At 43.9% G+C, this 121,948-nt stretch overlaps 3 protein-coding genes across 5 annotated transcripts; 2 read left to right on the forward strand and 1 right to left on the reverse strand.

Moving 5' to 3' along the window:
• Positions 1–48,538: 48,538 nt before the first annotated feature.
• Positions 48,539–74,442, reverse strand: Qrsl1 (glutaminyl-tRNA amidotransferase subunit QRSL1). Of its 2 annotated transcripts, XM_052751558.1 has the most exons (11): positions 74,296–74,442; positions 66,317–66,476; positions 65,564–65,662; positions 64,450–64,546; positions 59,663–59,830; positions 56,315–56,490; positions 56,122–56,234; positions 54,045–54,237; positions 53,158–53,275; positions 51,113–51,318; positions 48,539–49,044 (listed from the first exon to the last, which is right to left on the reverse strand). In XM_052751558.1, the coding sequence occupies exons 1-11, from the start codon at positions 74,317–74,319 to the stop codon at positions 48,824–48,826; spliced, it is 1,575 nt and encodes a 524-aa protein (XP_052607518.1). In that variant the 5' UTR covers positions 74,320–74,442; the 3' UTR covers positions 48,539–48,823. The 2 variants fall into 2 exon arrangements, with proteins under 2 accessions (XP_052607518.1, XP_052607519.1); XM_052751559.1 differs by lacking the exon at positions 59,663–59,830.
• Positions 59,837–64,440, forward strand: LOC128118713 (uncharacterized). The gene is made up of 2 exons (XM_052751562.1): positions 59,837–61,285; positions 61,316–64,440. The coding sequence occupies exon 2, from the start codon at positions 62,169–62,171 to the stop codon at positions 63,258–63,260; it is 1,092 nt and encodes a 363-aa protein (XP_052607522.1). The 5' UTR covers positions 59,837–61,285; positions 61,316–62,168; the 3' UTR covers positions 63,261–64,440.
• Positions 74,443–74,534: 92 nt separating the features above from the next.
• Positions 74,535–121,664, forward strand: Rtn4ip1 (reticulon 4 interacting protein 1). Of its 2 annotated transcripts, XM_052751560.1 has the most exons (10): positions 74,535–75,171; positions 80,555–80,706; positions 82,575–82,643; positions 83,525–83,649; positions 91,129–91,177; positions 97,219–97,355; positions 104,804–104,987; positions 108,143–108,235; positions 108,826–108,940; positions 119,946–120,070. In XM_052751560.1, the coding sequence occupies exons 1-10, from the start codon at positions 74,889–74,891 to the stop codon at positions 119,960–119,962; spliced, it is 1,224 nt and encodes a 407-aa protein (XP_052607520.1). In that variant the 5' UTR covers positions 74,535–74,888; the 3' UTR covers positions 119,963–120,070. The 2 variants fall into 2 exon arrangements, with proteins under 2 accessions (XP_052607520.1, XP_052607521.1); XM_052751561.1 differs by lacking the exon at positions 108,826–108,940 and having other exon boundaries at positions 74,538–75,171; positions 119,946–121,664.
• Positions 121,665–121,948: the final 284 nt, after the last annotated feature.

Genomic DNA, 121,948 nt, shown 5'->3' on the forward strand with positions numbered 1-121,948 from the left:
GAAAACTGTACAGCCAGTAATATATTTTGAAACATTTTATTCCATGACAATCTCCTTTGGCTGACCATCTACATGTGATCTTTGGGAAGAGGTCCTCGACAATTTCTTTTTATTACAAGGGACAAAAATCTATCCAAGCCAGTGTAAATATGAGAGCTTATATAAAAACAAAACCAAGCAGACAGCAAGTCAGCTCATGTGCATCTCGCCAGAAGCAGAGTCATTCTTCATAGAAAACTTGCCCCAAGTCAGCTGCCACTAACTCGGCCAAGGCGACATGTTCATGGCTGTTGCTTGCTCTGTAGCTGGGGTCCCACTGTCTCTGATCCTGGAGCCTTCCTGGTCCTGTGTCTGTCGACTGTCTATGATAGCTACTGTGTCTGTTTAGTCTCTTTCCCCCTTTCCTCTTGCCTGGAATGCATGTGCAATGCTCTCTTCCATATCTACCTCTTAGTGCTTGGAGCACAGTCCTATCAAGGAATAGAGTGATGACATTCAGAAGTGTACTTCTATAGAACCACCACCTTTGGACAAATGGCTTTATTGGTTGCGCCTCAGTGTTTTCATCTGGAAAATGGGCATATTCTCCCTACCTACTGAGCTTAGTTCAGTGCTCAACATTAACCAGTGTCATTGTTAGTGTTAAGGGGTGTTAAATTTATAAAACTGAATAAGAACAGCAAGGTCAGCGCAACCCAAACTTTGCACCAAATTCTAGGATAATCTGCTCTCCACTGAGTTTATCAGGTAAGTCTTCTGAGAAGGTGGCCTCACCTAGGTCTAGAAGGAAGCAACTGAAACGACTTGGTAGAAAAAAGGTGTTTTGGTTTTCAGTGGCCACAATTACTTATTGACAACACTCCCTTTTGTGAACCAAGTGTGTCCGGCCATAGCCTCCGGGCTGCCTGCAGCCTGAGATAGCTATGAGAGTGGTCTGATCTAAAATTGTAAACCTGCTCAAAGCATGAGTGTATGTGTCTGTGTGTGTGTGTGTGTGTGTGTGTGCTCGTGTGCGTGTGTGCGCGTGCGCATGCAAAACATGATTGCAGAGGTTTGTTTTGTTTATTTGTTTTAGCATGAATTTTGTAGATAATAGTGCCGTGTTATAATGTCAAAAGATTAAACACATCTGATAGGGTTTGGTAGATCTCTGCCTTATCTACTGGACCAACGGAGATGGCCTCTTTATTTACACGACATATCAGGAAGCGGTGGCCAGGGATCTCTTTGTCCTTGTGGATTGTCATGGCAGTCTGAGAGTGTGCCCAGCTTCCCCTGAGCAGATCCCCCAGAGGATCTTTTGCTGTGCCGAGACTCTCTTGAACATGAACATCACTTCCACTGTATTTTATTGGTCAAAGCAGTCACAGAGTCAGTCTCCAGAGGAGGGGTGTATTAGTCATCCTTCCACACTGTAGGTAATCAGCATATAAAGAAAAGGTTTGTGTTGGCTCAAGGTTCTGCAGATTTCAACTGGCAGTGGATCACAGTGAGAGCAGACTACGGTGTGAAGCAGCGGATCACAGTGAGAACAGACTATGGTGTGAAGCCGCTCATCTCACAGCCTGGGGCGGAAAGAAAGAAGACAGGCCTAAGTGCCCGCTATCCTCATAAAGGGTACACTTCCAGAGGCCCAACGCCTCCTCATAGGCCCCGCTACTCAAAGGCTTCGCCACCTCTCGACAGTGCCACACTGAAGACAGAATATTTAATACCCAGGAGTTTATACCAAAAAACAAACAAATAAACAACAACAACAACAAAAAAACCACAAAGAAACTACACCAGAGCTTGAGTATCAGGAAGCATGTTTCACTGGGCCCACCCATGAAATGGACCATCACAGAGATAAATCAGACCCCTCCTGGGATCAGCCAAGATGAGCAGGGGAGCCATGAAAACAGTCACTTAACTGTTGATTTAACAAAACAGCACTTGCAAGTTTATTTTGCTCTAAAATAGTTCTTGGCTTTGGGGGGGGGGGGGGGGCAGGGGACCGCAATGGCGAGAATGTAGCTCAGTGGGAGGGCTTACCTAGCACGTGGAGTCATGCCCAGAACTGCAAAAGAACAATTGTGTCATACCATGTACCCTGTGTTAATTAGCTTCTGATCACTGTGACAAAATAAAAATACCTGGGAAAGTCTAAAGGAGGGAAGATTTGGTTTGGCTGATTCTGGGCCTTAGTGAGACAAAACATTGTGATAGGGAGTCGGGGAAGCCGTGGTGGAAGAGAGTCGGGGTATCTGAGCAGCAGTGGGTAATCGGCTCAGGTATTGAACGCTCCACTCCCCACCTCGCCCCTCCCCTTTCCCTCCCCCTTTACCCTCTCTCTTCCACTCCCTCCCCTCCCTCTCCACTCCCCATCCCCGCCCCCTGCCCCTCCGCTGGTGGCACTGCTTGAGGAGGTTTAAGAGGTGAGGCCTTGAAAAAGTGCATCACCGGAAGTTGGCTTGGGTGTTCTTAGCCTTGCCCAGCCTCGAATTCTTTCTGCTTCGCATTTGCTGCAGAAGATGTGATGGCTCAGCTTCCTGCTCCGGCTGCCGTGCGCTTCCCAACGACGGCGGAGATTTAACCCTCTGGGACCACGAGCCAAAAAACCTCCTTCTTCTATAAGTTGCCCTGGTCACAGGGCTTTATCCCAGCAACCGAAAAGCAACCGCTACAAGCTAATGTCATAGCTTTAACCCCTTACGGTGCAGTGACCTCTCAATAATCCACCATCTATGAGTTAAGCCTTCAGTACACTAGCCTTTGGGAGGGGGATATTTTATACTCAGACCACGGCATTTCTTAGACTGTAAAATTTAAAGGTCCAAATTAGAGAATGCAGAGCCCTCAATGCCCCTAGAATCATTGTCTTGGGGAATTTGAGTACTCTTTCTCCAATTCTCCGTCAAATTTGCTAGTTGAACTCGCACGGAGATTTAAACTGGCATATGGTGAAGGTAATGAAGGCCCTCGGGAGTCCACTAGGAAGTTAGTTCTGGTGGGCGCTCCTTTCCTCTCTCCTGGGTAGTAGTTTCTTCTCACTACTTTCCCTTCTTCTGTTTCTCAAAGCATTTACACCGCTCTGCTGTCTTTTCTTGGCTCTTTTTCCATCTGAGTAGAATAAGAAAATTTACTCAAGGAAACAGCTTTGGATATGGTTGATTCTGGATATTTCTTTTATTCTCTTTCCTGTTACCATTTTTTTTTTTTTTAATGAAAGCAGGTTACTTATAAAGGATAGTGCTTTGTTTGCCTCATGGGTCTGGAGGTAGCGACATGCAAGTCCATGGTACCAGCATCTGTTGAGCCTTTGATGAAAGTCTCAGGCTGGGATTTAGAGTTTTAGAGGTTGAGTCCCTGACTCCCATGTCAGGAAGCATAGCGGCAGGCAGATGTGGCTCTGGAGCAGCAACTGAGAGCTCACATCTGATCCACAAGCACAAGGCAGAGAGAGATAACTGGGAATGCCATGGGTTTTTGAAACCTCAAAGGCTACCCTCCTCCAAGAAGGCCACACCTCCTAATCCTTCCCAAACAGTTCTACCAGCTGGGGACCAAGTATTCATATGAGCTTATGGGGGCATTCTCATTCAAACCACCACTGCCATCATGGAGACTTCACCATGATCCTAATCCTAGTCTGTCAGGGACAAGGACAGAATCTCTAGTTAATGGAAAAATACCCCCATAAGACAGGGAACTAGATCATCTTACAGTCGGGTTGCCTAGCAACAGGACATTGAGTCAGAGCCCTTGACCCTTTCACCCTGTAAACATCCTATACAAACATCCTGTTAGCTTGCCCCACCTTATGCAGATGACAGCTTCTTGCTCCCCTCACCCTGCAGGAACTACATAAACCCTCCTGGAGAAAAATAAAGTTGCACCTTGATCAGAATCTAGACTTGGTGTATTTCTTTGTATCTCCTGTCTCTACATTCCGTCCTTAGGGTGATCGAGTACTCGTTTAAGCCCTGCTGGCCGGAGCACTAGTCACCGCCCAAAGGCCTGCATTCCAAATGCCAAGCATGAATTATGGGATTGTGTTTCCAACATACATTCAAAAGATTGCAGCCTTGTGTGGTAATCTGTCCTCTGCTCCATATCTGGGGATAGGTAGGATTTGGCACAGGGATAGAGCTGAAGTTGATGTGACCATGTGATGCCATATTCAATATGGTTGCTTAGTTGGGCTTGAAATCTGTGCACCTGTATTTCTCCTGGCCCAGAAATGGAAAGCTCAGGGATTTTGTTCTAAGGGTATTTCTCTTCCATAGACAGCTAGCCGTAGTCTATTATGTCAGTCAGTTTTCTGCTACTATAATAAATACCTTGGACAACTGACTTATGAAAGGAAACGTTTGTTTTGGCTTATGGTTCCCACTCATGGCCAAAGGACCCCGCTGTTTGGTTGTATATGACAAGGCAGCACATCACAACTGGACAGTCAAGCCTGGAAGCAAAGGAGGAGAGGTTGGGGTCCCATTGTTCCCTTCAAAGTTCACCCCTAGTGACATGAAGACCTCCCACAAGGCCCCACCTCCTGCATGCTCTCCTGTCTCCCTGCCACCTAGGGAACCACAGCTTAACAGAAAATCATTTGGGGGACATTGTAGATACAAATACAGAAGCCCAGTAGCAACAAAACATGCACACCACAGAAAGGCATCATGGATACATTATTTAACCAAGAGGACATATCCATCTTTGCATCTTTATCAGAAACCGGTACCCAAGGAAGGAGTACCAGAAGCCCAACTTGAGGTCACAGCCAGGAGAAGCTCAAGACATATGCCATTGTCTCTGCCCCCCACAGGGACCCCTGTGGTACCCCAGTTCTGCACTTGGCTTACTGGCAACTGAAGACCCTTTTCGTTCTAATTTCCGGACTTCTCTGTGGCACTTTCAGGCTGTGCAGGCTGTACTAACTGCAGTGTTCATCTCATGGGGCTAACTCCCTAGTGCCTGGCACAGAGGGTGGGATCCCAGCTGCCGAGTGATGCCTGAAGATCCCCCTGCAAGGAATCACACTGCACTTGGTATTTCACATTCTGTTCCCAGAGTTTGCCCCTTAGGACTTCCCTCCTGTCACAGACTGTATCCAGGGAAAACAAGAGATGACTTTCTTAGAAACGGCTCTGTCAACAGTGCCCCCACCTCCACCTCCTCCGCCAGAAACAGTGAGGCTGAAAACAACTTCTATCAGAAAGTGACATTTAGAAAATATAAAGCCAATTATGGAGCTGGCTGTGAAATGACTGTGGCGAGCACTGCCAGGGAGCTAGAAGGGGGAATATACATGCACATCGGACATGACCTTTAAGACGTGACCTTTGGAAGACAACGTTGCTAATAAATAGGCAAGCTCTCGGTTTTAACATTTGGTAGTTTCTGGACTTCAGACGCATCGTTTCTTCTGTTTTGTAAGACTGTGGGGGATCTCAAGGGGGAAACCTAGCTAGTTCTTCAGGGAAATGTTTCCCCTTCTGCCTTGTGTGTTCATCTGTCCAGGCTGCTGTGATGAAGAACCACAGACTGGGTGGGCAGAAAGAGAATCATTTTATCTTCCCACCGTTGGCGGGGGGTGGGGGTGGGGGTGGGGGAGTGAGGGGCCTGAGTCCAAGATCAAGGTGTGATCTCAGCACCACCCCTGTCTTGTCTCCATCATTTTTTCTCTCTCTCTCTTTCTCACACACATACACACACTCTCTCACACACATGCACTCACACACATGCACACTCTGACATGCACACCCTTACTCACACTTTCATACAACACATACACACACACACACACACACACACACACACACACACACACACACACACATCATGTCAGAATCGCAGATGTATGTGCAGTTGGAACCAGCTCATGCCAGGATCTCTGGAGTTAAAGCCCCAAATGGGGAACAGGATTTAATGCTGTTTCTGTAATAGTTTCCTCCCTGCATTATATCCAGTTTTTACTGAGGTACATAAGATTACACAGCAGTGTGGACAGATGTACAGTAGAGATCCATATTTTCTCCAGATGATTAAGATTACAAATTTCTTCTTTTAATTCACCTGCATATTCTAATGTCTGCTTTTTTTAACAAAAAGATTGATATACTTAATCATGAAAAGTGCTCTTTTTCTAAGGATGAGAGTATTTTCACTTGGCTATTTTAGTCTCTCATTTGCTCCCTGAATACTTGACAGGAGAGACATATTGCCTTTAGTCAGTACGTTTGCTCATCAGCACATGAATTAAAAATGTAATGAACACTCTGTGCCTCAGATGACAGTGACTGGAAGGAGTGAGCTGGTGTAGCTGTGGGAGACACATTTCCACGGTCCTGGGATAGCTGACGCTCAATCTTTGACTTCCAGGTCATGGCTGGATTGTCTAACCTCGCAAGTGGAAGACTCCTTTCGATAGTGTGGAAACTGACCAGACATTAGCCGGTGTCCTTCATCTGAGGTGCAGTTGCTATTTCCACTTTCCCTCTTTATAATAACAGGAAAAGTATCAATGAGAACTTGCTTGGATTTGGATCCTTCTATCGCTTGTCTCAGCTAGGATAAGGTTGGGGTGGGGAGACTTTCTCAGACTCCATCACCGCACTCTTGCTGCTTTCTGTACAGGCTGTACAGGCTGCACCGCTCGGGGTCTGTTGCTGCCCTTTGGATGCTACTCCGTGCTTCAAGTTCTGTGCTCTCAACACTTTGCTCCTCTGGGCAGCGGCAGGGACAGGGGAATGTTAGACATTGCATCGTAGCTCTCGACTCAGACTCTCTCGCCCCCTTTTCTGCTGTCGGGTCTGTAGTTATGCTCCACCCTCTTCCGTAGGTATGCCGAATTCAGCCACCTCTTTGGGTTTCCAGCAGTATGACATCTCTCTTTCCTCAACTTTTGCATCATCATCAACAGATAAGAACAAGCAGAAGGATGAATTTCATGATGGCGGAGGGGCAAGCACACATATAAGTTATATATAAAGAAAAAAGATGAATGACTATGACCCCAGATTCTAAGGAACTCTAGAGTATGCCGGGAGGCCAAACCTAAGAATCCATGAGGGGGAGGAAGAAACTGAGGTAACGCCTAAAGGCTTAGGTAACATATTCAATAAAACTATAGCCACAACCTAGAGAAAGAAATAGACTTCCAAAACCTCCAAACACAGAGGCATTTGACATAGTCAAGATGTCAAAAATAAAAAACAACGGAACACTATCCTAAAAGCTGTGAGAGAAAATGCACAGTGGTTTGATTGAGAGTGACTCCCATAGGCTCATATATTCGGATACTTAGTCCCTAGTTGGTGGAACTGTTTGGGAAAAATTAGGAGGTGTGGCCTTGTTAGAGGAGATGTGTGGGGTTCTCCTAACCCCACTGAAGAATTAGGCCCACTGCCCAAAGCAGACCTTGACTGAGAGGGGTAGTGCGCCACTGGCCTGTCACCCGGCCTCCCAGTACCCGGAGACAATCAGACGCAGTGGGGAGCCCTGTCAAGCAGGAACTCATTTATTAAGCATCAGCACACCCTTTATAAAGCACTAAACCACAAGCCAGCTTTCCTTCTGCCAATCACAACAAAGGTCACGTATCCATGAGCCTCTCCGGGCATAGCTCAGCATGATCATGAGGAGGCCATGCACCTACGTCATCTCTCCTGATCCCAAGAGCCAATCATAATTTTTGGTAAACAAGTTAGGTCCCCATCCAGCTCACTTCCTCTCAGCACCATCTTTGGCTTTTGGAGCCGGGCATGTGCTCAGCATACCCACAGAGATGTGTCACTGGGGGTAGGCTTTTAAGTTTCAAAAGCCCAAGCCAAGCTCAGTCTCCCCCACCCCACCCTACACCCACCTGCTGCCTGTGGATAAAATGTAAACTCTCAGCTCCTTCTCCAGCACCATGCCTGGCTGCTTGCTGCCGTGCTCCTGCCATGATGCTCATGGACTATCCCTCTGGAACTGTAAGCCAGCTCCCAGTTAAATGGTTTCTTTTCTAAGTTGCCTTGGTCATGGTGTCTCTTCACAGCAATGGAGCAGTAACTAAGCCAGGAGAAATGCCAACTCAGCCACAAAGGCAGAAACATCAGAATAATATCAGATCTTTTACCAACAACCCTAGGAGCCAAGAAAGCATACAACTATCAACCAAGATTGCTGTGTTCAGTAAAATTATCTCCTAAAATTGATGAAGACATGAAAACATTTCAAAACAAGCACAATTCAAGGCAATTCATGCAAAGTAAGCCAACATACCAAAGATTCTTAGAGGAATATTATATGCAAAGGAAGAAGGAAGACAATTTAATCCATGAGCAGTCAAGTGTAGCTAGAGTTTTCCTGCCTGGCTCACAGTCAGGACAAATCTCTGTCACCCGCCAGTCCCACAGCCGCTCAGACCCGACCAAGTAAACACAGAGACTTATATTGCTTACAAACTGTATGGCCGTGACAGGCTTCTTGCTAACTGTTCTTATAGCTTAAATTAATCCATTTTCATTAATCTATATCTTGCCACATGACTCGTGGCTTACCGGCATCTTTACATGTTGTTTGTCATCATGGCGGCTGACAGTGTCTCTCTCACCCAGCTTCCTGTTCTCTCAATTTTCCTCTCTGTTAGTCCCGCCTATACTTCCTGCCTGGCCACTGACCTATCAGTGATTTATTCATTGACCAATCAGCAACACATTTGACATACAGACCATCCCACAGCAGTCAAGAATGCATTTCATGGGCTGGAGAGATGGCTCAGCGGTTAAGAGCATTGATTGCACTTCTGAGGTCCTGAGTTCAATTCCCAGCAACCACATGGTGGCTCACAACCATCTGTAATGAGATCTGGTGCCCTCTTCTGGCCTGCAGGGATATGTGCAGGCAGAACACTGTATACATAAAAAATAAATAAATCTTTAAAAAAATGCATTTCATGAGAGGAACTGATGAACAGAAGGGTGCTGGGAAGGAATCAATCATGTCTAAATTAGGAAAGCCCCAAAGCCCTCCTACTGATGGTGAGGGAAAGAACCAGTCACCCGACCATACAGAGCAACCAGCAAACAACAGGGAACACACATCAACAGCAAGATTGTGTGCAAACAGACTCATGTCACCAGCGAGACTCATGTCACCAGCGAGACTATGCAAATTGAACAACTGCCTCATAAAAAACTAACTCGGTGTTGTCCCTAAGACACTAACATAATGAGCAAAGACACAAAAGTTGGAAGCCAGCTTTCCAAGCAAATGGACGCTGTCAACAAGCTGTGGCAGAAATTCTCATATCTAATTAAACAGGCCTGAAACCACTACTAGAAGAATAAAACTGCCCTACGTATTAATTAAGACAATGAATTCAGACAGACCTTTTATAAGTAGGAGGCAGAAGCCAGAAGATTTCTGTGAGTTCATGGTCAGCCTGATCTACACAGTGAGTTCCAGGCAGCCAGGGCTACACAGTGAGACCCTGTCTCAACCTGCTCCCCACCCATCTCCTGGCAAAAAAAAAAAAAAAAAAAAAAAAGAACCACAGAGCCATCTTTCTAGGCCCTCCAGTACATATTTTCAAAGTGCTACACATCCTTAGCCCTCAGGGAAATGGGGAAATGCAAATTAAAATGGCCTCAAATCTCAGCCATGTCAGCAGGGCTTCATACCATCCAGGAGACAAACGCTGATGTGAAGGGGAACCCTTTCTGCTGGTGGGACTGCAAACTGGTGCAGCCACTATGAAATTAGTGTGGAGGCCTCTCCAAATCTAACAGCTACCATATGGTCCAGCTCTATCACTCCTGAACCTAAAACCCAAAGGCTCTATACTGTGATAGGGGCTTACACATTCCTGTTTCTTGGTGTTAAGTTCACAGTAGCAAGGAAATAGAACTAGCTTATATGTCCATGAACTGGTAAACGGAAAATGAGAATGTAGTACATAGCACAACCGAGTTCTCTTTAGCCATAAAGGAAAATGAAATTACGAAGATTGCAGGATAATGGGTGGATCTGTAACTATTATGTTAGGTGAGGAGTCCCAGACCTTCAGAAAGACAAATACTGCACTTACGTTCTCCTGGGCAGCCCCTACCTTGTAATTGTCCATAGTTATGGAGGAGTGGGTCTAGGTATACGTCAGAAAACTAGAAGGAGGGGCACAGGATGGGAAAGAGGTTTTAAGGAAGGGGGTGGGGAGGGTATCAGAACACAGGTCACATGGAAGTGGGAAGAGGACTCTGGGCAGAGACATACAAGGAGGGGCGGGGACACTGAACGGGAAGACTGGAGAGTGTGGATGAAAACAGTGTGTATGAAAATGTCACAATGAAGCGTGTTACTTTGTATCCCTGTCTCCATTCTGCGTTAGACTCAGCTACTTCTTTGTTGGTGGCCTACTGTTTAAGATTCAGAGCAAAAGCAGCAAATCCTTTGTTATCTCCCTTCAGTCTACACAAACTACAGCCACCAGGGAAACCAGTGAGGAATGTTGACTCCTCCCAAAGTAGGGGCTGAGGGTGCGTGTGTGTTGCTTTATTTTTGCTTTTGTGGTGCTGTGGATGGAATCTGGAGCTTTATATGTGTTACCACATGTTCCACCACTGGGTCATATCCACACTCTAGAAGTCGAGGGTCAGGGAAGGTTGTACAGACATTCCCATGACCTCCTGTGCAGACTAAAAGTATCTTTAGGTTTCAGCTGTAGTTGTTGCTGCCGTTCCTTCCCACTTAACAACACTCCAGAGCTTCAGAGCAATCGTACAGAAGGTTTGAGAAGGCATAAGCCCATTTCCAGCAGATTCTTCGTGCATTCTGTGTTCCATTCTTTGGTTAACACATTCTTCCAGGCACTAAATATTTGCCTATTCTAGTATTTGAGTAGGAATTAAAATATTTTCAACAAATATAAATTCAAATACCACCATGTGAGTTCTGGTGAAATATGCAAACTGAACTATTATGTCAACGATCCCTTCTAAAAATAAGTCCTCAGTGACAGCAAGTGCTTTGTAAAAGGCATAAAGCTGCAAAATCAAAAGGAACAGGAGCAAAAAAGCCAAGAGGCATCAGAAAATTGGAAACGGAAGGTGCCCACACCAGTTTCGGGGCAAATTTTTTTCAGCCCTGATGCAATGGAAAGCCAGCTTTCCTGTGGACTGGAAGGTGTTTGGCAACATACCCAGCCTGCGCCCACCAAATGCCAGCACCCCACATACCCAGCCTGTGCCCACCAAATGCCAGCACTACGGTGATATTTTATTTGTACTGAAATGTGATTTTATTTGTATGTTAATAAATAAAGTTGCCTGGGGGTCCGAGCTAATAGCAAGCCATAGCAAGAGCCAGGCAGTGGCGGCACATACCTTTAATTCAGATCACATGACAGACACATCTCTGTGGGTTCAAGGATACAGTTAGCACGGAGACACACACCTTTAATCTCAATACTAACCATAGAAGACCTGGAAGTCTGTATAGACAGGCAGTGATGAGGAGGTCATGTGGTTGGGTTTACAACCAATGAGAAGGCAGAACAGAAAGTCAATAAAAAGACAGACACACAGAAAGTAGGTCTCTAGCTGAGGAGAAAGACAGCAGCAGCAGGAAGGGTAAGAAGGCGGTTTTAAGTCTCAGCTCTCAGCTCTGACCTCTTGGGCTTTTAACTCTGCATTTGTCTCTGTGTTTCTTATTTAGTAAGACTGTTCATCTACACAGCACTCCTTTACAGTTTTGACAACATTTGCCAAATGTTCCCTGGGGGACATGGAATCACCTCCAGCTGGAAACCACTAACTTAGGGACCTTAAAATATCCCTAAGAACAGCCCCTACACAGGCTTATTCTGGTCACCTCACCCCTCTCACACATGAAAAGCCCAGAATTGGAGATACTAGGCAAAGAAACAGGATGGTCTGAAAACTTGTGTAAGATGCATGTCGGATCTTCTGAGTCTCCTCTGTTAGAGACGTTCTTTGTCCTCCAGGATTGTAGGACAGTTGAGAGCAGAAGTTCACACTGCATGCATTAAGTGAAATTTTATGCAGAATGGGATCCTTGGTCTTTGCTCAAGTCAGCTCTGAACACACAAGCATCCAGGTAGACATTTCCCTGGCAGGAGACTGAAGGAGTCTTCTAATTAAAAGCTAACCAGAGTGGGCAGTGAGATGGTTCAGAGGGCAAATGTGCTTGCTATCCATGCCTGACAACCTGAATTCAATCCCCAGACCCACATCAGGGTGGAAGGAGAGAACAGATCCATAGAATGTTGTCTTCATATTTCCTGTGGGTACTATTGCTGTGTTTTGTATGCTGTGAAAATGTGTTGCTATGATTGATTGATAAATAAAATGCTGATTGGCCAGTAGCCAGGCAGGAAGTATAGGATAGGTGGGATAAGCAGAGAGGAGAATTCTGGGAACAGGAAGACTGAGTCAGGAGATGCTGCCAGCCACCACCATGGGAAGCAACATGTAAGATACTGGTAAGCCACAAGCCATGTGGCAAGGTATAGATTTATATGTGTTTACTTGGGGGACGATAGTGGGAGAGAGTTGTCCTGACTGCCGGCAGGCCGGGACACAGGAAAACATTAGCTACATACTATGGTGTGTGTGTGTGCTCACACAGACACGCCATACACACACACACAAACATACACACACACACACACACACACACACACACACACACACACACGATGATAAATATTTTTTAGGATATTTTAAAAATGGAAGCCATGAAGAGGAAAAAAATGTCTATTGTTTGGATTTAGTACATTGATTCCTAAATCACCCCAAAACTCTACCAGTGATCTTTCCTTCTCCATTCCACCCAAATTGTCTAATCAAAGGTTTTCAGGGGCCTGTCTCATGTGCTAACAGACAGTCAAGGAAGGCCAAGCCTTTGGAGAACACCTCCAGCATGAGAGAAAAAAGTGAATAAAGAAGGAGTGGTCCAGGGGCTGGAGAGATGGCTCAGAGGTTAAGAGCACTGGCTGCTCTTCCAGAGGTCCCGAGTTCAATTCCCAGCACCCACATGGTTGCTCACAACCATCTGTAGTGAGATCTTGTGCCCTCTTCTGGCCTGCAGGGACACATGCAGGCAGAATACTGTATACATAATAAATAAATAAATCTTTAAAAAAAAGGAGTGGTCTGCTCACTGGGTAAAGGAGCTTGGCATGCAAGCACTACAACCTGGGTTCAATCCCCGGAACCCACATAACGGGGGAAGAGGTAGCTGTCTCTACAAAATCATCTCTGGCCTTCACACACATGCTACAGCAGATATACACAGGCACACAACTTTTTAAATTAAAAACAATTTTAAAGGCAGAAGAAGCAAAACAAAAATACTGTGGGAACTGATGGAATCCACGATTTTAAATGAGGCGTCCTGCATCAGTTACTTGTCTCATTACTGCAACAAAATACCCAACAAAAGAAACTCAAGGGGGGCTGGAGAGATGGCTCAGAGGTTAAGAGCACAGACTGCTCTTCCAGAGGTCCTGGGTTCAATTCCCAGCAACCACATGGTGACTCACAACCATCTGCAATGAGATCTGGTGCCCTCTTCTGTCATACAGGCAGAACACTGTGTATAGAATAAATAAACATTTTTTAAAAAGTCATTAGCTATTGGTTTAACCCTATATCTTTAAAAAGAAAAAAAAAAAAAAAAGAAACTCCAGGAAGGGTTGTTTGGGGTTTGCTGTTCGAGGGACCCTTCCGTGATGGTGGGGAAGTCACGTGGCAGAAGCTTCAGGTGCTTGGTCACATTCATCCACACTCAGGAAGCTGGGCCAGTGAAGGCACACACTCAGCTGGCTTTCTCCTTTTGTGACATCCAGGACCGCAGCCTATGGAATGACGCCACCCAGACGTAGGGTGAGTTTTCCCACCTCAGTTAACTTAATCTAGATATATCTCCACAGACATGCTAAGAACCTTGTTTCCATGGTGATTCTAGATGCCATCAAGAAGGCAATTAAGCACAGTAGACCTTATCTGTGTGATAGTATACATAAGAGCTGGAAACATTGTAGCAAAAAGCTAGAAACGTTGTAACATTCCTTCGTGGGGATGAGGGAGTACTGAACACACGAAGTAGACAATCATCCTACCTGAGAGAAGGCCTGGGCTCCGAAGCTATGAGGCAGGACATGCCTACAGAGCCATTCTACATGTCCGTCTATGAAATGTTTGACTCCATGTGCGACTGATTCCCTCACTTTAAAGAGTCTAGTAAAGACGACCCACGACAGCAGCTCTAGTCTGGGCTGCCCCTTTGTTGAATTTTGTAGTATTAGTCACTGTTTCCTCTGCTGTGAAAAATGCTGGAGAGAGACAGTTTACAAGGAGGAGAAAGTTTGCTCACAGTTTCAGAGCTTCCTTCCGTCTGCCGCTTCCATTACAGTGGGGCCTGTGTGAGGAGGACGGTCATGACAGGCGTCGTATGGCAGAGGGAACCAGCTCATCTTAAGGTGAACAAGGGTGACAGCGAGGATCTAAGCATGAACTATACATTGCTAGCAACCTACTACTGGTTGGGAAGAATCCAACCCAGCCCCACAGTGACTTTCCACCTCCTCCTGATAATGTCTCCAGGTTCTGAATCCACAGTGGCTCTGCCACTGACAAGGCCAAATCCCTTAATCATCTCCCCAAAGTCTATCATTTGGAAACCAAGTTTTTAAGGCATGAGCCTGGGTGGAGATGGGGTGGGGGACACTTCGTAATTGTTTTATGTGGTATAGAAATTGAACCCAGGGCCTCCCAAAGGCTATAATTAAGCTACATCCCCAACCCTTGGTTGAGTTCTAAATAGTCCATTGTTGCTTTTCAAATTTTGTTTTTGTTTGTAGTGAATTAAAGGAGATATGATGAGTCTAGTACCTCTGCCTTTTAAAGTTTTTAAAATTTTATTTTATGCACACAGATGTTTTATCTGTACATGTCTGTGCATCATGTGCAATCAGTGTCTGTGGATAGCAGAAAAGGGCATTGGGTACCCTGGGAATTGAGTTACAGAGGGTTTTGAGCCACCATGTGGGTGCTCAGCATCAAGCCCAGGTCCTTAGAAAGAGCAGTCAGTGACCTCAGCTGCTGAGCCGTCTCTCTGGCCCGCACCTCTGCATTTTAAGTTTTCAGTGTGTCATTAATTTTTGACAAGCCCTCTATGAACAATATTTTAATTCCCTAACCCTCTGTGTGTGTGTGTGTGTGTGTGTGTGTGTGTGTGTGTGTGTGTGTGAGAGAGAGAGAGAGAGAGAGAGAGAGAGAGAGAGAGAGAGAGAGAGAGAGAGAGAGAGAGATTCGGAGCCTTCCCCTTGGCTATTTTCTGTGCGGCGCGTTTTACCCTACAGACCAGGGAAAGTATTCAGGAGCCAGCAAATGCTATGGGTGGCTCTGTAGATCCAACAGACTCACTGCCCCCTGAAACAGAACTCCATTCATCAACGTGTCCCTACCTATCCCCCCCAACACACACACACACATCCAACTACACATGCCTTTTAAAACCAGGTGCCCGGAACAAACTGTAAATGCAAAGCCCCTTGCTCAGACAGTATTAAGAAGCTCAAGAGGGCAAATGGGAGACCAAGAATTAAACGACTATTAGTACCTTGTAAATATGAAGTCATCATGAGCTCTGTGCCCAGCAGTCCTCAGAACATAGACTTACACATATCTGGAGGAAGAGCGGAAACCACTGTGTGAGCTTTCTCACCCAGCCTCTTTATGTTCATGGCTTCTAGGACCCAAGACTAGTTTAGTTCTTGACAGTGACAAGCCAGCCCATTTTTGTTGGAATGACTGCCCTCACCCCCCATTCTTGATGTCCTTCATTTTTACTGTGCACAGATTTAGCGGCACCTTTTTTGGCTACTCATGTAGTTTTCCCCAGTAATGTTACATTCACTAACCATCTCCACACTTCTCTGCCGGTCAGGCTCCTTGGTAGCTGCTCCCACCCCTACAATAATTGCATCCACTTGACTCCTGCTGATTAAGCACAACCCGCCCTCCGTATTATACGTGTGTGGGGTGGGAACAGCGAGGAAATCATCTATGCTCTTCCTTTCTCTCAGTGTGCTCGGCTCTTCGCCCCTGGCCCGCAGCGGGGAGCTGCTGCAGAATCTGAAGAGATGTTGGTGTACCTCTCACCAACGCGTTCACTGTTGCTTTGGCAAATCATGTGCCCTCTGGATCCTCTCACAGGATCTGTGCCTTGCACACTGTACACACCCCAGCCTGCCCACTTCTCTGAACCTTATCATTCTCTGCCACCTGCCAAAGCAGCTCTGGCATTTCTCCCTCGCTTTACTAGGCCCACTGCTTCCCTGGCTTCTGCGAGCCTTCCTATCAGCATGCAGGTACTGTCTCCTGGGTGCCTTGCTAGAGTGTTGAATCCAGTATTCCACGAGAGCGTTCCCAACTGTCTCCTGGGTGCCTTGCTGGAGTACTGAATCCTGTGTTACTTGACAGTGTTCCCACCAAACAAGTCCTTTCTCATTGACAGAAATGCTTTGCCAGCTTCCATCTGCCATGACCAGAACTCCTGCCCTGACACTTTCCCCTGGGCACTGCCAGTATCTGCCGGCTAGCTCTTGCGGTCCCTTTTGTGTCTGGTGCCTTTCCCTCCCAGCTGAGTCATGACTTAAACCTGGTGGTGGGTCTAGTGCCAGGTTAGGAGGTCAGGGCTGATCCGAGGGGACAGTGTTGTTTTTGTAGCAGGATAGATGCTATATTCTTCTTCTTCTTCTTCTTCTTCTTCTTCTTCTTCTTCTTCTTCTTCTTCTTCTTCTTCTTCTTCTTCTTCTTCTTCTTCTTCTTCTTCTTGAAGAGACCATTATCCCAGACTTGGAGACAGGAGGGTGTCCCCTCAGCTCAGTTCTGTAGCCGCCCCATCCAGATGCCCCTTTCCTATATCCAGGCTTCTCTGTGTGACCCAGGGCTGTGCATCTGAGTTTTATGTTAACTTGACACAAGCTGGAGTCACCCGAAAGGAGGAAAAGCCACAATTGAGAAAATGCCTCCATAAAATCAGGCTGTAGACAAGCCTGTGGGGCTTAGTCACTGATGTGGGAGGGCCCAGCCTATTGTGGGTGGGGCCACCCCAGACGAGTAGCCCTTGGTGCTATAAGAAAGCAGACTGAGCAAGTCATGGAGAACAAGCCAGTAAGCAGCATCCCTCCATGGCCTCTGCATCAGCTCCTGCCTCCAGGTTCTGGACCTGACTTCATTCAGGTGATCTGTGATGAACAGTGACATGGAATCATAAGCAACACAAACCCTTTCTTTCCCAACTTGCTTTTGGTCTTTGTATTTCACCACAGCAATTGTAACCCTGATCTTGGCAGGGTAAGTCTGCCTAGTTTGAGAGATTTACCTTTGTTCCCCTGTATTGGGGCTTGAACTAATGGGAAGCAAATGTTCTACCACTAAATTACATCTCCATCTCTCTTTGCCTCCTCTTTCCTTTCTTTCTTTCTTTTTTTTTTTCTTTGCAACAGGGTCTCATGTAGCTCATGCATGCATCTGAGAAAGGCCCTCTTCCTCCCCGTCCCAGGTGCTGGGTTTATAAACATCACCATCATGCCTGACATGCTCATTTTTTTTTCTTTTTGAGACAAGCTCTCACTTCATTGCTTAGGGTAGCTTTGAACTCACTTTGTAGTCTAGGCAGGACTTGAACTTGAGACCCTTCTGTCTTAATGTCCTGGGTAGCTGGGGTTATGGGCCTGTATCCAAGCCTGGCTGATTATCCTTTTGTTGTTGTTTCCCTTCTGTGTTCATCACTAATATTTCTCCTTTTGGGCCACCAACCTCCCGACCCATTTCCTCAGGGCCAGCTCAAAACCTAACCTGTTCTGCTGTTTTCAAGGAAACCAGTTCCAGAGAGTCAAGGAAAGAGGGATAGAGGAAGGCAACAGTCCTGTCCAGGTTCCACCCAGAGACAGACCAGGTACGGAGTCTCAGAACTCACTGAGGGTTGGTGGTCTCAGGGACAGAACCTAACTAAATGGGGGGGGGGGGGAGGCGGGGTGCTGAGAAGGCCAGCCAGCGGCTTTGTGAACCAGCCCAGGCTGGACCCAGAACAATGGACACCAGGGTAAGCGGAAGACTGGGGAGGCAGCCTGAGGATGTTTCACCTTCTGTCATATTGGGAGGTCGGTAAAGGAGAGAAGGTAACCAAAGCCTCACTCCTTTGGGCAGAAGAACTCACTGTAGTGTGGGAAGGGCACAGAAATACCACAGCACGGAGCAAGGCTAAGAGGGATTGTGCGGTTTCTCAAAGCAACCTTGGAGCATAGTCCTTGGAGGTGGGGCTCATGTTCCTGACAGAAGCTATGACATCCTAAAGCAGGAAGAAGCCCTTTGGAGGGCAACCTGTCTGTACCAGTCACCCAAACATGACCCGAAGGTCAGAACACCCGGTGAGTTTCCTGGGCAGCTGAAGCCACTGGGGTGTCACATGAAAAAAAGGATGTAAAACAAGCATCTAAATGGGGAAGGAGACTGGGGCTCTTGGGAACTCAGGGCAGTACTGGGACTAGGTGAACCGATGCACCAGAAACACCGGCGTTATCCTGTTCGGCCCACCTTACAGCAAGGGAGAGACGATCCCTTTGCAATTGAAGAGGGCAAGATGGAGTTTTGAAGGTCTCCAGAGCCTGGATTAGAAGACATTGTACATCTGCACCGTGATGAACCACACAACTCTGGTCCCCAAAGAGGAAGACCTGTCACTTACTGGGGGTGGTGGGTAGGATGGCCTAATGGTAGTTGTAACAGGACGGCAGAGAGATACATGGCTGCTAGGTCAGAAAGGGCTCATTTCAGGTTGGGTGGGAAGGTGCACGGCACAGACAAGGTCCACCCATGCCCGCATGGGAGAAGGTACAGAGCTTTTTGTACTCACAGCGGCCATGGTGTGGTGTGGTCAGATTTGCCTTTCCTCATCCAGGGCAGTCCTTAGGCAGGCCAGTATTCTTGGCAACAGACCACATTTTGAGCCTTTGTAAGTCCCTCTGTGGAATCTGTCCTTGGAGGTACCTATGGCCTGGCCCTGGGAAAGGAGTTTAGAGACTGACCCCAAACAACAACTACTGTAAGGGCCAGACCCTGGTCCAAGGCATCCCTGAACTGGGCCCCTGCTCTGGGAAGAGGTGTGGGACTTAGCAGAGGTAAAATAGGCGGTCCCCTTAATCCTGGAGGTCCTCTGCGTGAAGAACTGACATGACGTCATTGGGCTGTCCACTGGCCATCTTGGGAGGGTGGTTCTGATGGGGCTCTCATCCTCCTCTCTCTTTCTGCCCCAAGAATAGTGGATGCTGTGGCTGCCACGCCTGCCACCGATTCTGCTGCTTCTGTGGCTGCCACACCTGCCACCGTTTCTGCTGCTTCTGTGGCTGCCACGCCTGCCACTGATTCTGCTGCTTCTGTGGCTGTCACGCCTGCCACTGATTCTGCTGCTTCTGTGGCTGCCACACCTGCCACTGATTCTGCTGCTTCTGTGGCTGCCACGCCTGCCACTGATTCTGCTGCTTCTGTGGCTGCCACGCCTGCCACTGATTCTGCTGCTTCTGTGGCTGCCACGCCTGCCACTGATTCTGCTGCTTCTCTTTTGGCACTGTAGATGAGGCAATGGTGCCGGGGGTCTGAAAAGCCCTGAGGAAAGGGGATGCTGGGTTTCTGTTTCCTTTTCCACTATAGGAGGGTTGGCCCAGAAACAGCTTTCAATCATCCCACTTCCAGAAGGCTTCAGTGAGTCCTCCAGGTGGCATTCTTCAGGGAGTGGCCTCCCTTCCCTTCTCCAGGAGGGCCTGCATCCCTAACCCTTCTCTTTGCCACTTTCCTATGAACGGCTTAACAAATTCCAACTCTATCCACACAGAAAAGACACAACAGGTGCTTTGTAATACTCCATAGTCTGACATTTCAGGTCAGGAGGCTCCAGTGTGGATTAACCCTTTTTGAAGTTATTTTCTTCATCAGCTGAGTTTGGTGCTCTGCTATCTCTGTCTATAAGAGAAAAGAGGTTCATCACAGACAACCAATGATGGCCTCTGGCTTTCACACTTTGGAAACTCACTCTTTGTCCTACACCACCCTTTCCCTGAGCATCAGCTGAACACAGCAACACTCCTTTATTATAGTTATTATTTCTTCTACATTTTTAAGTGACTGACATCACAGGACAAGTATAGCCTGGGCTACACAGCGAGTTCCAGGCCAGCCTGGACTATGTCGAGCCTGTCTCAAAGAAAAGCCTCAAATATACAACAAAAGAATCAGATACTTGAGTTCCAACCTGCTGCAACATGCTTTTATAGTAACGTAGTTTATCACAGCCTCTATTGTAGCACACACGTAGTGACATAAACACCTGTTAATCTAGCCAAAATTTAAGCTATATTAGAAGGAGAAATGTGTGTTTGTTTGTGTGCGTGGGTTGCATGTACAGCATTGAGTAACATAAAAAAGAAAATGTTCTTTTTCCATGATAGGAAGCCATAAGACTGGATCTAAAATTCTGTTTCAAAGAGTTAAAATACAGCCACAGTAGCAAGTACCTGTAGCCCTACCTACTCAGGAAGCCAAGGCAAGAGAATCCCGTGAGCGCAGGAGTTGAAGACTATCTCAAGCTGCGGTGGTCATCCTCCAGGCTTTGTGATGCCCCTCAAAGACAAGAGGGGGCACTGGGGTTATCCACGAACAACGCTGAGGAACTGGCTAGAAGATATGAAAAGCTCGTAAGTGTCCACAAAATGACTTGTGACAAATTGTAAGCTTGTGCCCCCAGCTGTGGCCTCTGACAGACTGGCCAGGGCAACTCTTCAAGAGATCGCTAGAAAATATGTATCAAACTGGCCTCCAAGCCCAGAGCTCCAGTACTTCATACGTAGATACCAAGGATGGATGCCCCAAGGTGCTGGTGAAGGTGCAGGACCAGGTCTAACTAACTGTACCTTTGGACAGATAACATTGTATTAAATAAAAACTAAAACAAGCAAATAGACAAAAAAAACAAAACAACCCACACTTTAGCTCCTGTTTAATTTCACTCAGACAATAAACATTTAAATATAACTTTTATACAAGTACCTTCAAAATTATACACATAGTAAGTATAAAGTACATGAATATTTCAAAGACAAGTAAGGTATTGACTTTGTATTTTTGTTTGTTTGTTTTGTTTTGTTTTGTTTTGAGACAGGGGTTCTCTGTGTAAGAGCCCTGGCTGTCTTGGAACTCACTCTGTAGACCAGGCTGGCCTTGAACTCACAGAGATCCATCTGCCTCCACCTCCTGAGTGCTGGGATTAAAGGCACGTGCCACCCCCAGCCAGCCACTTTATATTCTTATACAGAACTGTTCAGTGTGAACCCAAGGAGCCTACGAAAAGGTCCCGAATATTAAGGATGTCATACTTGACAGAACAGTGTGTGAGCTGAGAGACCCTGTCTCTCTGTGTTGACCACTGAGGCTGCCAAGCAGCCAGCATGCTATTTAGCATTCTGTCTGGGAATATGAAAATGTAAGGACTAGATGCAGCCAGCTGGGGTGGCACACAGCCAGCTGGGGTGGCACACACCTGTTATTCCAGCATTCCGGAGATCGAGGTAGGAAAATTGCAAAGTCCAAGCCAGCTTGAGTGGCACAACAAGACCCTGTCTCAAAAACACACTACCCAGATACACAATGCCTGTCTTTAGCATAAGAAAATCACCAGAAGAATTTTGTTTTGTTTTTAAGACAGCTCTCACACAGTAGCCCAGGCCTTGCCTAGAATTCATACTTAGACCACACAGGTCTCAGACTCATGGCTATTCTCCTGCTTCAGTGCTGGATTATAAGAAATGCTTTTAGAAATGTATTTTCCTGGTGGTTAGACAAAAATGATATTTTTGATAAAGTGAAGGCAGGAAGAGCTGAATAAATTAGACCATTTGTAGAGCCTATTTCATAGTAGATTTAGAATATTTTTAATGATGGGTTTAGGAAACATTGACCAGGCCAGTCTTGAATTCATAATCCTCCTGTCTCAATCTCCAAGGTAACTGAGATTATAGGCACATACCTCCATGCCTGTCTGCTTCATTTAAAAAAAAAAGAAAGAAAAGGAAAGAAAAAGAAGAATTTTTCTTTTATGTCGATGATTATTTGGGTTGGATGTATGTCTGAGCACCATGTATGTGCACAGTTCCCAGAAAGGCCAGAAATGAGCATCAGATCCACTGGAACTGGCTAAAGATAGTTTAGCCATCTTTTGGTGCTAGAGACCAAATCCAGGTCCCGTGGAAGAGCAGTCATCTCTCTAGTTCCATGGCTGCCTCATTTTTAATAAAGGAGTATAGCTGGGTGGTAGTAGTGCACACCTTTAATCTTAGAACTTTAGAGGCAGAGACAGGTGGATCTCTGTGAGTTCAAGGCCAGCCTGGTCTACAAAGTGAGTTCCAGGACAGCCAGAGCTACATAGAGAAACCCTGTCTTGAAATACTAAAAAACTAAAAAAAGAAAAAGAAAAAGAATTATAGCAATCAATTATAAATTGCCTGATACTTTTATTTTTTATTTTATTATTTATGTCTTTTTGTGTGCATATGTATGTGTGTGTGCACGTGTGTGCGTGTGTGCGTGCGTGCGTGCATTTGTGCGCGCATTTATATAACGTGTGAGTGTGGGCATAAGGGTGCCTCAGTCAACATACAGAGGTCAGTTGCTGATCAAACTGGATATACATGTAGAAAAAAATGAAACTCAATCCTCATCTTTCATACTGCACAAAACTTAACTCAAATAGATCAAGGACCTCAACATAATATCTGATACCTTAACTGTGATAGAGGAAAAAGTAGAGAATACACTTAAACTCATTGGCACAAAAAAGGGCTCTCTCAAAAGGAACCCAATAGTGCAGGCATTAAAGTCAACAAATAATAAATGGTACCTCATAAAAATAAAAAGTTCCTGTAGAGCAAAGGACACTATCATACCAGTAAAGAGGAAGTCCACAGAACAGAAAAAAAAAAAAACTTTATCAGCCTTATATTAGACAGAAGGTTAGTATTTAAAATACATAAAGAGCTAAAATAAAATTCAACACCAAGAAGACAAACAATGCAATTAAAATGAAGCATGGAACTTCAGAGTTCTCAAAAGATGGAATATAAATGACTGAGTTTTTAAAATTCATTATCCATAGCCATAAAGGAAATGCAAATTAAAACTACTCTGAGATTTCATCTTACCCCAAGTAAAACAGCTAGAATTAAAAAACAAACAAACAAACAAACAAACAAACACCTAATGATGACAAATGTTGGTATGGATATGGGGGAAGGGGAACACTTATTCATTGCTAGTAGGCGTTCAAGCTAGTGAAGCCACTACGAAAATCAGTGTGGTGGTCTCTCAAAACACTAAACATAGACCTATTGCATGATGCAGTTATATTACTCTTGGGCATATATTCAAAGCAATCTACATCTTACTACAGAGATATCTGTTCATGCATGTCCATTGCTGTTCTATTCATAATAGGCAGGAAATGAAAACAGCCTAGGTGTCCATCAACTGATGAATGGATAATGGAAATTTGATACATTTACATGATGGAGTATTACTTAGCTATTAAGAAAAGTAAAATTGGGACTGGAGAGATGGCTCAGTGCTTAAGAGACCCAGGTTAAATTTTCAGCACCCACATGGTAGCTCACAACTTTAATTCCAGTTTCCAGAGAATCAAATGGCCTTTTCTGGCCTCCATGGGCACTGTATATACATGGTACACATACATGTATACATATTATAAATCTCAAAAAAATTAATTAAATTTTGAAATTTGCAGGGAAATTAATGGAGCTGGAAACAATCATGCTGAGTAAAGTAACCCGGGTACAGAAAGACAAATTATATGTGTTTTTCTCTCATTTGTAGATATTGGCTTTGAATCTTCAGATATATTTGCTTCATTTGGAATACCACACACGTCAGAAAAATACTAAAAGGCCATAGAGAGGGGCTTTCAATGTAAAGGAAATAGAGACCATTGGTATTAAAGGTTTAAAAGGAAATTGTAGAACAGAAAGGGATAAATTGGGGTGGGGGAGAGGTGGGAATAATAAAAGAGGGAAACTGGAAGGGGTAAATAACACTAAATACCATAAAAAAGCCATATAGAAACCTACTGTGGTAGACACTTTCTAAAATACAACTATACACATACATTAAAAATAGTCAAAATAGAGTTTTTCAATAGCAGGACAACAATGCAGCCCCTAGACATTAGAAGCTAACAAATAAAAAAGTCGGTGCTAGGAAAGTGGTACTTCTTTTAGAGTTGCTGGCCAGTGAGGTCCCAAAGACTTCTAAACATCACTGGAAAACTCTAGCAACACCTGTCATTCTCCAGAACTTGCTGGTAAGACCCTTTTGCTGAAGACTCCATATACTTGCGTCATAGAACATGTTGAAATCAAGGTGGCACATGCCTAGAAATTTCATTCCTATTGGCTATCCATTCATCACACTGGAAGGTGTTCTACAAGCTGCTGGAGAAGAAAAGTAAGCATCAATCATACCCGTATGTAAGCCCTGTGAACTACGACAACAACTGGCTGAACAAGACATGCCCACTACTGAAATAGTGGCACAAACATCACGGGAGTAAACAATCCCTTTCTGATTAGATTTAAAGCCTACTCCACAAGATGAAGCTCACATCTGGCACCATTATCAGGCTGAGAACCTGTGGTGACAGGTCATAGGCTGTCATGGATATCTGTTTTACCTATGACCTTGAGGAACAGCCCCTCGAGATGTAGCAGGTACCTATAACCTTGAAGTACCTGCCCCTGGGGCATGGCCTCGAGGCTACCCTTAAGATCTGAAATACACATAGGCCATTCTTCTTCTCTCCCATGTGGGCTTGGATGGTGGGGACTGACTCAGGCGTCAAAACAATGTGGGACAGTATTCAGCCTTCCAGGACCCTGTAATGATTCTCTTATTCTATTTTAGTGAGTTTCCTTTCCTAATAATTTCCTTTTACCTATTAAGCAGACTCCTGTGGATTTCTCGCATTAATAGGCCATAAAGAGAACCTACTATTATTATTCTGCTAAATTAGCACAATATTAAACCAAGTTCTAATGACTTACCATTATACCCACGGATTAAGTCATCTCTCAACCCTCACCAGAGAAACTTAGGTTAGGTATAGGTGATATCAGCAGATGGTACAGAAAATAAGAGACTGTAGAAAGTTCAGCCTTAAAGGGAACATCTATATCCCATCCCTTTCTCCAAAGGCTCTGGGGTCATTGTGGAAGAGGAGATAGAAAGAGTGTAAAGAGCCAGAGATGGTGGATGATGATAAGGAAACAGTGTCTCTGGACACAGCAGAACAGCTGTACACATGTGCTCACAGTTGTTATTGATAGCATACATAAGACCTGTATAAACTCAAGCCAGATCAGATCCCCCACGAAGAGGGGAGTTGGGCGTGAAGTTCCACCCCTAGCCTGGCAACTATTTGCAACTGTTAGCTACTGAAAGGGTCAGTTTTCTCTAAGAGTATAGCCCCTCAGGAGTCAGAAGCAGGCAGATCTCTGTTAGTTCAAGGCCAGCCTTGTCTACAGAGTGGGTTCCAGGACAGCCAGAGCTATGTAGGAAGACCTTGTCTCAAAATACAACAACAACAGCAAAAAGAACGTAGTCCCGATAAGTCAGCCACACTTCTGTGTGGCAGGCCACACATCCAAGAATATTTGGGCCACACAAAGTGGGCGGTGGGGGGGGGGCGGCGGCGAGGACACAGAGTTGGGTGGGAACGGAAGTGGTGGTAGACCTGGGAAGGGTTGTGGGAGAGGGGGTGAAAGTAACCAAAACTCATTGTCCAAAATTCCCAAAGAACTAATAGGAGAAATAAGAAAGAAAAGAAAAGGAGGGTTATTTAAAGGTTAAATCTAATTACTTGGCCGGTAGATTTTTCCACACAAGGGTTTTCTAGGGTTGTCTTTGGCAGATAATGAACTTGACCGAGAATAATTTCTTCAGGTTTTAAGAACATCATATTAATACCTAGAAAAGCATACTCTGTCTTTTAAACGCTGTAAATTGTCTGAAAGGTCACCGTCCATGGTCGAAGCAGACATTCCCTTCCTATTGGCTGATGTGATATGATTTGTGCTGCAGTTTAAAGTTAGATACTTCAAAATAAGATAGGTGTTGCTCCCAAGAAAAAAATAGGGAGCAGGCTCCCAGGAATAACAGAATCTCAGTGTTAGTTGTTGATGCTGCTGCTAGAGCTGTCCCTTGGAGTCCTTGGGGGTCAGCTTCTGACCTCTGCAGAGACCAAAGTCACGTTCAAGTCACTTATATGAAATGGCTTAGTATGTGTAACTAACATTCCCCTGTAAACTGTAAATCACACTAGGTTACTTTTTGTGTCTAATTCAAAGCAAATGTTGCATAAACAGATACGTTGTTTAGAGAGTAACGGCAAGGAAAGTCTGTTCTTCCTAAAATGTGGCGCTGTGGTTGTCTAAACCACAGATACAGAACCCATGCTTGCTAAGAGACGGCTGTGCACTAGAAGTCTGCTCCGCTCAGCGGAGCACTCCGCCACCCAGAATTCTCACAACTCATTAGCATTTCAGTTTCTTGCCCACCTTTAGTTTTACATTGTGGAATCACTACAGACCACAGTGACTTTTTTTTTGCTGTGAAATAAAATGCCTATTTTTGTTTGCTTAGTATTTTTCTTCCACCTTTTTCTGGTTTTGTTTGTTTGTTTGTTTGTGTGTCTGTTTTGTGAGACAGGGTCTCAAGCAGCCCAGGCTGATTTCCAACTTGCTATGTAGCCTAGGATGACTTAATTTCCCGAACTTCCTGCCTCTACCCGCTAAGTGCTGGATTATGGCCATGTGCCTCAATATCCGCCTTGATTGTTTAAATAATATAAAATTACATCTTAGCAAGTACTAACTGCATTCAGGTCAGGTCTCCATTATTTTGGGAACACGTATTAAGTAAATTGTTAAATTCTAACCCTTTCAACAAGTTTAATACAATAAAGCCTGAAATCATTGCCCATAGATTTTGGCAGGTACCGTCTAAAAAAAATTTACAATAAACTTGGAGGCAGAGGTGAAATTAAGGTGGTGAAGATACAATTTTTAACATTTTAGGCATTGAGCTTTTATTATTTCTTTATTTTATATGTATGAGTGTTTTGTCTGCATGCGTGTGCATGCCATGTGAGTGCCTGAAGCCAGCAGAGGCCAGAGAGGGTGTTGGAGTCTTTGGAACTGGAACTATGGATGGTGTGCACATCATATGGGTGCTAGGAATTGAACCTGGGTCCTCTGCAAGGGCAACCAATCATGGGGCCGTGTCTCTAGCTCCCTTGATGATTTTTTTTAATAGAAATTACTTGACTTGTTTCAAAATATTTCTACTGGATGTGATAGTGTATGCCTGTAATTCTAACACTTGAGAGGGTGAGGTGCTAGGATCTCCTGAGCTCAGCTAATCAAGACAGGTCTGGGCAACATGGGAAATCCCTGTCCCAAATAAAATAAATAAGGCAAAATTTTCAAAGTTAACTGTAGTGCGAATCCTAATTGGCCTTAATAATAAAAACCTGGAGTCAGATGTCAGGGTGAAAGCTGAAAGATCAGAGAAGCAGAGCAGCCAGCCACTAGAGTTCTTCTTACCTCTACCAAATCCTCAGCCTGAAAGCGTTGAGCTCCTGTCTCTACCCTGCCTTATCACTTCCTCTCTCTGCCTAGCCATATCACTTCCTGTTTCATCCTCCCAAGTGCTGGGATTAAAGGTATGTGCCACCACTGCCTGGCCTCTAATGGCTAGCTCTACACTCTGATCTCCAGGCAATCTTTATTTGTTAGAGCACAAACAAATTATCACCACATTAACTCATATACTGTACAAATTGAGTGGCATAAAGAATATTTAGTGAAAATCAAATATGTTGTGATATTATGATATGTACTGTGATAGTTTGAATGTAATTGGCCCCCATAAACTCATAGGGAGTGGCACTATTGGGAGGCATGACCTTGTTGGACTAGATGCGGTCTTGTTGGAGGAAGTGTGTCACTGTGGGGGCTTTCAGGTCTCTTTTGCTCAAGCTTTGCTCAGTGTCATAGTCCACTTCCTGTTGCCTCCTGATCAAGATGTAGCCAGCATCATGTCTGCCTGCATGCCACCGTGCTCCCTTCATGATGATAATGGACTGAACCTCTCAACTATAAGCCACCACCCCAATTAAATGTTTTCCTTTATAAGAATTGCTGTGGTCATGGTGTCTCTTCACAGTGATAGAAACCCTACTAAGACATGCACCTTTAGGGTTTTGACCATGGTTCCCATCTTAGACTCCCTAGCCAAGGCAGATCACAGAAACTAATTTCTCTTTGTAATCTGTGTCAGGGTTCTTTAGAGGAACAGAATAGACAGAATAAACACATCTGCACACACACACACACACACACACACACACACACACACACACACACACACACACAATTTACCAGAGTCACTTACAGGTTGTGGTCCAGCTAGTCCTGCAATGGCTTTCTTTATGGAAAGTCCAAGAATCCAATAGCCCACGAGGCTGGATGTCTCAGGTGGTCTTCAGTATACATCGGAATCCCAAAGAAGCAGGCTGCAATGCCTGCAGGATATAAAAACTTGCCAATGAGAATGAGGACAAGCAGGTAAAAGGCAAAAGCATCGTTTTTCCCCCACTTTTTTTATGCTGCCAGGAGAAGGTGTGGCCCAGATTTAAAGGTTGTCTTTCAACTTCAGAAGATCAAATCAAGAAAATCCTTCACAGGTGTGTTCTGAGGTTTTAGTTGATTCCAGATGTAGTCATGTTGACAACCAAGATCAGCCATCACACAAGCCAAGTCAAAACCACTCTGCTCTTCCCCAGATTTGTCTTGTACCTAACTGTAAAGAAATTTTCTGAATTACACTTGTCTGGTGATAAACAGTAGGTCTCAGGAGACACCACAGGGGTCCTCCATATACTCGGGATGGAGAGGTGCAGAGGGGCCAAAGGGAATCTCAAGCACTCAGGCTCTAGCAGCCATGTCTGCACTGTGCAGCTCAAGAAGAATCTTTAGGGAGTGGGTTTGGGAGTTCTAACAACTGAAGTCATGGAGAGTCCCAGAGGGAGAAGCTAGAAGCTCTGAGCCTTTCCCCATGCCTCACTGTGTGTACCTCTCCATCTCTTTCTTTTGTAACATCCTTCATAGTCAACTGGTAACATGCTTAGTGCTTCATTAGTTTGGAGAGATGCCCCAGCAGTTTGTTTGAACTTAAACTGTAGGTTGTGGTGTTGTAGAACATTATCATTTTTAATGTAGAATATTATTTTAAGGTGAGTTACTTTTTTATGTTGCATTTGTTTAACTCTGAAGCTGTGTTACTTTGCCTGTCTAAAACACCCAGTGGTCTAATAAAGAGCTGAACAGCCAATAGTGAAGCAGAAGAAAGGATAGGAGGGGCTGACAGGCAGAGAGAATATATAGAAGGAGAAATATGGGAGGAAAGAAGTAGGCAGAGAAAGAGGAGGATTCCAGGGGCCAGCCACCTAATTACACAGCAAGCCACAGAATAAGAGAAAGATTTATGAAAGTAAGAGAATGGGAAAAGCCCAGAGGCAAGAGGTAGATGGAATAATTTAAAGTTAAGGAAAGCTGGTGAGAAACAAGCCAATCTAAAGTCAGGCATTTATAATTAAGAATAAGCCTCTGTGTGTGTTTTTTGGGGGGAGCTGGGTGGTGGCCCCCCCAAAAGAGTAAAAAACAAACAACAACATTGTGGAAATTATGGCTTCAGGCTAGAAGCACAGGTTAAAAACCACTGGGGCTCGTGTAGGGCACCAGGCAAACAGGTGGGACTGGGCCCTCAACTTGCCAGATCAGAGGATACTCTGGTTATATGATGTCACCACAGCTGGAGTTCACTTTCTTGTTTCCCATGTGAGGATAAACTCTGACACATCTGGCTTCAACTGGAGCTTGTGTAGGGCACCAGGGAGGTAGTTGGGACTGAGCTTTCCACCTGTGGGATCAGAGTGTACTATGTCACTGTGATTTGTTTACTTGTTTGGTATGTGGGTATTGACTCACACACATCTGGCTTCAGAAGTCTTTGTGTTGATAGCTCTACAAGGCACTCTGTTCTTCTTCACAACATTCTTCCTTTTGTCCCAGTGCCACCTTGTTCTCACAAGAGAAAACCAGCTCTTCTAAGGTATTTTCTGAATTCCCAAGCCCAGGTTCTATGTACATGGCAACCTCCTACATCAACTCTCTTCAATCCATATTGGGAGATAATAAGACTACGCATTGTCTTTTCCAGTGGCCGAATCCTATGAAATGAGTGTATTTAAGCACTGACGGCATTTAGGTTGTCTTCAATTTTCTGCTAATATAAACAATGCTGTAACATCCAGTCATGTGCCCCATAATGACATTTAGGATAAGGACAGACTGAATGTGCAGAGGGGGTCCCATAAAGTAGTATGGTGTCATGATGTTATAGCTGTCTTAGTGATGAGGTTACAGAAAGAAATGACCTAGTCAAATGGGTGGAACTAGAAAACATCATCCTGAGTGAGGTATCCCAAACCCAGAAGGACAAACATGGTATGTACTCACTCATAAGTGGATAGTAGATGTAAAGCAAAGGACAATCAGACTGCAACCCACAGATCTAGGGAGGCTGGCTAGCAGGGAGGACCCTAGGATGACCGTGGCTTATAATAAGTTTTGGTTTTGCCCAGTCATTGAGCATGCATTAGTGAAACATTTCACTATTAGGATAAGAATTTGTACCGTATCAAGGGGATGAAAGGATATGCTGGCTGTACTTTCAGGAGGGGAGGCTACAGTCTTTTCTGCCGTAAATCAAACAGTGAAGAGGAAGATGAATAGGAATCTCACTTACACAACTTAAGTAAAACATAGCTCTCTGAACAGATGAAGATAGGTTTCTTCTGTATCCCAGAATCTAATCAATATTTATAATGTATAATTCAGCTATTATTTGGCTTAAAAGGGCTTATTGGGAAATGTTACCATTTTTACTATTTTCTACAGAGAAAATATTTTCCAGTTTCAAATAACTCTGGACTTTGGAATTATAACCTGTTTTTATGTTAAAAAAAAAAAGTGTGGGGCTGGAGAGATTCTTCCAGAGGTCCTGAGTTCAATTCCCAGCAACCACATGGTGGCTCACAACCTCCTGTAATGAGATCTGGTGCCCTCTTCTGGCCTGCAAGCATGCATGTAGGCAGAACACTGCATACATAATAAATAAATAAATAAATCTTTAAAAAAAAAGTGGAAAATGCTGAAGGACCACTGAACTTGATGTTGTATCTACATATCTATATCAGTATAAAATAATGATTATAAATGTTTGTTTAAAAAGGTGAAGTGCAAATGTGAATTTAACAAGAAGTTGTAGATTTTCAACACTGTACACAAACTCCTTTGTTACAAATAAATATTTATGCTTCTAAAAAATAAATATCTTAAAAAATAATAATAAAAAGAAAAGAATAAAAAAAAGAAATTGCCTAGCAATGCACTTTTTAGAACATATCTGTGACATGTGTCTATAGTTTAATCTTTGCTGGAACTTATTTTAGAATAGGGAATGAAGTGGGAATGCAGATTTACTCTTACCTAGAAGGGTATCAACTTAACGAGGTTTATGGGGTAATCTATCTTTTACACCTAATTTTGAAGTCCTCCTTTATAAATAACTTTGAATTGGACTAACCTTGTGAAATATCTATTACTTTATTTTAAGTGTACTTATGCAAATGTTTTAACTATGGTCTTATAACATTTTAAAATATCTGTCAGGTTTTTTTTTTTTTTCAGAACTTTCTTCCATCTAGCAAAACAAATTTTTAAAAAGTAGGTATGAGTTGCTTTGAAACATGCTGTGAGTCCTTTCTTTCTCTCTGATTTCATCCAGGCTGGGTATTTAGGCTGTGGGTCAGGACAGCCACTTGATTTGATTTGAAGGCTATCACTTACTTTTACTGTATACACCGATATGGTGAGTCAATTGCTCAGTGTGGTTTGGGAATGGGCACACCACAATTATCAAGGTTTTTCTAAATATCTACCACAGAGAAGCATAATAGCCCATGGAATGGATTGAAATGGCAAATATTGAATTTGCCAAACCAATCTCATTGTGTGCTGCTATGAACCCAGGGTTCTATACATGCCAGGCATTACCACTGAGGAACATATATATACCTAGCTTTTCACACATGTGTGGCATTACAGACATGTGCATTATGTCCAACTTTCACATTTCTCTTCCGGGCTTTGTAGAAATATGGCAGGCTTTTTCCTCTGCAAATTGTTTTTGGTGTTGGGTTTGGAACTCAGGGACAAGTTGCTACCCTCACCTCCTTTTTTTTTTTTTTTTTTTTTTTGGTAATGTATGGCTTATTCAATGTAACCAGATGTTTCTCTTACATTTTATAGAAATAGTAACTTCTCAGACATTTTGTTTCCTGGGTATCAGAGCATTTCTGAGCCACTCCATTTTTACATACAAATGGCAAGCTTATGCTCACAGGTAGCTGAAGTTGATATCCTCACAAAAGAAGAGTGGGGATGTCGATGTGAGCTCACTTTGCCTCCAATTGCATGCTTTACCTGAAACTCTTCCTGTACCTTCCATACAAGGAAGCAAGTGGGCTGAGCTGGCGGTTGTTGCTCAGTGGCAGTCCACCTGCCAAGCACGCACAAGACCCTAGGTTCATAGTGATCACAAGAAGACCAGCCTATGCTTTATTAACATTCTAGATCATATTTAAGTGACTTAAGAGAATGACTCATACTATCCATGCAATAGGTTAAAAGAGAAATGCTGCAAATTCAGTCACCATTTGTCACTCAGGGGTTGGAGTTAATGAACAACCATCACTCTGAGCATTCCTGTTAGAAAAGAAATCCCCAGAGCATCAATACAGACAGTATAACTCACAGTTCGTGGGTCAAATTAACCACAAGAGCCCATTGGTAACTGCTTACATCTATACATAGTGCTAAAGTGAAACACGAAACGGTCCTTAGCATGGGGCTGTTTTTATATCTAGATATGTTTGACAAAGCATATAAAACCATAACTTGGAAACACTACAGTGATTGCTTTAAAAAATAGCCTCAGTTATATGCAGTTGGCTATAGAACTAGAGACTTCCTATCAGCCCATACCCTAATAAAGCAAAAACATCATCACACCTCACCAAATAAAAGAGATGGCTAGTTGGAGGCAACCAGGCACTTCTTGAGTAGCAATTTCCTCAAAGATAAAAATCTTCCATTTTGGAGGGAGGCTACTGAAGACACGGGGTGTTCTAAGGGGAGGTGGAGCATTCCAACCTGCAGGGAAGCTCACTGAACTCAGGAGTAAACAACTCAAAAGGCTCCAGGAAGTCCCTGAAACCCAACCAGACACACTAGACCCCTTCCTGTCCAAGCTTATATAAACAATAAGAACTGCAGAGCAGAGAAACATTCTCAGAGAAGCCAACCCTCCTGAAAGGGCTCATCGCAACAGAGCTGCCTGGAAGAGGCAGAGACCCAGACAGCTGCTTGGATGACACATTTTCTGACCTGTGCTGCCTGAAAGTCATTCACAGTGCTCTGGGTTTCCAGCTTCCATGAGCTACCACCCATGCTGGGGCGGGCTTTAGTGATGTTTCTCTGAGCTATTTCCACTCCTGTGTTAGCTGCTCACCTATGCTCTGTAAGTCACCCCAATGAAACCCATTGGTTCCCCAAGTTGGCTTTGGTGGTGTCCATTCTTTGGCCTGTCACAGGCATCCTATCTGGAGTGAGTAGATGCTTGTTCATGCTGTCCCAAGAATAGTGTCACACAGGACACTGTTGTGCTTCTGCATCCAGCCTCCACAAGCCTGCCACCAATGCAGTGGGTAAACCCTCTGAACCTGTTCTTATCTAAAAGAAACTAATTCATACCAAGTTTTAACAATATACTACTATAAAATGATGTAACATGACTTTTCTCTTATTCAGCCTTTTAAGCCCTCTTCCCTCCCCACTCAGAACACCTGCTCTCTTACAATTAGTAAAACTTTTTAAAACCATTCAAATCAAATTCACAAAGCAGAAGTTCCCCCTTGCATTTCCTAGGGAGATTACACTCACGGAGTCTGAGATTAAGCGAAACTAAGCTGTGCTGGGAAGTGAGAATCAGGGGCTCCCCCCAGGTGGTGGGGGTGGAGGAGAGTCACGAAGAACCTCACTGGGGTGATGAACCGATAGTGACAGTTTATATATAGATTGATAGAAATTTGGGTTAGTCAGTGCAGATGGCCAACTCAGGGAATATATGCATAAGATTTGTGCATGTTATGGTATGTAAATTATACATAAAACAGTAAATACTAGATTCAAAGTGTAATATGATGAGAAGCATTATTTTGACATATATATTTTAAAAGGTAGATCAATGAATGGAGATACTAGATCACATGATAGAAACAAGCATTGTAAAATGTCAATGATAGAGCACAGGTGGTGGGTAGGTGGGTATTGATTGCCTTGCATTTGAAATATTTGGATAAAATATGGAGTGAAATAGGACCCAATACAAAGATCTCCTTACTCAATTGCCTCTTTTCCTGTTGGCTACAGAATTTATCATTAGCCCTTGGAAATCATTCTTGCTGTCCCCTCCCACAGATGTTAGTATCCTTCATCTAGCTGTGAACACTTTCCAGGATAAAGATAATTTTTCTCCCTGTTCTCTAATACAATTAAGTTCTAAATTCTAATTCTCATTTTATAATGTCTCACCATCAAACCACCTTAATGCTGAATCAATGACCCGGATCCTATTGGCCATTACTATGAAGAATAAAAGCAGTCTTCTAAGAAATAATTTGCATGTAACTTTAAAGAGATAAGTGTCTTCATACATTGTCTACAGAAGGGTCCTAATGGAGTACTGAATTAGAATTATAACGCCTCGTTATTGTAAGTTTTCGAAGTCTGAATCCCAGCCTCACTTCCTTTTACTGTGCATGCTAATGATTAGAAACCTTTGAAAACTCTCAGTATATTCGTCCTATCAGAGCCCAGAAAGTATTCTACAGTGTGTGCTGAAATTGCCAGGTATCCTTTGGCAGAAATCTTCCACCGTTCTTAACCACTTTCCATTTTCTTGTAGGCCCATCTTGTAACCAACTTATCTCGGAAGATTCACTTGAGTGAAATTGCTTATGCTTAGATGATGTCTCATGGGTGCTTTTTTAACGTCTTCCCCTGATGGATACACTAGTGGGCTCTTCGTAACATTTACCTTAAGCTTTTTCTGATAATGTAATTGTAACTAAGACACAGTATTCTTGAGCTTCAATTATCGGTCTATATGTTGGATTAGGACATGATTTTCATGGAGAAGAATTTAGCTGTAAAAAAATTTTCCCTGTAAGGATATGGGGTGGTCATTTCTGAGGAGGCTCTATCCTGAGGAGTGTTCCAACTCTGCTCTTTGGTTGTCAGAGCCAAGAGCCTTTGAAGACCTCCATGGTTTCCAAACCATGAGGTGGCCAATTCTGCACGAAAATCATTTAAAAATACGTAGTCTATCAGTTTTAAACTGTCTTCAGGAGGTACTAGACCACCAGGGAGGTGTAGAAGCTTCCCAGTCAATTGCAAATTGGCCCTGTGCCATTAACTTACCACACTGCATCTGTCGGAAAAGCTCAAGTCCACCATCTCAGCTATTGTTTTATAACTACCAATTTTGGAATACCTGTCTGTCCGCCATCACGCCAGGTGGGAGCTGAGCGTCACTTGAATCCACGCCCCCAACACAGACCCTTACTTTACAGATGGGGTGCAGGTCAGGGGTGTCACATAGTGCTGAAAGGCGGTCACCACAGTCAAAGCTGGGCCTGTCTGATCTTTGAAACCCATGACTTTGCCCACCAGAAATGTTGCTGGGTAATTTCCCACAATACTACTATCCAATCGTTAGTACCTGGCTGTATCCCTCACCCTTGTTTTTATTATCACTTTATTGGTTTCTTCAACTACTTATACTTTTGTAATAATGCATTTTTAATGTCTAGAACCCTCTTGGATTTATATTCTATTGGAAGTATAAAGAAAAAAAAAGCCCTTTTACTTAACATTAGCAATTTTTAAAAATTCTCAGGTTTCTGTTCTGGTGCATATACTGCTTTTGAAATAAATAAGGCAAGCTATCTATCTTAAATGGCCTCTGATTGCTGGAACCACCCATTTTTTTTTTTTTGTACTGTCCTGCTCTCCTAGTAGCCAGATGTGGTGTGGCATGCTGTAACTTAGTTCTCAGGCAGCTGAGGCAGAACTGTGAGCTTGAGGCAATCATGGTGGCTAGTGTTGTGATGGTCCCTGTTGGCTATCATCTTGACAGGATCTGGCTTTGGCAGGATCTGGAACCACTGTTGGTTTTAGCGACGCTCTTACCCTGTGAGGAAAAGTCACAGAACACAACAAAATCCACTAACAAGAGTTTTATTAAGAAAAGGAGAAAGGGACAGGCGTGTTCAGGCCTGCTGAAAGGACATGTGAAGAGGAGGGGGAGGGGACATGGGATCCGCCTTTTAAGGACTACCCCGTGCATGCACACATGGGCCCACGTGTGGCTACTCCACACATGTGCATAGATCACGTGGTCACACTGTGTTCAATTTACGTGACCACACAGTGCATGGGTTAAGTAGGACATATGATCTGGAAATGACTAGGCGGAAATGACTAAGTGTCCCCTGGGGCATGCGGGATCACGGGGGCGTGGCTGGAATTCCTATCAACCACCTGGGACCTAAGACTCCAGCACACTTGAGGGAGTATTTAGATGAGGCCCGCCTCTGGGCAGGCCTGTGGGGACTATCTAGATCGGGTTACCTGAGGTGGGAAGACCCACCCTGAAGGAGGGCGGCACCATTCCCTGCAGTTGGGTCCTGGACTTGTTAAAAGGAGAAAGCTGAGCACAGGCATCCATCACTCTCTCCTTCCTGACTGTGGCCCCAAAGTGACAGTCTTGTCACCCTGATTTCTCCATGGACTGTCCCCTCAACTGTGAGCAGAACTTAGCCCCTCATGGTGTTGAGTATTTTATCACAGCAAAGAGGAAGTAAGCAAGTCTGGTGTCGCCATCTTCAGCACCAGATGGAAATGCTGAGGACCAGAGGGCTCAGAAGCCCAGAACCTACCTAAAGGTGGGAGCAAAGAACTAACTCCACAAAGTTGCTGCCTGCCTCTCCCTCCTACACACACACACACACACACACACACACACACACACACACACACACACACTCACACACAGACACACAGACACAGATACACATACACAGACACACACACACAGACACACACACACACACACACACACACAGACACACACACACACACACACACACAGACACAGACAAGGACACAGACACAGAGACACAGATACACAGACACACATAGACGCACACACAGACACACAGACACACACACACACGCACACACACACACACACACACACACACACACACACACACACACACACAGTACAGGCTACTTTCTAACCAATCAGCACTGTCATTTTTAGAAGTTCTGTACACGCTATCATTTTCTAGATGGCTCAAGTTCCCTGTGGTAACATAAACCTGGTATCACATTCTGCCTCTCTGGTTTCCAGTGATTTGGGGGGCAGTGGGGGAGGGGTGCAGCATGGACCACTCATTTTCCCACTATCCTCTGGCTCTATGTGGTGTGTGTCAGGCTGCCAAGATTTGTAAGCACATCACATACTTTCACACTGTATGCTTCTGCTGTTGATTCTAGCTTTTGCCACCTTAAAGAGCACGTCAGTCACATCCTCCAACGACTGGGCACAATGAGAGATGCTAGGTTCATGGTAAAGAGAGAGAGAACACAAACTGGGTATCAGTGACGCACTCACACCAGTGGAACCTTCTGCAGGAGAGCCTATCTTTTAGTTTAACCTTCCTTTTCTGTTTCTAGATTCGAATAATTAGTGCAGCTGAGGGTGAAATATAGACCAAAGAGTAAACAGTCTCTGAAAGTTTTTCATTTCAAACTACACATACCGAGCTGGCTGTGGTGACACGTGCCTATAACCCCAGCATTTGGGAGCTTGAGTTCAGCCGGGGCCACATCGTGAGTTCAAGGGCAACATGGGCTATATACAACAAGACTGCCTCAAAAACTAATGTGTTTAGCTCAGCATTAATAAAAGAGATGCTGGTGGATCTTTGAGTTGGAGGCCAGATATGACCACACTGTGAGACCTTGTCTCAAAAATTAAGCAAATAAAAGTGAACAACAGTAACAACCCCCCAAAGCCCCCCAAACACAAATCAGCAATATCAAAAAGCAACCAGACCCCAAATCAGATACCTAAAGGAAAGATTGGCATTTTTTTTTTTTTTGCTTGCTTTTAATTTCACATTAGCTCTTTCAACTAGGATGACTCCCTCTTGTTATCTAAGAATTCCAGGGGAATGGCTCTTGATTATAAAATGACAGATTTATATATTTTTCTGTATACTTTAAATTTTTGGGTTACCTAGAATCTCTAATAACAACGCATTACCTTTTTGCATGGATTCATCTTCGTACTCAGAGCAAGGTTCAAACTTTCCAGTTCGGCTTTTTGGAACTTTCTGTAACTACCATCTTTTTAACCCGTTAGTTTTAATCTATGATTTATGGTTGGTGGTACCTCTAAAACAATGTGAGATCAATAGATGTAGAGGATCAAATGGAATGCAGTTTTCTTATAGATATCTTTTCTTTCAGGAATTTGGTTGGATTTAAGAGTACAAGTGAGCCTGGCACATGGAAGATTTTGTGTGTAAGCAGACTGAACATCTGCCGGTGGGAGGGTCCCCGGGGGAGGGAAAATTTTTAATGATGGTAACAGGCAGGTTGAGTTCCTGAGACAAGCAGCCCAGGGGCTCTGCCGCAATATCTTCTCATATCCTTCACACTGATAAGTTTTTCTTACTAAGCTATGGTGATATTTTATTTATATTAAAATGTTATTTGTATGTTAATAAATAAAGTTGCCCGGGGGTCAGAGCTATTAGCAAGCCATAGGAAAGCAGGGCAGTGGTAGCGTACGCTTGTAATTCCAGCACTTAGTAGGCAGAGCTGGGTAAGTCTCTGTGTGTTCAGGGATACAGCCATTATTGGATACACATGCCTTTAATCTTAATACCAATCATGGAAAACCTGGAGGCCTATACAGACAGGCTGTGAGGAGGCGGTCATGTGGTTGGGTTTACAACCAATGAGAAGGCAGGACAGGAACTCTATATAAAGACTTTAACACAGGGGTAGCTCTGGTTCGGAGAGGTAGGACCACTGCAGGAGGAAGGGTAAGGTTTTGGCTCTTAGCTCTGACCTCTTGGCTTTCTTCTTTGCATTGGTTCTGTGTTTATTGTTTGATGGGAAGGTTGGATACATCTACATTTGGCGCCCAACGTGACAAGAATTCATTAAAAACCGATTGGCTTGGCTTGGCGGCAGGTCCGGTTTCCAGCCTGGGCGGCCCGGCTGCCTAGCTTGGGCCCAGGCCTGACTGACTCGCAGCTGGAACTGCTACAAACAACTCAGACCTGCCCCGCTGAACAGGGCCCCTGCCTGTAAAGCCAAGGCTTGACTCGGCTCAAGCGGCTACACTTTCTCTCTCTCTCTCTCTCTCTCTCTCTCTCTCTCTCTCTCTCTCTCTCTCTCTCGCTGGATTCACACCTCGAACACCAGGTGGCTGTGAAATTCCCTGGGATTCTACTGTTCTACCCAGACTTGGTAAGTCAATTAACATATCTATTTAAAAGAGAATTTTTTTCTACATTAAAAAAAAAAAAATGGGCCGGGCGGTGGTGGCGCACGCCTTTAATCCCAGCACTCGGGAGGCAGAGCCAGGCGGATCTCTGTGAGTTCGAGGCCAGCCTGGGCTACCAAGCGAGTCCCAGGAAAGGCGCAAAGCTACAAGAGAAACCCTGTCTCGAAAAACCAAAAAAAAAAAAAAAAAAAAAAAAAAAAAAAAATGGGCTTTATGTGTACATTGGAAGAAAATTGGGCTTTGTTTGAAATTTTAGGCACTCTGACAATGGAACAACTATATGAAAAGATTAATATTGATCGAATTATTCAGTTTATTACTTTTCTTATCCTCATTTTACTATTTAAAAAGATCGTCAACTTAAGTGCCAGGATAACAGTCTTAGAAAAACTTGTTAAACCGGTAAAAATGAATTATAGAGAAATTCAAATTCAGACAGAAGAAATAAATAGTGAAGTTGTTTCAAAATTGGATCGTAAGGTTACAGAAAGAAAGCCAGTTTTCACACAATCACCCTTAATTTATCCAGTAGCCGTACAGCAGCTACCTGATGAAGAGAATGAACAAAATACTTGGGTTCCAGTTGAAATGTTAGACTTACGAAGATTTAAGGAGGCAATAGCATCTTATGGCATGCACTCCCCATATGTAAAGCAAATGTTAAACACCTGGTCAACTTGTAATAGGATTATACCAAAGGACTGGCGGGAATTGGCACAGGCTGTTCTTGAACCCGGACAAAATCTCCAGTGGAAAATGTGGTTCAGTAATGAGGCTAAAAATATAGAAAGACAATGGAGGGATAGCGGAATACAAGTCTGCCAGGATCAGCTTATTGGCGAAGGCCAATATGCTTCAGTACAAACACAATGTTCATATGATGTCCAAACCCTACTTCTATGTAAAACGGCAGCTTTGAATGCATGGGACAGAGTTGAAGAACCAGGAAAAAAAACTGAGTCATTTACAAAGGTTATACAGGGCCCCAAAGAATCTTTCACAGACTTCTTACAAAGATTGACTTCAGCAGTACAAAAAATGGTCCCGAATTCACAGGCTAGTCAGATAATAATTGAATCTTTAGCCTTTGAGAATGCAAATGCAGCGTGCAAAAGAATAATTAGGCCGTTAAAGGCAAGATCTGCACCTTTGGAAGATTGGATTAGAGATACAGTTAATGTAGAGGCTTATGACCATGATGATATGTGGGTAGGAAAAGCAATTTCAAAAGGTTTGAGCAATGTTAGATGTTTTGGATGTGGAAAGCAAGGACATTTGAAAAGGGATTGTAAACAGGTCATTCCTAGAAATAATGTTTATTCAAGGAACACTGGCAACAGAATGCCCCTTCCTTCTGGAGTATGCAGAAGGTGTGGTAAGGGAAAACACTGGACCAACGAATGTAGATCAACAAGGGACAGACAGGGTAACCCTCTGCCTCGAGCTTCGGGAAACTCCCAGAGGGGCCTCAGGCAGGCCCCCACAGTAAATCCAGTTCAAACCTTTCCTGCAGTTGTAGAGGAAACCCCTACTCAAAGCAACTAAATAACCAAATGTCTATTGGAATAAATCATGTTAGTCGAGATGATGAAACAGAGAAAATAGGAAATACAGGAAAAAACATAAAGAAAATTTTTTGGCAAACTTCTATTAATGAACAAAGACCAAAACTAACAATAAAAATAAATGGTGTTTTGTTGTCTGGTCTGGTAGACACAGGTGCTGACATTACCATAATTGCACCAGAATTTTGGCATCCAACTTGGCCTCTTCAGGAGGTAAACATTCAACTCTTAGGAATTGGGACATTATCTAGAGTGAAACAAAGTGTAAGATGGCTTGAATGTATAGGTCCAGAAGGACAGAAAGGAAAATTAAAACCATATATGGCTAACATAGCTATGAACCTGTGGGGTCGAGACTTGTTACAACAGTGGAATACTCAGATTAATATCCCTCCAATCTCAGAAACAAATCATAAATTAGTACATGTTTCTGAGAGAAATATTAAAAGATATTATTCTAATGAGTACTCACCAGCCATCCATGTCATACAAGAACAGGGCACAACAACTGATAATCTTCCAAAAACATTAACAGCTCTACCTTTAAAATGGTCAACAGACAAGCCTGTATGGGTTCAGCAATGGCCTTTAACAACAGAGAAACTCCAGGCTTTACAAGAGCTGGTGGAAGAACAGTTAAATGCTCATCATATTGAAGAATCAACCAGCCCTTGGAATTCTCCTGTATTTGTTATAAAAAAAAAATCTGGTAAATGGAGAATGGTAACAGACCTTAGAGCAATTAACAAAGTAATTCAGCCAATGGGCTCTTTACAATCTGGAATTCCTTTACCTACTCTGTTACCAAAAGGCTGGCCTCTCATAGTTATTGATTTAAAAGACTGTTTCTTTTCAATACCCTTACAAGAAAAAGACAGAGAAAGATTTGCTTTCACAGTGCCTACTTATAATAATTCTCAACCGGTTAAAAGATTTCAATGGAGGGTTCTCCCACAGGGAATGTTGAATAGCCCAACTTTGTGCCAATATTTTGTAAAACAGCCATTAGAAGTGGTACGTAAAAAATTTCCTAAATCTATAATTTATCATTATATGGATGACATTTTATTAGCTGATTCAAATGCAGATACTTTAGAAAGAATGTTTGAAAAAGTAAAGAAAATTTTGCCTTGCTGGGGATTACAAATTGCTTTAGAAAAGGTACAAAGAGGAGATTCTATTAATTATTTAGGATATAAAATAGAACTTCAAAAAATTAGACCTCAAAAAGTGCAAATTAGGAGAGATCGACTACAGACTCTTAATGACTTTCAAAGATTATTTGGAGACATTTCTCATCTAAGAACTATTGTTGGGGTAAAAAATGATGAACTGAATAATTTGTTTAAAACCTTAGAAGGTGATAAGGACTTAAATAGTCCAAGAGAATTATCACCTGAAGCTGAGAAAGAATTGGCCTTGGTAGAAAAGAAAGTACATGAAGGGCACGTAGATCGTATTGATCCAAAGCTGGATTGCATTTTGGTTATTTTACCTTCTAGGCATTCCCCAACAGGAATATTAATGCAAAGGGAAGATATTATATTGGAATGGATATTTTTACCAAATAAACCAAATAAAAAATTAAAAACTTATGTGGAAAAAATCTCTGACTTGATTTGGAAAGGAAAATTGAGACTTCGTCAATTAGCAGGAATAGACCCAGCAGAAATTGTCGTACCTTTAACTAAGGAGGACATTGAAAAATTATGGATAGAAAATGAAGCTTGGCAAAAAGCTTGTAGTAATTTTTTGGGAGAAATTAACAGCAAATATCCCAAAAGCAATAGAATTGATCTTATAAAGAGAGCTGATTGGATCTTGCCTCAAATTGTGAGGAAAAAACCCATATCTGGAGTTCGTACATTTTATACAGATGCCAACAAACAAGGAAAGGCAGGTTACAAATCAGAAAATTTAAGTAAAGTGGTTCAAAGTCCTTATAATTCAGTTCAAAAATCAGAATTGTATGCTATTCTGTTGGTATTAATGGATTTTTCAGAACCTCTCAATATAGTAACTGACTCTCAGTATGCTGAAAGAGTAGTATTACATATTGAGACTGCAGAATTTATCCACGATGCTTCAGAATTAACTTCATTATTTATTCAATTACAAGATACAATCAGAAAACGGAGTCATCCTTTATATATAACTCACATCCGATCCCATACTGGTCTGCCAGGCCCTCTAGCACAAGGCAATGATGAGATTGATAAATTATTGATAGGAAATGTGCTGGAGGCCTCAGAATTTCATAAAAAACATCATGTAAATAGTAAAGGTTTAAAAAAGGATTTTTCCATAACCTGGCAACAAGCCAAAGAAATAGTAAAGAAATGTCCTACTTGTTCCTTCTACAATCAAACACCATTACCAGCAGGATGTAACCCAAAGGGTACTCAGAGGAATGAAATCTGGCAGATGGACGTGTTTCACTTTGCAGAATTTGGAAAACTGAAATATGTACACCACACTATCGATACTTATTCAGGATTTCAATGGGCAACTGCTTTGAGTTCTGAAAAAGCTGATTCTGTAATCACTCATTTGCTAGAAGTTATGGCCATTATGGGTATACCTGCACAAATCAAAACTGATAATGCTCCATCATATGTCTCTGTTAAAATGAAACAGTTTTTTGCTTATTATAATATAAACCATGTTACAGGTATACCACATAATCCTACAGGTCAAGCAGTTATAGAAAGATCAAACAGAACTCTAAAGGATATGCTAAATAAACAAAAAGGAGTAACAAAAACTCCCAGAAATAGACTACATAATGCTCTATTAACTTTGAATTTTCTTAATGCCAATGAGAAAGGAACAACAGCTGCAGAGAGACATTGGATAATAGAAAAAACTACAGAATTAAATCAACCTATATACTTTAAGGATGTGCTGACCTCAGAATGGAAACCAGGGTATGTGTTACGTTGGGGACGAGGTTTTGCTTTTATTTCTACAGGAGAAGATAAGCTGTGGGTACCATCAAAATTGATAAAGGTTCGATTTGAACAAGAGAGACCTCTTAATTAGAGGAGGTGATAGTTCATCAACTATCGTAAACATCCAATTTAAACTAACTTACACCAGTAACACATGCCTTTTCATTTAATCAGATAACTTGTCAAAAAGGAACATCCCCAAAAAACCTTGGGGAAAGGTTTTTGTTTTTGTCTTTTAGGAGAATGAAGGTTAACGAATTTGAAGAACACTGGACAAATGAGACAACTGAAGAAAAGGAACAAATCATCTATCCTAAGAAACAGAGTGAAATGGCGTATGGGTATGTTATCTAAAAAAATTTTATGTCCTCCTAAATGTTTGTTTCTGCTTTTCTTTAAAGATTTAACACTATTTAACTTCTAATAGTCCCAGTTCAATTAAAATTTAAAGCTGACTTTGGAGTTGGAGAATGGCTCTCTCCTTCTTTAAACTCAAGCATGTTGTTAAAAGGAAAATGCAAACTCCCTGTATCATGACAGAGGAAAAGAGCCATCTTCTGCTATGGGACAGGAGAAAAGCCAAATTAATTAAGGGACTATTCTATTACGAATCTCAACTCTTTGATTCTATTCTGATTCTTTAAACTTTTCTTAAAGTATGAATTTTATATCAAAATTTACAAGATCAATATATATAGATATATATACATTTTAAACTTTGTTAAGATATAAATGGTCATATAGAGTACTAACTAATTCTAAAAAGTCGCATATATAGTCTTTGTGTTCGAGTCTCTTATCAGTTTTTTGCAGGAAATCACAGTTAGGCCTAACATCAACTGAAGTCTCCAGGAAGAAGATGGGGCCCCACAACAACAACAATTCCACGTGGACAATAATAACATCACTAAGCTGACAAACATCATCTACAGATCAGCTTTGAACTACAAAGTGCTCAGAGCAATTTTCAGAAGAGCTAGCTGAGATGATCCAGTCTCAAAGACTACTTGAATAAGGATTTGAGATAAACCCTGAATTTTGGCATTATACACAGACTGGATAACGAAGGATATATTTACCTTTCCTAGAATTTGACAATTAACCTAAAATTTTTCTTTCAGGATAAAGATACCTTCGCCCATACCCAGCAGGAAGCAATTTCAAGAATACGACGCCCACATTCCCAAAGAGGTGGTGTGGGGCGGTTGGTTTTTTTGGTCTTTTAATGGGTTTTGGGTCTGGGATAATTTTCATTGATTAGGGGGGTTGGTTACAAGTTGTTGTCAAGGGTTAGGAAAAAGGCTAAGCAAAGGAGATTAGATTTAAGGTTCTTATTAAAAAAAAAAAGAAAGAAAGAAAAGAAAAATGTAAATACTTTACATTGGATTGGATTGTTTTATATTGTATACAAATTATATATATTGAAATTGATATTGTTAGAAAATGTTATATATATATTTTTCTAATTGTACCGTTCATCTAACAATGTAATGCAATTTTCTGATCCTTGAATGTTATTACCAACTATTAGGATATAAAGAAATGAAAGTTAGTAGTTAGATATTATAATAGAACTTGTAGTTATATTAGGTATGTTTTCAAGATTGAGTAGACATATTTTAGATAGACAGGTTATCTTCAAACCCTTCAGAGATCTACAGAATATGGCATTTAAAATGTTTTAATAACTTAGAAAATTTTTCTTTTTTGTTATGACTATGAGACATGTCAACTCCTGGCAGTACCAATCTACTTCACAGAAAATATGGGCATTGAAGAAACTGCATATGGAGTTAACTTTCATTGTGGCAAAAGTTAGCCACTGGACAACAAAGTATCCTCGAATCAACAGGACAAAATGGACAAACAGGACATAAAACAAAGGATTACTGATTCTTGCCAAAACAAGTGTGGTTATGGCTTTATCAAAAGGCATCTTCAGAGGCCAGGACAATATGGCACCATCCCTGAAGTGGCCTTCGCAATTCACAGTGCCCTTTTCTTCGAAGGCAGCTGAACAGGCAGTGGGCCGATGGCCTCTGATGTGCAATGGAACAGCAGCTGAAACAGTTATTCTTGAAGAGTAACTAAGCTCACGCCTCTCAATAGTAGACTGGCATTTGATGGAGGGATATGGAGAAGAATGGGATGCTGAGATGAAGCCATATATACACAGCCAGGAAGAATGGACAGCTGAGTTGGAAAACCATCAGCAATTTCCAGAATTTGAAATCCTGAATCATGACATGACACTAGTGGAATTCAGGTGTTTCTGGTACATGGACTACTCTCACTCAATGTGAGGTTGAACTGTTGACCTTGTGTACAACCTGCTTCACAAATGAGTCTGTCGGATATGCTGGGCCTATAGGCTGAAGATGATGCCCCAGCACTTCGGAGAAACCTCAGGTGACTGTCCAGACAGCTGTCTGTTTCTGTCAACTCACAAATTTTTTGGAGGTTGCTTATGTGCACTTCCTGTTTTTATTTTTGTTAGTTAATATTATTTCCTTCTTGGGTCTCTGAGGGAGTTGAAGATTAGTTAGTTATAGTTGAAGGTTAGTTAGTTATAGTTGAAGATTAATTAGGATACATTTTGGACTTACCAAAATAGGATAGATAATGAAATTATTTTCTCTGAATTTGTCAAATACAAATGGACTAGACATTGTTTAGGTATTTATTACTTGTATATATTGTATATAGTTATTATCCTTTTGTATATAGTTTTTCTTATATTAGTTATAAGCTTTTTCTTTTTTTCCTTTTTATTAAAATAGAAAAGGGGAAATATGGTGATATTTTATTTATATTAAAATGTTATTTGTATGTTAATAAATAAAGTTGCCCGGGGGTCAGAGCTATTAGCAAGCCATAGGAAAGCAGGGCAGTGGTAGCGTACGCTTGTAATTCCAGCACTTAGTAGGCAGAGCTGGGTAAGTCTCTGTGTGTTCAGGGATACAGCCATTATTGGATACACATGCCTTTAATCTTAATACCAATCATGGAAAACCTGGAGGCCTATACAGACAGGCTGTGAGGAGGCGGTCATGTGGTTGGGTTTACAACCAATGAGAAGGCAGGACAGGAACTCTATATAAAGACTTTAACACAGGGGTAGCTCTGGTTCGGAGAGGTAGGACCACTGCAGGAGGAAGGGTAAGGTTTTGGCTCTTAGCTCTGACCTCTTGGCTTTCTTCTTTGCATTGGTTCTGTGTTTATTGTTTGATGGGAAGGTTGGATACATCTACACTAAGCAAACATATTTATCACTAATTCAGGTTCCTACTTTTATTTACCAACCATATACAAGTGTCAAACCAGAATGCCTAACAAATGTTAGGGACAAGTGTCCTAGCAAAGAAGAGCGTTATTCAATGACGACACTTCAGGGGAGTAAACGGAACATTTCTATTAGATGTTGTCTGATTTGGGCTCAAGAGGTCCAAACAGAGAACACTGATGAAGACAATCGAGAGGGTATGGAAACAGTGAGACACTCCGGGAAAAGATCTTACGATGTCATCTCTCTGGCATCCTCACCCCGGTCTCTGCACACGTTCTCACTGGCTGTCACTTGGGCATTTTGAACCTTCCACCTTGAGATTAAGAGGGAGGTGATTCAGTGTGACGCAGAGCTGTCCTGGCTCTGAGAAGTGAGGCAAACATTTCACCAGGAGAGGAAAGGGGGAAGTTCTGTCATTTTAACTGTTTCCAGAGAAACAAAAGGAGTCTGGAGACTGGCTGAGGAGCCGCCCAGCCTTTGATGGTTCTGGGCCTGGTGGCCACACTTCCTCCCATGTCCAGAGCTTTTAGCAGGGCAAATCCTGTCTGCTTGTGGGCATTTCTCACGGCCACTGAGGCAAACTCTACCACAGAACGAACTGCCTGTCAGAACCACACCAGTCACCTCAGGAGTTAATGTTATTGCACTGTTAGTATTTTGTTATTAGAGATGTACACATTTTCAGACATTTATTACTAAACTTAGTTTTACTCTAATTTTTGTTCTTTTTAATGAAAATTATGTAGAATGCATTGTTTTTAGGAGCTTGTATTTTTGCGTTATAGTAAAATTCAGTACTTGAATTGAACAGTTATTTAATGAATGTATAAATATTACAATTAACAACATCATGGAGATCTGAAGAAGTGATTCCCAGGACAGACAGAGTTGACAGTGAACCCAGTCACAGGGCTGAGAAAGATCCCTGGGCGCTCTAGAGAACGGCGCCTCTTAAGAGTCATTTAACTGCACGTCACAGCGGTGGAGGTTCAGTCCGGTGGCAGAGGGCTTGCCTGGCGAGCTTGAGGCCCGGCGCTGGATCCCTGCATCCCACTCCCAGCCAGCTGCTTGATTCATTGATCTCTATTGGGTTAGAGAAACAGAAGCTAACTTTCCATTTTCAAGAACCAACGAGCCATCATCCATGAGGTCTTGCAACTGAATAACAGGAAACTGGACTTGTTTTTCAAACCATTTGGCAACTGCCAGAAGTTGCTGGTCACAAAACGCACGTCCAATCAACTGCAGTCCTATCGGTAACCCTTGCTTTGAGAGGGCCACAGGGACACTCACTGCTGGCAAGCCTGAGGAAGAGAAAGAAGCCATCACTGATGAATCCGCCTTCCCTGTGCTTGTAGATAAAGAGAGAATAAGGCTTAAAACAAACTATGATAGCTAGATGTGGTGGCCCATGCCCTTAATCCCAGCACTCGGGAGGCAGAGGCAGGTGGATCTCTGTGAGTATGAGGCTAGCCTGGTCTACAGAGTGAGTTTCACCTCTCCATCAACTCCTGCCTCCAGGTTCCTATCCTGCTTGAGTTCCTGTTCTGACTTCCTTTGATGATGAACTGTGATATGGAAGAGTAAGTCACTTTCCTCCCAAACTTGTTTTGGTCATGGTGTTTCCCCAGCAATAAAACCGGGATAAGACACATGAATTGCTTAGCAATGATCTGGCCAGCTAGCTTTTTGTTTTCTTTGTGTTTGTGTACGCACACGTGGATATATCAGCATCTGAGACTCTTGCTCACTACTGTGTATGCAAGCTGCCCGGCCTGCTAACTTCAGGGTGTCTCCTGTCTCCACCTCCCATCTTGCTAAGGGAGCACTGCAGCTACAGATGCACACTACTGCATCTGGCTTCATGTGGGTGTTGGGACGCAGCAAGGGCTTTACCCATGGGCCCTCTCCCCAGCCCCATGAGCTACCTTCCTAAGGAAACAACGTAGTTTCCCAGAGTGGGACCAATGACTATAACTGCTTCCTGAGTAAGAAGTATGGGGTTTTCTGCTAAAAACGTTCCTTTAACCCGATTATAAGAAAGCAGTCTGGTGAACGGGCCTGAGCAGCCTCAACTCTTCAGAAGCTGTCACTTAGGAGGAAACATGTAAAAGGTGGGGACTTCAGAGGGTGAGGGACTGGGGAAAGTGGCTCAGCAGGCTTCCTTTTCTAATAAAGAACTTTAGCTTAACATACAAAAATGGGCTCATCACAGCCCTCCTGACACTTTGCTCTTACTCATCCCTTTCCCCTTCCACTGCTGTGAACCCCCCATGCCTCCTAAGCCCTGGGATTTGAGGTGAGCATCGCCTTTTTTCAAGTGCCCTAAGATAAAGAACACTCGAACCAGAACCCCATATCCAGCAAGAATACCTTTAAAGGAAAACCTAGACATTTACATGAGGAAAGTTTAGAGAATTTGCAGCCAGCTGACCTACCCTAAAAGAAAAGTAGAGGAATGTGTTTAAACATGAAAGGAATAATAAAAGGGAAGTCTTGGTCCTTCAGGAACAAAAGAGTAAAAAGAAAAAACAGAAGAGCGGTAAGCTCAGCATCTGGTGCCTGAACTACAGTCTGGTGTAGTTCCACAAACAGTGACAGATACAACCTGGTGACTACTGCAAACCTTTACAAATTATGAACAAAAGTAGAGCTGGGAGGTAGTGGCGCACACCTTTAATCCCATCACTCCAGAGGCAGAGGCAGGCGGAGCTCAGTGAGTTCAAGGACAGTCTGGTCTACACAGTGAGTTCCAGGACAGCCAGGACTGTTTCACAGAAAAATCTGTCTTGAAAAACCAAAGGGGAAAAAAACAAAACAAAACAAACAAACAAAAAGTAGATATAAGGGAAAAACAACATTAAAAGACATTTTTAGCATTGCTGAGAAAATTGAAATATGGACTATATTTAGATTATTATTGGACTTCTATTAGTTTCCTCAGATGTGCCAATGTATTTAGGGAGGATTTGTGCTAAATTACTCAGCTGTAAAATGTCATGTCTAGAAGGTTTTTTTCAAATGAGACAGCTCAATACAGTATGGGTGGGAGGTGGTATGGGTAGAAAGACAGAGAAGAGAGCTGAAGCAAGATACTAACGAGGACAGACTTAGGTAAGGGCATACAGAACACAGCACACTACCTTTAAAGCTTTATATATGTTTCAATATTTTGAAAATAAAAATACTGCATATTGGTTAAGAAAATGTTCGTATACAGTATGCATGCACAGACCACACACACACTCCCCTCAGTGTTCTAGAAGGAAAGGGTACTGTTTTTAGGAAACAATTTTGCTAGAAGCTGAATTAAAGACCAGGGGGGCTGTCTAAACTTTGAAGAAAACCCCACCATTCTTAAGGAATCTTCACCTGCCATATTTACAGCTTGTGTGAAAATATCATCCTGGGCACTTCGCGTCCTGTTGTCTTCTTTGATGAACTCCAAGTACGGCACTGCCTCTCGCAGGGTGGTGGGAGTCAGCAGGACATCCACGCCAGAGTCAAAGACATTCACGAAATCCCTCACAATGAGACGCCTCACTTTCTGCGCTTTGATGAAATAATTCTCATAATTTCTGTGGAAAAATACAAAGGTATCTTAAAGACTTTTTCTGTTTCTGTTTTGTTTTTAAAGGCAGTTCTCTTACATTAGACTTATTAAAAGAGCCACTGGATGCTCAGCTTTACCATCAGGAACCGCAAGACTATTATTATTATTATTATTATTATTATTATTATTGATTTACTCTGTGGGGGAGGGAGCGAGGAAGGGAGTGAGCAGAGGTCTGAGGACAAGCAGCCAGTCACCCCTCCTTCCACAACGTGGATCTCAGAATTAAACTCAAGTGTCAATCAGCCTAAAGTGCCTTTACTTACTGAGTCATCTTGCTAGCCAATTGCTATTCTATTTTATGAGATTGTCTCACTATGTAGCATGGCTGGCCTAGAACTCACTATGGAGACCCTAGCTAGTGTTGGAATAAAAACCTGGTCACCACACCCGCAGTACACCACTTAGATTCTTTTTTGTTTTTTGGAGACAAGATATCTCTGTGTAGCCCTGGCAGTCCTGGAACTTGCTCTATAGACCAAGCTGGCCTTAAATTCAGAGATGCGCCTGCCTCTGCATCCCAACTGCTGGGATTAAAGGCAAGTGCCACCACCACTGCCCAGCTGAATCCTAACAACTTATAATAATGAATTTTGTTCAACTGTACTGTTATTCTAAAACTTTATCATTGAAATTTATTCATTAGAATTCACTACTAGATGCAATTTTATCAAATAACCATAAAATAATACTGCCCAGTCGGGAAATTGCTAAACCAGAGCATTTATTTTAGGGCGAGATACAGTGTGATTAAGGTACTTTCTAGGTACAAAAGGTTAAAAACTTGGGTCTCAAAGGCTTATGCAATTTTCTATCATATCTCAGTCTATCTAGAGTGTAATGATAACTCGTCTCACATCTGCCTGAACTATGTCTCAGACTAGCTACAGTGTAATGACAACTAACTAGTCTCACATCTGCCTGAATTAGAGAGTAGGAAACAGTCCTGAGAAGCAGGTTCCAACAAGAGAAACAAGAAAAACACACAGTGTTACAGTTTTGTATTTTATGAACAGTTTAGTCTAAGAGGGCAGAGAAAAAATTAAACGAAGGATGCTCAAATACTATTAAAAGATGAGGGGGAAAGTCAGACACAGACAGAACCATAAATCAGTGACACAAGGAGAGAGAAGAAGAACACTCTTCAGCTGCTCCCGGACTTTTACACCGTAGGCTCCTCAAGTGTGGAACTGGACATGACAACTCCAGTCCCTTTGAGATCCAAATACAAGAAGAGAGAAAAGTGATTTTTGTTGTTGTTAATCCCAGGAGCGTGCTATGGAAACATCATGCACCCTTCCTGCAACATTTGACCAACGGGCTCTACAGAGATAGATGCGGGCGCCCTCCTCTGTTGCTCTCCACCTATTCCTTTGAGGCATGATCTTTCCCTGCAAATCCCAGTGATCCTCCTGTCTCCACCCCTGTTGGATCTAGGGTTATAGGCATGCACAGGATGCCCAGTTTGTTATGTAGGAGCTGGGGTCGGAACTCTGGTCCTCATGATTATGCAGCAAGAGCTCTTTACCAGCTCCTTATTCTTTCTTTCTTTATTTTTTTAATAGGATCTCATGTCCCAAGCTGGCCTTGAACTCACTATGCAACCAATGATGACCTTGAACTTCTGAACTTCCCGCCTCCACTACCCCAGCAATGGGATTACAGGTATGCACTACCACAATATTGATGCTGGATATCAAACCTGGGGCCTTAGACATCTAGGCAAGGACCCTGCTAACTAAGCAAGTATATAAAAATTTTAATGTTTCAAGAGTAGTAAAAATTCTTAAAGTAATTGTCTTACTCTTTTAATAAGAAAAAGTTTCCTGAGAGAATTCTTCCTCTCACCACATCATTGAACCCTTCTTGTCTGGTTGCAGCGTACATAGCTTCAGTAGACACATCATTGCCAGACCTGTGGCCTGAGAACAAGAGGTAAATATTACTTGAAAGAGAATTAAAGGTTTGGCTGTGAAATAGTATTATGAACAATGTGGATCTTAGAGAACTTTCCTGTCCAAGTTCTTTTTCTTTATTTGCTTTGTGACTGACTGACCAGTTAGTTATGAGAACTAACCACGGAGAGAAAAGAACCATGAAAGAACTTTGTCATCCATCCATCCACCCACCCACGCATGTGTCCAACCATGTGTTGTCCATCCATCCATGCATCCATCCATGCATCCATCCATCCATGTATCCTATCCATCCATCATCCATTCATCATCCATCCATCATCCACCACCCATGTATCCTATCCATCCATCATCCACCCACCCATGTATCCAATCCATCCATTCATCATCCATCCATCATCCACCACCCATGTATCCTATCCATCCATCATCCACCCACCCATGTATCCAATCCATCCATTCATCATCCATCCATCTATCCCCCACCCATTCAACCGCCCACCCATTCACCCAACCATCCATTCAGTTATCCATCCATGCAAACTTTGATTGAGCTCCACCTTGTCAGACACTACATCAGATGGGCTGGGCACACAAAGACAATCCCTTCAGTCCAGAGAACCAAACATAAGAGTTATGATGAATACCATAAGTTCAATACTAAAATAATAGAGGAAAAAATTGATTTACTGATTTACCTTCCCGAATAATAACTAGTATGTGAACCATTCAAATATCTGTGGTATCTTAAACAACCCCAAAGCAGCCATCTTACCATATTGTAGTCCATCAAATCTTGCCATATTCGATGCCACTTCTGATGTACATAGCACATGGTAGCAGACAATTGAGTAGCAGGTATGTGGCAGGGAGACTTCAATCACTTTGGCACCCCCAGATTCAAAGAGGTCAGCAGCTTGGGACCAGAGAGACCGTATTTCACTTGACAACTCTGGTACCAGATATTCCTTAGAGGGAAAACAAAACAAAACACAAGAAAGTTTATATAGATTCATAAACATCTATATATTAAAATCTTAGGCAATACACTACACTAAAACACTGATAATACAGCTGGTAGGTACCTAGAAAGACTAGACTAGAAATGCTGATGGCATGTGAGCACAGTACTGGACAGTATTAGCTGGACGCAGTATAAAGCTTGGTGATCTGATTGGGAACTCCTACCTGTTCACTATGTCTCAAATACTCTGCTGATAGTTTTCAGAGGTTCTCTCAGTTTATGCTTTCACACCTCCATTACATAGGTATCATCATCCCTCATTTTATGGATGAAAAGTATTGGGAATAGGGAAGTAAAGTAGCATTCTTAACACTATACATCACACCAACATGGGATCTAGGACTCAACTAGGTTCACTTCTAAAGCTTTGGTCTATCTTGTTTTGTAAAGAAAGTACAGATAGTTATCTTGATGAAAGTCTTTTAAAGTAGCAATCCTCTACAGTAGGGTGTCACCTGACAATGTCTGTGAATGCTTTGACTGTGGAGTTGTAGTGGTGAGGGATGCGATGGGATAGGGGTGGAAGCCAGGGATGCAAAAGATGGCTTTCCACCACAGAACCTTCCAGAACAAAATACCAACGGTGCCAAAATTAAGAAGCCTCATTATTCTGCATTATTTGTTTTCCTGAAAGATTCCTAAAATATATTAAATATTAATATACTGTCAGGTATATAATTGGCTAAGGTGGTACATACCTGGACTTCAGCACTTGAGAGAAAGGCAAGGGGGTACTGAACTGGAAGTCAGGCTGGGCTCAGCAGTTTAGAGCTCTTATTTATTACACTTGAACTTGGTCGCCAGCACCTACCTCAGTGGCTCACCAGCACCTCCAACTCCAGCTCCAGAGAGCTGATGTCTCTGGCCTTGTGGGTACTTGTACTTATGTATATATAGCCACATGAAGACACACACACCTACGTATAACTTAAAATAATAAAAGGGCTACAGAGATGGCTCAGCAGTTGAGAGCGCTGGATGTTCTCCCAAAGGACATGAGTTCAACTCCCAGCACCTCCATCAGACAGCTCACAGCCATCTGTAACTTCACCTCCAGGGCATCTATGGCCTCCACAGGCACCAGGCCCACACACAGTACCAAGTATACATGTGGGTAAAATATCCATACACATCCATAGCTATTTCTAAGAATAAATTAAAATTTAAATCAAAACCCACAAAACACACATACACATACACACACACACACACACACACACACACACACACTTGATTTTTTTAATTTTAAAGTGTCAGTAATTTATTACTTACATGTATAGATTATTAATTGCTATTGTTAATATGTATAGTCTAAATGGCAATAATAAAAATAAATGCAATAACACTTAATGGGGCCTTACTAGAGAAGGTTTGCCTATGTCTTTTACAACATCGATCAGCAAACTGTAACCACAGGTAAGATGTGATAGTCATCCACTTTTAAAAATAAAATTTTATTGGTACACAGACATATTTCTTCACTTACATATTGCTTATGGCTGCCTTTTCACTATAATAGCTGAGATATAAAGCCCAGATCTATGATCTACAAAGCCCCAAACAGAATCCCTTTCTTTCCAAGGGAAGTTCACAGATCCTTGTTTTATAGAATAATCAAATTGGATCCCCACAACTCTCAGGGTGTGTATTTCTATCACCCTCATTCACAAAGGGAGAAACTGGGCTTAGGAAGAGAAGTTACATGCTTAAGTGCACATGGCCAATCAAAGAAGTGGTACAGGGATTCAAAAACAGCCAGCCCACCTCCCAAGTCTGTGCTCTGCATTTCACCAGCCAGCTTTTCTGAAAAGTAATGAAAAGAAGTTACCTTTGGAATTCCTATACACAGTCTGCTCACATCCACCACACTGGGAATCATGGATGGTTTAATAGGGTCTTGTACTGTGGTGGAATCTTTGGGGTCATGTCCAGCCAGTATACCTGCAAGAAGGAATCCTTATGTGTGACAGGCGTATTGTTTTACAGTGAGATCTTCAAATAATACGTAACCACAGAAATACCTAACACAGTCGCTGTATCATCCACACATCTGGTGAAGATTCCTGGCACATCCATCGAATTCACCAGGGGAATGAGGCCATGACGGGAAACTAAGCCATAAGTTGGTTTGAAACCAACAAGCCCACAGTGGGCAGCAGGGTTTCTGGTGGAGCCTCCAGTATCTGACCCTAGAGCCCTGGGATTGAAGATTGAAAGAGAATTCTTTTTAGAGGAATGACACTCTTTAATTGCATTTGGAATCTACTATTTTAAAGTGTACTTTCCCTTAATTATATGGAGTAATCCATACTCATCTCAAAGGATTCATATGGTATAGAAAAGCACGAAGACCCAGCAACAAACACTGTTAACATTTTGGCAGAATCAACCCTCCCTCTTGCCTCTGCCTCCTGAGTCCTGGAATTATGGGCATGTACCACTATGCCTGGCCTTTGAACTCTTTTTAAAAATGTGTTTTTATTTTTTGGAGAACATTTCATAATTATAAGTTTCCATCCTTTTTTGTTTGTTTATAGTGACCCCCTGCTGCCATTAAAATTGTAAAAATTGAGAATGTGTAAATAAAATATGTCACATAACAATAGGCAGTATGCTTTCATAAACTAAACACTCTCTGCAGAAACCCAGACCCCAAGCCTTTGCTCTCCCATTTGGAGTCATGGCTAAAGACGGTACTGTAATTTGCACAATGTTGTTTTCATCTGAACGATAACTTGTAGCAAACCTTTGCTGTCAAACACCTTCACACATAAATCTCTGCTCCTGCTGACTGCTTTTAGGTTGCTGGCTTCTAAGAAGCAGGGTTAGTGAACAAGAGGGTCAGTTTGCTGTTATAAATTCTTAACCTATATAATCAAATTACTTGTTGCAGATTAGGCCAATTCATATATTTACTTCTAGCGAACTGTGTTTTAACATTTCAGTATCATCACTGAGTAGTAGTTTTTAAAATTCTGGTTAATCTGATTAAAAAAAAAAAACTTAAATATTCATTTTGAAAAACTTTTCATTACTCAACAAAGTGAATGCTCATTTCTCAGCCCAGTCACCTAGAGAATATATGCTGTTCTTATTAAAAAAAAAAAAAAGTAACATGGTTCAGACTATATGTCATGTAGAAGAAGGAACCAGGTGAAGCACGCCGGTCACAGGAGGACCAATGCAGAAAGCATAAGCAGGAAGTACCCAGCGCACGCAGACCCAGAGACAGCAGGAAGGAGGCTGCCGGAGACTGGGGGGTGGGGGCAGTTAACGGGCGCTGCTTTCAGTTTTCCAAATGAAAACAAGTTTTGCAGATTAATTGTAAAATTACATATACATATTTTACCACAACTGAAATGTTAAACAATTATTTAAAAACAAAGCTGTTGGATAGTACATGCCTACTGCAAAATTTAAAGTATATGATATAGAAGTAAAAATTTTCTCATGTAGCACCCTCAACAGCCCCGCTACACCCTTTCATCCAGATATCCCATGTATGACCAACATCCATGCCAAAGTAGTGACTACTCCAAACAGGAGTTAGATGCACTATTCAGAACTTGTTTCCACTTAATGTACCTTAAGTAACTTTCTACATCACCCCACAGTGCCCTGTCTCATTCTTTCTATGTGGCTCAATAATACTCCAAGAATCTTCTTAATTTAAAAACTATAATAAAACAAATAAATCAGTGTCAGGGAGACAAAAGCAGACTACCTGACAGTTTGGAGACATTCAACCTGAAGTTACTTTTGGTTGGCATTTCTACTGACTATATGTACATATATAATCTACTGATTATATTGAAAGCAATGCTTTGGACTGAATAATGTTCCTAACAATAACATGCCACTTGTGCTCTACAGAAAATGCAAATTGTATTTCCTTTCTCACCAAGTCCATTTAACTACAAAATCAGTCTGTTGCTTTCATAATTTTAAAAAGATACTGTCTCTTATTAGCATTCACTGACGGCTGTGTAAAAGTAAAACCTACATTTCCATAGGAATTATGTGTCAAAATGCCATCTTCTCAAAGTTGATTCAGAAAGATAACACTAAGTGGGATGATGAGGGTAGGAAAAAAATGCACCTGATCCTGCATTCTAACATGTCAGAACTCTCATTAATATTAATGCAATGCTATAACATTCCAGAGATAAATGAAATGGCTTTTCTTCTTAACAAGATTTCAGCAATATGAAAAAAAGTCTGAGGAAACTACTGCTCCATAGTTCTAAAATATGTAAATAAATTATTGGTTGCAATGCCTGTGAAAGAATGTAGTTTTAGTGGATAATTAAAGAGAGGGGAAATATATACCTATTATATTACTGAGGAAACACATTCAACTTAAATTGAGACTGATAAAATAAATCAGCATTTACTATTCTTTAGGTGGTTAACAATGTTTGGAGGGCCAGGGGCGGTGGCACAGGCCTATGACCTCAGCACTTGGGAGCTGGGCAAGAGGATCAGGGGTTTGAGGCCATTGTCTGCTACAAAGACTGAAGTCAACCTGGGCTGTAACTGAGACCACACTTCAGATACCAGCTCTCCCTAGAAAAAGAAAGAGATGTTTTTAACAGTGGCACTTCAAACATGGCTGACGGGTTCTTACTGATGTATGACAGCTCCTAAGGAGGCTGAAAAGCTCTGCTTAGTGGCAGGCACCTTCAGCCGCAGAGTTACCGAAACACTATTGTAAATATCCTGTTGATATATACTAAGGGAATTTCTTTTCTTTTTAGAGGTTTTCTGAAGGATAAATCACCACCCGCAGCTCTGCAGCAATGAACTAAAACACTGTCATTTGCATAGTGAACTGACGCCAGAATAAATTATTAAAAAATGATATTCATGAAGTCTACTCATGTTCAATGTTTTATTTGGTGAGATTCATAGCTATGTTTTTAAAGAACCAGAGACTACAGAAGAAAAGATAAAATGTTATTTTAAATTAAGTTTTTTTAATGTCATTATTATTATTATTATTATTATTATTATTATTATTATGATGTTTACAGTGTTCTGCCTGCATGTGTTCCTGCAAGCCAGAAAAGGACACCAGGTCTCATTACAGATGGCTGTGAGCCACCATGTGGTTGCTGGGAATTGAACTCAGGACCTCTGGAGGAACAGTCAGTGCTCTTAACCTCTGAGCCATCTCTCCAGCCCTTAAATTAAGTTTTAATGTCCCAAGTTCACCTAGTGGGCTAAAGCTGAGTATGCTTGAACACAAACAGCTCACCAGAAAGAAATACGAATACCAGGGTCTGAATTCCGTTGCTGCTGGGTTTTCACGTGGTTTGACCGCTATACTTGGGTGGGGTTTAAAGCACAGACAAGAAGGTGCATCTTACGCAAAGCACGTGAAGGCGGCCACAGCGGCCGCACTGCCCCCTGAGCTCCCTCCAGCTATCAGCCAATGGGAATCCTCCTGCTCGTCACGTTGCCGCCTTTCTCTGTACTGCCTCGAGTAACTCCAGGGGTTTCTAACTGGTCCAAACACACCGTCTGTGCTTCCAGATCTGAGAGGAAGAAACAAAGCAGTACCTCAGAAAAACTTCCTCTTCTGTCCCCAGGGAAACTCAGGGAACTTTCTTAACCCACTGTAGCTTGAGCTGAAAAGGGCTGAGCCTACCGACAGGCAGCGCTCAACAGGCAGCTAAGGAGGGTGGCCGGAGAAGTTTGTGGTGGAAATGAAAATTACTAGCTAAGGGAAGACTTATCCCCGTTGATTATCCAAACCAATTAAAGATGGTTTCCCTGTAAGTTAAGATCTTTCTGTTGAAAAGATTCACACACATTCAGACGACGAGGAAATCTTTTAAAGGAATCTCCCCCTTAATCAGAAGGCTCAAGTTTTAAAAGCATCAGGTGTGGTGGCTCACGTCTTCCGTCTTGGCATTTAGTTGGCTGAGACAGGATGATGTCTATGAATCCCAGGCAGGCCTGGGCTGGAGTGAAACCTGTCTCAAAAACCCAAACAAAACCCCAAACGAGGGATGAGGAGATAGCTCAGTGTGCAAGAACACTTGCAATGCAAGCCCGAGACCCTTGATTTGAATTCCTAACACTCACATGAGAAAGACAGCCACATGCCTGTCATCTCAGCATTTTGGGTAGGGTGGGTAGACAGGCAGCTCTCAGGCTGACCTTGAACTTAAGAGATATGCCTGCCTCTGCCTCAGGCATGGGCCAACATACCAACTAAAGTACTATATATTTTACATAACAGTTTTTCTCGGATTTATCACTTTGAAGTAGCATATTTCAAAAGTTCTTAGTTTACTCAAGCCCAATCTACCAGTTTTTATTTTGAATTATGCTGTGTCCTAGCAAAAAAGATTTTTGCTTAAGTCAAGGCCACAAATCACAAATATTTTTTTAATAGGTTTTCCAAATTTTATCATTTTAGCCTTTACATTCTTTAACTTCTTACTGTGGAACATTTTCACAGCATCTTTTTGTTTTAATGAAAAAACGTCAATAGAATGCTTCTTGATTTAGGTTTGCTACATACTTCTTGCTATTAGACGTAGGTTATAATTTTCCAGCTGACTCATATGTAATGGAGTGTCCTCAAAGAGTCACACTGGAGACATACTAAGTCTACTTTTTCCTCTTTGGCCATGTTAATTTTGATCAGCTGAGAAAAGAAAATACCCTAAAAATCCATGTCCAAGTTTACTTCCATGGATGAAGTCATTACCTAGCACTAAGAGATATCACAATAAACATGGTAGTCCAGGGCTGTTTCTACAAAACAGGAACACTGATCAAACAAATATTATAAATGTGAAAAGAATTATAAAGTGGAAAAATCTAAAGTGCTTTTGGTGAATGATGGACTATTTTCCTCCGTAGTATCAGGAACAAGGCAAGGCTATCCGCTTTACACCCGCCCCTCACCCCCAACTTTAATTATTTGTACATATTTATGTCTATGCATGAGTGCAGATGACCACAGAGGCCAGAAGCGGGTGTCGGGTCACCTGAAGCTGAAGTTACAGGTGTTTGTGAGTTACTCGTGTGGTTACTGGGAACCGAACTCAGGTCCTCTGCAAGAGCAGTAAGCATTCTTCCTGCTGAGCCATCTCTGCCCCTCCCCATTTTACACTTTTTCTTCAACACTTCATTGACAGTCTTAACTGGTTCACCAAGGCAAAATGTAGATCGATAATAAGAAATACAAAATAAAACTGTCTTTGCTATCTACACAAAATAGTCCAAAGAACCTACAAAGACCAACTAGAACTAACACATGAACTTTAACAGGGCTAGGAGGCCAATATAGAAAGAAAAAAAACAATTATGTTTTTATGCATTTGCTATAAATAATTAGAAACTGAACAGCATAAAATGAGTCAGGACTAGAATGCGGCTCAGTGGGCTAAGACACTTGCTGCCAAGCCTGAGAACCTGAATTCAATGCCTAGTTACCCACATGTTGGGGGAAAAGATAGACTCCCTGAATCGTCCTCTGAACTCTACTTGCACATGTCCAATCCCTCAAATTAAATTAAAAACTCTAGTCAAAAATATAAATCACAAAAGCTCTATAAAAAATTTACATTGGGGCCGGGCGGTGGTGGCGCATGCCTTTAATCCCAGCACTCGGGAGGCAGAGCAGGCGGATCTCTGTGAGTTCGAGGCCAGCCTGGGCTACCAAGTGAGTTCCAGGAAAAAGGCGCAAAGCTACACAGAGAAACCCTGTCTCGAAAAAAAAAAAAAAAAATTTACATTGGAAAATCTCAAAAGTATTGCTGAGAAAAATAAACAAAAATCTCAACTAGCACATACTCATGACATTTGTGAATTAGAAGACACAGACAGAGGCCAGTTCAAAGGAAGCTGCTAAAGCTTATGGGGAAAACAAACAGTGCCCATGCAGTGACTTTACAACAGGGCCACAGTGCCCATGCAGTGACTTTACAACAGGGCCACAGTGCCCATGCAGTGACTTTACAACAGGGCCACAGTGCACATGCAGTGACTTTAAAACAGGGCCACAGTGCCCATGCAGTGACTTTAAAACAGGGCCACAGTGCCCATGCAGTGACTTTAAAACAGGGCCGTGGTGCACATGCAGTGACTTTAAAACAGGGCTGCAGTGCACATGCAGTGACTTTACAACAGGGCCACAGTGCCCATGCAGTGACTTTAAAACAGGGCTGCAGTGCACATGCAGTGACTTTAAAACAGGGTTGCAGTGCACATGCAGTGACTTTACAACAGGGTTGCAGTGCACATGCAGTGACTTTAAAACAGGGCCGCAGTGCCCATGCAGTGACTTTAAAACAGGGCCACAGTGCCCATGCAGTGACTTTAAAACAGGGCCACAGTGCCCATGCAGTGACTTTAAAACAGGGCCACAGTGCCCATGCAGTGACTTTAAAACAGGGCCGCAGTGCCTATGCAGTGACTTTAAAACAGGGCCGCAGTGCCCATGCAGTGACTTTAAAGCAGGGCCACAGTGCCCATGCAGTGACTTTAAAACAGGGCCACAGTGCCCATGCAGTGACTTTAAAGCAGGGCCGCAGTGCCCATGCAGTGACTTTAAAGCAGGGCCGCAGTGCCCATGCAGTGACTTTAAAACAGGGCCGCAGTGCCCATGCAGTGACTTTAAAACAGGGCCGCAGTGCACATACAGTGACTTTAAAACAGGGCCGCAGTGCACATGCAGTGACTTTAAAGCAGGGCCGCAGTGCACATGCAGTGACTTTAAAGCAGGGCCGCAGTGCACATGCAGTGACTTTAAAGCAGGGCCGCAGTACACATGCAGTGACTTTAAAGCAGGGCCGCAGTGCACATGCAGTGACTTTAAAACAGGGCCGCAGTGCCCATGCAGTGACTTTAAAACAGGGCCGCAGTGCACATGCAGTGACTTTAAAACAAGGCCGCAGTGCACATGTAGTGACTTTAAAACAGGGCCGCAGTGCACATGCAGTGACTTGAAAAAGAACAAAGTGAGAGACTATTGCCACCAGTGTCAAGACAGATACTGACTCAAGTTTACATGTATGTGTTTGCAGAGAACAAGGACAAGCTTGTCTTGTCTAAACAGTGGTGGGACTAAAATGTCCTTATGTAAAAAACTGAATTATATTCACACAATACACAAAAACCTTAAACTACACGGTGACATCTAAATATAACAGCTCACTCTATAAAAACCTGTCCTTTTGGTCTGGAGAAGGACTACTGGAAGCATCAGTAGAGATCAACATAGAGGCATGAATCATGAAAGAGAAAACCGATGAGCTGGACTTGACCGAAATTAGGATGTAGCATCACCTAGGACACAGCCTCGGGGCTAGCAGAGTGGGAAGACACACACTAACTGTGGGCAGCACATTCCTGAACCATCCCATAGGTCAAGGCCCCGACTACAGAAAGAGAAAGCGGGCTGAGCAGTGACAGTCATTGCTCTGCTTCCTGACTGCACAGGCCATGTACCCTGAGCCTCAGGCTCTGGCTGCCATCTTTCCTGCCAGGTACCTGCAAACTGTAGGCCAAAATAAGCCCTTCTCTCCTTAGGGTGACTTGTCAGTTATCTCTATTACAGCAAAGACAAAAGTAACTAATACAGACAGAATGAAAGACAAGCCAAAGACTCTGAGAACAGATTTGCAAACCACCTTGGAAAACGTACTTGGATCTAGAATATATGAAAGAACTCTTACAACCCAATAAATAAACCAACTGAAGACATACAAATGGCAAAACAGGCACACGAGAAGGCACTTAACAGCATCATTCACCAGGGAAATACATTCTAAACCCAAACAATGTATCTACATACTTGTTAGACGACTGACAAGCTTTCACAGGGACTAAGACTCCCCATGTCACAGTCCTCAAGAAGCAGCTAGAGACTTGGCTCAACAGTTTAGAGCTTGTGGAGCCGGTTCTCAGCACCCACAGCGGTGGCTCTCAACTGCCTGCAACTCCAGCTCCAAGGGATTCAGTGACCTCCTCTGGCCTCCACTGGCACCTGCAGTCATTCTCTTACATATAAATAACAAGAAAAGTAGACATTTAAAAAAAATCTTCAAGCCACCTTGCTACCTTTAGGTACCTATGTGCAGTGAAATTAAAGGCACAGATGCTAAATAAAAAGAGAGAGAAACTTCATTTTACTTACCCCATAGCAAACTCATCTAAATTAGTTTTCCCCATGAGTAGAGCTCCCTGATCCAACAGCTTCTGAACGACTGTAGCATTGTAAGGCGGTATATAACCTGGAGAAATAGTATCTTTATTATATATTACATTATGAGAGAAAACAATGAGTAGGAAGCATGATTTTAAACTTTAATTAATTACTATTGGAGTGTAAATTACTCTTAATTTAAAGAGCAAGTTGTACTTTCTTCTAGTTAATTTTTCTCCTGCCAACTGCCCATTTTTTACAGTACATCATTCACTATTTTTACAATCAGAAAACATTGACTTAAAGAGTACTAAAAAATGTTGGATGGTAAGATAGATCTAATTTATTTGACTCTAATTCCTTATCATTATGCTCAAAAGTTTTTTTCTGCTTCTTAGATAATGTTATGTCACGCAGTAATTTTTATTAATTTTGGTTAGAAACAGGTCTATGCACTCAGGAGGCAGAGGCAGGAGAGTCTCTGTGATTTAAGGCCAGTCCAGATAGCACAGGAAACTCAGGCCAGCAGGGCTACACGGTGAGACTTTGTCCCAACAACAACAACACCCCACCCACAGATTGGAAAAAAACAAAACCAACCAAAAAACCCGCTAGCCTATATTCCAAATTCCACTCCAGTCCACCTAATGAAAGAAGACTCAGAATTTCACTTTTAGTGGGCAGCATTCTGAGGACCTTTTCTTTCTCATTTTTTTTTTTCTGTTAGGATCCAAATACTTTGGTAAACATTCTTGTTTCCAGCCTGATAGATTAAAGAATAAAACTAAGGATTACTACACAGTTCCGAGAGATGGTGAGTAGGAGCTGATGAATTCTCAGTGTCCACAGGAGTAGTGGCAGCCAGTACCAAGTCCTCCGGAAAAGGCTCCAAAACTTTATAAGCAGTATTCATTCACAGGGCTGGCCAACGCCTAAATCAATTCTGGATGTAACGAGCAAGCAGTGAAGGGGCAATAGTCTATCCTAAGTCCTTCCCACAAGGCTGTAATTAATCTCAGGGTATCTTGAAGCTTCAGTATTTTATCTGTAAGCTGAAAACACTCACTTTTATAAAAGTACTAATGTTGTAATCATTAGACTTTACCTTTTAGCATATTTGATGCACATGTTGTCTCGATGCCAGATGTGCTGAAGTTGTCTTTTACAGCAATAGGAATTCCGTCTAAATCTCCAAGGGACTGACCTATACATTTAAAAGCCACAGAGGGGGTGGTAGCAGAAAGACGGTTCAGTAGGGAAGAGTGCTTGTCCAACTAGAGGCCCTGAACTCAGATCCCAGCATCGACATCAAAAGCCGGGCATGGCCACATGCCTTATTCTTTAGTTGGAGGCGTAGTGGGGGATCGAGACAGGGTCTCTCTGTGTAACAACCATGGCTGTCCTGGAACTTTCTTTGTAGACCAGGCTGGTCTCGAACTCACAGAGATCTGCCTGCCTCTGCCTCCCAAGTGCTGGGATTAAAGGCGTGCACCACCACCACCCAGCATGTGATTTATTCTTCTGCCCACCCAAGTACCCACCCAAGTGCTGTGAGGGCTAAAAACAAGATGGTCACTCCAGCTAACACATGCGTGCGTGTGCGCACACACACACACACACACACACACACACACACACAGAGACAGAGACAGAGAACTCCAGAATGAAACTTTAGAAATCAAGTTTAATACAGATAGGCACTATATAATATTTACACCAAATACTCAAAACAAGTTCTTTAGACAAGCGATTGTTTTAAGTTTAAAGCTTTACTTACTGAAAGAAACTGCTATACTCAACTAAATTGTTCCTCTTGAGAGAAAACAATGATATACAGTTGAACATAATTTATATTTACCTTCTTTGTATCTTTTCTCCGACTCTTCAGCTTGCTTTAAGGCCACCTCTTCTGATACAGTAATGTAAGCGTTGAGGTACTTGGTTTTCTTGATGAGGGAGAGACATTTCTTGCAGAGCTCTGTTGGTGTAACCTGGCCCTGTTTCAGTGCTGCAGAAACCTACAGAAGAGACAATTTAGTCTCTTTACAGGTTCTGTGCAGGTCCAAATCTTGTATTGAGGGAGCCATAAGCAGCACAGTGTGGAAACAAAATGTAGAGGTGAGGCTTGGGCTCAAAACCCAGAGAACCTTTTCTCAGACAGTGCAGTAAGCAAAGGGCGGTATTGAGCAGCTATAGGATGTGAGTGGTGGGGAGCAATCTTTCTCTTGTTGACTTATTTTGTTTCTTAGTTAGGCTTGGGCAAACAACAGTAGTTAAGTGAGCCATGCAGGCCTGGGGCAGCTGAGCCCAGCCTGGGTATAGATGGGTAGGGGATAGTAGGTTCAGGGAGCAGCTTACTGTAACCCAAGGAGTGCACAGTGAAAAAAGAGAAGCATTTTATGCCACTGAAAAAGACCTTTATATTTACTGGATATTTCAGATAAGACATATTAGTGTTCAGAAAAGTGCACAGACATATGATATACATACCCACATACATCTTACATAAACTTCTCAGAATTTCTGTCTTTTTGTGCATTAAGAAGGCTGGTGGGGGCTGGAGAGATGGCTCAGCCGTTACAAGCACTGGCTGCTCTTCCACAGGACCTGGGGTTCAATTCCCAGCACCCACATGGCAGCTTACAGCTCTCTGTAACTGCACTTGCAGGGGATCTGAAACCCTCATGCCAATGTACATAAAAGAAATTAAAAAAAAAAAAAGGCTGGTGGATGAAGGGTTAAAATGCATGAGAAGTAGGGCTGCAGAGATAGCTCAGCAGTTAAAAGCATAGACTGTTCTTGCACAAGACACCATCTCAGGTGGCTCACAAGGCCTATAACTCCAGGTCTGAGGAAGCCAACTCCTCTGTCCTCCGAAGTGCCTGAACTCACATGCACACACACAAAGAACACAGACACAATTAAAAAACAATAAAAATAGATCTTTAAAAAATGCATGAGAAGTGACCAGTACTTATTATTTGGCAGTGAGACCTGAGATGAAGTGAGTATTATTTGCCATGTCCTGCAGGAAGTAAGACTAGGTACTTGCTGATCACAAAAGGACAGCAGGTAACAAGAAGTCAATGATATCAGGCTGTCTTTGGAGATAATATGAAAAACAGCTGCATCATCCACCTGTTATGTGAGTTCAGAGACAAGGGGGTCTGGAATAAAGTAATTCTCGATGAGCCAGGCACCGTTGGTTTGTTTCATCAATTCATTAGGAAGTTTGACATTATTAACCATCTTGGACAAATGAAGAAACTGAAGCCCAGAAGCTGTCCATTTGTCCAAAGGCACACAACAGGACAGGACAGGGGGACTTCATAATATACTCTCCTTACCACTTCTATGTTTACTCTCATGGGAAAGAGTTTGTTCTCTACGTTGACTGTATTCTCATGTCTGGAATGTATAAAGCAACAGGAGTTTGCATTTAGGGGGAGGGTCTGCAAAAGATCAGCTTTTGGCTACTAAACATATCATCGAAGCAATGACATTCTTAGCGCTGAGAACCGTGGGAATGGCAAAGAATGTGGCTGCTTTTTGCCCTTGCCCAAAAAATCAGCCTGAGGCTGAACTGAAGAATTTGGATTAATGGCACTGGAAGAGATTTCAAGACACTCTAGTATTGACTGTGCCATGTGGTTATCAGTGGCCACTCCTACGCAGATCTATAATGAAAAGAACAGGCTAAGAAAGGAAAAATTCAAAATGTACAGTTTGAGGAGAAAAGGAAGACCAGGAAACGTAATGGAGCTAAATCCAATGCTTGAGGAGATTAAAAAGTTTAAAGAAAATCCTGATGCTAAAGGAATAAAGGGAGTGATGACCACACAGCAAGACTTCACCCAACTAAGCTTCCAACTTGTAAAAAGAAATTAGAGAAAGCTGAAGACATGAAGGAAACCATCAACAACAGAAAGCTGATACAGACGTAATTGAATGACGGGGCCATGCTCTAGCCCCAACAAGCAGCAGAACTTGGAAGTTTCAGCCAAGTGGTAGAGTCAACTAAGGAAAGCCACTGAGGCCAGGCATACGCCATGTGTGTCCCTGAATGGAGGTCCAGAGAGTCCATTGTGTGAAGCTGTTAAAGTGAAGCCTGGATTGCTTTAGAAACCTCAAGAAGTTGGAGATGCCAGAGTTGTGGGATACCTGCCAAGGAAAGCTGCTAACAGGGAGTGGAACCAGCCCAAGAGAAGTATGTTGCAGTCAACAAAGCTGAAAGGAGTTGGCGATCTGAAGAGTGTTTTGACATCAGACAAGGAGATGCAGTTTGGAGTCTGCCCAGCTGGTTTCTGGTCTTACTTTGATCCAGTATCTCCTCACTGTGCTCTCTTTCCTCCTTTTTCAAATGGTAATGTATATCGTGTGCCATTGTATGTTGGAAGTATGTGATCTGCTTTGATTTTGATTTTTCAGCGTGTTACAGTTAAGAGATGGAGTACTGTGTTACAGACTATGGAGACTTTTGAAGTTGTAGTGACTGAATTTTTGCATTATGATATGGATACAAGCCTATGGGGGCCCAGGAGTGGAATGTGGTGGCTTGCATAAGAATGGGCCCCCATCGGCTTAAATATTTGAATGCTTAGGGAATGGCAGTAGTTTAAAGGTACAGTCTTGTTGGAGGAAGTGTGTCTCTAGGGGCAGGCTTTGAGGTTTCAAAAGTCCATGCCAAACCCAGTGCCTCTCTCCTCCTGCTGCCTGTGGATCTGGATATAGAACTCTCAGCTCCTTCTCTAGCACTATGTCTGCCTGCATGCTGCCAGGCTCCCTGCTGTGATGACAATGAACTAAACCTCTGAAACTGAAAGCAAGCCTCAATTAAAGGCTTTCCTTTATAAAAGTTGCTGTCTGTGGTCATGGTGTCTCTTCACAGCAGTAAAACACTGGCTAAGAAAATCTTTTTGGTTTTGAACCCTGAGAAGCCAGTCCATACAAACTATTGGATTAATTGCAGTAGCTTGGAGTCTAACTCCAAGAAAACTGGGATCAAGCCAGGATAGAGTAAACTAAGAGTCAAACCTAAATACACCTGCACAACTGCCTCCCAACACACCTTTTTCCTAGGACAGGGTTTCACTGTGCAGCCTTGACTGTCCTGGAACTGAGACTCACTGAGATTCACCTGCAGTTGAAGCTGTGGCTGCCAGCCCTCCTGGGCTGTAGGAGCCCACAGAGAATCCATAGTGTGGCTTTACTCCATCTTGACTCAAGGTCAGAGAGTCCAAGTTTGTTTTGCCCAGCAAGGCTGTATAATAGGATGTTTTGGCCTAAGAAGTGGTTACCAGGTGTCTTACACTTCAAGGCCTAATTACAGGATGCTTTGCCATAAGGCGTGGCTAATAGATGTTTTGAGAATTAAGGAAGTGTTTCTATTTATCTGTACTTTGTACCTTGAACCCTGGTGTCCTTGAGAGGGGGAGACCTTTTGCCTCTCCCCTTGCTGGTGTGCAAAAAGCTCATGAGGAATAAAATCGGGGTGACTGTGGTATTGACCCAGAGCCCTCTGGATGCTACTCTGTGTCTCTGTCTTTTTCTTTTCATCATCTACATCTCTATTTTTCATATCTATTATTTTTCAATACTCACTCCTCCCTTCAAGGACTGTTCAATAGTCAACAGTCGGGCAAGACCCGGCACTGGGCTTTACTTCTTATCTGTCATCACATCCTGCGGCCTTGTCCCAGGGCTCTTCTGCTATCCCAAGCTCCATTAATGGTCCCCCAAATTGCCCCAGATGTTTAGTTCCAAGTTTCTCTAACTGCCTCCCCAGCAAAATTTCCCTTTCTTAATCAATTATCTCACCTACCGTGTTAGGAAATAGAGAACTTAGATTCAACTGATAGACTTTACAAGGAGAATGAATCTTTCACTACTCTCGGGCATCTGCACACATTAAAGAGCGAATGTGTACTGAATTAATCAATTTCTAACTAGTAAAGTTCAGAGCATTTGGACAGAAACATGGAAAAAACCACAAAGTAGACAGAAGATACTTTTCCACCTGGTAAAATAATTACCAAACAGTCTTTGAATACAGTAGGCATTAGCAATATTTGTTAAAGGAGTTATTAAGTAAAAGCTGTAATGTCAAGGCAACTTTTCGGTCTTCCTTTGGGTCAACTCCCCTGTTATGGGTTTTTTGTTACTGTTTTTTCCCCATGAAGTAAATGTTTTTATAATGGTTTATTCATACACACCTCTCTCTTCCACCGCAGGTGCATAAGAGAGGGAAAAAGCAGGCCACATTTTTTGTTTGTTTGTTTGTTTGTTTCAGACAGGGTTTCTCTGTGTAGTTTTGGTGCCTGTTCTGGATCTCACTCTGTAGACCAGGCTGGCCTCAAACTCACAGAGATCTGCCTGGCTCTGCCTTCTGAGTGCTGGGATTAAAGGTGTGCGCCACCACCGCCCGGCCAGGCCACATTTTTTTATAGGTTGTATTTTAAACAAGTTTTGGGGATTCCCACTCTTTTTTGAGAACAAATTTAGCAAGGCTAGCCTGGGCACAAGATCCTACCTCAACAACAAAAAGAACAAATTTGACTTTTCACTAATAGTAGGTAGGATATGTCACATACAATGTAGGATAGTATTTTGGGGAAAAGTATTACTAAAAGCCTATGGATTTAAATGTCTCATTATAATTTATAATTCCTGAAATGCTGCCAGTTGAGAAAGTTGAGAAAGAAGAGACCTCCCAGATGGGGACACAAAAGGGAAATGGTAGGGCAGGACAGGGACTCAACACTGTTACAAAAATCCACCCAGAGACCCTACTAAGCCATATACTCTAGTTTTAATCACACAGATGTAATTAAAACTAGAGTGGGAACCAGTTGAAGTCTTAACTAAAGCCCCAGGTGATTCTGAGTGGGCAAGCAGACTGTTGTAAAGATTGAGAGAGTCTGGCCCCAGACAAAGCCAGGTGATCCATGTTAAAACATGAATCAGGGTTAAGAGCACCCCAGAGAAGCTAGGTAATAAGGATGCCCAAAGAGAGATGCATGGATTTCTCTGGGAAGGGGAAATAGAAGAGATCTCCTGGGTAAACTGGGGGCAGAGGGGAGGGGGATGGGGGTATGGAAACATGAGGGATCTGGTTGGTTGGGTTGGGGGCCGGCCAGACAGATGGGGAGGATATTGAAAGAGAGATCTTGATGGGGGGACCATTTGGGGATTAGGGAGAAACCTGGTGCCAGGGAAACTACCAGGAATCCACAAGGATGACCTCAGCTAAGACTCCTAGCAATAGTGGAGAAGGTGTCTGAACTGGTCATCTACTGTAATCAGATTGGTGACTACCCTAATTGTCATCATAGAACCTTCATCCAGTAACTGATGGAAGCAGACACAGAGATCCACAGCCAAGCACCGGGCTGAGCTCCTGGAGTCCAGAGGGGGTCAATCATGACCAGGAAACCCACAGAGAGGATGACCTGAACTACTGGGAGCTCAGGGACTCTAGACCAGCAGTTAGGGAGCCTGCATGGGACTGACCTAGGCCCTCTGCATGTGTGTAACAGTTGTGTAGCTTGGTCTGTTTGTGGGACTCCTAGCAGTGGGATCAGGACCAGTCCCTGTTGATCTGGCTTTTGGGAACCCGTTCCCTATGCTGGGTTGCCTTGCCCAACCTAGATGCAGGCGGAGGAGCTTGGTCCTGCCTCAACTTGATGTGCCATGCTTTATTGATGCCCATGGGAGGCCTGCATTTCTGAATGAAGAAGGAGGAAGAATGGATGGGGGGAGGGTAGAAGGGAGGTGGGGAGAGGGAAAAGGAGGAGAGGAGAGAAGGGAAACTGTGGCCGTTATGTAAAATAAATGAAAAAAAATAAAAAAAAAAAAAAGAGTTAAGAGTAAGTGACAGAAGAGATTACAGAGGGTTTAGTGATTTAACAAATACAGGATGTGAAGGACAGTCTACGGGCCAATGGATAGTAGCTGTGCTTTGGGTTTTACTTTCTTGATGGCTTGGTATACCAGCACTTTGCTTTAGAGTGTGTTATGAGGCATCTGGAAGAGACCTCCAGAAACTATCTACAGCTAGAGTCTAGGGCAGGGCTTCTTAAGCCTTTTCCATACACAACCCTTTTCTGTCAGAGAAATTTTGCAAAACCCTGGTATATCTGTATAGTAAGAAGGCATACAAATTATTTATGGATAAGTCATAAATAAATTTATTTTAAAACAATTTTGGGGGGCTGGAAAGGTGGCCCAGCAGTTAAGAGCACTGGCTGCTCTTCCAGAAGTCCTGAATCAATTCCCAGCACCCACATGGCAGCTCACAACTGTCTAGAACTGTAGTCCCATGGGATCTGATGCCCACTTGTGGTGTGCAGATGTACATGCAGACAAAATATCCACATACATAAAACAAGTAGATATTTAAAAAATTCTTTGAGCCAGGCGGTGGTGGCACACGCCTTTAATCCCAGCACTCGGGAGGCAGAGGCAGGCAGATCTCTGTGAGTTCAAAGCCAGCCTGGTCTACACAGTGAGATCCAGGACAGGCTCCAAAGCTACACAGAGTAACCCTGACTTGAAAAACCAAACCAAACCAAACCAAACCAAAAAAAATTCTTTGGTACACATAATTTTACTATCTATTAAAGATTAAAACAAATTTGCATACTAATAAAATGTATATACTTGCTTATTTTTAAATAAAGAATTAAATCTTGGCTGAATATTTGATATTTCAGGATCTAGGCTACTTCCATGTTTTTTTTCAGTTTACCAATATTTCGATTTGAAAATTATCAGTGCTGAGAACTGATACATAAAATAAATACCCTATACAAAATGGTGTGGCCATGGTTAGGGCTATATCAGAAATAGCTGAATTATCTCAGATCAAAATCCATTTAATGATTTTTAAGTGAAACTCAAACCAGTAACTCAAACAGCCATTTTTAGAATCAAGCACCTTCACACCAATAAACCACAGATACACGAATTTCACACTAAGGGTATGTGACAAGCTGAGAAATGATTTAGGAAAATATTAAAAGTTTTTGCTTCTTGCAGTTAAAGTTACGTGTCTACAAGTTTGGAAAAGATGCACATATGGTTAAAAGAAAAGAACCACTGCAATCCATAACACACATAACATAACAAACCCCTCTGCGATTCATAACACACAACAGTCTCGATTCTGAGTTGAGATGATTCAGGCATTATTACTGGGGAAGGCAAACATGGTGTTGAACCTTGCTGCAGTGAAGCAGGGAGGAAGCATCGGTGAGCGCTGTCAGAACACCTTAGATTCACAACGCCTTTGATTGTGAATTAACTTTGACCAAGGTCTCTCAGAACCCCGCCACCTACCCGCGCCCCTCTTTAAACTGCTGTCAAAATTTCTGCTATATATGGGGTTGCGACCTGCAGCTTAAGCAGGGGTTCAAATATGATGTCCAGGAGAGAAGGTAGTGGTAGGAATCCTAGTTATTTGGGGGTCTCTGAAGAATGTAGTTTTTTGTTTTTTTTTTAAGCCATCAATTATTTCGTTCGAATTTTGCATGATACAAATTCGCCCCGCCCCTAAGCGAGCACAGCTGGGACAGGGTTGAAATGAGAACCCTTCCCCAAATGGCGCGGGAGGGATGACCCCACGGCTTATCGGTGCAAACGCTTCCCCTGACGTCCTCACTCCTGGGAATGGGTATGGGGTGTATTGCCTAAGAGCGATAGGTTCGAATCCCCCTTCCCACTCAGCAATGTAGGCGGCCAGGAGGGCCGAGCCGTGCGGGGTGACCCGGGGCGACCTTGACCTCGGAGTCCTCGAGTGTCTCCGCCCTCCCGGGTCCCCTCCGGACCACATCCACTCACTTCTCGGAGAGTCCGGCCCAGCATAGTCCTCAGGTTCAGCCCGGTACCAGAGGGGCCCGGAGCGGAGGAAGAAGTCGCCGCCGGTCACTAGCCTTACATGGGCGCAGACATCTTGGATCCTCACGGGCCTCTTCAACACCGAGCGCTTGGATTGGCCGAGGTCCCGGCTGCGGAAATGATCGCTGCACGCGATTGGTTGGCGCCCCGGGGCGGCGGCGCGCGGACAGGCAAGGAGACCGAGGCTGGGGTCGCGTCGGGAACCGGAGGCTTCCAGTCCGCCTGGCTCAGGGATTGCTAATGCAGTTTGCTCGCCCGGCCGAGGGCTCTCTCTCTGCTTGTTTGTTTTTTTTTTTCCTTAAGGGGTAGGCGAGTGTAAGGAAGGAAGGGGCGATGCACAGAATACTGACTGGACGTCAGCTGGAGCATTTCTGACGCGGGGAGCATAGTAGCAATTCTATTCTCTTCCTTCCGTTGCTTCATCAGGTTGAGTTTGTTTCTGGAATCTCCTCCCCCTTTAATTGACTGGTGGGTTTGGCAGAATCTGGCCTTTTTCTCTTTTGTTTTCTGAGGACGCGGCTCCATCCCTGTGCAGGATGGAAGTTTGGAAGTCTTGTGTACTTAGAAGAAGTGCGCGTGCCGCCGCCGCCGCCGCCTGCTTCTGGAGAAGCAAAGTTAGCCCAAAGCGACCATTTAGAGAGATTAGTACTACACCTGCCAGGAGCACGGTCATGCCCGCTTGGGTGATAGATAAATATGGAAAGAATGAAGTTCTTCGATTCACTCAGAGCATGTTGTTACCCATCATACACTACCCAAACGAAGTCATTATCAAAGTCCATGCTGCCAGTGTAAATCCTATAGATGTTAATATGAGAAGTAAGTTGTCCAGACCTTTGTTTTTGTTTTGTTTTGTTTTGTTTTAATCATTAGGCGTGTAGGTGTTTTGTTTATGTGGTTTTGTTTGTTTTTTGTTTTAAAACAAGAGCTCGATATCTAGCCCCTGCTGGCCTCCAACTCATAGTACACCACAGACCAGTTTCCACTCTGCAGGCCTCCTTGACCTGCCTTTCCAGTCCTGGGATAGCAAGTGTTGGCATAAAGGAGTCACTTAGGTTTACTATTGTTATGTGTATTTATTTTGTGTCTGGGTGCATGGGACAGTGCTTAATTGGAGCTCAAAGGACAACATGTGGAACGGGGTTCCTTCCTGCTACCGTTTGGGCCCAGGGGATTAAACTCTGACCATCTGGCTTGGTGGCAAGTGGCCCTATAGGCAGAGCCATCCAGAGTCGTGTAGGATTTTTGATAATATCCCTGTAAATACTTCTAAAATTCTGAGGCCACAATAGCCAAGGAATTCTTTAATCTTTTATTAAGTGTGTTTGGTTGCTTTCTTTCAAAGTGTGAATTGGGACTGAGAAGTGGTGCCTACAGTTAATTTACTGGGTGGTAATTTTAGGGTCAGGCATAGGTTTCAGAGTTTGGTTGTTTCCCCATTGGTTCAGAATTGGGATTTATATACTTCCTGTATCCTCCTTGCTCTCCCATTCTTCACAGCTTCTGTTATAGTCCCAGGGTACCAAGCAACAGAGCAGGACTCCAAGATATGGGCATAGTATTCTCATTTCTCATTTTGCATTTTGCCCTCGGTAGCTAAAATGTATTTTCTTGTTATATATACACTTGTTGAGATTGGAGTAATGTTATCATCCTCATTTTTCTTGCTGGGCCATGTTGAAAAGCTTGGAGAGAGCATTCCTTGAATGTATCCTATACTGTTATTCTGTTATAATAGTGAACAGATTGGTTTGTATTTATGAATTACTTTAACTCTGGAAAAATGTTGACAAAAATATTGTCAGTCTTGCTTATGGAAGCTCAGTCTGTGTCTTCTGAAGATGAACATGTTTTGAGATGACTAATGTCAGTATTAATTCTGAGGCAGTTAACGTCCCAGTGTTTAAGGAAGCTGCCATACGTTTAACCCTGGGTCAGTGTTCTGAGGGGCTTGTGTGGGGACCTACAGTTGCATTCAGTGCCTCAGCAACAGTTCTCATACATGACTTAATGTGTGACGAACTTAATTTCTCTTTATATGTACATACATGTGTATATGTGTGTATTATCTGGTTACAGATTAAGTTAAAAATAGAAGAAAATGTGAGACCAACTTCACTTTTTCTCCAGAAATGATGTGATAGAGTAGCAATTCTCAAATTTGGCTTCAAGTCTCATTTGTATCTGAAAATTACTGAACTTTTATATGAGTTATAACCATCTTATCAGAAATTTGAACAAATGCTAAAATTTTTATTTTAAAATACAGTAAATAGAAAATTAAAACAGGAGTTAAGTATAAAAGGACTGAAAGACAGCTACATATATGAACCACTCAAATGAGCAGTAGTTAACATAGCACAGGATTTACCTCCAAAGGGGTTACTGGGGTAAAAGAACTATTTATGCAGTGAGAAGGCTGGTGGGTAAAGGCACTTGCTGCTGAGCCCCAAGACCTGGGTTCAGTCCCTGTGACCCACACGGTAGAAGGAGAGAAATCACTCTGGAAAGTGGTCTCTGGCACATTTGTGCTACCCCCCAAATAAAGAAAATTTAATAAGTTGTAAAAAATATTTTCCAAAATAAAGCAAGAAATTTAATGAGATGATTAGCATTGTTGTATGCCTGTGCACATCTCTTTCCTGCCTGGTTTCATACGACAGCTGGGTTTTCATACATAGTTCTGTATTCCATTACACTGTTATTTGAAGTAATGATGAAAAGGAGGCCTCACAAAGATTGTTGGAAAAGGAGAAACATTTTTTTAGATACTGTGTTCAAATTACAGGCATACCTAACTGGGAGAACCTCTGGGTTTGGGAATTCAAGTCCAGATTTATGGATATTAGGTCATTTGGCTCTAATGTTGAATGTTACATTTAACATTGTGACTTCCTAGACCTATATTGCTGAGGATAGTAGCTACTAGCCACATATGGCTTGAGCAGTGAGTATTGCTGGGCTGAATTGAAAGTACAATCAACTGTAAAATACACTAGATTTCAAATACCTGATAAGAAAAGAGTTAAACATGTCTCAATCATATTTTTATCAGGGCCAGAGGTATAGCTCAGTAGTAATTCCTTTATGTAGCCATGTATGTCCCTGGGCCAGATCCCCAGCATTAGCAGCAATAAACACAACAAAACAAAAGAATTACATGTTATCTTGGGAATATTGTGGATATTTGAGTAAAGTATCCCTAAAATGACTTTTGTTTCCTTTACCTGTCAGAATAACTCTTAGTAGCTTTTCTTCAGAGGAGGAAATTTGGAGAAGGGTCTGGAGTCTTCAAATGTTCGAGCTGGAAAACTCTGGAAACTGGCGAGCTAGCTTAGTTGATAAGAGTACCTGCCTGCCCCCTGCAGAGTCCTGGGTGTGAGCTCCAGAAGCTGGGTGTGGCAGTGCACACCTGCAGTCCAGGCACTGGAGAAGTAGTGCCGGGAGGACCGGAAGGTCAAGGTCATTCTCAGCTACATAGCAAGTCTGAGGTTGGCCTAGGTGTTAAAACAGACACACAAACAAAACATCAACAAACTCAGGCTGTAGTTTCAGAAGTAGGGACAGGGGATAGGGAGTTCAAGGCCATCATGGACTGAGCCATTAAGTGTCTCCGAGAACCAAATGATGATGATGATGATGATGATACAATTGAAAATACCTTTATTGCAATTGTCTATGTTTAATTTTTTTTTCTTCAGTGCTGGACAGTGAGCTACATTTCTCTCCCTCTGGTTTTCTGCTGATGTAATAATTACTCTTCCTAGTTGGATATGATATTTTACTTCATTTTAAATTTTTTATTTTTTACATTAGGCCTAAAGGGAATTTTGTTTTATAAGATGTGAGTCCACAATGTGTGCTGTGTACAGTTTCATTTCAACAGAATGGCTGTGTCCAGATCTTTCTAGGCTGCTGTTTCATATAATACTGTAGCACGTTTTACTTTCATAGAGTGCTTTTGAGATGATCTAGTATCTTATTACTTGATTGGGTAATACTATTTTCAAGTTATCTTCCAGCCCATGGATGCTTTTTGAGAAAGTGTTATATGGTAGCTTTGAGAAATATTTAAGTAGAAAATTAATTATTTCCCTTGAGAAGAAAACAAGAGAAACATCTATTTTGACAGATAAAGGCTGTTTTTCTGAAAATGGCCACTACTGCTGGACATAAAATAATAATCATAGAAATGGCTAAAGCAACGAATAATTTTAAAATAATATCGCCAACAGCATATACAACAAAGTTTGGTTTCTCTAGATGGGATTAAAATCTCTGAAATTGATGAAATCTTGGGTTTTCCAAATTAGCCCAACTCTGAACAAGTCAAGCCTGTGTTAGTGGGAGGCACTCTTGTCTTTTTGTAAGAATCTCTTGTGGGCTGCGCTGGCCTCAGACTCAAGGTGGCTGAGGATGATCCCGAACTCCTGACCCTCCTGCCTGCGTTCCACAAGTGCTAGGGTTCCAGTTATGTGTGCTACCACCCGAAGCTGGCGTGACAAGCTTAAACCCCATTTTGTCACCAAACAGGCTTCTCACTACAAGCTGGCCGCATCCTGATGTGAGACTCTTAGTAGATTAGCATATTAGAGTTATTAAGAAAACAGTTGGAAACAGTCGGACCTGTTGTACGCTTCTGTTGCTCAGACCACAAAGGGTTTCAGTGAGTAAATGCTATCTGTGTCTTAGCAGAGGGAAATACATATAGACAGGGAAGGTGAGCATGTGCCCTTGTGAGTCTCCCATGCACTCTTGTCGTTTTCTGTGATGAAGTGACGTTCTAGCTAGCCAGATGGCAAGTGTGGAATGTTGGCCTAAGGACCCCCAGCTGAAGTATTTCTGGGACTGTCCCAACTTTGATTTTTCTCCCAAGTGCCTTGATTTTTCTTTTTTTCCCCCTTTAGGAAAACAGCTTCCGCAGACTGCCCACCCATCAGCATCCCCCTTATCTGCTTTTCACTGCTGTGTAGATTGGTTGTCACTGCCCCATCTAAGGCTGACCTTCCTCGTGTCTCCGGGATCCTGCCTCACTTTCTCGGGAGCATCACTTCTCTCCAGCATTTTTTTGTTCTCTTGTAGTGGGTCATTCACATGAGTGTACACCCTCGTGGCTATTGTTACTTCTCCTTCTGCCCTGTCTGGGGTGTTCTGCTAGTTTAGAGTCCCTTTGCGGCTTTTGGTCTCACTTGAAGACAGCACTAAATATCTTCAAGGGTCTTCCCTTGGTTTTGAGAACTCCTCTGGAGTAGCGAGGCCCACTACTTACTTTGGATTATTATGGCACATAGAGTAGTTAATTCATTTGACCAAAAGAATGGTTTCATTTGACTTATCTGTTATCTGTGTAAATATCCTTAAAAACAAGATATGAGCCGGGTGTGGTACCACACACCTTTCTTTAGTCCTAACACTGGGGAGGCAGAAGCAGATGGATCTCTGTGAGGTCAGCTTGGTCTACAGAGTTAGTCCCGGTCAACCAAGGCTACACTGTGAGACACTGTTTCAAAAACAACCTCCAAAAACAGTGCACCCCACCCCCCAGATATAATGCAATTGACCTGATCAGACATATCAGATGCAGCTCAGCAGCTCCTTTCCACTGTAATTCTTTGCACTTACTCAAATCATTATTCTAGATAGATTTTTTAGGAGATGGAGACTAGAACTCAAACTCATAATCGAGTGTTAGTATCAGGTACTTTAATGTATGAATTCTTTAACAGCCTGAACGTTTATCTTCTTTACAGACTAAAGAAGTTGCTAAAAGCTCATACAAACATGGTAGCACATCTCTGTAGCCCCAGCATTCCGGCCAAGATAAGAGGGTCAGGAGTTTAAGGCCAGCCTGGGCTACATAGCAAGATCCTGTCTAAAAACTTTAAAAGTTTGCAAATGACTAAATTAATAGAGATACCATCTTCAAAGAGCAATTATGTAAAAGAGGATTCTAAAACTGCAGAAGACAGTTTTGCAATCTGAGTTTCAAAGAGACTTTGAGCAATTGTGGTTTTAGTGATTGCAGCTTTCTAAGTAATTTTCTTTGAAAGGAGCAACACCCAGTTGTTTTTACACTGCACTGTGTAGTGACCAAACAATAGAGTCTACGATGGAGCATATGACATCGACCTGCCTGTGTCCTACAATATTTAAAATCATTCTGGCCTTTTCCTTTAAGAAGCAGGTAAATTGTGTTTTGTAGGTGGTTATGGAGCAACAGCTTTAAATATGAAGCGTGATCCTCTGCATATAAGAACCAAAGGAGAAGAGTTCCCTCTGACTCTGGGTCGGGATGTGTCTGGTGTGGTGATGGAGTGTGGGCTTGATGTGAAGTATTTCAAGCCTGGAGATGAGGTGAGTTAATCCTTTTTCCTTATCGTCTCCCCTCCCTCTCCCTCTCCTCCTCTCCAACTCTTCTCTTTTCTTGCTTTTGTTTTTGAGACTGATTTTCATGTAACTCAGGCTGGTCTCAACTTGTTACATACATACTAAGTGTCTTAGTCACTGTTCTATTGCTGTGAAGAGACACCATGAACAAGACAATTCTTATCAAAGGAAGCATTTAATTGAGGCTCGCTTACAGGTTCAGAGGGTTAGTCCGTTATCATGATGGGGAGCATGGTGGCATGCAGGCAGGCATGGTGCTGGAGAATTAGCTGAAAGCTTTACATACTGATCCAAGAGCACTGGGCCTGGAATGGGATTTTGAAACTTTTAAGCCAACCCCCAACTCCAACAAGGACGTATCCATTCCAACAAGGCCACACCTCTTAATCCTCCCCAAAGAGTTCATCAGCTGGGGACTACGCATGCAAATATCTGAGCCTGTAGGGGCCATTCCCCTTCAAACCACCACAGGATGCCCGTGAACATATTATTCTGCTGTGTCTGCTTCCCAAATGCTGGGTTTACTGGCATGTGCCACTATGCCCAGCTCTCTTTATTCCTTTTTTTAAATATGCAATTTCCATTCTACTTTTTAATTTTTAAAATGATTGTAAACTGAGTATAGTTGTGTCTCGAACTTGGTTTGTGGCCGAGGATAGCTTTTGCTCTTAATCCTCCTCCACCTCCCAAGTGTTGGGATTGCAGGTGCATGGGTGACCTGGTGAGGCTGATCCTGCTTCCTTCGGAAATAGACTCTCTTACCACTGACTGTGTACTGACTGACCTTTGGCCAGAACACTTATTGGTTTAGTTGTTTCTTCTTTCCTATTCTTTCTTTCTTTCTTTCTTTCTTTCTTTCTTTCTTTCTTTCTTTCTTTCTTTCTTTCCTTCCTTCCTTCCTTCCTTCCTTCCTTCCTTCCTTCCTTCCTTCCTTCTCTCCCTCCCTCCCTCCCTCCCTCCCTCCCTCCTTCCTTCCTTCCTTCCTTCCTTCCTTCCTTCCTTCCTTTCTTTTTCTGAGACAGGGTCTTGCTGCTTGGAACACTGTGTAGCTCAGGCTTGTCTTGAACCCGTGGCAGTGCCTTGGCCTCCTTAGTGTTAGCATTACAGGCATGAGCCACATGCTCAGCTTGTACTTGAATTTTCTAACTTAGTACTTAAGAATTGCAAGACTTTAAAACATATAGGATTAGGACTACTTGTTTTGCTTGAGTCTTTAAAGGACAGTTTCTACCTTATGGGTTAGCTAGCTTTGAAATAGCTAACGTTTGGTACAATCTCCCTGTACACTTGTCACTTTGGATGTTTCTGCCAAGAGATAGTAGTGAGCTCATGGTACTGGCCGTGTTCTGGTTTCTTTTCACAGAGAAGATAATCCCTGTGAGTCAGCACAGCCAGGCCAGCTTGCAGTTGAGGAGACCCTGTTATAAAGTGTCCCTCAGCCAGCTGGGCATGGTGAGGCTCACCTGTAATCCCAGCGCTAAGGAATCTGAGATGAAAAATTTGGGGTCCCCCTGGGCTACCTGATGAGGCCCTGTCTCAAACATACATACATATACATATATATATATATAAAGTTGAAAGCCACAGCTAGTAAGTCCTAGATCCCCAGAAGAGTCTTACTGAATGTGGCAGGTATATTAGTATGTGTATCCAGTGTGGTTTGAGTTGCTAAATCCAGAATCGTACTCAGCAATGAATTGGTATTATGTGAAGCTTAACTTTTTTACTGGAGCACCCCCTGCCCCCTCAAGATAGCCGTGTGTTAGGGAATGCCTTCATGCTCAGCTTGGGTCAGACATCTCTGTGTCTAATAAAGCTGCACGTCTGCGTTTCAGGTCTGGGCTGCGGTTCCTCCTTGGAAACAAGGCACTCTCTCAGAATTCGTTGTGGTCAGTGGGAATGAGGTAACTCGCCATCTCTGCTGAAATGCTTAGTTGTATAAGGAGACTGGCAGGCATCTCGAAAGTTATTGATGGTTTTTCAGATTAGATTCATGTTTTATGGGCAACTTTGAGAGAGCTAAAATAAAGACTGGGAAACTTTGAAAGCGTGCAAACTGTTTGGGGTTAGTTATTAGCACTGCCTGCTGGGGCAGTCATCTGTATCCTTAGAGCAGAGACGTGGGCTGAGGTGTGAACGCTGCCATGCTCTCCACTCTACCCAGTAGGTACCAAATATACCCAAGGGAGAGGCATGGAGGAATCAAATATAGTCAGGGACCTAACAGTTAGTAGAGAGAAAGGGTTAATATTGAGGAAATGCCCCAGAAGGAGCCTGGAGAAGGAATTAGGAGTTACGAGGCATTAGGAATTACTAGGATAGAAAAAAAAGTCTAGAAATATTACTTTCCAGAAAACAGAGTTAAGGAAGCAATTGATCTCAAAAATGAATTAAAATGTGTTTATCAGGATTTGAGGTTTATTGGAATTTATCTCTGGGTATAGTCAGGTCTAACATGATTATTATATATGGTCTTTTTAAATGAACAGCGAAGTATATCTAATAATCATGATTATTATATATGGTCTTTTTAAATAAACAGTGAAGTGGTATATCTAATAATGTAGGCTGCAAAACATTACTGAGCCTCTGTGATCAGGTAAAGAGCTGTTTGGAGACTATTCTGAAACCAACTCTGGAGTAGGGTGTGCAGTAAACACTGAACCTAGAAGTAGTTTATACATTTCTCCGTGAAAATTCTTGCTTTCCTGTGAAAGTAAATGCTTAGCCGTGTATATAGGCTTGCACGTTCCTGCCTGGTTTTGACCATTGTCTTTCAATGTAGGTCTCGCACAAGCCCAAGTCACTCACTCATACTCAAGCTGCCTCTTTGCCGTATGTGGCTCTCACAGCCTGGTCTGCCATAAACAAGGTTGGTGGTCTGAACGCCAAGAATTGCATGGGAAAACGGTAAGTGCGGTGTGACATCTGAAGCTCCTTTTCGTCTTCTAGTTCTTTACAGCAGATCTGTTTGTGCTGAGATTACCATAGCTGTGTGACCAGCTGTGCTGACACTTGACCCATTTATTTTAAAGCCTCATGCTGTGGAGTCTCAGCTGAATCCAATGGAGATTTTAAAAGATGTGTAGTTGAGCTATCTAGGAGTTTGAGTTTCCTGTATTAGGGCACTTAAACTTTTTTTTATATTACATATATATTCTATATTTATATATTATGTGTATGCATGCCTGCGTGAGGTTATGTGCACCACATGCGTGCAGGTGTCTCGGCCAAAGGAAACATCAGATCTTCTGGAACTGGAGTTACAGGTGGTTGTGAGCCACCAAGTGTATGTCCTCTGCAAGAGCACAAAGCTATCTTAACAGCTGAGCCATCTCTGGAGCCCTGGGGCAGAAGTTTCTATGTGAGCCTCTGGAGAAGAGAGCCAGCTTTGGGGAGGCTCCTAGGAAAGGTACGAGCCTCTGTACCCTATGAGGAACGTGCCAAGCTGAGAGTGGTACTTTCTCCCGACCAGGACTTGCTCACAGCTTCGTGTATTTAGTGGTGTTGAATACTCCTGAGTTCCCTTGGGCTCCGTATTTACATCTTGGAGGTCAGTTCTGACGCTCCAGTGACTAGAATATAGGCTTGTTTAGGTCAGCAGTGACACAGTGACCCTGTCTGGCGTTCGTTTATCCTCGTCATCTGTGTTTTCACCTTCTGTAGTTTCTGTCGCTGTTCCTGTGGTCAGCCATGATCTGAGAGGATGAGTTCAGGAGAGCCAGCGGTTTAGAAGCACGAGGGAACCCTTACACTCGTGTAACCTTTATTGCAGTATATTGTTAGATTGTGTTGTTATAAATTACAAATTTTTTATTCATTTTACCCAACTTATAAACCTGATCATAGTTCTGTAGGTGTGAGAAAAACCAGTATGTAAAGCATGTGTAGAACAGATAGCCACAGCGGCTCTGAGATGCTCTCTGGGTGGGAGAGCTGCCATCTTTTCATTCCTGTTCTGATTCTGCTGCTCCACAGCTGGGACACCTGTTCGATTGATCTCTCGGAGCTTTGTTTTGAAGTTAAGTGAGAGAAAGCATGTAAAGGTGGTAGCCCTCAATAATGGTGGCTTCTGTTATGAACAAGGACATATAATGTAGTTTGTAGTTTAGAACACTGACTTAGGGACTGGTGATGGCTCAGTGGATGAAGGAGGTTGTAATTGAACCTGACACCTGAGTTCACCCCCTGGGGCCCCTCCCCCAGGAAACAAATCAATGTAAAAGATGTTCTTTTACAAAGAGAGTTGACAGTGAAATTCATTCTTTTGATTTTCTTTTCTTTTGTTTTGTTTGATAGAAAAGCAGGCACTCCAGATCAGTTAGTTAGTAACTGAAAGGGAGGGAGAGTTGGAGGTGATACCAGAATCAAATGGCACAGTTCCTTTGAAAAAGAATTACATTTTTTTTGTGTGTGGAGCAGGCCGTGTACTGTCAGAGGACAGCTTGCAGGAGTTGGTTCCCTCCTTCCATCACATGGGCCTCAGGAAATGGAACTCAGTGGTCAGGCTTGGTGCTAGGTGACTTTACCCACTGACCATCTTCCCAGCCCCACAGTTCTTTTTTCCTTCCACTGTGTGGGTTCCAGGGATCAAACTCAGATCCTCAACTGGCTGAGCCATCTTGCTATCTAGTAGGTTCTTTCTGTGTATCCTAGGCTGACTTTGAACATTTGATCTTCTCCTCAGGCTCCTGAGTGTTGGGATTGCAGGCCAACAGTTAGCCCTGCCTTTGGAAGGCATTATTAAGCCAGAGCAGCTAGCAAGAACTTATTTCTATGCAGAAATGACTAGGAACCACATACAGTTTTCCCCATTAAATCCAAAGCAGATGTACAACAGTTCCTCTTATCCATGAAGACATAAATTCCCCAATGGATTCTGAATCCAAAGATAAAATAGAACAGTTCTATCGGTAAGCTCTAGTAAAAGTTATTTAAAACTTAGGAATTATTTATTTCTGTAATTTTGGATTTTCTACTTTGGAGCCACAATTGAGGGTGGGTAACTAGAACGTCAGAATGTAAAACCATGAGTAGGAGGAGAGCCTGTGTCTGTGGCAGCAACTTCCCAGCCGAAGCTAGTGTGTCAGGTGGGGGGGGGGGGGGGTAGAGGGGGTGTGTGTGTGTGTGTGTGTGTGTGTGTGTGTGCGTGTGCATGCGTGTGTGTGTGTGTGTGTGTGTGTGTGTGTGTGTGTGTGTGTGTGAAGGACCGAGTGGAGGGGTGTGTGTATGTGTGTGTGTGTGTGTGTAGGACTGAGTGAAGGTATGTGTGTGTGTGTGTGTGTGTGTGTGTGTGTGTGTGTGTGTGTGTGAAGGACCGAGTGGAGGGGTGTGTGTGTGTGAAGGACCGAGTGGAGGGGTGTGTGTGTGTATGTGTGTGTGTGAAGGACCGAGTAGAGGGTGGGAAGAGACCTCCATCTTAGCTGATTATGCTTTAGTTGTGTTACGTTGTATGAAGCCATGTGTCTGTGCTGCCACACTGCCACGCTCTGTGTGAGTGAAGGGCTGAGGCTTGAGCTTCACTGGCACCTTGGCAGTCTACTTGAACAACCTCTCATCATGATTGCCATCAGCATTCCTTCCTTCCTTCAGTCTGTTTCTGTGTGGCTCGGAATTCAAGCCTGTTCCCAAGGCCTGTCCCACTTAGAAGATCCATCCCAAGGCCCAGGCAAAATTCTGAATAATCGTAGATAATAGAAGTATTGTTAGCCTGTGTCCGAAGTTCTCCAGCCCTTATGGGTTAGAAACAGTTACCTTGGGCATTTGCCAAAGTGTATATAAATAGCTTTGTTTTCATGGGAAAATGTATTTACATTTCAAATGTCTAATTCACACATGAACTGTCCTGTAAACTGGGAAATGTCAGTATAAATTACAGAGGTTTAGAAGGAAAGAAAACAAATCCAGGCTGTCTTAGTCACATTTGGTTGATTGTTTTATAACTATTATCTCACTTATTATTTGAGATAATACTTATTTACTCAGCAGGGAAACTTAGACGGTTAGGTAAGCAGTGTGTTGTGCTGGGATAATTCGGTTGCAGTTTCACCCGTATCCACACTCCCACATTTAAAAGAGCTCATGAAGCTGAAATATGGTTCATCACCAGCACCATCTTGCTTTCTTAAAGATCATTGTTTTTTCCTGTAGAAAATGTAGCCAGACTTAATATCATTTTTGTTTCTTAGCCAGTAGGATCTAATAGATGGTCTTTAATCTTGTGGGGAGTCAGGGAAGTCAGCCACACGGGTTAGAAAGGAAGCAGAAGATGAGATTCCATTTGAATTACCAGTTATGTTCACTATCTCAGACTCCGCCTCTGCTCAGCCCTTTGCGGTTCATGAATCTGAGACCTAGTGTTTCCCTTAGAGAATGATTGAGGCCGAGCCTAGAGCTCTGCATTTGCAGCCCAGTTTTCTACAGGCCAACCCAGATAGAAACTTGAGGGTAAGTCCCTCCTCCTGGCTCCTCCTTGAGTGTGTGTGTGTGTGTGTGTGTGTGTGTGTGTGTGTGTGTGTGTGTATGTGTGTGTGTGTGCCTCGTGTGTGAGGGTACCTGTAGAGGCTGGAAGTCTGACCTGGAGCTGGAGTTATAGTGATTGAAAGCCACCTGCCATGGGTGCTGGGAACTGAACCCAGGTGGGTCCTCTGGAAGAGCAGCAAGCATTCCTCACTGCTGAGCCGTCTCTCCAGAGAAACCACCATTACATCATCAGTATCTTCATGCTTATTTAGAGAGACTTTAGACATTAGGCAGAAATGACAGCAAGCTAGGATTTAGAGTTTAGAGAGCAAGTATGGTGGCACATGCCTGTATTCCCAGCACTCTGGAGGCTGAGATAGGAGGATCAGGAGTTCAAGGCCACCCTCAACTACATAACAAGTTTGAGGCCAACCAGGGCTACCTAGTACCCTGTCTCAACAACAAAGAAGAATGCATAGCAATATAATAATTATTCATATTTCCCCATGTTTTCTAGGTCTGCCACTAGTACAGTCCTCAGAACCTTCAGAGTAAGCTGTGTGGACTTGGAAGTGAGTGGTCATGTACTAAAAACATGGGCAATTTTGAATTAAAGTGCTCTTGCAAGTGTAATATTTCTTGGGCTGTTTCTATCTAAACCAGTGGTTTTCAACCTGTGGGGCGCGGCCCCTTTGACAAACCTCTATCTCCAAAAATATTTTCATCACAAGCCATAACAGTAGCAAAAGTACAGTTATGAAGTAGCAACACAAATAATTTCATGGTTGAGGGTCAGCACAACATGAACTGTGTTAGAGGGTCGCAGCGTTAGGAAGGTTGAGAACCACTGACGTAAACCAACGAACAGCACACTTTCTTCACTGTGCCAAGGTTCCAGCTTGGTTGGATTTGCATGTATAGTGTGGCCCTTACAGTAAGCAAGGTCAGGAAACGCTCCTGGAACAGCACCTAAGTGCTGCTGGGAGGGAGGTGCTGCAGCATGCCTTAGAGCTCAGAGGTACTTTATAGACTGAGGGTAGGTTAGCCACGGGAACAGTCAGCTTATTGCTGACTTTAGAATTCATTTTGCCTGTTGTCCTTTTGGAGATTTACTTTGTTTGAAAAAAGAATAGGCCTTGCTTGATCCTATGCAAAGCTAAAGTTTGGACGGTTGGAAAATTGTGTCCCAAGTGTCTTCAGCACTTCTTGAGCCTGCTCCTGGGCATTTTGCACTTTGAGGGCGCCCTCAGGTGGCAGCATTGGGAACTGACACTGGTTGCCAAACCTGGTTCTCAAGCCTTCCTTTTGTGAGGTAATTTTGCTGTTATTTAGGAAGTGAAGCTACTTTGATTAAGGTTATGGGGAAGAGACAAGCTGACAGGAATTGAGTCAGAGATGTGTCTGGCAGTTGGGTCCCCAGGCAGCCATTATATTTGGTATCCTTTTGATCCTGTCTTCCCAGGGAGAAACTAGAGTCTTTTTTAAAAAATTTTAATGATTTATTTATTTTTATTCTACATGCATTATAGTTTTGCCTGCATAGACATCTGTGAAGGTGTATGTATGTGTGGAGTTACAGATCCCTTGGAATTGGAGATACAGACAGTTGTGAGCTGCCGTGTGGATGCTGGGAATTGAACTCTGGTCCTCTGGAAGAGCAGCCATGTCTCCAGCCCCCTAGAAAAGCATTTCAAGCTTTCCTTTACTGGAAGAAACTTGAATGCAGTCTGTCACGTAGCCAAGTGATCCCCTCTCTTCAGGTGGTAGCAATGCCTGTGCTGCTCGTCAGATGGTGGTGCGATGGTTTGTATGAAGTCAAACCCCGGCTGGGCATCAAGGATGGTCTGGCCAGCACAGGGTGTGATAGGAGGTCTCTGTCCTTCAGTGCCTGTGAAGTAGAAATAGGTGCCCACATTGAACAAGAGACAAGAGGCTCTCCGCCCACGTCTGAAAACCTGTTATCTGCTGAGAGTGTCTCCATGTATGGAATGCCTTTGCCCCATCCACTTGTACAAAGAAAGAAAACAAAAAGCAGACGAACCATCAGGCATAGAGTAATGCCATGGTGTTTCTAAGAATAATGGCCTCTGATCTGCGGCTTCCTTAGAAAATATCCGTAAGCCACCAGAAAGGCATTTTCTTAAACAAATAACCTCCTGACTCAAAAATTACCAGGTCACAGACAACTACAAACTTGATCAAATGTCTGTTCTTTTCTCTGTCTTAATATAAAAGAGAAGCTCGAAGTTTCTTGAAGTTTCACTAATTTAGATAATGAGCAAAAAGTCAGCATCAGATATTTTGTGGGTAGATTCATTGTTAGATGATCTGTCTGACAGGTTTTCTTTGTTTGTATAGTTTGGTTCGAGACGGTGTGGGGTGCTTTCCACTTAGAAATACTGAGGGTGTATGTAAAGCTTGAGGTGGAAATTTGGAGGATCGAGACATCTCCAGAGTTTCTTCTTTTCTTCACTGTTGATAGTTTTGTGAGATGAAAACTACTTGAAGAAGGAACATGATTTGCAAGGAGACTTCTTTTAATTATATTTAATGGTATTTCAAAGGGAACAGCTGGCTTGGAAATTATAGTAATAACTTTTACCATATAACAGATGATAATAATCAGCCTCTGTGATTCCAGTGAGGGACAGGAAAAATGAAACTGGGGTTAAGATTATAGACGGAGTGTGTGTTGTGAGGTTCAGTGCACCGGGCAGCAGTAGGAGGTGAAATTCTGTACTGTCTGGTCGTGAAGAAAAGGGCCGTAAGTAGCAGTTACGTAATGACAGAGGCAGACAAGCAGCCGCCACGCCCACCACTTAGTCTCAGAAGACTGTTTTGCTGTGGGCACTCGGAACTTTCATGAGACCGTCTCCCAGAGTCGGTAATATAGTAGCAGATACCAGACAAGCCTTGTGCGGTGTCCCCCGCCCCCTCTGTTGGAGACACAGCCCCGAACTGCAGATCAACACGGTTTTCTAGGCATTTGAGACCCGGCCAAGAAGGCAAAGCAGTGATCCTTTCAAAAAAATTTTTTTATTCTGTGTGTGTATGTGTGTGTGTGTGTGTGTGTGTGTGTGTGTGTGTGTGTGTATGTGTGTGTGTGTGGTCAGAGGACAACTTTCAGGAGTCTGTTCTCCCCTTCCCTGTGGGTTCCGATGGTTGAACTCAAGGTGGTCAGGCTTTCCCACCAAGTACCTTTACCCACTGAACCATCCTGCCTGCCTGCCTGATGCGGTGAGTTTTGACCACTGATCTCTTTCAGCTCACGGACTTCTTTGGAATGGACGGGAGGTCTGTATCCTATGCACACCTGGCCTTGCATTGTGTTTAGAGACTCCGGCTCCCCCCTCCCCCTCCGTTCTTAACTCTACTCCACTCTCCACGGACCCCAGGCCTGCCCCCTGTCCCGAGTGGTGGGAGGTCACTGAGTAAGTGTGCTAAGAGCCTGTGCTGACAGGACACAGGTGTTTGCTTCCACAGGAAGTCATACAGAGGATGAGAGTCCTGTCTGTGACAGTTGAGTTCAGCAGGACATGCCTGAACACAAGGTGTTCCCTCCGCCATGGCAGGAATGCGGTCAGGAACGTGACTTTTCTGAGCGAGCCGCATTAACAAGCACCTCAGGTTTCCTCCTTCCAGAGGAAGGTCGTGACTTCAGCCTAGAGAAACTGTCGAACGGAGTTTCAAAGTGCCATCCGAACTGCAGTCAAAGGAAGTTGTTAGGTGCTTATGTTTGCAGCTTGTATAATGTTTCATTTCAAGCATCTGAATCTTCCTGGTGAAGTCTGTGTAATTCAGTCTTGGAAAGGTGAAAGACTGCTTTGCTCTGGGGAGGGATTGTCACTGAGGGGTTCTTCTTTTCAGCGTTCTGCGTGGCAGGCCTGTCTGCAGAGTCTCACTCCTGTGTTCTGTCTTCCATTGCAGTGCGTTAATCTTGGGGGCCTCGGGTGGAGTTGGCACGTTTGCGATACAGGTAAAAGACTTTCTTAATCCTGTGACTGGGAAGACCTTTGTCTCTGTGAATTTATAGATCAGCTTTCCTTCAAAGCTGGGGCCAGTGAACTGGTTCATTTGTCAGCTTGAAACCAGCTGTGGTTACCTGGGAAAAGGGGACTTCAGTAAGGAATGGCCTCCAGCAAACAGGCTTGTGGGCCTGGCTGTGAGCGTTGTCTTGATTCATGTTTGATGGAGGAGGGCCCAGCTCAGTGTGGGCGGTGCCACCCCTGGGCTGGTGGTCCCGGGTTGTAGAGGAAAGCAGGCTGAGCATGCCGTGGAGAACAAGCCAGTGAGCAGCACCCCTCCCTGGCCTCTGCATCAGCTCCTGCCTGGAGTTCCTGCCTGACTTCCTTGATGATGGAGTGCAGTCTGTAAGCTGAAATACTTTACTTCCCAAATTGGTTTTGGTCAGTGTTTTCTCACAGTGAAAGAAAAATAGGGTGTCTAGGACATGCCTTTTAGTTTCAGTGACCCAAACGGATATGTTCTAATACAAAGGGAACCTTAACCTTTCCAGTTGTTTAGTGTGGAAAAGTTGAATGTGTGGAGGAAGACCATGGTGGTGGTTGTAGTTAAAGGTTTACGGTTTAGCAGTAAACAACATTGCCAAAAGAGGGAGGGAGGGAGGGAGGGAGGGAGGGAGGGAGGGAGGGAGGGAGAGAGCGAGTGAGAGAAAAAAAAACACAACAAGAACACAGTGGAAAAAATTAACTATTCAGAGACAAATCTATACATGTGTGGTCAGTTTTTTGTGTGTCTACGTGAATGTGTGGCATGTGTGTGCAGAGGCAAGAAGAGGGTGTTGGATCCCCTGAAGCTGGAGTTGTAGTGGTTATGAGCTGGTAACTGATGTAGGCTCCTGTGGGAGAGCAGCTATCACTCCAGCCCCATCATTTCATTGTTAACAAGGATGCAAAACGGTTAAGTGAGGGGAAAATGTCCTGCCAACAGATGATGAGACAACTTGATGTCCACCTACAAAAGAAGGGAATTGAACCCTTACCTATAAGATACACAGAAATAATTCAAGGTGAGTCAGAGAGTTAAACATAAGAGCACTGACCATAAAACTCTCAGAAGAAACCAGCTATAAATAATCATCCCCTTAGATTTGGCAGCAGATTCTTAGATGTGACACTAAAAACATAAACAATAGACTTAAAAAGCAAGTAAGTTGTATTTTACCAAGTTAAAAATCTTGATACGGGCTGGAGAGATGGCTCAATGGTTAAGAGCACTAGCTGTTCTTCCAAAGGTCCTGAGTTCAATTCCCAGCAACCACATGGTGGCTCACAACCATCTGTAATGAGATCTGGTGCCCTCTTCTGGCCTGCAAGCATATATGCAGACAGAACACTGTATACATAATAAATAAATAACCTTAAAAAAAAAAAGAGGGAAAAATCTTGATACATCGAAGGTCACTATTAAGGAGATTTAAAAAACAACCAATATGTCTCAGTTACTTTCCTTGTAGCTGTGACAAAATGTGTGAAAAAAGTGCTTTAAGAGGAAAGGGAAGTCAGGCAGCAGGATCTGGGGACAGCTGTTCACTTGGGGGCAGCAGGATCTGGGGACAGCTGGTCACTTGGGGGCAGCAGGATCTGGGGACAGCTGGTCACTTGGGGGCAGCAGGATCTGGAGGACCTGTAGTCAGGAAGCAGAGCACCATGAGTGCTGGTGCTCACCTGGCTTCCTCCTTTTGACACAGTCTGGGACCCTGGCCCGGGAACCAGCATCACCACATTAAGGTGGGTCTCTCCACCTCAGCTAACCTAGATTGTCCCTCACAGCGGTGCTCACAGGCTTGTCTCCTGGGGGAGTCTAGATCCTACAGATTGGCAGTCAGTATTAACTGTCACACCACGGGGGAGTATTTATAAGTTGTCAATTTGATAAGGGTCTGATCTCCATGCTACATAAAGAAGTCATACCTACACAACAGAAAGACAACATCATTTTCAAAACAGAAAGATGCCAAGCATGGTGGCAAAACTTGCGACCCCGGCACTTGGAAGGCTGAGGCAGGAGGATCTTTAGTTTGAGGTCAACCAAGTGTATATAATGAGATCCTGAATTAAGGAAACACAATAAAACACATTGTTTTGTACAATCAATATACACCAATAAAAAACATGGGAAAAACTCAAAATATGCTGTTTTTGAAAGATCATATATAAGTTCATGGGAAGATGCTGAACATCATTCTTCCTTAGGGAAATAGAAGTCTGAACCACAACAAGTCACCATGCCACGCCTAAGGGTGTCATAATAAATGAAATAAAAACACGTTGGCAAGGGGGCAGAGAACCAAACTGATGTCGCTGTTGCTGCTGCTGCTGCTGTATACCCGAGACGATCTGCCTACTAAAAGCCAAGGTTTAACTTATCATTTGGAGGTTTTAGTCCATGATTCTCTATACCACCGAGCTACACCTCTAGTGCTTCTGGGTTTAGTTGTGAGTGATAGTCACTCATTGAAATTGTAGTTATGAGTAAGAGTGTGAGAAGTAGCTGGCCTCCCTCCGCACCTGCACACATAGCACACACTCACTCAGACACACGTGTATATACATTTTAAAAATATTTTAAAACTTTCTGTTGTGATATGTAACTCAAAAAAGTACATGTGACATAAATGTGTGGTTTAACAAATTCTCACGGAGCGAACATCACAGGCATGAGTCGTATTCTAATTGTTAAATATTTTGGAGATGGTGCAGGGGTTGAACTCAGCCTCTTACATGCCAGCCTACGCCTCCAGGGCTCTTAGTGGCCAGCCCTGGCTCTCCCAGTTGAGTAGTGGTTATCAGTAAGAGCTCAGGAGTGTATGAATGTGTGAACTGTCTCTTGCTGTATCGCTTCTCACTGAAAGAATGCAAAGCCTGTAGAGAAATGGGCAGTTACAGGGTTCACATGTGAGCGTGCCTAGTTTCACAATGGCAGGGGTACGTCAAACCTTTAGGTCAGTGTCGGAGTCGGGAGCCATCTTAGAGAAACTGCAGTAATTTTCTGTAATGATGATAGTAGATTGAATCCATATAAAGATTTAAATCCATGAGTTTCTTGGTGATGTACTTTTTTGAAAAGTGATTACTTTTGGAAGGTTATGAGGAACAAGCTATTGTATTATAAATTGATAAAGGGAAATAATTAAATATTCCTGCATTGTCCCCCACCTTGTGCTTGTTAGGGAAGTGATCTGTCACGTATGTGCAGCCCCAGCTTTTGTCCAGCCAGTTTTTTATTTTTATTTTATCTGTTTTTCGAGACAGGGTTTCTCTGTGTAGCCCTGCTGTCCTGAATCTCGCTCTGTAGACCAGGCTGGCCTGAACCCAGAGATCCGCTGTCCTACCGGTTTTTAATGAACTGTCTGACTGAACAAACCATCTAGTATTTGAAGGGAGATATTTATTAATTACGACTACTGAATGAAAAGCAATAGAACTGGAACATTACTACTTTGCAGCCACCAGTGGACAGGCCTGAGGCCTGAGCATTGACAGCTGGTGTCCTCTAGCTTTGGGAGACGCTCTCGATGGTTTTCTAAAGAGACTGAAGCCCAGCCTGACCCGGCCTTACAGCCATCTCCTACACAGCAACATGCAGAAGTGGCCCCTGTGCAAACAAGTTCCAAACTAGGGGCAAGTCTGCAGGTCGTGTGGCCTGGGTTCTTCCACAGATAAATCGTAGGAGAGCAGAGGGATAGAACAGCAGCCTGTGATTTAGAGGAGCCCCCCCCCCCCCCATATTTAAAAAATGAGCACAACCAAAATAATAGTGCCTGAGGAATGCATATTTGGATGACAGTTTTTTTAATGTCAGGAATTGATTACTGTAAAAATCAAGATAATGGTGACTTAAGGAGGAGGTGGTTGAGAGAGGGGCTTGTGTTGAGACAGGATGAAAAGAAGAACCTCTGAATGGTTACAGGTATTCTGTTTCTTTATCTGAGTGGTTCTGCCTTCTAGGTGCTTCCTGTATTTGCACTTTATTTTATGTGAAAACTTCTTCACTAAACTTTTTAGTCATAGTCAAAGATAACTAGACAGTTCTAAGTGGGTCGGGAAAAGCTAGACATTAAGAGGAAAACAGCTGAAGTGTTTGTCACATGATAGATTCTTCCTGAGGACTTAGGAGCTGGAGGGGTGGCTCAGTGGTCAGGAGGTGGAGGGGTGGTTCAGTGGTCAGGAGCAGGAGGGGTGGTTCAGTGGTCAGGAGCTGGAGGGGTGGCTCAGTGGTCAGGAGGTGGAGGGGTGGCTCAGTGGTCAGGAGCAGGAGGGGTGGCTCAGTGGTCAGGAGCTGGAGGGGTGGTTCAGTGGTCAGGAGCAGGAGGGATGGCTCAGTGGTCAGGAGCTGGAGGGGTAGTTCAGTGGTCAGGAGCAGGAGGGGTGGTTCAGTGGTCAGGAGCAGGAGGGGTGGTTCAGTAGTCAGGAGCTGGAGGGGTGGTTCAGTGGTCAGGAGCAGGAGGGGTGGTTCAGTGGTCAGGAGCTGGAGGGGTGGTTCAGTGGTCAAGAGCAGGAGGGGTGGTTCAGTGGTCAGGAGCACTGGTTACTCTTAAGAGACTGGGGTTTGGTTACCTGCACCTTCATGGCAGCTCGAAACTGTCTTGTGGTCCAGTGTCCCCATCTGGCCTCTGTGGGGAACAGGCATGCTTGTGGTACACACACACACACACACACACACACACACACACACACACACACACACACGGAGCAGACACTCATATACATAAAACAAATTTAAATCTCTAAAGAAAAGCATGTAAAGATGCAGGTCTTTAGCACGCTATTTTCTTTCCTCAATAATGTCTTGATATATTCTGGGGAAAAGATGGTCATCTTAGATTCCACCCTGTGACTTTGACTCAGGACTTGCTGTTGAAACAGTATCTTCCGTTACTCCAGAGTCCCTGTCTGTGGCCACAAACCTAATAAACTATGTTATCCTTCCTCAGTGGTTCAATTTCCTCAGATTTTCAGGTTATATGAATCATTGGGAAATATTTGTTTTTGTTTTGAGTTGGGTCCCGTGCATCATAGACTGACCTTGAATACTGTATGGCTGAGAGTGACCTTGAGTTCCTGATCCTTTGGCTCTATGGCCCAAAGTGCTGGGATTACATGTGTGTGTCACCGTGCTTGGTTTGGTCTATATCAATTCAAATTTCTTGATAAATTTGAAGTATCTTGCCTGATACTAAACTGGAAATGGTCCCCTTCTAATCTGTGAAGTTGACATTTTAGAAGAAGTATATCAGGTTTGGAGGGGGATTTCAGATGCTAAACCTGCATAACATTAGAATTATGGGCTTTTATTAAGTCTAATTTTAAATATGTTACTTGTGTTTTAAAACCAAGAGACCATTTATCTAGGGCCTTCTTACTCCAAAGGAGAGGACCCAGTTCATGTTCTAAAACTCAAATGTACATATTTATTGTCTTAATAACCTTGTATCTAAGAGATAGATAGGCTGTTTATCTTAGGCAGAGATAGGACTTTAGGCTGCTGGGATCTGAAGTTGGGTTCTCGAGCTTGCCTGGCAGGCACTCTGCCTATCTGCCCGTCACCCCAGGAACTTGGACGCACTGCCTGATTCAAGAGATTCTGGAGATGCAAAGGAAGAGGTGTTGCTTTTTATGTTCCGGGTGCTTTGTCATAGTTCATTGCCTGAGGATGCAGAAAGTTTTTCTTTTCTCTGCTGTTTGCCCTTTGTCATTAAAGGTGAAAAATTTGAGCTGTGACTCTCCTGGATTTTCTGGTCCTGGTGGGGCACTGCAGAAACTTCAAGACAGAAAGGTGGTCTTGCCTATGGGAGATGAGAGCTATTTTCTTGACAAACAAGTTTTATCATTTTAACCAGGTCTGATAGGTAGCCTTCTACAGTTCTTGGTAAGATGAGGACTTGAAAGTTCTCTAGAGATTACTCTGATAGGTGTACACCTGGCACCAACTTTTTCTTTTTAAAAAAAACTGCAATTTCTTCACTCTCTCCTCCTCTTTCCCTCCCCTTGGCAGATAATGAAAGCGTGGGGTGCTCATGTGACAGCAGTTTGCTCTCAAGATGCCAGTGAACTTGTAAGGAAGCTTGGAGCAGATGAAGTCATTGACTACACGTTGGGAAGTGTGGAAGAGCAATTGAAGTCCTTCAAACTGTAAGTGGTAGAACAATGCTCCTGTTGTGGGGAGGGCACAAGGACAGTTGAGTGTGCAGATCTGAGGTGGTTTGGGGGCTTCACAGTCTTGCTGGAATCTTCTAAAGACTAAAACATTCCTGGTCATTTGGATTCATTTCTACATGGTATGTACTTTGGAAGTCATTTTTTATACATGGTCCGATGCTTTTAAGACAACAAGATTGGAAAGTGTATTCCTTCTGTGACATCATCGCAGGAAGAATAGAGAAAAGGGTATGAAACCACATGATTACTCCTACACACATTTCAGTGTTTGGATTCACTAAGGCATAAGAAAACACAGTGTAAGAGTAAATGCTGGCAGGGAGCAGTGTGGATACACAGAATGCCTGAAAGCCAGCCTGTGGCTTGGCCTACAGTACCAGATAGGACTGGCTGGGGGATTCTCTCAAGCCCCGTTGCTCTTGCCTGTGGCCTGTCTGTTAATTTGATCTTCATTGGCTGAGGCAAAAGTGGAGCTGAAAGTGCAGTGCACAAGTATTTGGCTACAATTTTTCTTTTTTAAAATCCATGTTCAGAAGCCAGTTCTTCTTGGCCACACTGCGGAGCTGTGTAACGTTGAAGGCTGCAAGTACAACAGGGCTCTCTGTGCAGTGCTCCCAGGAGCAGCCAGCCAAAGCCTGTGTGTTCTGCCCTTTATGACGCTTCAGCTCTCATCAGGCACTGTTCTAGACACCGGATGCTGCTGAACCAGACACATTTCCTCCTTTGTAGATCTCACATTCCATGATATTCCAAGGACTACTGCCTAGTGCTTGTCCTAGTCAGGATTACTACTGCTGAGACGAAACACCATGACCAAAGCAACTTGGGGAGGAAAGGGTTTATTTGGCTTATGCTACCATGTTACTGTTCTTCATCAAAGGAAGTCAGGACAGGAACTCAAACAGGGCAGGAACCGGGAGGCAGAGGTCATGGAGGAGCGCTGCTTATTGGCTTACTCCCCATGGCTTGCTCAGCCTGCTTTCTCACAGAACCCAGAACCACCAGTCCAGGGATGGCACCACTCACAATGGACTGGGCCCTCCCCATCAGTCAGTAATTAAGAAAATGCCTACAGCCAGATCTTCTAGGCGTTTCCTCTGTTAAGCCTCTCTCCTCTCTGATTACTCTAGCTTGTGTCAAGTTAACATAAAACTAGCCAGCACAACTGACCCCTTGTCAGCTTGACACACAAACACATCACTGTTAAGACATAACCTTTCCTTTCTTGTTTGCCCCAATGTTAGTCATTATTATTCGGCGCTGTTTACCTTTTGAGAAAAGCCACAAGGCACAACAAAACCCACTATAAGAGTTTACTAAAGGAAAGAGAACGGGGGAGTGCTTGGGCCTCTGAGAAATGGTGCAGGGAGAGAGGGGAAGAAGAAGAGGGGGAGGAGTCTGTGACCTGTTTTTTTATGGATTCCCCCACACATGCACATACGGGCTTACATAGCTACGCCATGCATGCGCATAGATTTCATGATGACGCTGCATGCAAATTACGTGACCATGCAGCACACGGATTACATAATACATAAGTTCCTGGGATAACTAAGCCTCTTGCTTGGCTACTGGACAGCGCATGTGTGGTCATGTAGCTGGGGGAGTGGCCAGGAATTCCAACACCCAAGATCACACGTTAATAAAGATATCACAATATAAAACACTTCACAAACTTCATTAAAAAGTCCCATGGCCTTACAAATTCAAGCATTTCAGAAGTTGTCTCTTTAAAAATAATCTAGTCTTTTTTAAATCTAAAGTCTGTCAAAGTTCAAAACCTCTCTCAAGTTTAAAGTCTCTCTACTGTGGGCTCCTATAAAATAAAAAATAAATGAAATATATTTTCTTACTTCAAGAGGGGAGAACCAGACAGAGCATAGTCACAGTCTGAACAAAGCACAACCAAACTCCAGCAGTGTAAATAACTCATTGTCCAATATCTGGATTCACCCACGACCTTCTGGGCTCCTTCAAGGGGCTTGGGTCACTTCCCTGGCTCCACCCTCTGCAGCGCACACACTTGTCTTCTAAGCTGGAGCAGGCTCCACTCCACCACTGCTGCTCTTCTTGGTGGTCATCCCATGTACTGGCATCTCCAAAATGCTGGGGTCTTCTGCTGCAACTGGGCTGCACTTTCACCAGTAGCCTCTCACAGGCTCTCTTCCTGGTGCCAAGACTTCTTCAATCCTGGGCCTTCAGCTGCCATTGAGGCTGCATCTTCACCAATGGCCTCTGAACATGTTAAGCATCAGCTGCTCTCCATGACCCCTTCCTGCTTTCAAAACCAGTGCCACTTGGGTGACTCCTACACATTACCAAGTTTGGCTGCCAGTGTGAGATACAAGCTTGGCCACCTCTGGAACACAGCTTCTGTGTACTGACTCTCAGGGAGCACTTCCCAGAAGCATTCACCCCAATGATTCTGGTCTCTTCTTAATCACCACTAATTTCTTAGCTCCAGCTGACCAGCATCAATTGTCCTACCAACAAAAAGGTTTTACTTCAATGGTTCTGGTCTCTTGTTAGTCACAGCTGATTCTTCAGCTTCAGCTAACCAGAACCACGGGTTCTCAATTCAAACTGGTGACTGGCCTTGATAGTTTTTAAGGGACTCTCAAACTTCCCTCTAGAACTTCACAAGCCAGGGCCCCATGGTCTTCATTGCTCTCAAAATTCTTTGCTTGTAAGATCCCATGTAACAGCTCACCAGGCTCTCAATGGCTTTTCTCACTCAAATTTCCAAAGTTCTTCTACAATCCTCCCAAAAACAACATGGTCAGGTCTGTCACAGCAACACCCCACTCTCCTGGTACTAATTTCTGCCTTAGTTGGGAATACTATTATTGTAATGAAACACCATGATCAAAAGCAACTTGGGGAGAGAAGGGTATATTTGGCTTGTACTTCCACATCACTGTTCATCATGAAATTAAGTCAGGACAAGAACTCAAACAGGGCAGGAGCTGAGGCAGAGGTCATGGAGGGTGCTGCTTACTGTTGCTGTTTGTTTTTTTAGCTCTTTTGGGGGACCCACCACCCAGCTCCCAAATAAATCCCACACAGAGGTTTATTCTTACATATGAATGCCCAGCCTTAGCTTGGCTTAGTTTCTGACCAGCTTTCCTTAACTTATCCCGTCTACCTTTTGCCCCTGGACTTTTCCGGTTCTCTTACTTCTGTACATCTTACTCTTACTCCGTGGCTTGCTGTGTAGCCGAGTGGCTGGCCCTGGAGTCCTCCTCCTCTGGCTGCTAGCCTTTTTTTTTTTTTCTTTTTTTTGCTACTGGCCTTCTTTATCAGACCATCAGGTGTTTTAGACAGGCACAGTAACACAGCTCCACAGAGTTAAACAAATGCAACATAAACAAAAGTAACACACCTTCAAATATTCTACTACAGCTTACTGGCTTGTCTTCGTGGCTTGCTCGGCCTCCTTTTTTACAGAACCCAGGACCACCAGACCAGGGGTGGCCCCAGCCAGCAGTGGGCTAGTTCCTTCCACATCAGTCACTAATTAAGAAGATGCCCTACAGTGTAGACACATTTCTAAACGGTCTTATTAAATAAGAAACACGGAGCCAAATACAGAGGTACAGCCTAAGAGATCAGAGCAAGAGCCATGACTCCCTCCCTTCAGCTCACCACTTACTGTCGTCCTTCCCCTGAGAGAGAGACCTTCTTCCTGTGCCTTGTGTTTTATTGTTTTCCTGTTCTGCCTTCTCATTGACTCTAAGCCCAGCCACATGACTTCCACATCACTGCCTGTCTATACAGACCTCCTGGTCTCTATGGTTGGGACTGGGATTAAAGACTCAAGGGTCACCACGCTTGGCTGTATCCTTGACCACACAGAGACTCTGCGTGCCATATGATCAGATTAAGGGCGTGGGCTACCAACACCTGACTTCTATTCCTGGCTCTCCACTAGTGACCTCTGATCTCCAGGCAAACTTTGTTTATTAACATACAAATAAAATCACATTTCAGCACAATTAAAATATCACCACACTACAGCTGGATCTTACGGAGGCATTTTCTCAACTGAGGCTCCCTCCTCTCTGATGACTCTAGCCTGTGTCTATCCAGCACAGTGCTCTATGGAACACTGGAGCAGGGAAAGGAGAACAGTTGACTGGGAGGGGGTGGTCGAGGATGAGATATTAAAAGTCAGAGGCTTCAGCTGGTCTTGTTCCTAGCTGTATGTCTCCACCCAATGCAATAGTATTTGATGTGTGTGTGTGTGTGTGTGTGTGTGTGTTCGTGCACATGCACAGACACTCATGGGTTCATGTGCCTACGTAAGTGGAGGCCAAAGGAGGGTATCATATAGTTCCCTCTGTCACTCTCTATCTGTTCCTTTGAGGCAGGATCTCTCCCTGAATCTGGGATTCATGTTTTCTTATCTAGCTGTAAGCTAGCAAGCACTCTTAACTGCCAGACCATCTCTCAAGCTCCTGGTTTAATTATTGGGGGAATCCAGAAGAACAATTGTTCTCATTTGATGTAAAAACACATGCAAATTTCCTGTGTCAAGAACATATTTGATGTGATTGAGAATTCGGGGCTAAGTATCTGAGTGTCAAGGTCTGTGCTTCTGTAGGGTGCTGGAAGGTGAAGACATGACAGGTCTCCAAGATCTGCCTTCTGGATAGTGGTAGTTTGAATTGATCTCACATTTTCTGCTGTTGGGAAGAGCAGCATGACACAAAGTGTTACACTCTGAGGGGAAGGCTTCCCCCAGGAGGTGTTACACTCTGAGGGGAAAGGCTTCCCCAGTGGAGGTGTTACACTCTGAGGGGAAAGGCTTCCCCAATGGAGGTGTTACATCTCTTAGGGGAAAGTTATCCTGGCAGTCGGGAGCCAAGGAGTACCACAAATACAGCACACAACAAACCTCACATAAGAGATTTATTGGGAGGGAAAACCCAGGAAGGTGGCTGCTTCTGCTGAGGCAAGAAGCAGCAGAGAACGGAACAGAAGACAGGTTTATATAGGGTTTCTTGGAGATAGTGGTGGAGCTTTCCAGAATGGGGATTGGTGGGATTTCAAGTCCTGAGCTTTTTTACTTTGTACAGCGGAGCTTGGCCACCTGCATCTGGAAGGGCTGGGTCCAGCCATTGTGTCTGTTAGAGTGTCCTGTAGGCAAGGCCTGGTGGTTGGAGGTCCTCAGGGGCGGGGCCTGGCCACTTGCTGGACTTACAGAAAGGCCAACACCAACCCCTTCTCCTCTATTGACCTTCAGTAGCATACGTGTTTGTCATTTGTTTACAGAGGAGAACCTGACAGCTGAAAGGCTGAAGGACACTCAGTCTGTCTCCTCATGTCAGTGTGACCATTCCCTCAGCTTCTCTGGCAAATAAATGCTCTTGCCTTCTTGACTTGTACTCTTCCAGTAGGGGGCTTTCCTTTCCTCCCTCTCTCCCTCTGTCCTTCTCTCCTTCCACTCTCTTCCTCTTCCTTCAACAGTGTTTTGCTTTTCTATTGCTCTGAAGAGACACCATGAGCAAGGCAACTTATAAAAAAAAGAAAGCATTTAATTGAGGGCTTGCTTACAGTTTCAGAGGGTGAGTTCATAACCATCCTGGTGGGAAACGTGGCAGCAGGCAGGTAGGTGTGGCACTGGGGCAGTAGCTGAGAGCTAACATGTTGAGAGAGAGAGAAAGGAGAGAGAGTGTATCTATTGACTGGGAATGGCATGGGCTTTTGGAACCTTAAAGCCTATCCCAGTGACACATGTCCTCTAACAAAGCCACATCTCCTAATCGTTCCCAAACTGTTCCACCAACTAGGAACCAAACATTCAAATATGTGAGTCTCTGGGGGCCATTCTTTTTTTTTTTTTTTTTTTTTTTTTTGGTTTTTCGAGACAGGGTTTCTCTGTGTAGCTTTGCGCCTTTCCTGGAACTCACTTGGTAGTCCAGGCTGGCCTCGAACTCACAGAGATCCGCCTGGCTCTGCCTCCCGAGTGCTGGGATTAAAGGCGTGCGCCACCACCGCCCGGCGACTCTGGGGGCCATTCTTATTCACACCACCTCAAACAGTTTAACTGAAGTTGGTCATTATAATTATAACCTTTGCCCAGAGGGTGAACTCAGAATCTGCCTATAAATTTGTGACTTCTTCCAAATAGCAACTTTCTTGGTGTTTGAATCTTAGAAATTTTACAGCAGGAAAGAGTTAAATCTCTTTCCAATCCAATCATATCATGGTTGAGAAAGCAGAGGCAGGGGCTTTGGGATATTTTGTTAGCTCAAGGTCATTAATCATTCCTGGGATAATTTAGCCTACAGCTTGTCTCCAGACTTCTTCTCACATGGTGCCCAGTCTATAATAGCAGTTTTAAGTTTTCCACAAATTAAATGGCCTCATATTTGTTACTGATGCATTAGGAATACAGTAGAAACTTGACTAATGAGAAGCATGATCCCCTAGGAAGTTCACTCTCCTGCCTTTCGTAGCCTTTAATTTTTGTCTTTCTTTAGTTTAATCCCATGAAAGACTCAGTATCCTTGAAGCTGGCCAAAGCTATCTTAGAGACTTTGATGTTTTGACTCCCTCCAGATGAATTTGGAAGGGGGAAACTTAACCCAAGAGGAATTCACCAATTGATTTACTTAATTTATAAACATGCATTTTCTAATAGAACTTTGTTTTTGAAAGTAATGAAAAGTTTTCATGGGTTTCTATCCCCTTTGAGTGCAGTATAGTGATTATAGCAGTATTAGGTTAGTTTAGAGAGTTGAATATCTGTCAGTTCTGTGGATTCTATTAGACAGTTTGGGGGCAGGGCATGCCAGAGTGCCACTGAAGGCTAAGGGGAGGGTGTTGATTTTTTTTTTCATGCATTATCCTGATACCATAAATAAAACACACAAAAAGAACATTCTGGAATCGGAAGAGGATGCGTTTTTGACTGTAGAGGGGATGAAAGCAAGTCATTTTACAGGCAAACACTTTGTATACTTTTCTTTCAAGTAGTCATATATACTGAAAAATACATTGATGATATTGAAAGGACAGTTTTGTAGCCTTCAAAGCTGATGTCAGGGTTCCTCAACCTAGACAGCCTTCAGTTCTTCAGTGACTTATGTTTTAAGCTGGATACTTTTTGGTGTGAGAATCTGTTCTCTTCATATTAACCCAGATCACCCCTGATTCAGAACCACTTGCTTAAGTCTTTCTTAAGGTATATAAAAACTTATAACAAGAAATTTTAACATTGGGGGAAAGGTAGAAATGTGAGTGATGTGCCTTCTCCCGTCTCAACCTGTCTCTACCTGTCTGTGGGATGATGCAGTGGTGCAGGGTGTGTGAGCTGGTACTGAATACACCTTGGAGCCAGCTGGCAACACAGTGAAGGGGGATCTGCACCAGTGTAGAGACTGGCCGGATGTTTTCACTTGATTCTTTCCCTCCAGGTTTGACTTCATCCTTGATAATGTGGGTGGATCTACTGAAACATGGGCTCTAAACTTTCTCAAGAAGTGGTCAGGAGCCACCTATGTGACGCTGGTGACTCCTTTCCTCCTGAATATGGACCAGCTGGGCATTGCTGATGGCATGTTGCAGACAGGCGTCACCATGGGGACCAAGACATTGAAGGTAGGGAGGCAAATCGTGATTGGTGGGAGTGAGTTTGCCCCTTGGCCACTTCCTCTTCCCTTGGAGCCAGCTTCCCACAGTGGCTGCCAGTGTGGTCTCTAGCCTCACACAGCAGGGTTTCAATTCTGACCTCAGTGTAGTAGCCGTGTGACCCTGTGCATGTTACTTACTGTTTCCAAGCCCAGTGTCTTCGCCCATGAGGTAAGGTTGCGAATCGGTAACTTACCGCATTGCTGTAAATACGCTAATCCACACGGAGAGTGTGGCACTAGGCCTAGGCCATCAAGACTCTCATTAACGCCAGCCTTGGGACTAGCTGTTACTGCTTCTCTTGATTCATCTGATATGCCTTCTCTCTCCTTCCTGCCTCTACCTGATGGCTTCTTTCTCACCAGTCCTAAAACAGTCTCTTGTAGGTAAGGTAGAGACATTATTAAGGCAGTTTTCTGCTGCTCTGCTCATGTAACAGTAGATATTCCATGGTTCCCAGGCTGAGGCTCTCTCACCCTTAGAGGTCTATGGGGTTCAGAAACCTTAAGGAAATTGTACTTTTACTGAGAGACTATGAATACTAATGGAGCCATTATGCCTTTGCTGGGATTATATCACACTGTGCCAACATTTCCTATCCCCAGTGAACTGTAAAGACCAGCTACTGTGACATGATTAGTCAGGTTGACTGTACTGATAGGCCACTGCTTCTGGATCTGTGCAGTGCTCTGGTGCCCAAGCTGAATGTCCCCAGGGAGTGGTGGGCCTTGGGAATTAGTGCTTATTGCCTCAGTTACAGGACTGAGGTGGAGCTTACCTGTCTGCCCTCTGCTTAATGTCATCACTTCTTGTCACCACAGTGGGGACAGAGGCTGATAAAATTTCAGGTTATAAATTAGGGGAATCCTAGGGTATTGAATTGGAGGTGAAATGGTATACGAGATAGAAGACAATAAAGATAAATGTTGTTTTCTTAACTAGACTAAATACTTGAGATTCAAGGAGAAGGCAGTAGAAAGGCCCTCAAGGTAACAGCTCGCTCCCTGGGTGAACCTACCAGCTCTGGCCACCCTCGGTGTGCTGACTGTCCTTAGCTTTCTTCCCCTCCCTCCCCTTCCTCAGTCACTTTGTTTCTTTTCCTTTTTATGCAAGGTTTTGAATGAGGAGCTAGGGATTGAACTTGGCCTCAGGCATGTTGAGCAAGAAGTGCCACTGAGTCACACTCTGGCCCTTGAGATGTTTTCTCTTTTGTTTTGTTTTGTTTTGAGATGGGGCTTCAATATGTAGACCAGGCTTACCTGAAACGTGTGTTCCTCCTGCCTCTACCTCCTGAGAGCTTGGATTACAGGTGTGTGCCGCTGTGTTCAGTCTTTAGCTGCTGCTTTTTAAAGAAATCCATGATTTTTACCTTATGTGTATGTATGTATTACGTGCATGTGTGGATGTGTACTGTGTGTGTGCCTAGTGCCATCAGAGGCCAGAAGAGAGGGTTGGATCCCTTGGAACTGGAGTTGAGGACAGTAGTAAGCTGCCATGTAGGTGCTGGGACTCAAACCCAGGTCCTCTGCAAGAACAGCACGTGCTCTTAACTGCTGAACCATCGCCAGCCCCCTTAAGTGCTTCTTTCTGCTGGAAATGAACTTGGGCACCATTAGGATGGTAAGACTTGGTTTCCTAAAAGCAAGGACTCACCTTGCTAAAGGTGAAGAGCTACGAGGAAGCACAGCACAGTCAACGTGACAGGTGTGTGGTGTAGAGGGGAGCCAAGTGCGTCATGCTTCTGCCTGTCTTTATTTCACTCAGACAGTGTCCAGAAGCAGCTTAAGGAAAACCACAGGGTAGTTGTCTGCAGAGGAAGGAATCAGGACTGGTCTTTGTCTGCTGTTAGGGACCAAGCGGTTCGCTTCCCAGAGAAATGTGTTGTGAGGGACTTTAGATGTGGCAGTTGTGACCATTTTAGTTCCCCTTTAATACCCCAAACAGTTACCAGAATGCTTTCACTGTGGTCCCGGAAGTGACAGCAGACCGTAGGAGAATCAGTTGAACCGGTCTTCTGTGCTTGTCACTTACTAGGTGGGCCCTGTGCTGGGGACATCTCAGTGCATCAGTGTCTAGCCACATAAGGTGTACAGAGCATTTTACTGTTAGATTTTTTTATTCAGTTGTATGACTCCATATGTGGTCATGACCCACAGTTTAAGAAGCTTTGCTCTAGATCACTGTGATCAGACTCCCAGCCCTGCAGGTCCATGACAATCAGGGATTGTCAAGCCAAGACTGGCCTCAGTGAACATTCTGCCCTCACTTTGCAGTTGTGTGTAGGAGAGGGCAGGACAGCAGCATGGTCTTAGTGTCCTTAGCCATCTCTGAGGACTCGGGCCAGCTTAAGATGTCTTGGAGCTTGGCTTACTGCTGTTTTGATAATGTCCTACTCACCTCTCATAAAGACACGACTGTTGAGCGCAGCCTGGGCTGCATGATGAGGACCTGCTCAGAAGCGAAAGAGAACAACAGTTGTACGTGGGTGCAGAAGTGGAGTGGAGCCCTTTCGGTGTAAGCTTTTTCCTCATCCTGGAGTTGAGGTTTTGTTCTACAAAGATCAGATGGCCTGACATTCACAGTAACTACAGAGGTAGTCAGGCCGTCTGATTAGACCCAGCCACGACATAAAAGCAACTTTATGTCCTTTCTTTGAAGCTTCTTTATTCCTGTCAGAGTCAGAAACAAAAAACTAGGATTGAGTCTTGTCTAAGCATGCTTTAGTGACTCTTGCTCCTAAAACACTTTTAAATGTAGTTTTGGTGCCTCTGGGCTCCTGCAAACTTCAGTGGGGAATGCCTGGAGGTCTAGCCCTAACTCTTCGTAGGTAAGCACACGAGACATTCATTCAGACTGTTGTTTAAGGAACGCTTTCCTGTGTCAGTCATGCATGGAGACGCCTGAGTTGACGTGGACAGGCCTAGTTCCTTTGCTTATTCCTTAAGCTCTATGGGGTATCTGCCCTCCATCAGTTACCATGCTGAGGTCCTGAGCACACACCATGTGTCAACATGATATGGGAAACGGGTTCATTGTCTTGGTCATGCAGAAAATGCCTTTAGTTAGCTGCAGTTAGTCAGATCTTCCTTTCTATATACTTACTATGACTGTTTTCTTCCTTTTAGCATTTCTGGCAAGGAGTCCATTACCGCTGGGCCTTCTTCATGGCCAATGGTCCATATCTAGATGAAATTGCAGAACTGGTGGATGCGGGAAAGGTAGGTCCACCCAGAATCCCTTTTCCTGGTAACTGTGGTGTTGACATTCTTCTTATAGACTGTCCAGCAGTCCTCATCCCTGGGAACACTCCAGGAGGAGGGGTGGGGTGAGAGGAGGGTGCTGTGGTTTTTCTTTTTGCCGCCATTCCGTTCATGGAGAGGCTGCTCAGGCTACACAATATCTCACTCTGTTTAGTCTACCTGTAAGCTCCTCGAGGTGATTGGTCAGGCTCACTCTCCCCCGCCAGACTAGTCTAGCATTTCCAGCCTCTGGAGATGCAGGTGGCCAAGCTCTGCCCTACAGAAAAAAAGCCCAAGATCAGGCTACGGAATCCCACTAGCCCCTGAGCTTGCCCCAAGACCAGGCCACCCTAGAAAGCCTACACACGAGAAACCCTATAGAAAGCCTGCCTCCCGTCCAGTTCTCCGCGGCTTCTCCCGAGCAGAGGCAGCCACGCTCTTGTGTCTTTCCTAATAAATCTCCTGTGTGAGATTTGTTGTGCAGTGTGACTTTGTGGTACTCCTTGGCTCCTGACTGCCAGGATACCTTTCCCTTCAGAGCTGTAACACACTACCCTCTTGGTTTATAGATCAAGGGACAAGCCGGGGAAGGACATTGTATGATATTTCTAAAGGCACGTGGTTGGCGAGTAGCAGAACTGGGAGCTGAGCTTGAGAGATGGAACTCTGCCCAAGGGGGAGAAGGTGCTTGCAATTTCTCACTAAAACTCTTGGCACTTCCTCTGTCTGATGGTGAGGTTGCCAGGAGGTGAGCCCGTTCCAGGTAACAGGGAGAACAGTACTGGATCTCAGTCCCCTAATGCCTGTGTGAGAAGTGGTTCCTCAGGGTTAGTCCAAGGGTAGTGTGTACCCAAACAGGTGTATCTCAGAAGGTGCAGGTACGGGTGAGAATTGACAGGGGCTTGAGCAGAGACAACCGGTTGCTGTTCTCCGACTGCTGGTGCCTGGCCCGTAGGTACTTCATAGAAAATCAATGTTGCTGAGAGTTTTGGGTCTCCCTTTTGGGGTACTAAACGGCTTTTCAGGGCTCCTAGTGGGTGAAAGGCTCCCCAGATGACCTTTAGTGACTGGTTTGTTATTTTTTTTAATTCTCTTCAATAATACATCCTGTCCGCCTTCCACCCGCCCCCCATTACCTCCCCTCAACCCCAGATCCTCAGTGGCTGTTTTTTAAACATTTAAGGTTTGTTTGTCCAATTCTGTTATAGCCAAGGAACTCTATGGTCTGTGATAGCCTGGACTAGTAGGAACTGTTTTCTGTTTTAAGTCTGTGAACCTATTCATGGGTTTCTCAGTCTTGGTGTATCCTGAGTAGAAACAGACTCACATTGTATATTTGTAGGATTCTTTCATATCCCACAGGTATGTTTCCTTTATTGTCATAAACAATGGAAGCATCTCTAAATAAGTGAGTGTCTCATGAGGCTGGAGTCCCATGATCAGTGTCTGTCCTCCAGGAGTGCACACACACATGATGCTGTTGGTCCTGATGTCTGCTCACACTGCCAAATGCTTGTCACACTCTCTTGTGTTCAAAATATTATGACTTTGTCTCTACTTGGAAATTGCTGTTTACCCAGCAGAGATGAGAGGTGATGTGTATCTATGCAGCAATTACATTGGGCAAATAGCCAGTAGAACAGCTCGGAAGGGACACAGGAGAGAGAAGAGGCCTTTGAAGTGAGCCTGAGGGAGGACCGGTGAAGACTCTTGCTGCTCAGGCTGTTGGGCTTGGGGGTTGTTTTTGACGGGGAGGAGCTCTGGGCCTGCGTAAGCTGATAGGTGACTCTGGGTACAGTGAGGTCAGGTGTCCTGTCAGGTCCCTGCTGTCATCTGAATGTGAGAGGTCGCTGTCTCTTTACACTGGGAAACTGAGGAATAACAACAGACATTGCAAACTGCCCTTTTGAAGAGACTTGTTCAGCTGGACAAGGACCTTTCAGTTCTTCGAAGCTCTGATGAGCGCTGAATGGATCTGGTCAGCAGGAGCCTGAGAGAGGAGCTGTGGTTGCTGTTTGGTGATGTAAAGGCACAAAACATCTAAGCCAACTGCTCTAAGTTAGATGAATATATTCATAAGATTCAGAATCTGAAAGTTGAGGTCATTTCAGATAACCACTTTTGACTCCGTCCCTCAGTCACTGAGGTTCTGCTTGCTAGACAAAACCAGTATTACCAGTTTTTTGAAAATTACAAAGGCATTCTATTCAAACAGGAAAGGACAATGAGTAATGAACCATTTCTCACCTTCCCTTTTGTTTTTAAACATATTTCATATTAGGCTATGAAAACGTCTTCACTCCTTATTTTGTAAACACCTGCGTGCGTGTTCCTTTGCACAGGTGTGCCAGTATTTATTTGATCTTTTTACAGACAGCGCTTCAGCAGATAACCCAGCTTTGTTGTAAGTACTAACTGAGTGCATCCATTTCAGTTCATGGAAATGCAGTTACTGAGCCCAGAGGGTTTGATCATCGGTGAGATAGTCAGCTTTGGAAAGTCTGGTCTGTGTTTAGTGTTTCTCTGTGGTCCCCTCTAGCCCCCTTCTCTTTACTCACCTGTCTTCTTGCCCTCTTGCTTGTTTTACGTCAGGATGGACTTGTTCTGAAAATATGGAGAAAATCTGCTGCCGGGCACTTGTAACTTGAACTTTCCTGGCTAAAAACAGTGTCTGGGGCTGAGGAGGTGGCTTATTGGGTGAGGTGCTTGACGCAATGTATGAGCAGCAGCCGCGTAAAAAGGCAGGCATGCTGTCACCTCAGCACGGGGAGCAGACTGGAGGCCCCCAGGGGCTCACTGCCAGTCATTCTGGCCAATCAGCGAGCTCCGTCAGTTAGAGATTCTGTCTCAAAATAAGGTGGAGCAATAGAGGAAGACACTTCATGTCAACCTCTGGCCTCCACCTATACACCCATGGTGCGTGCCCACATAGACTACCCTGTGGTGGTATTGTGTTCCCCAAAATATTGTGTACCCTAATAAACTTATCTGGGGTCAGAGAACAGAAGAGCCACTAGATACTTAGGATAGGCAGTGGTAACACACGCCTTTAATCCTAGCATTCCAGAGGCAGATATCCATCTGTTCAAGGATACAGCCAAGCATGGTGACTCACGCCTTTAATCCCAGGGAGTGGTGGTAGAAAGCAGAAAGGTATATAAGGCGTGAGGACCAGAAACTAGAAGCATTTGGCTGGTTAAGCTTTTAGGTCTTGAGCAGCACAGTTCAGCTGAGAGCCATTCGGATATGAGGACACAGAAGCTTCCAGTCTGAGGAAACAGGACCAGCTGAGAAGTTGGCCAGGTGAGGTTAGCTGTGGCTTGTTCTGTCTCTCTGATCTTCCAGTGTTCACCCCAATAACTGGCCTCAGGTTTGATTTTATTAATAAGTACCATTTAAGATTCCTAGTACACCACCCTCCACACACGAGCCCCTGACTCCAGTGTTAATGGAGTCCTGTCAGCCCTGTGTGGGCTCGTAAGCATGGAGAAGCTGCAGAGAGTCAGTCATACCAACACTACCCCCAGTACCCCCACACTGTCACTGTGCCTTTGGCAGGGTGGCCTTCTGTAAACATCTCTGCCTTTAATGTGTCCACCTGTCTCAGGCCCAAGATGACAAGGAGCTGACATTTCCAAGTATGTGGGGACCTCACAGTCCTTTCTCTTGACTGTCACCATGAGGCTTTCTGCTAGTAGTAGGATTTTATATTCATATTTATTGTAGCTATGCACAATTTCTATCTGAATCTTAAGACTGATATAATATTTTCATTGTCTTCGCCAGGGGCTGGCACAATATAGTCAGAAAGCTAAATCCAACCTTAGGCCTATTTTTGTATGCTTCCTGGGCTAAAAATGGCTCTTATATTTGAAAAGCATTTAAAAATGTTTGTTATTTATTTGTATGTGTGTGATGTGTGTGTGTATGTGGTATATGTTTGTTTGTATATGTGTATGTGAGTGTACGTGTATGTGCGAGCGTGTGTGTGTGTGTGTGTGTGTGTGTGTGTGTGTGTAGTATATGTGTACATGTTCACATGTGTGCAGGTACAAATGCTCCTGTGAATGTATATGTGCAGGTAGTGGCCAGGGATCAAAATTGAGGGTCGCCCTCTCCACCCTATTTTCTGAGATGGTCTCTCGTGGAATCTTGAGCTAGACTGGCTGGCCGGAGAGCTCCCAGGAGCTGCCTGTCTCGGCCTCCACCTGCCTCCCCCAGAGCTGGCTTACAGATGCGTGCTATCATGCCCAGCTGTTTGCATGGGAGACTGGGCTCTGAACTCAGGTCCTTGTCACTGGGCCTACTTTTACCTACTGAGCCATCTCCCCAGCCCCAGGTTTTATGTTTGTAATGAATTTTCAAGTCTTTATTTTATTTTTATGAGAACGGGTGTGTGCCTGCATGTATGTCTGTGTAGCACTGGTGTGTCCGGTGCCTGTGCAGGCCAGAAGAGGGCATCAAGTCCCCTGGAACTGGAGCTACAGGTGCCAGTGGCCCTGTCGGTACCGGGAATTGAACCTGGGTCTTCAGAAGAACAGCTAGTGCTCCTAATAGCTGAGCCATCTCTCCAGCCTCCAAAACAACACAAAACAGAATCTCTAGATCATGTGTGGGCCCCCACGTTGTTCACTATTTCGTCCATTCCTGAAAGTTCGCTAAGCAGTGATACAGTGGCTCACTCCTGCCTCAGTGCCCCATAGGAGAATTGCCACAACCAGCCTGCGCTGGAATATGACACCCTGTCTATAGAACAAACAAAGAAAACAATTCAAGACAGAGAGGAGTTGTAAGCTTCCTAACCCTAAAGCAGAAGGAGAAAAGTCAGGAAAGTTTCCTGGTCCTAGCCAGGCGGTGGTGATGCATATCTTTAATCCTAGCACCTGGGAGGCAGAGGCAGGTGGATATCTGTGAGTTCAAGGCCAACCTGGTCTACAGTGCAAGTTCCAGGACAGCCAGGACTGTTGCACAGAGAAACCGTGTCTCAAAAAACCAAACCAAACAAACAAAAAAAGTTTCGTGATCCTTTTCCTGGCGCATAGTTAACTTGTCTGTAACCATGGAGACTGGTCATATATAGAAAGGCAGAGAGGAGCCTGTGCTGGTGGCAGGATGGCAGGGAGCAGCCCTCCCTGCCAGTCTTTTCTTTCTCTGCAGCTGCTCCCACAGCTCAGGAACCTAGGCTGTCAGACATGAGTTTGGAAAGCACTATTCTGATAGAGTCTCAGTGATCTGCTGGGATCCTTGGTGGCTAGAGCACTGAGTATAATGGACTTCTCTGAAAGTCTGCCTTGGCCTGCAGTTCCTTGGCATTTTCCCCTAAGCACAATAAGCATTTCCTGTTTTTACACTATTTAGCAAACTGTCCCCCACTCCCATCCCCACCCCGGAGCTAAGGACCAAACCCAGGGCCTTGCGCTTGCTAGGCAAGCACTCTACCACTGAGCTAAATCCCCAACCCGCAAACTGGTTTTGTTGGGAATGAAAAGCTACAGCAAAAAGTAAGCTGTGTTTATACCATTGGTAGCATAGGTTCGAAGAGAAACCTGGTGCCTCTCCTGTCTTCAGTAGGCAGCTGCTAGTAAGAATGACTCTGCACTGGGGAAATAGTGATTTACATTTGTTTATGTTTGCACTTTAGCTCCTGATTGAAACAGACCACCACGGATGTCACTCGTAAAGTAACGCACATTGATTATTTTATACCATGGAAAGTCAGTGGTCTACACTGGTCTGGCAGATCTGTGTTCCTCCTGGAAGCCAGAAGCTGCTTGCCTGCCCTCTCCAGTGTTCAGCAGCCACGGGCATTCTTAGACCCGCCTTTCTCGTCTAAGGATCCCATGATTCTACTTGGTTGACCCAAGATGGTCTACTTTGGGCCCCTTTAACCTAATCCCATCTGCAGAGCCTCTGCCACTTACTGTCACAGGCTTGGGGAATTGGGGCGTGAATGTTTGGTTAGGACCAGTATTCTGACTGATCTAATACACAAGGATCTTGGGCTGTTGGTTGTTCTTGAAGAAGGAAACTAGATGACTGGAGACCAAGTATGGAAGGAAGAGGTTTTATTTCCTTATCATTTTTATTATTGTTGTTATTATTATTTTTTTAATACCTGCTAGCCTTGAGCTCCTAGGCTCAAGTGATCCTTTTATTTCAGCCCCATGAGTGGCTGGGCTAACAGGCATGTGCCACCTACCCAGTTCCTATTGACTGATTGATTGAGACGAGGTCTTGATGTGTAGCCCTGGCTGGCCTAGAACTCTATGTAGACCAGGTAGTGTCAAATTCAGAGATTAAAGGCCTGTACCATACCCAGCCCCTTTTAACCATTTTGCATATACTTATTTGTGTAATATATTCTTTACACGATATTTTATTTGCTTTTGGTTTTTGAGACAGGGTCTCTCAATGTAGTCCTGACTTTCCTGGAACTCACTATGTAGATCTGGCTGGCATCAAACTCACAGAGATTCAGCCTCCTGAGTGCTAGGATTAAAGGCATGCACCACCATGCCTGGCTTTTTCATGGATTTAAAGCCCTTGGATATCATGTACTTAATGCTCACAGGCCTCTTTAGAATTCCAGTTGACCATTCAAGCTGGCTGAGCATCAATGTAGGCTTCCCAGAATTTGCTATTTCTCTATTTTCATTGCCATCAGAAGAGTTCCTAGGAACTCGATCGAGTTCAGTCTAAACATCCATTGAGGACTCCTAGTGCTCCGTTTCGTATGTTTGCTGTGAATAGTTACCTCCTCATCAGTATTGTCCACCAGATCTTTCTGGTAGTGGTAGAAATGGCTGTCCACGTGGTCAGTAGGCAGCCACTAAACCATTTGTGACTGTTGAGTATTAGAAATGTGGCTAGTATAACTGGGAGACTAGTTTTTCCATTTTGGTTACTCACTTGATTAAATTTTAACTAGTCACATGTACTTAGAGGCCACTGTATTAGATGTACAGCTTTGAAAGGGAATACATTGAGTTTTGAGGTAGATGATTTCCAGCTCCTCTTGGATGGCCAAGCTTCAAGCTTTATACTGCAGCCGGATCCTGTTCCACAGGAAGGACATGACAGTTTGAGATTGGATCATAAGAACCATCAGAAGAGGGTTAGCTTGCCAGGTATTCCAGCCTTGATGCTTCTGAATTCCTTTTATTTTTTTCCCTTTCCGTTTTGTTTTGAAACAAAGTTCTAGGCCTCACTGTGTAGCCCAGGCTGGCCTTGAATTCATAGTGCTTCCATATCTAGCCCCTGGCTCTGGGGTCACATGTGTGACCATCATGCCTGGCTTTTCTGATTTTGTTTTTCTAAGTTCTTGAGGTTGTTTCCATGAGAATGATAGCGAATTCCTCCACTCCCCTGGCTGGAAAGGAGTGCTTCCTGGAATCTCTCCTGGTGGGTACATTTACTCTCTCTTCCTCCACCATCTTCCTCTTGTCCCAGGAAGGGCCCAAGAAAGAGCAAACTAGAACAAAATTCACCTCCTCCTTTGACTGTTCTTAGTTCTGGGGATTTGGAGTTACCTTCCTCCCTTACATTGACAGTCTAACAGAAATTGGGGAGTAACTCCCAGAGATGGCTCTGGGACTGTGGTCCTGGTGCCCATTAGCAGGGTGTGGACTTGAACTTAGACCAGGAGCACTTGAGTCTGCCATCTGTTGGTCCATCCTCGTTCGTGTACCTCACCTTCTGAAACCTGCAGCTTCTGTGCCCAGGGGATGTGCCTGGAGAGGATGAGGGTGAGGAGCTTAGGGGAACATAGACAGACTGACTCCCAAACCACCTTCATCTCATTTGGCAGCAGAATCAAGGATCCCAGGTCCTCACTTTGGCTGTGCTCCCGAGAGCTCTGGCTTTGCATGGACCACTCAATTGTGTTTCAGCTTCCTGTTCTGTTCAGCAGGTTAGCTCAGACCCTCGTCCCCTTTGGCTCTTTCCTGCCCCTCACAGGCTTGCCCAGTGGCTGGGAACCAGCAGTGCTGTTGTAAGGTCGGTCATACTTAGGAAGGGTGATGCTCCTGTTGTCCCTGGGTTAAAGAAGGGATGCCAGTCCTGTTTAGGGAAGGGAAGGTGCACTCGGGAGACCCCACATGGGGGGCTCCCACACTGAAGAAGGGCTGCTGCTGTGGGTGTTTCCTGGCGGACCACCTGTGAGCCCCGGGTGTCTTTGCAGCGGGAAGTGTGGCTTTGCGCCTGCTGCTTTATAACAGGGCTCTCCATGCCAAGTGGACTACAGCAGTGTCATCACATAATGTCCCCACTTCACTGTGAGTAACCTTTCTCCCTCCCTGTTGTTTAACTCTGATCCCCTCTCTTTCACAAACACGCATTCTTGGGCCAATGTGAGGCTGTGCACAGACACTGTCTCATTCTCCAGTTAATCTCCCTGTGCTGTCACATAGGCAGCCAACGGTGGCATTTGCCTGACTGTAATTTGAAAGCCACCCTACCCCCTTTTTTTTCATTGTCACTTACAGGAATTGCTGAATGACTCATTATGCCACAGTCAGCCCTCTTGGGCTCTTGGTCACAAAGGGCCTGCCCAGTCAGATTAAAGTGTGCAGCCACTGTAGTGGCCCAGTCAGCAGGTCAGCTTCTGTGGCTCCGTAGAGCGCTCTGAAGTGAGCCAGCATGATGGCCCAGGCAGCGTTTCTGGAGTGGAGTCTGTTCTGTGTACCTGTGCTAGGCTAGTACTTTGCAGGGAGAGGCTTAGTGAGCTTGGGAGAATGAAAGAATATGTGGATGGCATTTGAGAGTAAACAAAAGGGCACTGGGAGTCCCTTGAGAATGTGCGCATGCCTCTCTGGAACTTAGAACTGTTCTGTCCCCACCCGAGAGTCTGATTCCACTGTACCTAGAGGCACTGGAGACTGTGTTTGAACTATGTGTGTGGGTCATTCATTTACCAGTTAGATGGCATTCAGTAAACAATGTCCTGGAGCTCTGAGGAGAGTGAGTGGTGGATTTGGATTTCGTGTAGAACATGAAACAGCCACGTGCCTTCTTTCTCTCACCAGAGAAGGCAGCTCAGGTCAGCTTTTGTGTTCCTGCAGTGTTGTGGAAGGTCTGAGGTCCTACTCAGTGTGCTGGGGACTATGGGTCAGTGACACCCTCCATAGGCCATGTACCACAACATCTGTCGACCCTGGGGCTGGAATCCTCAGCTGACGCATGGCAGGCAGGCCAGGATTCAGGCTGTGCTAACTCGTTGGTGGAGATGGAAAGAGCAGACGGTAATGACGGCTCTGTGCAGTGCTGAGCAGCGGCAGTGGCCTCAGTTGAGTCCTGCCATACCTTTCAGCAATAGTGTGGCACTCAGGCACATTAACTCAGCTCAGTGCCCCAAATTTTTATAAGATGGGAGTGACCCCTATCCCGAAGGTGTGTAACTTGGGGAATCTTCCAACAGTGAGAGCACTTCCTGCTCTTACTGTGATTCTGAGCTTGCCATGATTGGTGGATGCAGAAGAATCATCAGCTCTTGGGAGGAGGAGCGTGTGGTGCCTGAGAAGCCCTGAAAGTCACATCAGAGGAAATGGCATCAGATGCATCCAAATGTCATAAAACATATCTTCCTCTTGTCAAAGGAAAAGGGTCATTTAGTCTGTGAGTCAGTGTGTGCCTTGTGGCAGCTGATCCTTGCCAGTGGAGCTGTGAGAAGCCGTCCAGTGAGCCATCTGTGGACACTGACTATTCCTGCTAGACATTTGGAAGGAGAGTTCAGGTGGACTTGTGCATGGAGAGAGGGTGTTGCCTGGGACCTGCTTTCAGGGGGTTTCTGTCAGTGCTGATGCACTGTAAAGGTGGCCAGCTGTAGTCAGACACCACCGAGCTGACTGAGCCGGTGGTTCCTCAGTCTGCACAGTGTAAATGCTGTGGTGCTGTTGAGGGGAACTCCCGAGGCCAGAGAGCTCACACAGGACTCCTGCTCCCTACCTCAGGGCTTTTCATTTTAGTGCCTTAATTAAGCACCCACTGCATGTTGGTATTATAGATACATAGTCTGTACACAGGTACTTTCTGCTCTGATTAAATATATGTGCAGATATTTAACTAGAAAACAAGTCAGCTATGCTTGCGTGCACTCCTGTGAGGGGAGCACAGGTAGATAGAGCAAAGGCCTGGCTACTTTGCTACCCTTTGCAACTTCCTGTGCAGTTAGGAACCCGACAGAGACTTGTACTCCGCTGTAGTAAGTGCAGGCTTTGAGGAGGGCTCAGTGGTTTCTCGAGCAGCTCAGAAGAACACTGCAGGTGGGGGACAGAAAGTGCTGTGCGGCCAGGGATGCAGGGTTGCAGATGTGAGGTCAACAGAGATAATAGCATACAGCGCTGGAGAATGACAGGGAGGCCAGTGGGGGCGCGGGGGGGGGAGGTGGGGGGGGGGGGGGGGGGGGGGGGGGGGGGGGGGGGGGGGGCTCAGTGTAATAGCATTGCAGAGCGGATCCAAGCCAGCCCTGATGGCCAGAACCCAGGCTAGAAGGCACAGAAGGAGAGAACTGACTCCCAAAAGTGGTCCTCTGATTTCTACATGCATCAGACAGCACACATACACACACACACTCATACCACACACACACACATACCACACACACCACACCACATCACACCACACACCCATACCACACCACACACCCATACCACACACACACACCCATACCACACACACACACACACACACACACACACACACACACACACACACCACACACCCATACCACACACATCACACCACACATATCACACCACACACCAATACCACACCCATAACATACCCACATCACACCATACACAACCATATCTCACACACACAACCATACATGTTATACTGCACCTGCACCAGACATACAGAACCACATACACACACACAACCATACACATCATACTACACCTACACCAGACATACAGAACCACACACACACACACACACACACACACACACACACACACACACACAAAGCCACACACACTAATAAATAAAATAGAATTTTCAAAAAATGAAAATGAAGTCTGAGGCTTGGATGTGGTGTGTCTTGGAATGTCAAGTCTGGGAGTGATAAGTGATGTCGTTCTGTATGCTGTAAATATGTGTTGCTCTGATTGGTTGATAAATAAAGCTGTTTGGCCAATGGTGAAGCAAAATAAGGCTAGGCAGGATATTCTAACTAGAGAGAGAGGGAGAAGAAAGGAGAGCAGAGGAGCCGCTGACAGCCCCCGCCATGACAAGCAAGATGTAAAGATACCAGTAAGCCACGAGCCACGTGGCAAAGTATAGATTTATAGAAATGGGTTAATTTAGGATGTAAGAGCCAGCTAGCAAGAGGCCTGAGCCATTAGGCCATGCAGTTCATAATATAAGCCTCTGTGTGCTCACTTGGGGGATGTGAGTGGTAGAGATTTGTTCCGACCGCCGGCCAGCCAGGACGCAGAAAAACTTCCCACTACATGGGAGCTCTTGCAGGGTTCTGAGCAGGAGTGACAGCATTACTGGGAATGGGAGTAAGATGGAGTAAAGGTGAAATGGAGGGTAAAATTGGAGAGCTGAGATGAACGAGGAGGAGGAGAGGTCCTGGAGCCCTGGACTAAGCACATGGTAGGACAGGCGTTGAGGGATATCTTCAGACACTCTGCCTCGGAAAGGATAAGTTTCCTATCAACCCGTTGGTCTCTTCTGTGTCTTGTAGATTCAGCCAGTGATTGAACAGACCTTCCCCTTTTCTGAAGTCCCAGAAGCCTTCCTGAAGGTGGAAAGAGGCCACGCCCGAGGAAAGACTGTGGTCAACGTCATTTAAATAAAGATGCGTATGTCGTGGGTTGTTGCTTTCCTGTCGCTGGGTGCCTATGATCCAGACATCTAGCCCTCAATAGATACCATGAAACGTAAATCTAACTGGGAAAAATATGTTTATAAACGTAAATATGCCCGGTGAGACAGCTTAGCAGATAAAGGTTCTGGCAGTGTAAGCAATGGCTGCCTGAGTGTAGTCCTGGAACCCACGTGACGGAGGAGGAGAGAACTGACTCACAGAATGGTTCTCCGATTTCTCCCCCCATGCATATACCTCCACAATGATAAAGAAAATAATTAATGTCATGATCTTTTTTAACGTTGGGGGGCGGGGCACATGTGCCAGGGTGCACTTGTGGATATCACAGGGACTTTTCAGTGCTCGGTTCTTTCCTCCTGCTGTGTAGGTTCTGGGTAGAGCGCTAGTCCTTAGGCTTGGCGGCAGGTTCCTTTACCCGCTGAGTCATGTCACTGGCTCAGTTAAAAAAAAATTTTTAAGTATGTATTTTAAAAAATACTTTTCATAGCGGGGCAGTGGTGGTGCCTGCCTTTAATCTCAGCACTTAAGAGGCAGAGGCAGGTGGATCGCTGTGAGTTTGAGGCCAGCCTGGTCTACAGAGTGAGTTCCAAGAGAAACCCCATCTCAAAAAGACTTTTAAAATTAATTAACATACAGAATAGTTTCTTCATGGAATTTCTGTATCAGCTCCTGCACTTGCCTGCAGTCAGAAGTACATAGTGTTTTGTTTTTAATATTTTTATTTTGACATGTGTATGGGTGTTTTGCCTACGTGTATGTGCACCACATGGCATACCTTGTACCTGTGGATGTCAGAAGTGGGTGTCTGATCCCCTGGAACTGGAATTGACAGGTGATTGTGAGCAGCCATGTGGGTGCTGGGAATCGAACCCAGGTCCTCAGGAAGAACAGCCAGTGCTCTTAACCACTGAGCCATCTCTCCAGCCTCTGTGTGGTGTTTTTGTTTTCTTAAGCTGCTCTTCACCCAGCTTTGCAGATTCCTGTGGCCTTCTTACAGCTCAAACCCCATCATCTTACCTTAATGTGAGATTCTAAAATGTGTGGTGTATATATGGATGTTAGTGTGAAGAACTTAACATTAATTCCTTCTGAAATTCAGCAGTGATTATTTTCCTACCTGGATGCTATAGGTTGGGTTGGGAACATCTCCAAAGACCCATGTGTGCAACATACACACGCAACAATGTTGGGAGGTGGGAGAACCTTTAAGAGTTAGGACCCAGTGGAGGAAGTGGAGAGGTGCCATTGGAGGAGACAGCAGGGTCCAGTTCCTCCTGCCTCTGTGTCCTCATCACCTGTAGGCAAGCCTGCTGGGCACTTTCTTGATTGATGAGCAATGTGAATGGCTCTGCCCACTGTGGGAGGTGCCATCCCTGGGTTAGGTGGTCCTGGAGTATATAAGAAACCAAAATGAGTAAGCTAAGAGGGAGCAAGCCAGTGAGCAGCACTCCTCCAAGACCTCTGCTTTAGTTCCGGTCTCCAGGTTCCTGCCTGCCTTGAGTTCCTGCCTGCCCTGACTTCCTGCCATAATGGACTGTAATCTGAGAAGTGAAATAAATTTCCCCCATGCCCCAAGTTTGTTTTTGGTCACTGTTTTATCATAGCAACGGAAACCTAGCTAAGACAGAAATTGGAACCAGGAACCAGATTGTTTGGCAAGAATTGTGGAAGTGTTTAGACCTTTGGACTGGAAAGGCCATTGAGTACTTGAAGCTTAAGGGCTGTTCTGTGGAAGCTGGGGAGATAGTTACATGCCAAAAGAAAATCAAGATTGGCAGAGGGAGGCAGACTGTTGAAGCTCATATTAGAGACTTGGACTTTTAGAAAGACATTTAAGAAAAAGAGAGAGAGAGAACTCG

This window comes from Peromyscus californicus, unplaced genomic scaffold (assembly GCF_007827085.1).
Source record: "Peromyscus californicus insignis strain IS unplaced genomic scaffold, ASM782708v3 Scaffold_22__1_contigs__length_63687245, whole genome shotgun sequence".
Lineage (NCBI taxonomy): Eukaryota > Metazoa > Chordata > Mammalia > Rodentia > Cricetidae > Peromyscus > Peromyscus californicus.

Excerpts from the sequence above, each read along its gene's own strand:
- Qrsl1 (XM_052751558.1), bottom strand. The coding sequence starts at position 74,319 with ATGCTGGGCCGGACTCTCCGAGAA. Across the intron at positions 65,663-66,316 it reads GGAGAAAAGATACAAAGAAG|GTCAGTCCCTTGGAGATTTA; the intron begins GTAAATATAAAT and ends TTAAATGTATAG. Across the intron at positions 53,276-54,044 it reads ATTTGATGGACTACAATATG|GCCACAGGTCTGGCAATGAT; the intron begins GTAAGATGGCTG and ends TCTTGTTCTCAG.
- Rtn4ip1 (XM_052751560.1), top strand. The coding sequence starts at position 74,889 with ATGGAAGTTTGGAAGTCTTGTGTACTTAGAAGAAGTGCGCGTGCCGCC. Across the intron at positions 83,650-91,128 it reads AAGAATTGCATGGGAAAACG|TGCGTTAATCTTGGGGGCCT; the intron begins GTAAGTGCGGTG and ends CTTCCATTGCAG. Across the intron at positions 108,236-108,825 it reads AACTGGTGGATGCGGGAAAG|ATCAAGGGACAAGCCGGGGA; the intron begins GTAGGTCCACCC and ends CTTGGTTTATAG.
- LOC128118713 (XM_052751562.1), top strand. The coding sequence starts at position 62,169 with ATGGGGAAAACAAACAGTGCCCATGCAGTGACTTTACAACAGGGCCAC.